The sequence below is a fragment of the Chiloscyllium punctatum genome, chromosome 15 (assembly GCF_047496795.1).
Source record: "Chiloscyllium punctatum isolate Juve2018m chromosome 15, sChiPun1.3, whole genome shotgun sequence".
Taxonomy (NCBI): domain Eukaryota; kingdom Metazoa; phylum Chordata; class Chondrichthyes; order Orectolobiformes; family Hemiscylliidae; genus Chiloscyllium; species Chiloscyllium punctatum.
Window position 1 is genome coordinate 55,966,390 of NC_092753.1, and position 121,896 is coordinate 56,088,285.

Below are 121,896 nucleotides of genomic sequence, written 5' to 3' on the forward strand. Positions count from 1 at the left end.
ACTGAGTGCTGTTTTCACTATCCCACTCAGTGCTGTATTCACTGTCTCATTCAGTGCTGTATTCACCGTCCCACTCAGTGCTGTATTCACTGTCCCAATCTGTGCTGTACTCACAGACCAACTCAGTGTTTTATTCATTATCGGACTCAGTGCTGTATTTATTGTCCCACTCAGTGCTGTGTTCACTGTCCCGCTCAGTGCTGTATTCACCATTGCACTCAGTGCAGTATTCACTATCTCCCTCAGTGCTGTATTCACTATCCCCCTCAGTGCAGTTTTCACCATCCCACTCAGTGCTGTATTCACTCTCCCACTCAGTGCTGTATTCACAATCCCTCTCAGTGCTGCATTCAGTGGCCAATCCAAAACTGTATTCATCATCCCACACAATGTTGTATTCACCGTCCCACTCAGTGCTGTATTTATAGTCCCACTCAGGTCTGTATTCACTGTCCTGCTTCGTGCTGTATTCACTGTCCCACTCAGTGATGCATTCATCGTCCCATTCTGTGCTGTATTCACTCTCCTGCTCAGTGCTGTATTGACTATACCCCTCAGTGCGGTGTTCATTGTCCTTCTCAGTGCTGCATTGATTGACCCACTCAGTGCTGTTTTCACTCTCCCACTCAGGGCTGTAGTCACTATTCCCCTCAGTGCAGTTTTCCCCATCCTCCACAGTGCTGTATTCACTGTCCCACTCAGTGCTGTATTCACTATCCCCCTCAGTGCAGTTTTCACCATCCCCCACAGTGCTGTATTCACTGTCCCACTCAGTGCTGTATTCACCGTCCCCCTCAGTGCTGTATTCAGTGTCCCACTCAGTGCTGTATTCACTTTCCCACTCAGTGCTGTATTCAGTGTCCCACTCAGTGCTGTATTCACTCTCTCACTCAGTGCTGTATTCACTGTCCCACTCAGTGCTGTATTCACTTTCCCACTCAGTGCTGTATTCACTGTTCCACTCCGTGCTGTATTCACTCTCTCACTCAGTGCTGTATTCACTGTCCCACTCAGTGCTGTATTCACTGTTCCACTCCGTGCTGTATTCACTCTCTCACTCAGTGCTGTATTCACTCTCCCACTCAGTGCTGTATTCACAATCCCTCTCAGTGCTGCATTCTGTGGCCAATCCAAAACTGTATTCATCATCCCACTCAGTGCTGTATTCACAATCCCACTCAGTGCTGTATTCACAATCCCTCTCAGTGCTGTATTCACTCTCCCACTCAGTGCTGTATTCACAATCCCTCTCAGTGCTGCATTCTGTGGCCAATCCAAAACTGTATTCATCATCCCACTCAGTGCTGTATTCACAATCCCACTCAGTGCTGTATTCACAATCCCTCTCAGTGCTGCATTCTGTGGCCAATCCAAAACTGTATTCATCATCCCACACAATGCTGTATTCACCGTCCCACTCAGTGCTGTATTTACAAACCACTCAGGGCTCTATTCACTGTCCCACTCAGTGCTGTATTCACAATCCCACTCTGTGTTGTATTCACAATCCCACTCAGTGCTGTATTCACCGTCCCACTCAGTGCTGTATTCACCGTCCCACACAGTGCTGTATTCACTATCTACCTCAGTGCTGGATTCACTGTCCCACTCAGTGCTGTATTCACCGTCCCACTCAGTGCTGTATTCACCGTCCCACACAGTGCTGTCTTCACTATCTCCCTCAGTGCTGGATTCACTGTCCCACACAGTGCTGTATTCACCGTCCCACTCAGTGCTGTATTCACTGTCCCACTCAGTGCTGTATTCCCTATCCCACTCAGTGCTGTATTCACTGTCCCATTCAGTGCTGTATTCACCGTCCCACTCAGTGCTGTATTCCCTGTCCCAATCTGTGCTGTACTCACAGACCAACTCAGTGTTTTATTCATTATCTGACTCAGTGCTGTATTTATTGTCCCACTCAGTGCTGTGTTCACTGTCCCGCTCAGTGCTGTATTCACTATCCCACTCAGTGATGCATTCATCGTCCCACTCAGTGCTGTATTCACTCTCCTGCTCAGTGATATATTGACTATACCCCTCAGTGCGGTGTTCATTGTCCTTCTCAGTGCTGCATTGATTGACCCACTCAGGGCTGTATTCACAATCCCATTCTGTGCTGTATTCACTGTCCAGCATAGTGCTGTATTCAACATCCTACTCGGTGCTATATTCACCGTCCCACTCAGTGCTATATTCGCTGTCCTACTCAGTGCTGTATTCACCATCCCCCACAGTGCTGTATTCACCGTCCCCCACAGTGCTGTATTCACTATCCCCCTCAGTGTAGTTTTCACCATCCCCCACAGTGCTGTATTCACCGTCCCCCACAGTGCTGTATTCACTATCCCCCTCAGTGTAGTTTTCACCATCCCCCACAGTGCTGTATTCACTGTCCCACTCAGTGCTGTATTCACCATTCCACTCAGTGCAGTATTCACTATCCCCCTCAGTGCAGTTTTCACCATCCCCCACAGTGCTGTATTCACTGTCCCACTCAGTGCTGTATTCACTATCCCCCTCAGTACAGTTTTCACCATCCCCCAGAGTGCTGTATTCACTGTCCCACTCAATGCTGTATTCACCGTTCCACTCAGTGCTGTATTCACTCTCCCACTCAGTGCTATATTCCCTCTCCCTCTCAGTGCTGTATTCACAATCCCACTCAGTGCTGTATTCACCATCCCACTCAGTGCTGTATTCACTCTCCCACTCAGTGCTGTATTCAGTGTCCCACTCAGTGCTGTATTCACTTTCCCACTCAGTGCTGTACTCACAATCCCACTCAGTGCTGCATTCACCGACCGACTCAGTGCTGTATTCACTGTCCCACTCAGTGCTGTATTCACAATCCCACTCAGTGCTGTATTCACTCTCTCACTCAGTGCTGTATTCTTTCTCCCACCCAGTGCTGTATTCACAATCCCTCTCAGTGCTGCATTCAGTGGCCAATCCAAAACTGTATTCATCATCCCACACAATGCTGTATTCACCGTCCCACTCAGTGCTGTATTTACAGTTCCGCTCAGTGCTGTATTCACTCTCCCACTCAGTGTTGTGTTCACTGTCCCACTCAGTGCTGTATTCAGTGGCCAATTAAAAATGGATTCATCATCCCACACAATGCAGTATTGACCGTCCCACTCAGTGCTGTATTTACCATCCCACACAGTGCTGTATTCACTGTCCTGTTCAGTGCTGTATTCACTGTCCCACTCAGTGCTGTATTCACTATCTCCCTCAGTGCAGGATTCACTCTCCCTCTCAGTGCTGTATTCTCATTCTCACTAAGTGCTGTATTCACTGTCCTGCTCAGTGCTGTATTCACAGTCCCACTCAGTGCTGTATTCAGTGGCCAATCCAAAACTGTGTTCATCGTGCCACTCAGTGCTGTATTCAGTGTCCCACTCAGTGCTGTATTCAATGTCGCACTCAGTGCTGTATTCACTCTCTCACTCAGTGCTGTATTCACTCTCCCACTCAGTGCTGTATTCACTCTCCCTCTCAGTGCTGTATTCACTTTCCCACTCAGTGCTGTATTCACAATCCCACTCAGTGCTGCATTCACTGACCGACTCAGTGCTGTATTCACTGTCCCACTCAGTGCTGTCTTTACTGTCCCGTTCAGTGCTGTATTCACTGTTCCACTCAGTGCTGTATTCACAATCCCTCTCAGTGCTGCATTCACTGTTCCACTCAGTGCTGTCTTTACTGTCCCGTTCAGTGCTGTATTCACTGTTCCACTCAGTGCTGTATTCACAATCCCTCTCAGTGCTGCATTCAGTGCCCAATCCAAAACTGTATTCATCATCCCACACAATGCTGTATTCACCGTCCCACTCAGTGCTGTATTTACAGTCCCACTCAGTGCTCTATTCGCTATGCCTGTCAGGGCTGTATTCACTGTCCCATTCAGAGCTGTGTTCACTGTCCCACTCAGTGTTGTATTCATTTTCCTGCTCAGTGCTGTATTCACTGTCCCGTTCAGTGCTGTATTCACTGTCCCACTCAGTGATGCATTCATCGTTCCACTCAATGCTGTATTCACTCTCCTGCTCAGTGTTGTATTGACTATACCCCTCAGTGCGGTGTTCATTGTCCTTCTCAGTGCTGCATTGATTGACCCACTCAGTGCTGTATTCACAATCCCACTCAGTGCTGTATTCATCATCCCATTCTGTGCTGTATTCACTGTCCAGCATAGTGCTGTGTTCAATATCCTACTCGGTGCTATATTCACCGTCCCACTCAGTGCTATATTCGCTGTCCAACTCAGTGCTGTATTCACTTTTCTCCTCAGTGCTGTATTCACTGTCCCACTCAGTGCTGTATTCACATTCCCACTCAATGCTATATTTAACATCCCACTCAGTGCCGTATTCACCATCCTGCTGAATGCTGTAATTACCAACCCGCTCTGTTTTGTATTCACTGTCCCACACACTGCTGTATTCGCTGACTGAATTAGTGCTGTATTCACTCTCCCACTCAGTGCTCTATTCACAATCCCATTCAGTGCTGTATTCACATTCCCGCTCAGTACTGCATTTACCATCCCACTCAGTGCTATATTCACTGTCCCACTCAGTGCTCTATTCACAATCCCATTCAGTGCTGTATTCACTTTCCCACTCAGTGCTGTATTCACAATGCCATTCAGTGCTGCATTCACCGACCAACTCAGTGCTGTATTCACTGTCCCACTCAGTGCTGTATTCACTGTCCCGTTCAGTGCTGTATTCACTGTTCCACTCAGTGCTGTATTCACAATCCCACTCAGTGCTGTATTCACTCTCCTACTCAGTGCTGTATTCACAATCCCACTCAGTGCTGTATTCACTGTTCCACTCAGTGCTGTATTCACAATCCCACTCAGTGCTGTATTCACTGTTCCACTCAGTGCTGTATTCACAATCCCACTCAGTGCTGTATTCACTCTCCCACTCAGTGCTGTATTCAGTGTCCCACTCAGTGCTCTATTCACAATCCCACTCAGTGCTGTATTCACTGTTCCACTCAGTGCTGTATTCACAATCCCACTCAGTGCTGTATTCACTCTCCCACTCAGTGCTGTATTCACTCTCCCACTCAGTGCTGTATTCACTGTCCCACTCAGTGCTGTATTCACTCTCTCACTCAGTGCTGTATTCACCATCCCACTCAGTGCTGTATTCACTCTCCCACTCAGTGCTGTATTCACAATCCCTCTCAGTGCTGTATTCAGTGGCCAATCCAAAACTGTATTCATCATCCCACACAATGCTGTATTCACCGTCCCACTCAGTGCTGTATTTACTGTCCCACTCAGTGCTGTATTCACAATCCCTCTCAGTGCTGTATTCAGTGGCCAATCCAAAACTGTATTCATCATCCCACACAATGCTGTATTCACCGTCCCACTCAGTGCTGTATTTACTGTCCCACTCAGGTCTGTATTCACTGTCCCGCTCCGTGCTGTATTCACTGTCCCACTCAGGGCTGTATTCACTGTCCCACTCAGTGCTGTATTCACAATCCCACTCAGGTCTGTATTCACTGTCCCGCTCAGTGCTGTATTCACTGTCCCACTCAGTGATGCATTCATCGTCCCACTCAATGCTGTATTCACTCTCCTGCTCATTGCTGTATTGACTATACCCCTCAGTGCGGTGTTCATTGTCCTTCTCAGTGCTGCATTGATTGACCCACTCAGGGCTGTATTCACAATCCCACTCAGTGCTGTATTCACAATCCCACTCAGGGCTGTATTTACTGTCCCACTCAGTGCTGTATTCACAATCCCACTCAGGGCTGTATTTACTGTCCCACTCAGTGCTGTATTCACAATCCCACTCAGGGCTGTATTCACAATCCCACTCAGTGCTGTATTTACTGTCCCAATCAGTGCTGTATTCACAATCCCACTCAGGGCTGTATTCACAATCCCACTCAGTGCTGTGTTCATCATCCCATTCTGTGCTGTATTCACTGTCCAGCATAGTGCTGTATTCAATATCCTACTCGGTGCTATATTCACCGTCCCACTCAGTGCTATATTCGCTGTCCTACTCAGTGCTGTATTCACCATCCTCCACAGTGCTGTATTCACTGTCCCACTCAGTGCTGTATTCACTATCCCCCTCAGTACAGTTTTCACCATCCCCCACAGTGCTGTATTCACTGTCCCACTCAGTGCTGTATTCACCGTTCCACTCAGTGCAGTATTCACTATCTCCCTCGGTGCTGGATTCCCTCTCCCTCTCAGTGCTGTATTCACTGTCCCACTCAGTGCTGTATTCACTGTCCCACTCAGTGCTGTATTCACTGTCCCACTCAGTGCTGTATTCACTCTCCCACTCAGTGCTGTATTCACAATCCCACTCAGTGCTGTATTCACTCTCCCACTCAGTGCTGTATTCATTGTCCCACTCAGTGCTGTATTCACTTTCCCACTCAGTGCTGTATTCACTGTCCCACTCAGTGCTGTATTCACTGTCCCACTCAGTGCTGTATTCACTCTCCCACTCAGTGCTGTATTCACAATCCCACTCAGTGCTGTATTCACTCTCCCACTCAGTGCTGTATTCATTGTCCCACTCAGTGCTGTATTCACTTTCCCACTCAGTGCTGTATTCACAATCCCACTCAGTGCTGCATTCACCGACCGACTCAGTGCTGTATTCACTGTACCGCTCAGTGCTGTATTCACTGTCCCACTCAGTGCTGTATTCACAATCCCACTCAGTGCTGTATTCACTCTCTCACTCAGTGCTGTATTCACTCTCCCACTCAGAGCTGTATTCACAATCCCTCTCAGTGCTGCATTCAGTGGCCAATCCAAAACTGTATTCATCATCCCACACAATGTTGTATTCACCGTCCCACTCAGTGCTGTATTTACAGTCCCACTCAGGTCTGTATTCACTGTCCCGCTTCGTGCTGTATTCACTGTCCCACTCAGTGCTGTATTCACCGTTCCACTCAGTGCTGTATTCACAATCCCACTCAGTGCTGTATTCACAATCCCACTCAGTGCTGTATTCACTCTCTCACTCAGTGCTGTATTCACTCTCCCACTCAGTGCTGTATTCAGTGTCCCACTCAGTGCTGTATTCACTTTCCCACTCAGTGCTGTATTCACTATTCCACTCAGTGCTGTATTCACTGTCCCACTCAGTGCTGTATTCACTATCCCCCTCAGTGCAGTTTTCACCATCCCCCACAGTGCTGTATTCACTGTCCCACTCAGTGCTGTATTCACCATTCCACTCAGTGCAGTATTCACTATCCCCCTCAGTGCAGTTTTCACCATCCCCCACAGTGCTGTATTCACTGTCCCACTCAGTGCTGTATTCACTGTCCCGTTCAGCGCTGTATTCACAATCCCACTCAGTGCTGATATTTACTGTCCCACTCAGTGCTGTATTCAAAGTCCCACTGAGTGCTGTATTCACTGTCCCACTCAGTGCTCTATTCGATGTCCCTGTCAGGTCTGTATTCACCTTTTCACTCAGTGCTGTATTCACCGACCCACACAGAGCTGTATTCACCGTCCCACACAGTGCTGTATTCACTGTCCCACACAGTGCTGTATTCACTGTCCCACACAGTGCTGTATTCACCATCCCCCTCAGTGCTGTATTCACCATCCCAATCAGTGCTGTATTCACCGTCCCACTCAGTGCTGTATTCACTGTCCCACTCAGTGCTGTAATCACGTCCCACACAGTGCTGTATTCACTATCTCCCTCAGTGCTGTATTCACTGTCCCACTCAGTGCTGTATTTACTGTCCCACTCAGTGCTGTATTTACTGTCCCAATCAGTGCTATATTCACTGTCCCACTCAGTGCTGTATTCACCATCCCCCTCAGTGCTGTTTTCACCGTCCAATCAGTGCTGTATTCACCGTCCCACACAGTGCTGTATTCACTGTCCCACACAGTGCTGTATTCACTGTCCCACACAGTGCTGTATTCACCATCCCCCTCAGTGCTGTATTCACCATCCCAATCAGTGCTGTATTCACCGTCCCACTCAGTGCTGTATTCACTGTCCCACTCAGTGCTGTAATCACGTCCCACACAGTGCTGTATTCACTATCTCCCTCAGTGCTGTATTCACTGTCCCACTCAGTGCTGTATTTACTGTCCCACTCAGTGCTGTATTTACTGTCCCAATCAGTGCTATATTCACTGTCCCACTCAGTGCTGTATTTACTGACCCACACAGTGCTTATTTGCTCTCCCGCTCAGTGCTGTATTCACTGTCTCACTCACTGCTGTAATCACTGTCCCACTCAGTGCTGTACTTACTGTTCCAATCAGGGCTGTATTCAATGTCCCGCTCAGTGCTGTATTCACTGTCCCACTCAGTGCGGTATTTACTGTCCCACTCAATGCTGTATTCACTATCCCCCTCAGTGCAGTATTCACAATCCAAGTCAGTGCTGTATTCGCTGTCCCACTCAGTGCTGTATTCACTGTCCCAGTCTGGGCTGTATTCGCTGTCCCAGTCAGGGCTGTATTCACCGTCCCACTCAATGCTGTATTTCCTGTTCCAAACAGGGCTGTATTCAATGTTCCGCTCAGTGTTATATTCGCTGTCCCACTCAGTGCGCTATTTCCTGATGAAATGCTTTTGCCCGAAACGTCGATTTTGCTGCTCGTTGGATGCTGCCTGAACTGCTGTGCTCTTCCAGCACCACTAATCCAGTATTTGCTTTCCAGCATCTGCAGTCATTGTTTTTACCTCTGTGGTATTTACTGTCCCACTCAGTGCTGTATTCACTATCCCCCTCAGTGCTGTATTCACTATCCCCCTCAGTGCTATATTCACTATCCCCCTCAGTGCTGTATTCACTATCCCCCTCAGTGCTGTATTCACTGTCCCACTAAGTGCTGTATTCACTGTTCCAGTCAGGGCTGTACTTACTGTCGCATTCAGTGCTGTATTCACAGTCCCTCTCAGTGCTGTTTTCACAATCCCACTCAGTGCTGTATTCACTGTCTCACTCAGTGCTGTATTCACAATCCCACACAGTGCTGTATTCACAATCCCACTCAATGTTGTATTCACAATCCCACTCAGTGCTGCATTCACTGTCCCACTCAGTGCAGTATTCACTGTCCCACTCAGTGCTGCATTCACTGTCCCACTCAGGGCAGCATTCACTGTCCCACTCAGTGCTGAATTCACATTCCCCCTCAGTGCTCTATTCAGTGGTCAGTCCAAAACTGTATTCATCATCCCACTCAGTGCTGTATTCACTGTCCCGTTCAGTGCTGTATTCACCATCCCACTCAGTGCTGATATTTACTGTCCCACTCAGTGCTGTATTCAAAGTCCCACTGAGTGCTGTATTCACTGTCCCACTCTGTGCTCTATTCGATGTCCCTGTCCGGTCTGTATTCACTGTCCCACTCAGTGCTGTATTTACTGTCCCTCTCAGTGCTGTATTCACCTTTTCACTCAGTGCTGTATTCACCGTCCCACTCAGTGCTGTATTCACCGTCCCACACAATGCTGTATTCACTGTCCCCCTCAGTGCTGTATTCACCATCCCCCTCAGTGCAGTATTCACTGTCGCACTCAGTGCTGCATTCACTGTCCCACTCAGGGCAGCATTCACTGTCCCACTCAGTGCTCTATTCACTGTCCCACTCAGTGCTGTTTTCACTCTCCCGCACATAGCTGTATTCAGTGTCCCACACAGTGCTGTATTCACTTTCCCACTCAATGCTGTATTCACTCACCTGCTCAGTGCTGTATTCACTCTCCTGCTCAATGCTGTATTCAAAATCGCACTCAGTGTTGTGTTCACAATTCCACTCAGTGCTGTATTCACTGTCCCACTCAGTGCTGTATTCACCGTCACAATCAGTGCTGTATTCACCGTCCCACTCAGTGCTGTATTTACAATCCCACTCAATGTTGTATTCACAATCCCACTCAGTGCTGCATTCACTGTCCCACTCAGGGCAGCATTCACTGTCCCACTCAGTGCTGAATTCACATTCCCCCTCATTGCTCTATTCAGTGGCCAGTCCAAAACTGTATTCATCATCCCACTCAGTGCTGTATTCACTGTCCCGTTCCGTGCTGTATTCACCATCCCACTCAGTGCTGATATTTACTGTCCCACTCAGTGCTGTATTCAAAGTCCCACTGAGTGCTGTATTCACTGTCCTACTCAGTGCTCTATTCGATGTCCCTGTCAGGTCTGTATTCACTGTCCCACTCAGTGCTGTATTTACTGTCCCACTCAGTGCTGTATTCACTCTCCTGCTCAGTGTTGTATTCACTTTCCCGCTTAGTGCTGTATTTACTGTCCCTCTCAGTGCTGTATTCACCTTTTCGCTCAGTGCTGTATTCACCGTCCTAATCAGTGCTGTATTCACCGTCTCACTCAGTGCTGTATTCACCGTCCCACACAGTGCTGTATTCACCATCCCCCTCAGTGCTGTATTCATCATCCCCTTCAGTGCTGTATTCACTGTCCCACTCAGTGCTGTAATCACGTTCTACTCAGCGCTGTATTAACTGTCCGACTCTGTGCTGTATTTACTGTCCCACTCAGTGCTGTATTTACTGTCCCAATCAGTGCTGTATTTACTCTCCTGCTCAGTGCTGTACTCACTTTCCCGCTTAGTGCTGTATTTACTGTCCCTCTCAGTGCTGTATTCACCTTTTCACTCAGTGCTGTATTCACCGACCCACACAGAGCTGTATTCATCATCCCCTTCAGTGCTGTATTTACTGTCCCACTCAGTGCTGTATTTACTGTCCCAATCAGTGCTGTATTCACAATCCCACTCAGTGCTGTATTTACTGTCCCATTCAGTGCTGTATTTACTGTCCCAATCAGTGCTGTATTCACAATCCCACTCAGTGCTGTATTTACTGTCCCACTCAGTGCTGTATTTACTGTCCCATTCAGTGCTGTATTTACTGTCCCAATCAGTGCTGTATTCACTGTCTCACTCAGTGCTGTATTCACTGTCCCACTCAGTGCTGTATTTACTGTCCCACTCAGTGCTGTACTTACTGTTCCAATCAGGGCTGTATTCAATGTCCCGCTCAGTGCTGTATTCACTGTCCCACTCAGTGAGGTATTTACTGTCCCACTCAATGCTGTATTCACTATCCCCCTCAGTGCAGTATTCACAATCCAAGTCAGTGCTGTATTCACTGTCCCACACAGTGCTGTATTCTCTGTCCCAGTCTGGGCTGTATTTACCGTCCCACTCAATGCTGTATTTCCTGTTCCAAACAGGGCTGTATTCAATGTTCCGCTCAGTGCTGTATTCGCTGTCCCACTCAGTGCGCTATTTCCTGATGAAATGCTTTTGCCTGAAACGTCGATTTTGCTGCTCGTTGGATGCTGCCTGAACTGCTGTGCTCTTCCAGCACCACTAATCCAGTATTTGCTTTCCAGCATCTGCAGTCATTGTTTTTACCTCTGTGGTATTTACTGTCCCACTCAGTGCTGTATTCACTATCCCCCCTCAGTGCTGTATTCACCGTCCCACACAGTGCTGTATTCACCATCCCCCTCAGTGCTGTATTCATCATCCCCTTCAGTGCTGTATTCACTGTCCCACTCAGTGCTGTAATCACGTTCTACTCAGCGCTGTATTAACTGTCCGACTCTGTGCTGTATTTACTGTCCCACTTAGTGCTGTATTTACTGTCCCAATCAGTGCTGTATTTACTGTCCCATTCAGTGCTGTATTTACTCTCCTGCTCAGTGCTGTACTCACTTTCCCGCTTAGTGCTGTATTTACTGTCCCTCTCAGTGCTGTATTCACCTTTTCACTCAGTGCTGTATTCACCGACCCACACAGAGCTGTATTCATCATCCCCTTCAGTGCTGTATTTACTGTCCCACTCAGTGCTGTATTTACTGTCCCAATCAGTGCTGTATTCACAATCCCACTCAGTGAGGTATTTACTGTCCCACTCAATGCTGTATTCACTATCCCCCTCAGTGCAGTATTCACAATCCAAGTCAGTGCTGTATTCACTGTCCCACACAGTGCTGTATTCGCTGTCCCAGTCTGGGCTGTATTTACCGTCCCACTCAATGCTGTATTTCCTGTTCCAAACAGGGCTGTATTCAATGTTCCGCTCAGTGCTGTATTCGCTGTCCCACTCAGTGCGCTATTTCCTGATGAAATGCTTTTGCCCGAAACGTCGATTTTGCTGCTCGTTGGATGCTGCCTGAACTGCTGTGCTCTTCCAGCACCACTAATCCAGTATTTGCTTTCCAGCATCTGCAGTCATTGTTTTTACCTCTGTGGTATTTACTGTCTCACTCAGTGCTGTATTCACTATCTCCCCTCAGTGCTGTATTCACTGTCCCACTCAGTGCTGTATTCACTGTCCCACTCAGTGCGCTTTTCCTGATGAAGGGCTTTTGCCCGAAACATCGATTTTGCTGCTCGATGGATGCTTCCTGAACTACTGTGCTCTTCCAGCACCACTAATCCAGTGTTTGCTTTCCAGCATCTGCACAGTCATTGTTTTTACCTCTGTGGTATTTACTGTCTCACTCAGTGCTGTATTCACTATCCCACTCAGTGCTCTATTCGCTGTCCCAGTCAGGGCTGTACTTACTGTCCCACTCAGTGCTGTATTCACCGTGCCAATCATTGCTGTATTCACTGTCCCACTCATGTGTTGTATTCACTGTCCCACTCAGTGCTGCATTCACAGTTCCTCTCAGTGCTGTATTCACTGTCCCTCTCAGTGTTGTTTTCACTCTCCCACTCAGTGCTGTATTCACTGTTCCTCTCAGTGCTTTATTCACAGTCCCACTCAGTTGTTGTATTCACGGTCCCTCTCAGTGCTGTATTCACTCTCTCACTCAGTGCTGTATTCAGTGTCCCACTCAGTGCTGTATTCACTGTTCCACTCAGTGCTGTATTCACAATCCCACTCAGTGCTGTATTCACTCTCCCACTCAGTGCTGTATTCACAATCCCACTCAGTGCTGTATTCACTCTCCCACTCAGTGCTGTATTCACTCTCTCAGTGCTGTATTCACTGTCCCACTCAGTGCTGTATTCAGTGAGGTAAAAACAATGACTGCAGATGCTGAAAACCAAATACTGGATTAGTGGTGCTGGAAGAGCACAGCAGTTCAGGCAGCATCCAACGAGCAGCGAAATCGACGTTTCAGGCAAAAGCCCTTGATCAGGAATAAAGGCAGTGGGCCTGAAGCATGGAGAGATAAGCTAGAGGAGGGTGGGGGTGGGGAGAGAGTAGCATAGAGTACAATGGGTGAGTGGGGGAGGAGATGAAGGTGATAGGTCAAGGAGGAGAGGGTGGAGTGGATAGGTGGAAAAGAAGATAGGCAGGTCGGACAAGTCAAGGAGACAGTAACTGAGCTGGCAGTTTGAAACTAGGATGAGGTGGGGGAAGGGGAAATGAGGAAGCTGTTGAAGTCCACATTGATGCCCTGGGGTTGAAGTGTTCCGAGGTGGAAGATGAGGCGTTCTTCCTCCAGGCGTCTGGTGGTGAGGGAGCGGCGGTGAAGGAGGCCCAGGACCTCCATGTCCTCGGCAGAGTGGGAGGGGGAGTTGAAATGTTGGGCCACTGGGCGATTTGGTTGATTGGTGCGGGTGTCTCGGAGATGTTCCCTAAAGCGCTCTGCTAGGAGGCGCCCAGTCTCCCCTCAGTGCGGTATTTACTGTCCCACTCAGTGCTGTATTCACTATCTCCCTCAGTGCTGTTTTCACTGTCCCACTTAGGGCTCTATTCGCTGTCCCAGTCAGGGCTGTATTCATTGTCCCATTCAGTGCTGTATTCACCGTCCCACTCAATGCTGTATTCACTGTCCCACTCAATGCTGTATTCGCTGTCCCAGTCAGTGCTGTATTTACTGTCCCTCTCAGTGCTGTATTCACCGCCCCACACTGTGCTGTATTCACCGACCCACTCAGTGCTGTATTCACCGTCCCGCTCAGTGCTGTATTCACTGTCTCACTCACTGCTGTATTCACTGTCCCACTCAGTGCTGTACTTACTGTTCCAATCAGGGCTGTATTCAATGTCCCGCTCAGTGCTGTATTCACTGTCCCACTCAGTGCGGTATTTACTGTCCCACTCAATGCTGTATTCACTATCCCCCTCAGTGCAGTATTCACAATCCAAGTCAGTGCTGTATTCACTGTCCCACTCAGTGCCATATTCACTGTCCCACACAGTGCTGTATTCGCTGTCCCAGTCAGGGCTGTATGCACCGTCCCACTCAGTGCTGTATTTCCTGTTCCAAACAGGGCTGTATTCAATGTTCCGCTCAGTGCTGTATTCGCTGTCCCACTCAGTGCGCTATTTCCTGATGAAATGCTTTTGCCCGAAACGTCGATTTTGCTGCTCGTTGGATGCTGCCTGAACTGCTGTGCTCTTCCAGCACCACTAATCCAGTATTTGCTTTCCAGCATCTGCAGTCATTGTTTTTACCTCTGTGGTATTTACTGTCCCACTCAGTGCTGTATTCACTATCCCCCTCAGTGCTGTATTCACTGTCCCAGTCAGGGCTGTATTCACTATCCCCCTCAGTACTGTATTCACAATCCCAGTCAGTGCTGTATTCACCGTCCCACACAGTGCTGTATTCACCGTCCCACACAGTGCTGTATTCACCGTCCCACACAGTGCTGTATTCACCGTCCCACACAGTGCTGTATTCACCGTCCCACACAGTGCTGTATTCACCGTCCCACACAGTGCTGTATTCACCATCCCCCCCAGTGCTGTATTCACTGTCCCACTCAGTGCTGTATTCACTCTCCCACTCAGTGCTGTATTCAATGTCCCACTCAGTGCGGTATTTACTGTCCCACTCAGTGCTGTATTCACTGTCCCACTCAGTGCTGTATTCACTGTCCCACTCAGTGCTGTATTCAATGTCCCGCTCAGTGCTGTATTCACTGTCCCACTCAGTGCGGTATTTACTGTCCCACTCAGTGCTGTATTCACTGTCCCACTCAGTGCTGTATTCACTGTTCCACTCAGTGCTGTATTCACTGTCCCACTCAGTGCTGTATTCACTGTCGCACTCAGTGCTGTATTCAATGTCCCACTCAGTGCTGTATTCACTGTCCCACTCAGTGCGGTATTTACTGTCCCACTCAGTGCTGTATTCACTGTCCCACTCAGTGCTGTATTCACTGTTCCACTCAGTGCTGTATTCACTGTCCCACTCAGTGCTGTATTCACTGTCCCACTCAGTGCGGTATTTACTGTCCCACTCAGTGCTGTATTCACTGTCCCACTCAGTGCTGTATTCACTGTCCCGCTCAGTGCTGTATTCAGTGTCCCACTCAGTGCTGCATTCACTGTCCCACTCAGTGCTGTATTCACTGTCCCGCTCAGTGCTGTATTCACTGTCCCACTCAGTGCTGCATTCACTGTCCCACTCAGTGCTGTATTCACTGTCCCACTCAGTGCTGTATTCACTGTCCCACTCAGTGCTGTATTCAGTGTCCCACTCAGTGCTACACTCACTGTCCCACTCAGTGCTGTATTCACTGTCCCACTCAGTGCTGTATTCACTGTCCCACTCAGTGCTGTATTCACTGTCCCACTCAGTGCTGTATTCAGTGTCCCACTCAGTGCTGTATTCACTGTCCCACTCAGTGCTGTATTCACTGTCCCACTCAGTGCTGTATTCACTGTCCCACTCAGTGCTGTATTCAGTGTCCCGCTCAGTGCTACACTCACTGTCCCACTCAGTGCTGTATTCACTGTCCCACTCAGTGCTGTATTCACTGTCCCACTCAGTGCTGTATTCAGTGTCCCGCTCAGTGCTACACTCACTGTCCCACTCAGTGCTGTATTCACTGTCCCACTCAGTGCTGTATTCACTGTCCCACTCAGTGCTGTATTCACTGTCCCACTCAGTGCTGTATTCACTGTCCCACTCAGTGCTGTATTCAGTGTCCCGCTCAGTGCTACACTCACTGTCCCACTCAGTGCTGTATTCACTGTCCCACTCAGTGCTGTATTCACTGTCCCACTCAGTGCTGTATTCACTGTCCCACTCAGTGCTGTATTCAGTGTCCCGCTCAGTGCTACACTCACTGTCCCACTCAGTGCTGTATTCACTGTCCCACTCAGTGCTGTATTCACTGTCCCACTCAGTGCTGTATTCACTGTCCCACTCAGTGCTGTATTCAGTGTCCCGCTCAGAGCTGTATTCACTGTCCCACTCAGTGCTGTATTCAGTGTCCCACTCAGTGCTGTATTCACTGTCCCACTCAGTGCTGCATTCACTGTCCCACTCAGTGCTGTATTCACTGTCCCACTCAGTGCTGTATTCACTGTCCCACTCAGTGCTGTATTCAGTGTCCCACTCAGTGCTACACTCACTGTCCCACTCAGTGCTGTATTCACTGTCCCACTCAGTGCTGTATTCACTGTCCCACTCAGTGCTGTATTCACTGTCCCACTCAGTGCTGTATTCAGTGTCCCACTCAGTGCTGTATTCACTGTCCCACTCAGTGCTGTATTCACTGTCCCACTCAGTGCTGTATTCACTGTCCCACTCAGTGCTGTATTCAGTGTCCCGCTCAGTGCTACACTCACTGTCCCACTCAGTGCTGTATTCACTGTCCCACTCAGTGCTGTATTCACTGTCCCACTCAGTGCTGTATTCAGTGTCCCGCTCAGTGCTACACTCACTGTCCCACTCAGTGCTGTATTCACTGTCCCACTCAGTGCTGTATTCACTGTCCCACTCAGTGCTGTATTCACTGTCCCACTCAGTGCTGTATTCACTGTCCCACTCAGTGCTGTATTCACTGTCCCACTCAGTGCTGTATTCAGTGTCCCGCTCAGTGCTACACTCACTGTCCCACACAGTGCTGTATTCACTGTCCCACTCAGTGCTGTATTCACTGTCCCACTCAGTGCTGTATTCAGTGTCCCGCTCAGTGCTACACTCACTGTCCCACTCAGTGCTGTATTCACTGTCCCACTCAGTGCTGTATTCACTGTCCCACTCAGTGCTGTATTCACTGTCCCACTCAGTGCTGTATTCACTGTCCCACTCAGTGCTGTATTCACTGTCCCACTCAGTGCTGTATTCAGTGTCCCGCTCAGTGCTACACTCACTGTCCCACTCAGTGCTGTATTCACTGTCCCACTCAGTGCTGTATTCACTGTCCCACTCAGTGCTGTATTCAGTGTCCCGCTCAGTGCTACACTCACTGTCCCACTCAGTGCTGTATTCACTGTCCCACTCAGTGCTGTATTCACTGTCCCACTCAGTGCTGTATTCACTCTCTCACTCAGTGCTGTATTCACTCTCTCACTCAGTGCTGTATTCACTCTCCCGCTCAGAGCTGTATTCACCATCCCACTCAGAGCTGTATTCACCATCCCACGCAGTGCTGTATTTACTGTCATGCTCAGTGCTGTATTCACTATGCCCCTCAGTGCTGTTTTCACTGTCCCTCTCAGTGCTGTTTCACTGTCCTGCTCAGTGCATTACCTCCTGTCCTCTTCAGTGCTTTATCTCCTGTCCCACTCAGTGCTTAATCTCCTGTCCTCTTCAGTGCTTTATCTCCTATCCCACTCAGTGCTGTATTCACTGTCCCCCTCAGTGCTGTATTCAGCGTTCCACTCAGTGCTCTATTCAATGTCCTACTCAGTGTGGTACTTACTGTCCCATTCAGTGCTCTTTTCACTGTCCCGCTTAGTGCTTTTTTCACCGTCCCACTCAGTGCTGTATTTGCTTTCCCACTCGGTGCTGTATTCACTCTCCTGCTCAATGCTGTGTTCATTGTGAATCCAGCACTGAGCGGGAGAGTGAATACAGCACTGAGTAGGATTGTGAATACAGCAGTGAGTTGGATGGTGAATGCAGCACTGCGCTGGACGGTGAATGCGGAACTGAGCGGGACACTGAATACAGCACAGAATGAGACGATGAAAACAGCACTGATTGGGATGCTGAATACAGTTTTGGATTGGACACTGAATACAGCACTGAGTGGGACAGTGAATACAGCACTGAGTGGGATTGTGAATACAGCACTGAGTGGGATTGTGAATACAGCACTGAGTGGGATTGTGAATACAGCGCTGAGCTGCATTGATTGACCCACTCAATGCTGTATTCACTGTCCCACTCAGTGCTGTATTCACCATCCCACTCAATGCTATATTCACAGTCACAGTAAGTGCTGTATTCACTGTCCCGCTCAGTGCTGCATTTACTGTCCCACTCAATGCTGTATTCGCTGTTCCATTCAGTCTTGTATTCACCATCCCACTCAGTGCTGCATTTACTGTCCCACTCAGTGCCCTATTCAGTGTCCCACTCAGTGGTGTATTCTCCATCCCACTCAGTGCTATGTTGATTGTCCTTTCTCAGTGCTGCATTGATTGACCCATTCCGTGCTGTATTCACTGTCTCTCTCTGTAATGTATTCACCATCGCACTCAATGATGTATTCATTATCACCATGATGGCCTCTACATTCAGTGCTCTGCTCTCTTTCCTCCTGCTGTTACCTGTTTGCTCCATTTTGCAACAGCTAACACTAGTTAGCTATGTTTGGTTAAATGCATTTAAATTCTTCACATGCAATCATTTGAAGCTGAATAGTCCATGAGAACTTTTCCCCTTTTTTTAGAAGAATGATTTCTGAGTTGTTCCTGTGAGAAGTTTATGATTTAAGTTTTTGCCCACAGTAATTCAAGTTTGTGTGATGCACACTGACTTATTTTCCTGATGCAGTTTTGCATTCAACTGCAACAGGTACTGTGGTCTCAGCACCTACTGAGGTACTTCAAGATTCCCCTCATGTATAAGGCAGACTGAAAATAAAAAATCTTGGTCTTTTCCATTGTAACCAGTGAAGGGTATGACTGCATTGACTCGCTGCTTTAATCTGAGCTCTCTTTGTTCACAGTGTAGCTGCTGATCATTGCAGTGTGATATCTGGTAGACTGGAATGTTGGACGACGAATCTATTGGTTTCTGAGTAGGAATACACTGGTGATCGGAATTCACTTGGACATGGCCATTTGTGAGATTCACCTCCTGGTATTTGAAAGTGCACACCCCAACAGCAGGGGTCTGTGAGCAACCTCACACCGGTGTGTTTTTGTTGGTCCGTGTGTGATGAGTCCCTCTCCCACCATCCACACGCCCCTTTGCCAGGCTGAGTCCCTCTTCATTGCTGTACACCATTCTGGCCCTGCATGAGACTTCCTACTGCAGACTGTCAGGCTGGATACAGCAGAGTCCCCACTTCCCAATCTCCCAGCTCGTTAAATACCCCACTGAGTCACCAAACCCACTGTGTGGGAGTGGGCGAATGGGGAGGACATGCCATTTCTCACTCCCATGGGTTCCTGGCACCCTCTGATTCTGAATGTGATGTGCACCAACTAGCTAATAGGTTCCAGCCTCACCCAAGGACAACAGGAAAGGATGCATGGGTTCTGATACATGGCACTGGAGCTTCCTGTTGGTGGAAATGTGGCTGGAGCCTGTGTTGTGATCTGTGGTGGAATGGGAAGGTCTGAGAGCACCACCCCAGTTTCCTGCATCTTTCTGCTCCAGCAGCTGGGCTGCTGTGCCTGGCCTCACATCCTCCCTCTCTGCACCTCAACACCAAAGGCAATATCCAACAAGCTATTTGGGACTAAGTAATCCTCTTCCCCTGATGATTGTTATAAGTGAATGTACAAGCAACCAGATTAGAAGCAGGAGTAGAGCATTGGGCCTCTCAAACATTCTCCATTACTCAATAAGGTCTTGGCTGATCTGATTACTCCATAATCCTGCTGCCCCCAATAACTTTTGACACAGATACTTTCAAGAATCTATTCATCTCTACCTTAACAATAGTCAAAAAATGCTTCTTCCAACATCTCACTTTTTTTTTCATTCAGGGGATGATGGCATCATTGGCTAAGCCAACATTCATTGCCCAGAGATCAGTTAAGAGTCAGCCACATTACTGGGGTCTGGATTCACATGTAGGTTAGACCAACAGTTTCCTTCCCTACAGGACATTAGTGAAGCAAATGGGTTTTTCCAGACAATTAACAACAGAATCATGGTCATCATAAGACTCGATTCCAGATGCTTATTGAATTCAAAGTCCACCATCGCTTGTGGCAAGGTTCGAACCCAGGATCCCGGGACCTTACCTGGGTCTCTGGATTAACAGACCAGCAATAATACCATTGGGCCATCATCTCCTTCATGAGGAAGGAAGTTTCAAAGACTCATGACCCAACAGTTTCTTTTTGCCAATTTCCCATTTTTCCATATTATATTCCATTTCCCCTTTTTCTAACTTAACTTATCTTTCCCTTTGTCACCTCCCGATGACCTTTTCACAATTTCCTTTTCTGCTTGTCTTTGTGTCATCAGCAAGTTTAGCGACCATGCCTTCCATCCCTTCTCATTGTTTTGAGCAGACTTTGGGTGAAGTTCCTCAAATTCTAACAGTTCCAGCTTATCATGACACTCCCAGGTGAGGGGGATGAACTAGCTTCCCTTCCCTATTCATCCACACCCTTAGTCAGTTGCAAGAAGACTAATTTTTAAACATCCTTCCCTTGTGGATTGCTTTCTCCCAGGCCAAATTTAAAAGGAGTTAATTTAACCAGGGTCTTTTGAGTTAACAAAATAATTAGTTTATTCATTATAATATGGAAGATGAATCAATCACTCAGATTCATAGAATCCCTACAGTGTGGAAACAGGCCCTTCAACCCAACAAGTGCACACTGATCCTCTGATGAGTAACCCATTCAGACTCAATCCCCTATATTTACCCCTGACTAATGCACCTAACCTACACATCCCTGAAAACTTTGGGCAATTTAGCTGGCCAATTCACCTAACCGGCACATCTCTGGATTATGGAAGGAAACCCACAGACAATGTACAAATTCCACACAGACAGTCACCTGAGGCTGGAATCATACCCAGACCCCTGGCACTGTGAGGCAGCAGTGCTAACCACTGAGGCAAAATGCTGCCCTGCGAAGGTTTCTGTGAAGACCTATAGCTCGGTTATGTTTGAAGTTGTCGGTCAGTTCACCAAACCAGTCACCATGACAGACAGAACTATATAAGTCCTGGGCAAGTCACAACAACAACACTTCATCCAAAGGGGCTACACAGCACTGAGGATGTCACCCATTCGGGAGACAAAACATTTGCAGAAAAATCAACCGACTCAGCGAACTGACCAACATCTTCACTCAGGTTAGAAATGAGAAAGGAGAAGTATGTTCCCCAAAACAAAATAAAAACTAAAAGATATATGAACCAATCTCTTCAGGTAATCATGAGGAGTTGTTAGTTAATTTCAGGATTCTTGGTCTTGCCTTTTGTCCTTGTTTTTAACTGAGTTTCTGGCTGGCTGGCTCCTAGCACTCAGAATGAGAAAGAGAGTCATTTACCTGTAATGCACAGGTGACCAATGAATGATTCTTCGATTGTGACCTGCACAGCACTTGAATGCTTGAACACACCAACTCTGGAGGACGTCAGCTCGCTACCTCACTTTCTTCCACTGGCATACACAGATGACTTCTTGTGTTGTTGTGTATACTTGAAAAGGTAAGAGTCAAGATGTTTCTATCATCATGCACTTATATCTTGTCTAATCATGGTTCACAGTCTGAGATAATTATCAGAAGATTACATGTGTATCTTTTCCTTTAAGGTTCATCCATTTGAAGCCTCCTTTACACATCATCAGGTCTGACATTCCAAAGGCTCTCAGACAGCCTCTGGTCCAAGATCATGACAATAACAATTTATATACACTGTAAAAATTGAAGCCCCTGCACGGATTCCTGGGCACTACCCCTTATCTCTTGCCCACCTTAAAAAGACCCACATTTGTCTACTCTCTTTCCTGTAAGCCGGTCAATCTCCTATTCATGTTAGTATGCCAAAAGTATGCTATGCCAATACACCATGAGCTTTTATTTTCCAAAATAATCCTTTGTGCACTGTACCAATTGTCTTCTGGAAGTTTAAGTATATAGTAAATCTACTGGTTCCCTTTTATGCATAGTAGATATTACTTAGAGCAGGGGTGGGGAACCTGTGTCCTGAAGGCCATTGTGTGTTGCCTTTTGAATGAATCCAAATTTTGCAGAACAAATCTTTTATTTTTCGGATGAACATTTTCCCCAGTTAGCAAAGGTCATTGATGAATAGGAGGATGCTTACAAATCATTTGAAGAATACACAGCTGTTATAGACTTATTAATTGGAGAATACAATGAAAGCTTCTCTGACTTTGAGAATCATGACATCACACTCAAATTAGCATTTCAGCCTCACCTAGTTGATGTCTCCAAGGCCCCTAAAAAACTACAGATGGAATTGATTGAGCTCTCAGAAGATGACGTTTTAAAGTCCTTACTTGACGCTAAGAAAGATCCGATTGAAATATGGAAAAATGCAATAGAATACCCATGCCTTCGGCAACATGCACAAGAAATGCTTTCTTGCTTTTCAACCACTTATTGCTGCGAATCCACATTCTCCTACTTAACCAAAATCACGATGTCCTTAAGTCACAAATGACGGATACCTATCTAGAGGATCAGCTAAAATTGCAGACCTCCATGCTGCAACCAAATATTCAAATGCTTTCCTACAAAAAGCAGTCACAACAAAGTCATTAAAAGGTTAGTTAACTTTAGAATTAACTTTTTTTTAGTTAGTACATAATAGCTAGATTTTAACAAAATAATGTGAACTTTGAAGAATATATAAGGTTCTTGGATGCGGCCTTATTAGATTATAACTAACATAATGAGGCCTTCCACATTAAAATAACAATGCAAAGTACTCATTAAGGACCTCAGCTATTTCCTCTGGCTCTATGCATAAATTCTGTCCTTTGTCCTCTTTGCCTTGCTACTCTCTTGCTATTAATATAGGTATAAAATGCTTTGGGGTTCTCTTTAATCCCACTTGTCAAGGACATTTCATGGTGTCTTTGAGAGCTCCTAGTTCTTGAAGTTCTTTCCTGCTTCCTTTATAATATTCAAAGGCCAGATTTCAGTTTCCTCAACTTTGCAAATGTTTCCTTTGTGTTTTCGACTAATCTTTCAAAATCTCTTATTATTCTGGGTTCCCAAACCTTGCCATTTATATCTTTCATCTTCACAGGAACGTGCTCGGTCTGAACTTTCATCAATTGGCCTTTAAAAGATTTCCATGTCTTTTACCTCCAAGCAGCTGACCTCAATCAAATTTTCCCAGTTCTTGCCGAATACAGTTGTAATTAGCCTTTCATCCGAGGACCAGTCCTATCCTTATCCAGATCTAAATTATGAGCAGTTTTCAAAATGTTCACCCACTGAAAGTTTGATCACCTGGCCCAACTCATTCCCAACACAAAGTTTAATACAGCCCTTCCCTTTTATATGTTTCTGGTAGGAAGGAAAAGTTCCTTAGAGTCATCGAGTTATACAGCATGGAAACAAACCCTTTGGTCCAACCAATCCATGCCGAACATAACCCCAAACTAAACTAGTCCCTCCTGCCTGTTCCTGTGCAATATTCATCCAAACCTTTCCCATTCATGTACTTATCCAAATGTCTTTTAAGTGATATAATTATTAAACTTTGTGTTGGGAATGAGTTGGGCCAGGTGATCAAACTTTCAGTGGGTGAACATTTTGAAAACTGCTCATAATTTAGATCTGGATAAGGATAGGACTGGTCCTCGGATGAAAGGCTAATTACAACTGTATTCGGCAAGAACTGGGAAAATTTGATTGAGGTCAGCTGCTCGGAGGTAAAAGACGTGGAAATCTTTTAAAGGCCAATTGATGAAAGTTCAGACCGAGCACGTTCCTGTGAAGATGAAAGATATAAATGGCAAGGTTTGGGAACCCAGAATAATAAGAGATTTTGAAAGATTAGTCGAAAACACAAAGGAAACATTTGCAAAGTTGAGGAAACTGAAATCCGGCCTTTGAGTATTATAAAGGAAGCAGGAAAGAACTTCAAGAACTAGGAGGTCTCAAAGACACCATGAAACATCCTTGGCAAGTGGGATTAAAGAGAACCCCAAAGCATTTTATACCTATATTAATAGCAAGAGAGTAGCAAGGCAAAGAGGACAAAGGACAGAATTTATGCATAGAGCCAGAGGAAATAGCTGAGGTCCTTAATGAGTACTTTGCATTTGTATTCACCAGGAAGGACATGGAAGATGGTAAGATTAAGGAGGAATATGTTGATATTAGGAAAGAGGTGTTGGGTGCTGGTAGATAACATCCCAGAGCCTGATGGGATCTATCCCAGGATACTGAGGGAGGCAAGGGAGGAGATTGCTAAGGCCTTTGACAGAGATCTCTGTATCCTCTTTTGCCATAGGCAAGGTTCTAGAAAGCTAGCAAATAGGCAATGTTCTTGCTTTGTTTCAGAAGACCAACAGGGATAATCCAGAAAATTATGGGCTGGTGAGTCTTATATCAGTGGTAGGGTTATTATTGAAGAAGATTCTGAGGGACAGAATTGACTCATTTTTGGAAATGGATGGAATTATTAGAGATAGGATGGTTTTGTGCAGGAAATGTCTTGGCTCACAAAATTGATTGACTTTTTGAGGAAGTGACAAAGCTGATTGATGAAGTTAGGGCAGTGGATGCTGTCCACATGGACTTTACGAAAGCATTTGACAAGGTCCCTTATGATAGGCTAGCCCAGAAAATTAAGTCACATGGAATCCATAGTGAGGTGGCAAATCAGATACAAAATTGGACTGGCCATAGAAGACAGAGGATCATTGAGGAGGGATGTTTCTCTGACTGGAGGTCTGTGACCATTTGTATTCTACAAGAATCACTGTTGGGACCTCTGCTGTTCATAATATATATAAATAAATTGGATGAGAATGTAGGATGCCTGATTAGTAAATTTGCAGACAACAGGAAAACTGGTGGAGTTATGGATAATAAGGACAATTGTCAAAGCATATAGCCCAAGATATAGATCAGTTGGAAAGTTTGTCAGAGAAATTGCAGATGGGGTTTAATCCAGACAAGTATGAGGTAATGTGCTTTGGGAAGTTAAATGCAAGAGGGAGATATACAGCAAATGCAGAACCCTTGGGAGGATTGAGACAGAGGAATCTTAGGGTGCAAGTCTATAGCTCCTTGAAAGTGAAAACGTAAGTAGATCAGGTGGTGAAGAAGGCATACAGCATGCTTGCTTTCATCGTTCAGGGCATAGAGTATAACAGCTAGCAGGTCATGTTGCACCTGTATAAAACTTTAGTATTGTGTGCAGTTCTGGTCACCACATTATAAGAAGAATGTGGAGGCATTGAAGAGGGTGCAAAAGAGATTTGCCAGGATGTTGTCTGCAATGCAGTGTATAAACTGTACGGAGAGGTTGGAGAAACTTGGATTGTCTTTGCAAGGATATTAGAGGCTGATGGTTGAACTGCAGAAGAATATAAAATTATGAGAGACATTGATAAGGTGGATAGCCATAAGCTTTTTCCCAGAGTGGAAATGTCCAATACTAGGGGACATTGATTTAAAGTGAGAGGGGGAAAGTTTAAAGGAGATGTGGGAGTCAAGTTCTGTACACACTGGTTACTAGGTGCCTGGACTGCACTGCTGAGAAAGGTGGTCGAAATGGATATGATGGCAACATTTAAGAGGCATTTAGATAGACATATGAACAGAGAGAGAATAGGAGAATACAGACTTTGTGCAGCCAGGTGGCACCATAGTTGGCACAGACATGGTGGGCTGAAGGGTCTGTTCCTGGGCTGTACTGTTCTGTGTTCTACAACATGGAGGCTGAGGGGTGACCTTATAGAGGTTTACAAAATGATGAGGGACATGGATAGGGTAAATAGGCAAAGTCTTTTCCCTGGGGTCGGGGAGTCCAGAACTAGAGGGCATAGGTTTAGGGTGAGAGGGGAGAGATATAAAAGAGACCTAAGGGGCAACTTTATCACGCAGAGAGTTGTACGTGTATGGAATGAGCTGCCAGAGGAAGTGGTGGATGCTGGTACAATTGCAATATTTAAGAGGCATTTGGATGGGTATATGAATAGGAAGGGTTTGGAGGGATATGGCCGGGTGCTGGCAGGTGAGACTAGATTGGGTTGGGATATCTGGTCGGCATGGACGGGTTGGACTGAAGGGCTTGTTTCCATGCTATACATCTCTATGAGTCTATGTTATAACCAGTGCCGTTTGACATTCAGTGGTGTTACTATCATTGAATTACCCACTATCAACATCATGAGGATCACCATTGACTAGAAACAGTACTGGACATGCAATGTAAATACTATGGCCACAAGAGTAGGGCAGAGGCCAGGAAACATGCAACAAGTAACTCAGCTCCCAACTCCTCAAAGCTTATTCATCACTTACAAGGCACAGTCAGGAGTGTGATGGAATACTCCCCATTTGCCTGGATAAGTGTATCTGCAAAGCACTCAAGAATCATTATGCCATCTGGGGCAAAGCCACTTACTTGATTGGCACCACATCCACAAACATTCACTTCCTCCACTACTGACACCAAGGAGCAGAATTGTATACCATCCACAAGATGCACTGCAGAAATCCACCAAGGCTGCTTAGGCAGCACCTCCTAATCACATGGCAAGGACAAGAGTAACAGAAAAATGGGAACACAGCCACCTGCAGCTTTTCATTCAGGCCAATCATCATTCAATTTGGAAATATATCACCTGTCCTTCAATTCACTGGGTCCAAATTCAAAATCCTGGAAGTTCATTCCTGATATTATTGTGGATATACATGCACCAGTCAGACTACAATGTTTTAAGAAGACAGCTCACAACCACCTTCTAAAAGGACTTCTCTTTTGCAAACTCGCTTAAAATATCTATACCCCTGTGCAGACTTTGTGTATTCTTCAGCACTTGATTGCCCACTATATATGTATCATCCACAAACTTTCTGATAGTACATTCATTTACCTCATCCAAGTTATTAATATGTATTGTAAATAATGTGGCTCCAGCACTGATCTTTTGACACTCCAATCCAGGTTGCATGCTGAAAACGTCTCCCTTATCCAACTGTGTTTCTTTTATCTATTATCCAATCCTCTACTTATGATAATAGGCTACCTCCAATACCATGGGCTATCATTTTAATCAGTAGGCTAGCATGTAATACCTTCTTAAATGCTTTTTGGAAATCCAAGTCTATTACATTGACTGCTTCTCCATCATCTATCCTGCTTGTTATCTCCTCTATAAATTTGTCAGGCACGATGTCCCATTCCTGAATCCATGTTGATTCTGCGTGATTGTATTATGTATTTTCAAATGCTCTGTCAATACGTCCTTTATAATAGACCAACATGTTCCCAATGACAGATGTTAAGCTAACAGGCGTACAGTTAGCTGTTTTATGTATCCCTCTCTTTGAATAAGATTGTTAAATTGGCTGTTTTTCAATTTTCTGGGACTGTCTCAGAATCTAAGGATTCTTGGATGATTACTAGCCATCATCTCTGGAGCTACATTTTTTTTAATATCCTATGATAGAATCCATCACGTCCAGGAGAGCTATCAATCCTTATCACCATTAGTTTCCCTAGTATCTTTTCTCTCGTGATAGTCATTATATTTATTTCCTCTCTCTCCCTTTTGCCCTTTGATTATTCACTATGTTTGGAATGTGATTTCCTCTACTGTGGGCAAAATTCCTATTCAACTTCTCTGCCACTTTCTGGCACCCCATTAGCATTTTACCAAATTTGTTCTGTAAGGGCTGAATGGTTACTTTAGCCTCTTTCTTCCTTTATATATATTTGAAGTAACTCTCGTTGCTCATTTTGATATTACTTGCTAGCTTACCCAAAAAGTTTATCTTCTCCTTCTGTTACTTTTTATCATCATTTGTTTGTTTATAAAACATTCCCAATTCTCTGGTTTACAATTAATCTATGCCATACTATTTTTTTCAACCAGATGTCTTTCTTAATTTCCTTGGTTAACCATGGTTGGTTTATCCTCTTCCTGGAATCCATCTTGCTCACTAGAATTTGCCTTTGTCATAAGTCATGACCTATTTTCTTAAACATCTGCCATTTTTACTCAACTGTTTAACCATTTCTGTTAAATTCCTTTCCCAATCCACTCCAGTTAGGCCTGCTGTCATTCCTGTGTAATTAGTATTATTTAAATTTTGCACAATTGTGTCTGACTTGAATTTGTCATAAATTGAATGCGAAATTTTTATGGTCACTTTTTCCTAAAGGATCGTTTACTTTGAGATCATTTATTAAATTTGCCTCATTAAACACTGCCAGATCCAAAATAAGCTGATTCTTAGTTCTCAGAATATGTTGTTCTGAGAAACTATCCTGAATATTTGTTGAGCTTGATCACCAGGCAAGGTTAAGTAGCAAAGAGGGCAATAATCATTGGTAATTCCTACGCATAGGAGTCCTATTGCTCACTAACTAGCATCTGATCACAGTATCCCGAAATTAGTTGGAAAGTGCAACTTATAGCTCTCAACATCAAGAAAGATCTCATTCAACTTCTCACATAATCGCCACGTTTATTATCCATGCAATTCTCTGATGTATCCCACATGGTTCAGGCCCGGGGAAGATCAGTCCCTGGTTATCGTTATGGGGCATGAACATCACAAGTGACTTCTTACCTTTAACATTTTCTATCTCTACCCAAATCACCTCTTCATCCTGGTTTTCTGAACTTATGTCATCTCTCTCTATTCTTATAAGACCATTGTTAATTAACAGAGCCCTCACTCTTACTTTTCCAAGTCTCCTGTCCTTTTGAAGTGCATGTGTCTTTTACAATCTAGGTCTTAATCCATGAAATTTGGCAGCTATGTCTCGGTAATAATGAACAGATTGCACTTCTTGTCATAATGACAGATCAGAACCCCAAAATGTATGGACATATTTAATTTTTAACTCAAAAACATATTTTTTGCAAGAGCTCTGCTTCAGACAAAAATGATTGCAGATGTAAATTCAGTTGCTGCTTGGCAACTGTGAGGGACCCAAGGAACATCACATCTGTAGAGTCATTCCTTGCCCCCACTATATAATTTAAAACACCTTCTACTCCACCAGTTTCAGCATAGTTTAAATGTAGACAGGTCATTCTTTATTCAATGCTAGTGGCCCACAAACCAGAGTCACTTCCACTGCAAAGCATTCATTTCTCTAACCTTATTTGATTATGCCAGTTTGCATGTGGCTCAATAATTGTTTGATGGTACAGAAACTTTTAAAATTCATTTGTGGGATGTAGGTGTTGCTGGCCGAGCTAGCGTTTATTGCCCATCCCCAGTTGCCCTTGAGAAGGTGGTGATGAGCTGCCTTCTTGAACTGCTGCAGTGCACCTGCTGTAGGTTGATCCACAACACCATTGGGAAGGCAATGCCAGAATTTTGGCCAGGGATAGTGAAGGAACAGTGCTATATTTCCAAGTCAGGATGGTGAGTGGCTTGGAGGGAAACTTGAAGGTCTGCTGCCTTTGTCCTTCAAGATAGAAGTAGTGGTGTATATCTAATGATCTTTAGTGAATTTCTGCAGTGCATCCTGTAGATTGTAGACACGGCTGCTACTGAGCGTCGGTGGTAAAGGGAGTGGATGCTTGCAGATGTAATACCAATCAAATGGGCTGCTTTGTCCTGGATGGTGTCAGGCTTGTGTATTGTTGGAGCTGCGCTCATCCAGGTAGGTTGGCAGTATTCTATCACACTCCTGACGTATGCCTTGTAGATAATAGCCAGACTTTGGGAAGTCAGGAGGTGAGTTACTCACTACAGTATACCTAGCCTCCGACCTGCTGTCGTAATCAATGTCAAGCAAAGCCAGTTGGGATCTGGTCAATGATAACCCTCCAGGATGTTAACAATGGGGAATTCAGTGATGGCAATACCATTGAATATCAAGGGGTGGTGGTCAGATTGTCTCTCACTTGTATTTAATTTAAATTTTTCTAAAAGGATACAAAAGTCAAAGCTTTTTGTCTTGCACTCATTGAGACAATAGGACAAAAAAACTTGAAAACGAATGCCAAGGCAGGAGAAGAGGGTGTTGATTAGTTAGATATTTAACATGGAATTGCATCAGGAACAGTGAACTGTTTTAGTTCCTAGACTAACCAAGGAGTTCCTGATTGGTCAGGTTGTTGCCATGCAAATGCAGCAGAGGTTGGCACTCTCTATGACCCTTGCCCAATGAAATAGATTAATGCATGTCTGAATTCCATTTGTCTTCATATAATAGGGTCCTGTGCATTAATATATCTAGCTTTCAGCACCCATGAAAGCACCACAGTGTGAGCCCAACTGATAATCCAAAGTTGTTCTTTGTATAATTCTTGGTGACATGATGGCTCAGTGGTTAGCACTGCTGCCTCACAGCACCAGTGTCCCAGGTTTGATTCCAGCCTCGGGCGACTGTCTGTGTGGAGTTTGCACATTGTCCCAGTGTCTGTTGGGGTTTCCTCCCACAATCCAAAGATGTGCAGGTCAGGTGAATTGGCCATGTTAAATTGCCCGTAGTGTTAGGTGCATTAGTCAGAGGGAAATGGGTCTGGGTGGGTTACTCTTCGGAGGGTTGGTGTGGACTTGGGCCGAAGGCCCTGTTTCCGCACTGTAGGGAATCTCATCTAATCTTCCTGCAATCTAGATTATTTAGTAAATGTTGTCCAATAGCAGAATCATATCTGTGGACATGGTGTTCAGAGGCTTACAACTGCAGCCTGGGTGCACATGGCCAGCCCTTTAATAATCAAGGGTTATTACATTTGAGGTTCTGCTTCATAGTTTGGTGCCTAGCTCCTCATAGTAGCTACAAGTTTCCTTTTTCTGCTTCTGATATTGGTATCCACATGGACCACAATGAATGGACCTTCCCCATTGCACTGGAAGCTCCACTCCACCTCTGAAAAGATAGTCAAACCCATGGCCCAGGCTAGCAAGCCAGCCTTCTGGATTCTCGCTGTTTGCATCACAGAATAATGTCAATCCCCCTCACTCTACTACAATGCTTCTTTTTGCTCTCCTCACTTGAATGTGCTCTCACACCACTTATTGTATTGACAAACATTATAATCCTATAAGCTTCACCACTTATGAAGCAGATAAATAAGTAAAGCACTGGTTTCGTATTCCTCTCCTGCTGGAGTCTTTTAAATCATCATACACTAGGGAATGACAGCTTGTTTCATTTTTGTTTACATTTTTGTTTACAATTTCAATGCTTTATACACAGACAGTAACAGCAGCTACTTACCAACCAATCATCTTGTGACTTTGTAAATAATGGAAGGATGACAGTGAAAGAAGATTCCATAGAGGATTAGACAAATGCTCCTGCAGCATTAAATGTGACTCCAGGATGGAGAGTTGCCTCCCTAGGTCAAGGATATCGCAGAGTGGATGTCGGACATTATTCTGTGGGAGAAGTATAAACAGAAGTTGAAATCCACCAATAGGAGAGGTCAAAAGAGGAATGAGGATTCAAAATCAGATTTCAGGGAATTAGGACAAAATTTCAAAAGAACAAGAATCTCAGGATTGCTCGCAGTGTCTCCTGCCAGTGAGCAAAGAACAGCAGGACTGAATGTTTGAACACAAGCTTGGAGAACTGATGTATGAGGAGGGCTTATAACAGTGTCAGAATGGTAGCAAATCTGGGGATTGTGAGGACTTTAGAATACAGCCAAAGGCAGACCAAGAAACTGAGAAAGAAAGCTGGAATAGAATGTGGATGCACTCCAGCAACTAACATGTAAAAAGGGAATGTTTGGCTAAGATAAATTTAAACTCATTACATGCAGAGTCAGGAGAATGTATGATGGAAGATAAAGAAATGGCAGAGGAGCTGAGCGATTGCATTGTGTCCGTTTTCATTGGTACAAGAAATCTCCAATAATTAGATCAGATTCCCTACAGTGCGGAAACAAGCCCTTCAGCCCAACCAGTCCACACCAACCCTCTGAAGAGTAACCCACCCAAACCCACTTCCCTCTGACTATTGCACCTAACACTATAGGCAATTTAGCATGGCCATTTCACCTGACCTGCACATCTTTGGATTGTGGGAGGAAACCCACACAGACACTGGGAGAATCTGAAAATGCTACAGAGACAGTCACCCAAGGCTGGAATCAAACCTTGAACCCTTGTGCTATCAGGCAGCAGTGCTAACCACTGAGCCACTGTACCACCCTGATAGGTAGCCAAGTAACTAGGGATATTGGGAAATAGAAGGAAATTGACACTGGTCATCAGGTCACACTGGAGAAACTAAAGGGGCTGAAGGTTAATTAGTCCCAGGCACCTGATAATCTTCATCTCAGAATGTTAATAGAATTGATATGGTGATAGTCGATGCATTGGGGATCAAATTCCAAAATTCTATGAATGCTGGAATGAGCTCTGCAGATTAGAAGCTAGTAAATGTCAACTTTTTATTAATGAAGGAGAATGAGAGAAATGAAGAACATCAGATCTGTTAGCTTTGCTTTAATAGTGAAGAAACAGTTTAGAATCTATTATAAGGAATGTGATAAATAGACCAATAAATCCAATAAATTGAATAATAATGATCTGATTGGGCATAGTCATCACAGATTTGCAAATGGGAAATCATGATTGATGAACTTTCTGGAATTTATTTATGATGTTACTGACTGAATTGATAAGGAAAGCTGATGAAAATACTATACTTGGATTTTCAGAAGGCTTTTGATAAAGTCTCCAACAGGAAGCTAGTTCAAAAAATTAAAGCATACAGAATAGGAGGTAATGTATCATCATGGATCAAGGATTGACTAACAGACAGAAAGCAGACTGGAGGAGTAAATGGTTCATTCTTGTGTTGGCAGGCAGAGACTAGTGGGATCAATACTTGGGCCTCAGTTGTTCACAATACTGATCAATGATTTGGAAGTGGCAACCAAATATGCAGATCATGCAAAGTCAAGAGGGAATATGAATATACTCAATGAGTATTCAATATTTAATGCTAATTCAAGAAAATGCATATCAGCTTCAGGAAGATTTAACAGGCATAGTGACCAGGCAAGAACATGCCAAATGGAATGGAATGTGGAAAACTGTGAGATTATTCACTTTGCTAGGAGGAATAGATGTGCAGAGTATTCCTTAAATGGTAAGAAGTTGAAAAGTGCAAATGCACAAAGGGTCTAGATGTCCTTAGGAATAAGTCACTGAAAGCTAACATGCAGGTGCAGAACGTTATAGGAAGGCTACTAAAATGGTAGCATTTATTGTAAGAAGATTTGAGTTCAGGAATGGTGAAATATTGTTTCAATTTCTCCATGCATGGTGACACAGTGGTTCAATTCCAGCCTCAGGTGAGTGTCTGTGTGGAGTTTGCACATTTCCTCCAGGTGCTCTGGTTTCCTCCCACAATCACAAAGATGTTCAGGATAGGTGAATTGGCCATGCTAAATTGCCCATAGTTGTCAGGGATGTGTAGGCTCGGTGCATTAGTCAGGGGTAAATATAGAGAATGGGTCTATGTGAGTTACTCTTCAGTGGGTTGGTGTGGGCTTGTTGGGCTGAAGGGCCTGTTTCCACACTGTAGGGATTCTAATTCTAATTCTAATTTTACAGAAGCTTGGCGAGACCACACCTAGCGTACTGTGTATAGCTTCGATTTTGTTACCTCAGGACAGATAATATTGCCATGGATAGAATATAGCGAAGGTTCACCAGCCCTGTTCCCAGGATGATGAGACTGTCCTATGCAGACCGATTGGGAAAAGTTGGCCTGTATTCTCCAGCACTTCAAAGAATAAGAGGTAATTTCATCTTATTGAAACCTTCAAAATACATTTAAAGGGATACAAGTGGTAGATGAGCGTAAGGTGTTTCCCTTCATTAAAGTCCTGAACAGAGTTTAATTTAAAAATAAGAGGATATTGTTTGGGACTGAGATGAGGAGAAACCTTTTTTTAACTCAAAGTGCTGTGAATCGTTGGTATTCTCTATGCCAGGGAACTGTGGAGAGTCAGTCTTTGATTACATTTAAAGGAGAGCTTGACAATGTTTGATGACAAGTTGCATAATGGGTATAAGGATAGCTTGCGGAGAAGACAATGAAGTGCTGAAGCAATCATGATGGCATTAAAGAGGAAGGATTCTGGGTAATCCAAGATGGAGGACGGGAAAAATTTCTGGCTGTAACAGCTGCTCCTTTTTTGAGGTATTTCAGGTGCTGAACGTGATTTCCTCAAATTCCAGGAGCAGCAATTGCTGTTTCATACGCTGTTGCATTGATTTGGAACTTTGGAAAAAAAAAGTCAAAACAACAGCAGTTTTAAAAGGGAGAAGAACAGACAAAGGAAGCCCATGGTGAAGTCATTGCAGGAGAGAGAGAGAGAGAGAGAGAGAGAGAGAGAGAGAACCTGCACAGTTACTGCCTTTGCTGTTTGAATTCATGTATCACTGGACATCGGAGTGCATCTGGGAAAATCAACAAACAGTGAAATTCACAACTGATCTTGGAGGAACTGTTTGGGCAAAGTTCACAGCACAGAATCAGATAAGTAAGTTGTTGTTTTAAGTGTGGCCTACAGAGAATCTGCAGTAGTAAGTAGAGTGGGTTCTTTCTTGATTATATGTTTTTGGAGATATGTCTCTTGATTAAACTTAAAATATTTGCCATAACTATTAATTTAACCAGGGGCAGTGTTTGTAGAGGAATAAGACGGTGTTATTTTCTGGGTCTGTAGATTGTAAAGGAGCATAAATGGCAGTGATATGTACTTCTTGTCAGATGTGGGAGTTTAAAGGGAGTTTAAGGGTTACTGCAGATTATATCTGCCATAAATGCTGTTGGATGCGAATCTTATCAGATCAAATGTATCGTTTGGAGAGACAGTTAGAAGCAACGAGGAATTTGCAACAGCAACAGTGTGTGATGGATGGTAGTTATAGGAAGGGGGGAAAGTCTCAGATACAGTGACATAGATGGGTTAACTCCAGGAAAGGTAAGAGAGGTAGGCAGCTAGTGCAGGAATCTTTTGTGGATATAGCCATTTCAAACAGGTATGCTGTTTTGGAAAATGTAGGGGGTGATGGATTCTCAGGGGAATGTAGCACGAACAGCCAAGTTTCTGGTATTGAGACTGGCTCTAATGCAATGAGGGGTACGTCGGCTTCCAAGAGATCAATTGTGTTAGGGGAATCTGTAGACAGAGGTACAGACAGACGTTTCTGTGGCCAGCAGCAAAAAAGCAGAATGGTGTGTTGTTTTCCTGGTGCCAGGATCAAGGATGTCTCAGAGAGGTTGCAGAATGTTCTCACGGGGGAGAGGGGCCAGCAGGAGGTCATTATCCACATTGGAACAACAACATTGGAAGGGAAAAGGATGAGATTCTGAAGGGAGATTACAGAGAGTTAGGCAGAAATTTAAATAGGATGTCCTCAAGAGTAATAATACCTGGATTACTTCCGGTGCTACGAGTTAGTGAGGGCAGGAACAGGAGGACAGAGCAGATGAATGCATGGCTGAGGAGGTGGTGTATGGGAGAAGGATTCGCATCTTTGGATCATTGGAATCTCTTTTGGGGGAGAAGTGACCTGTACAAGAAGGACGGATTGCACCTAAATTGGAAGGGGACTAATATATTGGCAGGGAAATTTGCTAGAACTGTTTGGGAGGATTTAAACTAGTAAGGAGGGACCCAGGGAGATAGTGAAGAAAGAGATCAATCTGAGACTAGTACAGTTGAGAACAGAAGTGAGTCAAACAGTCAGGGCAGGAAGGGACAAGGTAGGACTAATAAATTAAACTGCATTTATTTCAATGCCAGGGGCCTAACAGGGCAGGCAGATGAACTCAGAGCATGGTTAGGAACATGGGACTGGGTTATCATAGCAATTACAGAAATGTGGCTCAGGGATGGGCAAGATTGGCAGCTTAATGTTCCAGGATACAAATGCTACAGGAAGGATAGAAAGGGAGGCAAGAGAGGAGGGAGAGTGGCATTTTTGATAAGGGATAGCATCACAGCTGTACTGAGGGAGGATATTCCCGGAAATACATCCAGGGAAGTTATTTGTGTGAAACTGAGAAATCAGAAAGGGATGGTAACCTTATTGGGATTGTATTACAGACCCCCTAATTGACAGCAGGAAATTGAGAAACAAACTTGTAAGGAGATCTCAGCTATCTGTAAGAATAATAGGGTGGTTATGGTAGGGGATTTTAACTTTCCAAACATAGACTGGGGCTGCCATAGTGTTAAGGGTTTAGATGGAGAGGAATTTGTTAAGTGTGTACAAGAAAATTTTCTAATTCAGTATGTGGATGTACCTACAAGAGAAGGTGCAAAACTTGGCCTACTCTTGGGAAATAAGGCAGGGCAGGTGGCTGAGGTGTCAGTGGGGTAGCACTTTGGGGCCAGCGAGCATAATTCTATTAGATTTAAAATAGTGATGGAAAAGGATAGACCCAATCTAAAGTTGAAGTTCTAAATTGGAGAAAGGTCAATTTTGACGGTATTAGGCAAGAACTTTCGAAAGCTGATTGGGGGCAGATGTTCGCAGACAAAGGGACGGCTGGAAAATGGGAAGCCTTCAGAAATTAGATAACAAGAATCCAGAGAAAGTATATTCCTGTCAGGGTGAAAGGGAAGGCTGGTAGGTATAGGGAATGCTGGATGATTAAAGAAATTGAGGGTTTGGTTAAGAAAAAGAAGGAAGCGTATATCAGGTATAGACAGGATTGATCGAATGAATCCTTAGAAGAGTATAAAGAAAGTAGGAGTATACTTAAGAGGGAAATCAGGAGGGCAAAACGGGGACATGAGATAGCTTTGGCAAATTGAATTAAGGAGAATCCAAAGGGGTTTTACAAATATATTAAGGACAAAAGGGTAACTAAGGAGAGAATAGGGCCCCTCAAAGATCAGCAAGGCAGCCTTTGTATGGAGCCGCAGAAAATGGGGGAGATGCTAAATGAATATTTTGCATCAGTATTTACTGTGGAAAAGGATATGGAAGATATAGACTGTTGGGAAATCGATGGTGACACCTTGCGAGATGTTCACATTACAGAAGAGGAAGTGCTGGATGTCTTGAAACAGGTAAAGGTGAATAAATCCCCAGGACCTGATCAGGTGCACCCTAGAACTCTATGAGAAGCTAGAGAGTTGATTGCTGGGGCTCTTACTGAGATATTTGTATCATCAATCGTCACAGGTGAGGTGCCGGAAGACTAGAGGTTGGCTAACGTGGTGCCACTGTTTAAGAAAGGTGGGAACTATAGACCAGTGAGTCTGACGTCAGTGGTGGACAAGTTGTTGGAGGGAATCCTGAGGGATAGATATATCTGCATTTCGAAAGGCAAGAACTGATTAGGGATAGTCAACATGGCTTTGTGCATGGGAAATCATGTCTCATCATCAATTGATGAGGGCAGAGCAGTAGATGTGATCTATATGATCTATACTTCAGTAAGGCATTCTGCAAGGTTCCCCATGGGAGACTGATTAGCAAGGTTAGATCTCACGAAATACAGGGAGAACTAGCCATTTGGATACAGAACTGGCTCAAAGGTAGAATACAGAGGGTAGTGGTGGAGGGTTGTTTTTCAGACTGGAGGCCTGTGACCAGCGAAGTGCCACAAGGATCAGTGCTGCGTCCTCTACTTTTTGTCATTTACATAAATGATTTGGATGCGAGCATAAGAGGTACAGTTAGTAAGTTTGCAGATGACACCAAAATTGGAGGTGTAGTGGACAGCGAAGAGGGGTACCTCAGATTACAACAGGATCTCGACCAGATGGGCCAATGGGCTGAGAAGAGGCAGATGAAGTTTATTTCAAATAAATGCGAGGTGCTGCATTTTGGGAAAGCAAATCTTAGTAGGACTTATACACTTAATGGTAAGGTCCAAGGGAGTTTTGCTGAACAAAGACACCTTGGAGTGCAGGTTCATAGCTCCTTGAAAGTGGAGTCACAGGTAGATAGGATAGTGAAGAAGGCATTTGATATGCTTTCCTTTATTGGTCAGAGTATTGAGTACAGGAGTTAGAGGTCATGTTGCAGCTGTACAGGACATTGGTTAGGCCACTGTTGGAATATTGCATGCAATTCTGGACTCCTTCCTATTGGAAAGATGTTGTGAAACTTGAAAGGGTTCACAAAAGATTTACATGGATGTTTCCAGGGTTGGAGGACTTGAGCTATAGGGAGAGGCTGAACAGGCTGGGGCTGTTTTCCCTGGAGAGCCGGAGACTGAGGAGTGACCTTATAGAGGTTTACAAAATTATGAGGGGCATGGATAGGGTAAATAGGCAAAGTCTTTTCCCTGGGGTTGTGGAGTCCAGGACTAGAGGGCATAGGTTTATGGTGAGAGGGGAAAGATATGAAAGGGACCTACGGGCAACTTTTTCACACAGAGGGTGGTACGTGTATGGAATGAACTGCCAGAGGAAGTGATGAGGCTAGTACAATTGCAACATTTAAGAGGCATTTGGATGGATATATGAATCGGAAGAGTTTGGAGGGATATGGGCCAGGTGCTGGCAGGTGGGACTAGATTAGGTTGGGATATTTGGTCAGCATAGACGGGTTCAACTGAAGGGATTCTGGATTAGTGGTGCTGGAAGAGCACAGCAGTTCAGGCAGCATCCAAGTAGCTTCGAAATCAACGTTTCGGGTAAAAGCTCTTCATCAGGAATAAAGGCAGTGAGCCTGAAGTGTGGAGAGATAAGCTAGAGGTAGGGTGGGAAGAGGTGTAATCCAGGTAGCTGTGGGAGTCGGTGGGTTTGTAAAAAATGTCAGTGTCAAGTTGGTCGTCATTAATGGAGATGGAGAGGTCCAGGAAGGGGAGGGAGGTGTCAGAGATGGTCCAGGTAAATTTAAGGTCAGGGTGGAATGTGTTGGTGAAGTTGATGAATTGCTCAACCTCCTCGCGGGAGCACGAAGTGGCGCCAATGCAGTCATCAATGTAGCGGAGGAAGAGGTGGGGAGTGGCAATGTAGCGGAGGAAGAGGTGCACCCTACCTCTTGCAAAAATGCCATCCCGTATTCCCAATTCCTCCGCCTCCGCCGGATCTGCTCCCAGGAGGACCAGTTCCACCACAGAACACACCAGATGGCTACATCCCGCACCTCCGCCCTCAGACCCCACCCCTCCAACTGTAACAAGGACAGAACGCCCCTGGTGCTCACCTTCCACCCTACCAACCTTCGCACAAGCCAAATCATCCACCGACATTTCCGCCACCTCCAAACAGACCCCACTACCAGGGATATATTTCCCTCCCCACCCCTTTCTGCCTTCCGCAAAGACCGTTCCCTCCGCGACTACCTGGTCAGGTCCACGCCCCCAAACAACCCACCCTACAATCCTGGCACTTTCCCCTGCCACCGCAGGAACTGTAAAACCTGCGCCCACACCTCCTTCTCACCTCTATCCAAGGCCTTAAAGGAGCCTTCCACATCCATCAAAGTTTTACTTGCACATCCACCAATATCATTTATTGTATCCGTTGCTCCCGATGCAGTCTCCTCTACATTGGGGAGACTGGGCGCCTCCTAGCAGAGCGCTTTAGGGAACATCTCTGGGACACCCACACCAATCAACCACACCGCCCCGTGGCCCAACATTTCTACTCCCCCTCCCACTCTGCCGAGGACATGGAGGTCCTGGGCCTCCTTCACTGCCGCTCCCTCACCACCAGACGCCTGGAGGAAGAACGCCTCATCTTCCGCCTCGGAACACTTCAACCCCAGGGCATCAATGTGGACTTCAACAGTTTCCTCAATTCCCCTTCCCCCACCTCACCCTAGTTCTAAACTTCCAGCTCAGTAACTGTCCCCTTGACTTGTCCGGACCTGTCCTACCTGCCTATCTTCTCTTCCACCTATCCAATCCACCCTCTCCTCCTTGACCTATCACCTTCATCCCCTCCCCCACTCACCCATTGTACTCTATGCTACTTTCTCCCCACCCCCACCCTCCTCTAGCTTATCTCTCCACGCTTCAGGCTCACTGCCTTTATTCCTGATGAAGGGCTTTTGCCCGAAACGTCGATTTCGAAGCTACTTGGATGCTGCCTGAACTGCTGTGCTCTTCCAGCACCACTAATCCAGAATCTGGTTTCCAGCATCTGCAGTCATTGTTTTCACCGGGTTCGACTGAAGGGTCTGTTTCCACGCTGTATATCTCTATGACCCTATGACTCTAATTGGTGGAATAGGCTGAATGCACTGAATGGTCTACTTCTATTGTACTACCCCTATAACGTGTGTGAGCTGGTATTTTCAGTGAGATTGAACAAGCCTCTGAGCTGTATGTGCAAGGGCTTAATGTTCTTATACCTTTGGCATCTTGCATTAAACATAACTAACCTGAATTTAAGAATTGATCTTAGGCATCTCTTTATAAGTTTACCACCTAAGTATTTGGTGAAAGTTGGACTCAAAGATTTTCTTATTAGATTAGATTACTTACAGTGTGGAAACAGGCTCTTGGGCCCAACAAGTCAACACCACCCCGCCGAAGCGCAACCCACCTATACCCCTACATCTACCCCTTACCTCACACTACGGGCAATTTTAGCATGGCCAATTCACCTGACCGGCACATCTTTGGACTGTGGGAGGAAACTGGAGCACCCGGAGGAAACCCACGCAGACACGGGGAGAATGTGCAAACTCCACACAGTCAGTCGCCTGAGGCAGGAATTGAACCCAGGTCTCTGGTGCTATGAGGCAGCAGTGCTAACCACTGTGCCACCGTGCCACACACAATTTTCACAATTTTTATCATTTGATGAGTAAGTATTTCAAAGGAAAAAAAACAACAAATTAAAATTCTTTGAAATTCAACCATAACAGTCTGAAGCATATTGCCTCTTCAGTTAGATCGAAGCACAAATGTGTGCAGGCAAAGAAAGAGGTATTCCCTCATGTCTCTTTAATTAGCAGATTGTAACTGTATCTCCTGTCTCTGTAACATAACAACTGTATTTCTGACTACATCCGATGCATCCATGAAAACACCAGAGTTAAATGAGGTGACTGAATGAAATGGGCACTTGCTATTCCATTCTTAGGTAAAAGTTTGGTTCCTGTTTAAGAGCCAGTCTTTCAGTTGATTTATGCCATGCCTTGTTTGGATATCACAAAATAAGTCATAGTCTTTACAAAGCAGTACCTGCTTTGAATGGTCCCACACAACTTTAAATGATTAAGTGATAAATAACCAGATTTATATATTCATAAAAATTGCAGTTCAGAAGTTGTTCATTGGGTCCACCTTTTCTCTGCCTTAAGACCATAAGACCATAAGACATAGGAGTGGAAGTAAGGCCATTCGGCCCATCGAGTCCACTCCTCCATTCAATCATGGTTGATGGGCATTTCAACTCCATTTACCCGCATTCTCCCCGTAGCCCTTAATTCCTTGTGACATCAAGAATTTATCAATCTCTGCCTTGAAGACATTTAGCGTCCCAGCCTCCACTGCACTCTGTGGCAATGAATTCCACAGGCCCACACTCTCTGGCTGAAGAAATGTCTCCGCATTTCTGTTCTGAATTGACCCCGTCTAATTCTAAGGCTGTGTCCACGAGTCCTAGTCTCCTCGCCTAACGGAAACAATTTCCTAGCGTCCACCCTTTCCAAGCCATGTATTATCTTGTAAGTTTCTATTAGGTCTCCCCTTAATCTTCTAAACTCAGCCGTTCCTCGTATGTCAGACCTACCATTCCAGGGATCATCCGTGTGAATCTCCGCTGGACATGCTCCAGTGCCAGTATGTCCTTCCTGAGGTATGGGGACCAAAACTGGACACAGTACTCCAAATGGGGCCTAACCAGAGCTTTATAAAGTCTCAGTAGCACAATAGTGCTTTTATATTCCAACCCTCTTGAGATAAATGATAACACTGCATTTGCTTTCTTAATCACGGACTCAACCTGCATGTTTACCTTTAGAGAATCTTCGACTAGCACTCCCAGATCCCTTTGTACTTTGGCTTTATGAATTTTCTCACCGTTTAGAAAGTAGTCCATGCTTGTATTCTTTTTTCCAAAGTGCAAGACCTTGTATTTGCTCACATTGAATTCCATCAGCCATTTTCTGGACCACTCTCCCAAACTGTCTAGATCCTTCTGCAGCCTCCCCACTTCCTCAGTACTACCTGCCTGACCACCTAACTTTGTATCATCGGCAAACATCGCTAGAATACCCCCAGTCCCTTCATCCAGATCATTAATATATAATATGAACAGCTGCAGCCCCAACACTGAACCCTGCGGGACACCGCTTGTCACCGGCTGCCATTTCGAAAAAGAACCTTTTATCCCAACTCTCTGCCTTCTGCCAGACAGCCAATCCTCAATCCATCCCAGTAGCTCACCTCAAACAGCCCTCAGCTTACTCAGCAGCCTCCCATGTGGCACCTTATCAAAGGCCTTTTGGAAGTCTAGATAGACCACATCCACTGGGTTTCCCTGGTCTAACCTACTTGTCACCTCTTCAAAGAATTCTATGCAGGACTTGTGCCTGGAGCAATTCATTCTAATTCCACTTTCCCATTCATTATCATATATTTTCTTATATTTGTTCTATTCAAATACTTAATTATATTTGAAATAATGTTCTAATTGTTGAATAAGTTGTTAGGCTCTGAAAGGATCAGTGATCAGGAGTACATAAAATACCAGCCAGTATTGTTTGAGTTCGGGTAGCAGAGCAGCTCTAGATCTCAAAGGATGCAAACCTACCATCTAGATCTCCATCATATCCCTTGTAACAATTGCTGACATACCGATGTATCTTGTGCCTGTTTGTTAACCACAATAAAACTACATCTTCTTGAAGAAAAACAGCTCTTCTTGTTTTCTCAAGTGGTTTTCCTTTACCAAACTAGACCAAGCGGGCGCTGTAGGCCTGCAGCACACTACCATTGGTGCCTAATAGTCCGGGTAGCTCATGGAGAGTTCATCATACAACAGTAATCTTCACCTCAGTGATGCCCATCAGGGAAATAAACCTGTGACTCATACTTAACCTGGTCTAACTGATTCCAGTCCTAAACAAACATGGCTGACTCATAAATGATTTGTGGAGTGACCTCACAATGAAGGATAGGCAATAAACACTTGCCTCAACCAGTTATGCTCATATCTGAGAATGAATTTAAAAATGTTACTTACTACAAAACATTCGGGGGGGGGGGGTTTCAGAAAAGATTGACCAGGATGTTGCCCAGAATGGAGAGTTTGAGTCATAAGGAGAAGCTGGATAGGCCGGGATGTTTTCATTTGAGGGTAACAGATGAGGTGGGGGGCGGAGTGGGAGGCTGCTCATAGAGGTTTATACAATCACGACACATATAAAATGGCCAACGTCTTTTCCCTAGGGTAGGGGATTTCAAGACTCGGGGCAAAATTTTAAGGCGAGTGGAGGAAGGCTTAGAAAGAGCATGGGGCAACTATTTTACACAGACAACGGTTCATATGTGGAATGAACTTTCATAGGAAGTAGTGGATGCGAGAACAGTTACAACATTTAAAAGACATTTGGATAAGTACATGAATAAGAAATGTTTGGAGGGATACAGGCCAAGCGCAGGCAGGTGGGACTAGTTTAGTTTGGGATTATTGTTGGCATGGACTGGTTGGACCGAAGGGTTTGTTTCCATGTTATATGACTATGATTCTATTTTCTAATAGTCATCTGTAGCTAAAAACTAATATTAATGTTTCTCTGGAAACCACTTTGGCTTCCTTGGCTGCAATTTGTGCTCATTTTTTTTCTTGGTAGACAAAGGTTTATAACTTTAACTAAACTGCCACGTGAAAATCAGCAGGAGGGCGTGAGACAAAAAGGTCCCTTTCTCCATTTCCCATTCTAGGCCACCTGAATTCAGAGGGAGACAGCTGTAGTAGAAAATGCGGGCAAATGTTACAAGCTGATGAGAACTGACATGAAAGCAGAAAATGATGGAAAGACCCTGTAGGAATATCTGTAGGAAAAGAGATCAGGTTTCAGGTCGATGATCTATTCATTTAAACATTTGTTATTGGCACCAAAACAGAAGGCCACAAATGAAACGTAAAGAGAAATGTAACAATTTAGTTTTTAAAATATTTTCCACTTCAACGTTTTTAATGCCTTGCTTTTAAGTTTTCTAGAATGTTTGAGAAGGCTTTATACAGTCCAGATGTACATACTGGCTGAAAGCATAAGAAACATAACAACATGAGAAGGTTATTCGGCAGTTTTAGCTTGGTCCATCAATCAGACCTCAGTTTGCGACTCAACTTTATTTATTTCATTGAATCATGGAACGATCCAGAAGAGAAGAGAAACCATTAAGTCCATCCCAACAGTGTTGGGAAAGCAATCAAATTACAGCCAATGATATACATGTTTTTACCCCTCAGCCAGCAAGTGTTCCTGCAATTCCAGTTTGAAAACTATAACTGAGTCTGCTTCCACTACTTTTTCAGGTGTCCTAGATCGTAGCAACATACTGAGTAACTTTCTTTCACCACGTCACTACTTTTTTTTAGGCATTTACTTCAAATCTGTGCCTCTTGTTCACCAATCTAACTACCATTGGAAATAATTTCTCCTTCATTACTGTATTAAAACTATTCCGATCCCATCTATCAAATCTTTCCACAATGGTCTCTGCTCAAAAGAGAATACTTCCACTTCTCTGCTTGATCCAGGACATTGAAATCTTTAGTCCCTGACACTTGTATTATATCACTTCTGAATTCTCATAAGACATTGGCTTCCTTCCAAAAGTATTGCAATTGAAATTGGATGCAATATTCTAACTGGAGTCTCGGCAGTTATTTTTTATATAATATTTTGCACAAAATTATAAAACGTAGAGCAAGAGGAGGCCCCTCAAGCCTGTTCCATATGCAGTAATTTTAGGGCTGTCAAAAGGCTAAAGGGTGTCTCCCTCAAAAGCCTCAAAAGGCCAATGTTCCAAGGGAAGATAATGAAAATGCTTTGAAGAAATTCTGAAGTTTTTCTTGAAGCATAGCATCATTGACACTAATGATTGAACCGCAATGTTTTAATGGGGTCTGTAGGCACAGCCTCAGAGTGAACAGATGACCCTTCAGAACTGCAAAGAGGAGGACTTTTGTTTAGCCAGAGAATAGTGTCCCTGTGGAACTCATCGCCGCTGGGAGCTGTGGAGGCCAAGTCTTTGAGTGTATTTAAGACAGAGATAGACAGATTCCTGACTGGTAAGGAGATCAAAGGGTTACAAGGAGAAGGCAGGACAATAGGATTAAGAAACATTTCAGCCATGATTGAAGGGAGGAGCAGACTTGATGAGCCAAATAGCCTACTTATGTTCTTATGATTAGGTACAGCAATGACAGGGAAAGTAAGAAAAAAAATCAAATCTTCCACTTTGGAATGCATGAACATATAGGATATCCTGCCCCAGGTACTCAAAGGTATGTGGCCTGAGAATCAGCCATACACTAACATAAAGACCTGTGGCAGAATCATGGGACTCTCAGTAACCATCAATCTTGAATCAAGGGACAACAGTTCACAATGTCACAAGTGGCAATGTGATTTCTAATTTTGTCACCAGTTATCTGAGAGATCCCCAGCTCTCCATTTTCAATAACCATGCACCCATGTTGTTGTTCTATAAAGCCTCCTTCACACCAGCTGGTCGGGTGACTATCAATTGAGGACCAGCCATGTCCATTTCTGGGTTCTATTCCTGCAGTTCTGCAGTCTCTTCTAAAGAGACAGAGAAATTAACAACATCGACTGATATAGTGGGAATAGGAATAATAAATAAACCAATGATGCAAAGAAGAGACTCCAAACCATTCCATTATCAGATAGAGAATGAAAAAGCAGTAACTATCTGCTAACTTTTCAATATCTTCTATGATTATATCAGTAGACAATGTTAATCATGCCTTTACAAGCCAGGACTGTGCCTCTGGAGCTTTCACCACTTGCATACATATTTTATCTCCTTTGTCTTATCACTGCCATTTCTCATACTCTTTTTTTTGTTTTATCATTAGTTTTGGATTTGATTATTATTATTATTACTACCAATCTGAGTAATGTCTAATGGAAGGGATGGGAATTAAATAGTTTCCACTTAAATACAGATTTCCAAAATAATAAACCTCTGCAACTATGTTTATGCTGGCAGCTCACAAAGAGAGCTGTGCTGTATTTCCCGATAGAGACTCTAATTTTCCCACATTTTCCTCTTTTTTTTGACGCTATCAGGAAATTGTATGACAGAAATGAGGTGGGTCAGAAGCATTACTAATAAATGAGGTTTGCACCATGTCTGGATGGCACAGGCTGGTAGATCTTATACCAGCCTTTTTGTCTGTTTGTCCATTAAATTCAAATACCTGGAATGTAGTACCACACTCAGCTGCAAGGCCAGAATTGGCAGGTAAAAGGTTAAATGAGTGGCCGAGCAAAACCTTTCATCAGTCTTTCCATCCCTGTCCTGTGCAGACTGGTCCCCCTTGATGTGAACCCATTTGATGAAAGACGTTTTGTTGACAAGTTTGTTTTTGACTAAAGCAAGTTACTGTGGCCAGGAGCAACAAACATCAAGGCTCAAGTACACACACAAACTACAGATATTCACCTGCAAGAAAAACAAACAACAAAAATATGCATATTTTAGTCAAGGGTCAATCCAAACAAGGAGGAAATTCATCCCCAGCCGTTAGGGTTCTTGCTCAAGATGTTTTTATTTCTGGTTCAAAATAGGCTCAGCTAGTCTAAATGTAAATATTGATGATATTGACTCCATGCTAATTTGGCACAGTGAAAAAGCAGCAGTCGAACAGTAGGTGAGGTACCATTGAGGTAGGGGAAGAAGGTCAGAAATTGTGTTGGGAAGGGAGAAGCTATGTTTAGCTGAGAGAGGCCAGTAGGGGTTGGAGGGGCCTGACTACCTCTGGGAGAAAGTGAGGACTGCAGATGCTGGAGATCAGAGCTGAAAATGTGTTGCTGGGAAAGCGCAGCAGGTCAGGCGGCATCCAAGGCTCCTTGGATGCTGCCTGACCTGCTGCGCTTTTCCAGCAACACATTTTCAGCTCTGACTACTGCTAGGCCAGGTTCTGGAACCTGTGGCTCTGAAACCACGTGTGACTTTATTGAAGATTGATGTGCAATTCTCGACCTTGATTGATCAAACTCAGTTTGATGGTAATAAATAGTTTATTTCATTTTTCAAAAAAACTTTTATTAAAATTGTACTTGTGGGAAATTTTCATTTAATTCACAAATTTAATGTTGTTAAAATGTCTCAATTATTATTGGGATTTGAGTAGCCACATTCAGGTTCTTAAAAGTTTTGACTGGATCTTAAAGGTAGCTCAGCTTGTTATTAAGATTATCAATCCCTGTCATAGCTCATCAAAACTGCTGAAAAGATACTTACATTGTGGAACTCCCATTTTCTATCCAATCCCTTGGAAATGCAAACAGCAGTGGTGATACTTAAGTCAGACTTCCAACTACACTATGCACACCCAATTTCAATATATTTGTGAGGTCACCCATCTTGCCACTGCAAGACACCAGAATGGCACAATACTCACCAGCTTGGAATGGCAACAGGCACAGTTTTTATTATTCATTCATAGAATGTGGGTACAGCTACATAGCTCCCTTTTATTGCCCATCCCCGATTGTCATGGAGAAGGTGGTGGTGAGCTGTCTTCTTATTCTATTGCGGTCCATGGGATGGGATGGGGTGCAGACACAATGCTGTTAACAAGTAAGTTTCAGGAGTTTGACCCAGTGACTATGAAGTTGGCAGATGGGGTGCCAATCAAGGAGACTCTGCCCAGCCTCTTGAGTATTGGTGAGGTGACACCTAGCCAGGAAAGTAGAAAGCGGTAAATCACACCTGTATCTTGTGGATGGTGCACAGGCTCTGGGGAGACAAGAGGTGAATTGTTCATGGCAAAATTCCTAGCCACTGACCAATTCTTGAAGAATTTATATCGCTGGTCCAGTTCAGCTTTTAGTGAATGGTAACCCCGTAGGATATCGATAGCGTTCTTAAAATTGTAAAGTATTTAAAGAGATAAACCCACTATCTTCTGAATATTTTTCCCAAGGTCCATTGCATTTTTTTCCACCAATCTAATTTGGTGGGGTTCAAGCAAAGATGCCCGCCACTGATCACCATATTGTGTGTGCTGTGGAATGGAGTGCTGCTCCCAATCTTTCTGTTTGCACTGCACTAAGAGCGTATTTGGTTAACAGCAGTAGAGGATGAGCACTATGATATTTATTTGGATGACCACTCCTGGTAACTTAATATATTGCTACCTTTACCAATTATGCCTGCCTCTTTATGGCATACATCAAACATTTCTTGTTCCAATCCTACTCCTGTCCCCGGTCCCTCAACACCAACTTAATAACCAAGAAAGCCCAGCAGCATCTCTACTTTCTGCATTGGTTGAGGAAAGCCCATCTCCCATCCCCCATCCTCACTATATAAAGTACCTTGTGCAGCTGTGTCACTGTCTGGATCGGGAATTGCACTGTCTTGGATCATAAGACCCTATAACGGATCGAGAGGACAGCTGAGAAGATCATCGAGGTCTCTCTTCCCTCCATTCAGACATTTACACCACAAGGCTAACAGCATTGTGGATGACCCCACATATCCTTCATTCCAATTTTTCTCCCTCCTGCCATTTGGCAGAAGATACCGAAGCATTCAGTCTCTCATGGCCAGAATGTGCAATAGTTTCTTCCCCCAAGCCATTAGGCTCCTTAACTTTGTATGATGTCACTCTATCCATTTGCATTTCTTGGACGACTTTTTGAATTGCTGCTAAGACAATGCTTTATTAATGATCATTCATTGTTGCATTGTAATTGGTTCACCACTGTGCTATTATCTTGTCTTGTCAGGAATTACTGTGCTGCCTTGCATGCTTTGCACTTTTTAATGCACTTTACGCTGCCATGTAGTCTGTGTGTTCATATAGCACCTTGGTCCTAGAGGAACACTGTCTCGTTTTTGTTATACTAGCTGTATTTGGTAGAAACAACAGATAAAGTTACTCTACTCTATCTATCCACTCACAACTCTTTCTCCAGTATATTGATGATGTCATCAATGTTGCTTCCCTCTCTCATTCAGAATTGGAAAAATTTATCAATTTGGCTTCAAGTATCCACCCTGCATTCACCTTCACCAGTCCACCTCTGACCATTCCCACCAGTTCCAGTGTGATGCCACCTCTAGTCAAAATTCAATTGAACATTCATGCCTTCCTAAATCATTGACTGATACAATGATGTCAATGGGCACTCCACAGAAAGGTTTGGAAACTTGAAGGTGGTGGTGTTCCTTTATATCTACTGTCCTTTTCCTTCTAGATGGAAGTGGTCGTGGGTTTGGAAGGTGCTGTGTGAGGATCATTAGTGAATTTCTGCAGTGCATCTTATATACAGTAAACATTGCTGCTACTGAGTGTTGGTGGTGGAGGAAGTGGATGCTTGTGGATGCAGTGCCAATCAAGCGGGCTGCTTTGTTCTGGATGGTGTCAAGTTTCTGGAGTGTTGTTGAAGCTGTACTCCTCCAGGCAAGTGGGGAGTATTCCATCACAATGCTGAGTTGTAGATGGTGGACAGGCTTTGCGGAGTCAGGAGGTGAGTAACTCACCACAGGATTTCTGGCCTCTGATCTGCTCTTGTAGCTGCTGCAATTTTGTGGAGTTCTATTGAGTTTATGATCAATGATAACTCCCAGGATATTGATAGTGGGTATTCAGTAATAGTAACCCCATTGAATGTCAAGGGGTAATAGTTAGATTATCTCTTGTTGGTGATGGTCATAGTCTATCAATTGTTGATCCTTTGCACAATGTTCTGTTGTATCAGCTGAGGACTTTATGAATTCCTATCTTCTTTCATTTTGTTTGTTTGTTTGGTGGAATGGATCCCATCCATGTGTTTAGTAGGGATTGTGTACCCATTGAAGCAAATGGACTTTGGTGGGTCAACACTCTGCTGTTTGGGGTCACTTCCTAGGGTAGTTTGTCACTTGTTATTCATGGGTTCAGGAATGTACTGCAATACTGAGCAGACATGGTTAATTCTCCCCCAGTGGCCAATACTTTCCTGTGAAACCAATAATGTCGATGTAGCTTTGAATGCTGCATGAAGAAGTAGGTATTCATTTTGTAAGAAGTTAGAGCTTTGACTTTTTTCTTGCTCAAATGGGCATTAAACCACTTGAATTAAAACTGGAATTAAGAAGCAAGCCACATCAAAGAGGAGATACTTTTCACCTCAAGCATGTTGACCAAATTTATTTGACCACCTGCGTTGTGAAAATTGACAAGGTAGACTATTTTGATGTTAAATTTAAAAGCACTGCATATTTACAGTTCCTAATAACATGAGTTGAAGAACTTGTGGAGTCATAAAAGAAACGGCAGGAACAGATCAAAGACTGGCTGGCTCTCAATAACTCTGAACAGATGTAAGTAACTCAGCAGCCAATGAAGGTTTTGCTCAAACACGTCATTTAAACCACAATTTACTGAAGCCACATCTTTACCAAGTACGCAGAGCAATTTTAAAGTAAAATGAGTTGAAGATCTGCTGTAGGTTGTCCTGATGTGAACTAGTCGGTACATGCTGTTAGATGGAGAAGGATGTATGCTTGTCAAAAATGTCACAAGCAAATTTTCTTGCTTGAGGCCAATGAATTGTAAATAATATCTGTTCAGACTATTTTGGGGATTTTGTTCCATCTTTTAGTAGAATTTATAGCAGGTTGATACGCAGCACCTCGAGTGTAGCTAAAGTGGAGTTAGCATGTTTTACACTTTTGTGTGCTAATTTGCTTCTCATTTTCAGCCCACGTTTCTGATTAAATCTCTTCCAAGTAGGACATAAATTCTCCATTAGCAAGTCCCCAGCTGTGCCTCCTTGTGGAGTCTCATGGAAAATATATCCCTCGCAACCGCAGCTAATGCTTCAGAGTAAGTCAAAAGCTTGCACAGCAGAAATGTAGTGGTCACATCCACTGCATATGGATATGCCCTGGCATTCATAAACTAAACTTCCAGCCCTGGGTGAATAGCTCCACTGTCTTCAGCAAGGTTGAAGAGAAAGGAGTAAACCCTGCAGTGGAATTCAAAGGCAAACCAATGTCTAAATAGGTCATCATTCCAGCAACTCCTACAACCAAACTCATGTCAACCAGAGTCTTTCGCATTCCTTTGAATTCAAGCAGAGACGTCAAGGGAGAGGTCGTGTCCTTTGAGCAGTCCAGGCTTGTGCCTTACAAGGACACTCCACTTTTGTTGAAAGTCATCAGCATAACATGGAACACAGCAGTTACATGTGCCCAACTTGACTGGCATAGATAATGGGACAACAGTGGTGGAAGGGAACAATCATTTCGGATAATACCCACCTCAAACTATGCTGACCCCAAACAGCAGAGTGTTGACCCACCAAAGTCCATTTGCTTCAATGGGTACACAATCCCTACTAAACACATGGATGGGATCCATTCCACCAAACAAACAAACAAAATGAAAGAAGATAGGAATTCATAAAGTCCTCAGCTGATACAACAGAACATTGTACAAAGGATCAACAATTGATAGACTATGACCATCACCAACAAGAGATAATCTAACTATTACCCCTTGACATTCAATGGGGTTACTATTACTGAATACCCACTATCAATATCCTGGGAGTTATCATTGATCATAAACTCAATAGAACCCCACAAAATTGCAGCAGCTACAAGAGCAGATCAGAGGCCAGAAATCCTGTGGTGAGTTACTCACCTCCTGACTCCGCAAAGCCTGTCCACCATCTACAACTCAGCATTGTGATGGAATACTCCCCACTTGCCTGGAGGAGTGCAGCTCCAGATGACACCATCCAGAACAAAGCAGCCCACTTGATTGGCACTGCATCTACAAGCATCCACTTCCTCCACCACCAACACTCAGTAGCAGCAATGTTTACTGTGTATAAGATGCCCTGCAAAATCCTCACACAGCACCTTCCAAAACCATGACCACTTCCATCTAGAAGGAAAAGGACAGTAGATATAAAGGAACACCACCACCTTCAAGTTCTCCTCCAAGCTATTCGCCATAATGACTTGGAAATATATTGCCATTCCTTCACTGTCGCTGGGTCAAAATCCTGGAATTCCCTCCTTAATGGCAAAGTGGGTCAACCCACAGCAGGTGGACTGCAGTGGTTCAAGAAGTTAAAAATCACACAACAGCAAGTTATAATCCAAAAGGTTTATTTGGAAGCACTAGCTTTTGGAGCACTGCTCTTTCATCAGGTAGCTGTGGAGTAGGATCATAAGACACAGAATTTATAGAAAAAGATCTCAGTGTCATGCAACTGAAATGATATACTGAACAAACCTAGATTGCTGTTAAGTCTTCCATCTTTTAGAATGGGGTTGCAGGTTTCAGTTCATTAATATGTAAATCCCAGAACTTTTTTCAGTCACATTCTAGAGATAACTTAAGGTTTTATTAAAAAAAGGTGACATCTCAGCTCAGAAAATGCATTAAAGGTGTGAGGTTAGAGTCTGTCTGTGTCCCAATATAAAATATTACATGGATTGAGCACATGCATTGACTGCCTGCAGATTGTGCTTTTAGAAAAAAATAGAATGCATCTACAATTACAATTCTGCAAATGCAAATTCATTCTAAAGTTTTATCTGTGTGTGTGCATGTGAGGGGGAGAGAGAGAGAGAAAGAATCAGAGTGTGTGTGTGGGAGAGAGTGTGCATGCACCTAAGTGAGAGTGTGTGTGAGAGTGTGTGTTTGCATGGTGTGTGCTTGGTACAGTGTGTACATGAGTGTGACAGAGTACAAGCTTGTGAGAGGGTGTGTGCTTGGGTGTGAATGTGGAGGGTGTATGTGCGTGTGTGTGTCTGAGAGAGCATGTGTATGAGAAAGGGTCTGCATGAGTGTGAGTATGCAAGTGTGTGTGTGTGTGTGTGTGTGTGTGTGTGTGTGTGTGTGTGTAGTGTAGTAGGGTCACCTGTAGTGTGACATGAACCTAAGGTCCCAGTTGGGGCCATCCTCATGGTTACTGATCTTGGCCATCAGCCTCTGCTTGGCTGCTCTGCATTGTTGAGTATCCTGAAGTCCGTCTTGGAGGATAGTCATGCAAAGATTCGAGACTGAGTGTCCCTGACCGCTGAAGTGTTCCCCAACTGGAAGTTCAAGAAGACAGTTTGCCACCACCTTCTCAAAGGCAACTAGGGACAGGCAATAAATGATGGCCAGTCAGTGATACCCATATCCCACAAAATGAATAAATGAAAAAAATTGTTATGTAGCTGGTTATAATGAGTGCGAGACTGCTGTGATCAACATGGAAACTGATGGGTTTGCTGACTAAAGACTAGACTCACCAGGAATGGATCACTGAAGAATTAAATGTACCTGTCTGCCAGGGAAGAGCTTAGGGGGAATGTGAGAGTTTAGTGTTGATTTCACTGTAAAGCACTCAACATCCTCTACAATAGAACTATCCACAAATATTTCAGAATGTGTTCTCTGCATCTACTCTCCACTCAAACAAGATCAGTTAATTTCATGAGTATCTATTTTCCAATATTATGCCCATTATAAGGGTGAAAGACAAGATCTAGAAGGAGCTTGACGCCACTATCAGCAGAATCCCCAAATCAGAATATCTTTTTCTACTGACAGATTTCAACAAAGCATGGACCATGAGACATAGCCCTCCTGCTTCAGATACCATGACCTGAAAAGAATAAATAATCGACAAGGACTACTTAAACTTAGCTACTATTATGAGCTTTATGGAACTAACACCTTCTTTGAGAAGAAAGGATCCTGGCGAATTTCAAGTTTAGGGTAATGACACCAGTTGGATCTGATCATTATTAAATATGACTCTGTATTCAGAATCTGTACACAGTTAGCATTGCACAGAGTGTGATACAGATCACTTATTAATGTGCACTGGGCTAAGAATGTAACATGTCCATCAACAAATACAGCTTCATTAAAACCAAAAGTAGGCAAAACGATCACTGACTCCAGTAAACATCTGGAGAGATAGGTGAAACATTACTATACCTTGAGTCACACTCAAGGGACAACACTACCACTAAGAAAGTTCTAGATACAGCCTTTCTATTGTGGCAGAGTTGGTTATACTAATAAAACTATTGACTCTTTGCCACGGGCAAATTTCCAGGTTCAATGCCTGATCGTATCAATCACAAGAAACCAGCACTCCTTTGTTGTTGTCACATACCATCAGATCACCTACAGAGGGTATTTATTTCCAGACAAGACTGTTCAGCCTGAAATCCAAGACAAAGGTGTGCCAAGTCATCATCATTGAGCTGCTGTGTATGGATGATGATGCATTACCATTCCAGACTGAGGAAACCATGCAGTGATGTATGCACACACTCTGTCAGGCCCGTCAAGAGTTTGGTTTGACTATTAGCATCAGGAAGACAAATGAGCCAAGATGTAGCCACACTACCATGTTTCAGCATTGACAATATGACACAGGAAATTGTTGATAACTTCGTGTATGTATGTGTGTGTGTGTTAGAGAGTTGCGTGTGTGTGTATCTGTGTGTGAGTGTGAATGTGCGTGTGAGTGTGTATGTGAGTTTGTGTGTGTATCTGTGTGCGTGAGTGTAAACGTGTGTGTGTGAGTGTCTGTGTCTATGTGTGTGTGAGTGTCTGTGTCTGTGTGTATGTTTGTGTATCTGTGTGTGTGAATGTGTGTGTCTGTTCGTATGTGAGTGCGTGTCTGCGTGTATGTTAGTGTGTGTGTGTGTCTGTGCGTATATTAGTGTGTGTGTGTCTGTGCGTATGTTAGTGTGTGTCTGTCTGTGCGTATATTAGTGTGTGTGTCTGTGCGTATATTAGTGTGTGTGTGTCTGTGTGTATGTTAGTGTGTGTGTGTGTGTGTGCGTATATTAGTGTGTGTGTGTCTGTGTGTATGTTACTGTGTGTGTGTGTCTGTGTGTATATTAGTGTGTGTGTGTCTGTTTGTATATTAGTGTGTGTGTGTGTGTGTCTGTGTGTCAATCAGTGTCAACACCAAACTGGGAGTGCATCAAGTCTTTGTCCTCAGCACAGTTTTGCACAATAATGAGACCTGGACAACGTATATAAAACAGGAGAAAAGGTTGAATAGTATCCATAAAAATAAATAAAGAACTTTAGATGCTGAAGATCTGAAACAAACACAGTAAGTGCTGAAGAAAATCAGCAGGACTGGCAGCACCTATGGAGTGTAAAACAAGGTTAACATTTTGAGTCCAGTGACTGACAAAGGGCCACTGGACCCAAACATTAATGTTGTGGTCTCTCCACGGCATTTCTGTTTTTGAATAGTTTCCACTTTTCTTGGTTCAGACATGTCCTCTGCATGTCTTGACAGGATAGGTCACCAGTGCAGAGGCCTAGAGCATGTTAATACCATTAGAATTCACTTATTGTTAGTATGTTATTGCTAGGCACTTGTCCAGCCACATGTGTTGGATTGATCATGGTCATACACCCAGAGACCTTCCATACTTTGAACTAGCCACTGGATCACAGCTTCCTGATTGTCTAGTTCTCCACTATAAGTTCACATGTAAGTAAGACATGAAGATGGCAGACAATGACACTAACAGTTAGAGGCATTTGCTGATTGCTGTCACTGCTGGAAGGCAATTAGAACAAGAGAGCAGAAAGACAAAGCTTAATTGGCCATGACAGGGCCCAAAAGAAATAGAGGCCAATGAATCTTGCCCCTTCTCAGCCCACTGTGCAACTGTGTCAGAGACTTTCATGGCAGAGTGAGCCACACCAGGCACTGTTAATGCTGAGCTCATCACCACAGGGCAAGCCAACGTTTCACAAGGTGGAAGGTTGCCCCATCAACAGGTCATTCAATCCAGTATATCCATGCTGGTGGTTATGCTGCACAGGAACATACTTGTAAGTTTAATTCAATCAACCTTTATGAGATACAACGAGGAAGAAGGGTCACAGCAGAACAAAAATATCAGGGAGAGAGAAAAAAATGGGTACTACTAGCCAGTTAGCCTGACATTGGTCAGCAGAGGAATGATGGAATTTGGGCAAGCATTAAGGATTATATGTTATGTGTTCCATTGTACACTACTGCTATAAAGCTGTGTACCTTCAGCCTTAATAGCACTGAAATTAGAGCTATTAGTATTTTGTCTTATTATCTTGAGCTGATACATTCTCCATATGGAATATCTTGATCTCTGCCATAGTTTGAGCAGACAGCAAACCACAGTGCCAGCTGGTAGCATATTTAGGGAGGAACACAGTGATAGCAGTACTTTCAATAAGGAATTTTGGCTAAAGTAGGAATTAGGAACAGAAGGGACAGGGTGGAGTAAAACATTTTAATTTAAATTTAAGTAGATAAAGAAGACAAATTTGAAACTTAATTATAAGTTTACTATTTATGACCAGAATATAGTTGGTTAGATCACAGTTGAAGAGGGGTGGGTAAGCCACCAGTCCACTTGCACATGGTTTCCACAGAGAGGGAAAATTGGAATCAAGACTTCCGTTTGAAAACCTAATCTTTTTATATGTATGGACAAATAAACATATATTTTTCACAAGGAACAAAAATCTTGATTTGGTAGTATTTTCTTCATTCATTTAGATTTATTTACGAAAGAATATTTCATTTAGGAGGTAGGAAATCAAACAATTAAGGCCCTCTTCTTGAACTATTTAAATATGCAATTAACAATTTTCAAAATTAGTCCCTTAAAATTGACTAACATTCTAATCAGTGGTCAACCAGTCAAAGAATGTGCATTTTGGAAATGAAATGAGAAATAACTGTATTTTCATCATATTTTCAGCATCAAGAATTAGCACAATCAAACCAGGAACTGAAAAGGTCCCTGTCAGAGTGATTTACCGTCGGGTCTGTAACTGTATCAGTTGGAAATTTGGTGGATGATCATGGATGAGAGCTAATCATATTATGTGTCTGGCCTCAGATTACTTAAACCTCCATGAAGAAAATTATGGTCTATTTTCATACACCTACAGTTCAGTTCTGAATATTCCAGAAATAAATTACATTTATCATCCTTTACTTCAAACACAATATAACAACCGCTCTAAATTAGTGCACTCCGTGATATAATTAGTATTTTTTTTAAATAGTGCAACAAACGTAGGAGGTATATAGGGCCACGCAATGTAATCTTGGAATTTAGGACTGCGATGAGAAGGAATTTCTTCATTCAGAGGATCGTAAATCTTTAGACTTCTGTACCTTGAGAGCTGTGGATGGTCAGTCATTTAACATTTTCAAAGCTGAGCCTGAGAGATTTTTGGACTTTTAAGGGAATTAGGAGATATGGGGGTTTGGCAAGAAGTGGAATTGATATCAAAGAGCAAATATAATTTTACCGAATGGTAGAGCAGGCTGGAGGAGATGTTGGGGTCATTCTTAGTCCTATTTCTTGTATTATATTCTTAAAAATGTTAGTTATATGGTGCATAACTAGTGATTTAGCACTAACAATGGACATTAGTTCATTTGAAAATTTTTGGTCCACTTGTTTCTCCATGCCTGTTATTGTTTGTGTGGATTATGTGGGGCCCTTTTTAAATATGCAGATCCATCTGCGGATGTAATCAGGGCCAAATCTAATAAAACATTGAGATTGGGGAGCAGTGAGGAGCCTGTCAGGACATTCCAATTGAGAATAACACCAATAGCCAGAAGAAGGAGATCGACTGTGTTCGGATGGTGATTTGAGGAAAGTTCCAGACCAGGGGTCACTATCTACGTATACAGTGTAGGCCATTTCGGAATGAAATGAGGAAAATTTCTTCACCCATAGCATGGTGAGCATGTGAAATTCTTTGCCACAGAACGTGGTTAAGGCCAAAACATTGAAGGCTTCCTAGATGGAGTTAGTTGTACTTCTTAGGGACAAAGAGATCAGGAATATGGGAGAAAGCAGGAACAAGATACTAACTTAAATGATCAGTCATGATCATATTGAATGGTCTACTCCTCTTATTTTCTGTGCTTTTATAGTTCCATGTTGGATGAGAGGGTGACACAGGCAAGTACCAGTGGTAATGGTGTATAAAAAAAAGGGATGATTAATAACTTAAATCTAAGAGAATAAGGATAGAAAGCAGAAATGAGGCTATGCAAGTAAACTATTGAATTGTGGTAGAAGGCTTCAACAGTAAAGAACAACTTGGAAAGGATAAAGCAGACATGAAAGGAGGAATAAGAAAGTGGTAGTAAATGAGTATGACTCCTGTTTGTGTACACATTAACATAAATTGGCCAATGACCACATTGTAATTCCTTTCTATATGCTGAATTTTAATCCTTGTCCTGTTGCCTTGATCAATGGTGTGGCAGACACCCTCGGTTTGCACTTTTTAGAAAGCCTCAAACCAAATCAATTCATAATTTTCTGTGGTCATTTGAAAGGCAGTCACTGCAAGTAATCGACATTGATTAAGCATGTCTTATACATGATGGATTTGAATTGACAGGTACAGAATGTAGGATTAAATGAGATGGAAACATGCCATCAGTGCAAGAATGAAGGAATGCAGAGACGATATTGCAATATGATTGAATTAGAATTATGAATTCCCTTCTGGTTTAAATGAATCCAAAAAGAACAAAAGCTCATACACATATGGTCCATTCAATGTAACATCACGTGCTAAAGTGCTTCACAGAGACTACAGGCTTAATGTGAGATGGAAATGAACATGAGGAGGAGAAGAAGAAAGTATTGTGTTGTTGGCTATTTGTAAATGTAGAAAGTGGGTGACATTCAGACTTTTGGTGAAGAAACAAATTTAAGTGTGCTTTTTCAGGGCAGAGGTTTAGGGAGAGCATTTCAGAGTAAAGATTTGTGATGTCTCAAGGCTCTGCTACCAGTGGGAGGATGGCAGTAGGGGCTGGCAAACAGTAAACTAACATGAGATTTGATTAGACTAAAACCTGTCACAATTTCAGAGGATTTTTCATCTATTACAGTTTGTCCTCCTATAACGCCTGTGGGAAAACAGGGTTAGGGTGAACCACCAAAACATATCAGTAAAAATTTAAGCAAAAATAGTAGTTAAACTAACACAAATGATAGCACAGTCTAAGTAAATAGCAAAATCATATATTTTAATGAAATCTTACAATGAACCTAACACATTAGGCAGTTTTGATTTTGCTGAGTTAGAATACTGCATTACAACAGGGACTAAGGCTCATCATCAGCCTCATCATTACTTTCAGGTGCAGTTCTGGGTGCAAGGTTATGATGGAAGAAAAGATTTAGTCCGGAAGTGACTGTTTCTTGAGGGTTGGCTTAAAAATAGCATCTAGTTTTTGCTGCATTACCATCTTTCTTCTTTTGTGAAGAAGCTGTTGATAAGATGCCAGATAAGACTTTATGCCATGAACTGTATTCCCGCTGTATTCTGCGTTGTAGTTATTGTCTTCTAAGAGCTGTAGTTGCTTCTCAACTTCCCTCAGGATAGAGACAAAAGACACGTGGGCCATTCTCATGGTGCTGCATCCTGAACTGCATTATCTTCATCTCGAGCATTAATTCCCCTTGCAGCAGTCTCCATTTCCTCAAATCCAACTCGATTTGTAAAAGCGACACAATGTTCTTTGATTGGTGGAAGCTCCTTTGACGATTCGACAACTTTAAAATTATGAAGAAAATCTGGGAGAAGCTTCTGCCAAACTGGATGCGAGCAGTCCTTACTGATATCACTCCAGGTCTCCACAATGTCAATAGCATTCTTAATGTTAAAACTCTTCTGAAATTTAAGAGCAGTGTCTTCATTATCTCTGTCAGTAGCTGCAATCAGCTTGGTGAATGTGCACCTTAAATAATAAGCTTTAAAAGCTGCTAATGCACCCTGGTCCATGTGTTTGGAGATAGAAATAGCACTTTGCTGTTTTCTGAAAGCTCACCAATGGTGGGAGGATGGCTTGGTGCATTGTCCTGAATGAGGGGAATCTTGAAATCCAAGTCTTTTCTCCTCCAACAATTTTGAAAAACGTTCTCAAAAACATCAACAATAAGGTCTGAAAAAATTAGCCTCGTTATCCAACTTCTTTTGGTTGACCAGAAGTAAACACCTAGAGTGGACTTAAGGTAACTGGGGGTGGAATTGTATAATAGCCAACGGGAGTTCGCGATTTTTAAAAATCATTCCCCAATTCTCCAAATGCATTACAGCCAAATCGCGTTGATGAAACACGCATTATAAGAGAACAATCTGTACTAACTGACTGTTTAGGGACGTTTTCATTTTAATACAAAACACTACAAACCATCATTTATGTGTAAAGTCCATGAATGTGTAGGGAGTAATCAATATCCGTAAATTGTAAATTACCCCAAGTGACTGGGCTAATTGAACTGCTCTGGCATTAGCTTGGTAGAGGTTAATCTCACACTTAAACTCTTCACAATTTTAAGCAATTGCTGCAATTGCACATTACCAGACTGTCAAAGGTCTCACAGGAAGTTAGGTCTAGTAGTGAATTAGTCATACAGGTTGAGAGCTGTTCAGCATAGAAACAGACCCTTCGGAACAACCCATCCATACTGATCAAATATCCGAAATTAATCTAGTTCCATTTGCCAGCATTTGGCCCTCTAAATACTGTCTACTCATACACCCATCCAGATGCCTTTTAAATGTTGCAATTGTACTAGTCTCCGCCACTTCCTCTAACAGTTCATTCCATACATGCATCACCGTCTGCATGAAAAGTTGCCCCTTAAGTCCCTTCTAAACCTTTCCCCTCTCACCTTAAACCTATGCCCTCTAGTTTTGGAATCCCCCACCCCAGGGAAATGACCTTGGCTATTCACCCTATCCACATCCCTCACAGAGTCATAGTCATAGAGATGTACAGCACAGAAACAGACTTTTGGTCCAACCCGTCCATGCTGACCAGATATCCAAACCCAATCTAGTCCCACCTGCCAGCATCTGGCCCATATCCCTCCAAACCTTCCAAATATCCAAAATTAATCTAGTTCCATTTTCCAGCACTTGGCCCTCTCAACACTTTCTATTCACATACCCAATGTTGCAATTGTACCAGCCTCCACCACTTCCTCTGGCAGCTCAATCCATACAAGCACCACCCTCTGCATGAAAACATTGCCCCTTGGGTCTCTTTTATATCTTTCACCTCTCACCCTAAACATATACCCTCTAGTTCTGGACTCCCCCACCCCAGAGAAAAGACTTTCTCTATTTACCCTATCCATTTGACCAGGGTCCTTTTGCACTCTAAGATAACCTTAATTCCGTGAGCAACTTCATCAACAACATGATAAATCATGCCCCTCATATAAATCTCGATAAGGTCATCCCTCAGCCTCTGACTCTCCAGGGAAAACAGCCCCAACCTGTTCAACCTCTCCCTACAGCTCAAATCCTCCAACCCTATCAACATCCTTGTTAATCTTTTCTGAACTCTTTCAAATTTCACAACATCCTTCCAATAGGAAGACCAGAATTGCATGCAATATTCCAAATGTGGCCTAACCAATGTCCTGTACAGTTGCAACAATTCCTGTACTCAATACTCTCACCAGTAAAGGAAAGCATACCAAACACCTTCTTCACTATCCTATCTACCTGCAACTCTACTTTCAAGGAGCTATGACCCTGCACTCCAAGGTCTCTTTGTTCAGCAAGACTCCCTAGGACCTTACCATTAAGTGTATAAGTCCTGCTAGGATTTGCTTTCCCAAAGTGCAGCACCTCGCATTTATCTAAATTACACTCCATCTGCCACTCCTCAGCCCATTGGCGCATCTGGTCCAGATCCTGTTGTAATCTGAGGTAACCTTCTTTGCTGTCTGCAACACCGCTAATTTTGGTGTCATCTGCAAACTTACTAACTCACATCCAAATCATTTATATAAATGATGAAAAATAGTGGACCCAGCACCGATCCTTGTAGCACTCCACTGGTCACTGGCCTCCAGTCTGCAAAGCAATCCTCCATTACCACCCTCTGTCTTCTACCTTTCAGCCAGCCCTGTATCCAAATGACTCATTCTGCCTGTATTCCATGAGATCTAATGGAACCTTGTCGAATGCCTTACTGAAGTCCATATAGATCACATCTACTGCTCTTGATATAAGATCACACCCTCAGCCTCTGGTGCTCCAGGGAAAATAACCCCAGCCTGTTCAGTCTCCTCCTATAGCTTAAACCCTCCAACCCTGGCAACATCCTTGTAAATCTTCTCAAATTTCCCAACACACTTTCTATAGCACGGAGACCAGAACTGTAAGCAGTATTCCAAAAGTGGCCTAACCAATGTCCTGTACAGCCACAACATGACTTCCCAACTCCTATACTCAATGCACTGACTAATAAGGACTAGCAGAGCAAACACCTTCTTTACTATCCTGTCTAACCAAGGCTCTACTTTCAAGAAACCATGAACCTGCACTACAAGGTCTCTTATTTCAGCAACACTCCCCAGGACCTTACTATTAATTGTATAAGTCCTGCCCTGATTTGCCTTTCCAAAACGCAGCACCTCACAGTTATCTAAATTAAACTCCACCTACCACTCCTCAGCCCATTGATCCATTTGACCAGGGTCCATTTGTACTTTAAGATAACCTTAATTGCGTAAGCAACCTCATCAACAACATGATAATTAGAGTCATAGAGATGAACAGCACGGAAACAGACCCTTTGGGCCAAATTGTCCATGCTGACCAGATATCCTAAACTAATCTAGTCCCATTTGCCAGCACTTGCCCCATATCCCTCTAAACCCTTCCCATTTATATACCCTCCAAATGCCTTTTAAATGCTGTAATTGTACCAATCTCCACCTCTTCCCCTGGCAGCTCATTCCATACTCGCACCATCCTCTGCCTGAAAATTGTTGCCTCTTAGGTTCCTATTAAATTTTTCCCCTCTCACCCTAAACTTATGCCCTCTAGTTCTGGATGCCCCACCCAATCAGAGTTGATAAAGTGTGATGCTGGAAAAGACACCGAGGAGCAAGACGATCAACAGTTCGGCAGGACCTATCTTCATGTTCTTAAGAAGGGTCCTGCCTGAAACGTGGACTCCCTTGTTCCTCAGATGTTGCCTGACCTGCTGTGCATCTCACTTTATCAACTCTGATTTCTCCAGCATCTGCAGTCCCCCACCCAAACAACTAATCATACGAAAAATTAAACTATTACATTGTGTTTCCTTTCTTAAAGTCATAGATTTCATTAGGAGATTTTAAGAATATCAGATTTTACATTTATTCTTATTTTTCCTTTCTGAATCTTTTGTCTTTCTAATCTCTTGCTTAATCCAATCCTTTTGGCCCTCTTTTTATTTCCGTTTCTATACCTAATTTAGCATTGAATTCATCCTCTTTCTCTGTCCTTCCTCTGATTATTTCTCAAGCCATGATTCAGAAAATATACCATTTGTCCCTTTGCTTGACAATGTTCTCAATGCCTTGTTGGTCTTGATGTTCTATTATCAAACAGCACTTCCAGCAACTTTGTGGGAGAAATGTTTTATTGAAACGTGAGAATAGGCATTCAGCACTTCAAGCCTTTCAACCTTCCAATTAAAGAATGACTGATGGCCCTCACGCTTTCCATCAACTTCAGTTCCTTGGCCTTTAATGCAAGCCATCATTCTTTTTGTATAAAAAGGGTGAACTCTTCTGCCATTTTTTTGCATAATGAGTGCTTCCTAACTTTTCTCCAGAAAACTTGGCTCTTTTTTTTGCCCCCTTGTCCTCGGCTTCTCCATGAGCAAAGCATGTTTGTTTGTATCTACTCTATCAATTTCCTTCAAAATCCTAAAACATGTTAATCAAATCATCCTTAACCTTCCCTATTCCACAGAATACTAGTCCAGTTATCAAAAACCTCCTTCTAATCTAAACCATGAGGATCTGGCAATGTTATGATAAAGTACTCCCAAAACCACTACAGAACAACCTCAATTATTCGAACGAGACAGGCGGGGAATATTTTGTTCGGATAACTGATCTGATCATAAATAAAGGAAGCCATACTTAACATAATTATGAAAAATGCATGTTTACAGAGTTTTTATTTCATTCAGTCATAAAATGTGTACACACACTGGATATTGCTTAAAAATTCACGATATTTTACAAATGGAATCACTTTTTGGCTAGAGTTTGCCTGAAGTCTATGAAATTTTTCACAGACAATTTTCCTTAGCTTTATCCCAGTCATCAATAACAACTGGTATCTTTCTGTTCAGTGTCGTCCCGCCGTCCAGACTAACCTAGTGTTGTCTCTCCCTCCTCAGTGACTGTCAAATCCTTAGATAGAGAGAGAGGAGCAAAATACAGGGGGAACACAAGAGGGTGGGAAGAGTTTATCGCTGACTTCATCTTCCCTCCTCTCATCAGTTTTTTTTTAGGTCTGTAATGCTTTCCTTGTGGTTCCATCCATCAACTTTTCCTCCTGTTTACTTTCACGTGTGCTAACTCACTACAATTTGCTTTGTAAATGCATAGGCTCACTTTGTAGTGATTACAACATCCCTGGCCAACCCATTGTCTTAACTTGCTCCTGTCCCACCGGACTCATCTCCTACCTCGATACTGTCTTTTACCCCCAAGTCCAGGAACTCCCCACATACGTTCGGGCCACCACCCACGCCCTCCACCTCCTCCAAGACTTCCATTTCCCTGCCCCCAACACTTCACCTTCACCATGGACATCCAATTGCTCTACACCTCCATCCATGATCAGGGCCTCCAAGCCTTCCGTTTCTTCCTCTCCCAACGTCCCCACCAGTACCCTTCCACTGACACTCTCAGTTGTTTGGCTGAACTGGTCCACAACCTCAACAATTTCTCTTTCAAATCCTCCCATGTCCTCCAGATGAAAGGGATAGCCATGGGCACCTGCATGGGCCCCAGCTATGCCTTTCTCTTTGTTGGCTACATAGAACAGTCCATCTTCCATAGTTACACTGGCACCACACCCACCTCTTCCTCCACTACATTGATGACTGCATCAGTGCCACCTCGTGCTCCCACGAGGAGGTTGAGCAGTTCATCAATTTCACCAACACATTCCACCCCAAACTTAAATTCACATGGACCATCTCTGATACCTCCCTCCCCTTCCTAGACCTCTCCATCTCCATTTACGATGACCAACTCAACACCCACATTCTTTACAAACCCACTGACTCCCACAGCTACCTGGATTACACCTCCTCCCATCCTACCTCCTGCAAAAGTGCGATCCTGTGTTCCCAATTCCTCCGCCTCCACCGTATCTGCTTCCAGGAGGACCAGTTCCACCAGAGAACACACCAGATGGCCTCCTTCTTTAAAAACCATAATTTCCCCTCCCACATGGTTGGAGATTCCCTCCAAAGCATCTCATCCATGTCTGCACCTCCGTCCACAAACCCCACCCCTCCAACCGTAATAAGGACAGAACACCCCTGATCCTCACCAACCTCAACTGAGGTAGGGCCTCAGTTGTTCATTATAGACCCTCTTTTTCAGTCTACTCAGATATGTTGTGGCACATGTTTAGAGAAGGTGGTACCTAAACCCAAATTTCTGGTCTAGAGGTAGGGACAGTACCACCATGCCACAGAGATTGTTGCATTTGGAATTCCCAGGTGATCTCCTACCCAAGGAAAATCGACATTTCGGGCAGGAGCCCTTCATCAGGAATGAGACTTGAAGCCTCGGTGGTGGAGAGATAATGGGAGGGGGAGAAGTTAGCTGGGAGCGCAAAAGGTGGATGGAGGAAGGGGTAAAGGTGATAGGTCGGAGAGGAAGGTTGAGCGGATAGATGGGAAGGAAGATTGACAGGTGGGACAGGTCATAAGGATGATGCTGAGCTGGAAGTTTGGAACTGGGGGGAGGGAAAATGAGGAAACTGGTGAAGTCTACATTGATGCCCTGGGGTTGAATTGTTCCAAAGTGCAAGATGAGACTTCTTCCTCCAGGTGTCAGGTGGTGAGGGAGCAGCGGTGGAGGAGGCCCAGGACCTGCATGTCCTCAGCAGAGTGGGAGGGGAGTTAAAATGTTCGGACACGGGGTGATGGGGTTGATTGGTGCTGGTGTCCCAGAGATGTTCCCTGTAGCGCTCTCCGAGGAGACGTCCAGTCTCCCCAGTGTAAAGGAGACAGCATCAAGAGCAATGGATGACATTTGTGACAGTGCAGGTGAAACTTTGATGGATGTGGAAGGCTCCTTTGGGGCCTTGGATGTAGGTGAGGGGGGAGGTGTGGGTGCAGGTTTTGCAATTTTTGCGGTGGCAGGGGAAGGTGCCAGGATGGGAGGGTGTGTTGTTGGGAGGCGTAGACCTGACCAGGTAGTCACAGAGGGAATGGTCTTTGCAGAAAGTGGATAGGGATGGGGAGGGAAATATATCCCTGGTAGTGGGGTCCGTTTGTAGGTAGCAGAAATGTTGGCAGATGATGTGGTTTATGTGGACATAGATGGGATCACCATTACCTACTATATTATTCTTACCTGTTGCTGTCTAATACCAGTCACTAACCAGACCAATCAGGAACTTTAATTTTAATTAGCAGCATCTCATGTGGAACCTTACCAAATGCATTCTGAAAGTCAATATAAGCTACATTCATAGATATTTCCTTGAATATTACTTTACTTTCTTCATCAAGCTCAATAAAAGAACTTAGCTTCAATCTTTTGCTCGGTGGTAATTCTACTGCCCACAAAATTTCCAATCAAAATGCTACTGCCTATTTCTTTTTCTGGGATCTGGCCGCTGGAGAAATAAGCAATGCACTGTCTCCTTAGTGAGTCTGCAAGATCACTGTAGGGTTGGAAAAGGAGAAGACACACTTCCTTTTTAAGGTACCAGCTGCTGTATTCAAACAATTTTAGTAGGTTCACTCCTTTAGCAATTTTATACACCACCATTTTCATTCTGACCATATTCAAATAGTCTGCCTCAGGCTAATTTGAGTGTGCTTTAGTGAACATATTAGTGGGTGAGGGGGTAGTTGAGTGAGTAAATGGTTGAGTTAGAGGGAGTTGGGTAGTTTGGGTGGTCAATCTCTGAGAGATAGAGACATGACAAAAGCATTTCCAATTTCATCATCTACATTAATAGCTTAGAATGGAATATCAGGATCTGGAGTCAGTCTTTCTTTTCTTATTTTTCTAATATTGTTTGCTTGCTTATGTTAAGTTTGTGGAGCTCCTTCATTATTAAGGAAATACAAACTATGTTGGGATGATTTTTTCTCAATTCGTTTCAAATAAAACCTGAATGTGCATGAATGAATCTAATAAGATACACGAAGAATCTCCTCTCCAGCAAAAGTATTTCATTTTTGAAAGTACTTCGATGTCTTTACTGAAACAAGGCTGTTGGTGACTTTGCAAGTAACTGATACAGTTAGCCTGGATCATCTGTGGTCAGTAGACAAGAGATGAATGCTGTGAAAATTTGCATTTTACAGTAGGAGAGGGAACATGAATCTTAATTGGTAATGCAAAATAAGATTAGCTGGAAAATATCAGCAGCTAGGTTAATATAAGTTAATGGGAGCCCTTAGCATTAAGACTGACTGTGCATTGTAGCCACTCACACTGACTGAATCGGGATTCCTTTGGGATTGAATTTTGTGTTCAGTGACTTCACATTTGAAGAACGGTTACTGGCCTTGAAAGGTTTATTGTGTTTTTCTCCACAGCTCCAGGAAAGTATGCAGAACCTGCTCCTGCTGCAGACGATGGGGGTCGATGTCACGGAGGACCTCAAGGAGGTGAAGGTCCAGCAAGTCTCACTCTTTGCCTGGGAGGCCTCCAAGATAATCTTCCGGTCCAGGGTCCACTCGGTGGAGCAGGACGAGATGTGCTCACATTTCTTCTTCCAGAGGTGCATAAAGAGAGCTCCATGCTCAGCAGCCTGAAGGAAGAAGATGGCTCGATAACGTCATCTTAGGCTGACGTCATGAGGATCAGCAAATCCTTTTATGTCAGTCTGTATGACGCAAAGCTGACCGACAGCGCGGCCTCCCAGTCATTCCTGTCCTCTATCACGGAGGTCTTAGACGACAGAACACAGGAGAGGCTGAACCAGCCGCTATCGCTGGACGAGCTGACCAAGGCCCTCGAGTCCTTCGAAAAGAATAAAACTCCCAGAAGCGACGGCTTACCGATCGAGCTCTATTCCGCTCTTTGGGACTTGATCGGCCAGGACCTGCTGGAGGTGTATGTCAGTATGCTTCGGGCAGGTACCATGAGTGAATCTATGAGGAAAGACATCATCACCCTCATCTTCAAGCGGAAGGGGGAGAGGGAGGAACTCAAAAATTGGAGACCAATCTCACTGTTCAATGCGGATTACAAAATTCTGTCAAAAGTAATTGCCAACCGGGTCAGGTCTGCTCTGGGGTCGGTGGTTCACCCTGACCAAACCTGTGCTGTACCGGGCAGGAAGATCGCTGAGAGTCTCGCACCCCTCAGGGATACGATCGCTTACGTGCAGGACAGAGGGTTGGACACCTGCCTGATCAGCCTGGACCAGGAGAAAGCCTTTGACAGGATATCACACAGGTATATGAGAGATGTTCTCTACAAAATGGGCTTTGGGGAGGGAATCTGCAATTGGATCAGACTGCTCTACACCAACATTGTCAGTGCAGTCTCAATCAATGGGTGGGAATCAGATAGCTTCCCAGTCAGATCTGGAGTCAGGCAGGGCTGCCCTCTCTCTCCTGCCTTGTTTGTGTGTTGCATAGAGCCATTTGCTGAGTCCATCAGGAAGGATGCGAGCCTGAGAGGGGTGACTATTCCTGGCAGCGGGGGCCTGCAGATTAAGGCCTCCCTGTACATGGATGACGTCGCTGTTTTCTGCTCGGATCCACTGTCCGTGCGAAGAACATGGCCTCGCTCTTGCCTTGGTTTATCTTGGCCCTCGAGGCCCGTTCAAACTGGTCACATATGCACATGAGTCTGTGCATATGTGACCAGTTTGAACGGGCCTCGAGGGCCAAGATAAACCAAGGCAAGAGCGAGGCCATGTTCTTCGGGAACTGGGCCGACCAATCCTCGATCCCCTTCACCATCAGAACCGACCACCTGAAGGTGCTGGGTATTTGGTTCGGGGGGGCTGGGGTGTGCGCCAAATCTTGGGAGGAGCGTATCAGCAAAGTGAGGCAGAAACTGGGCAGATGGAAGCTACGGTCGCTCTCCATCGCGGGAAAAACCTGGTCATCAGGTGTGAGGCACTGTCATTGCTGTTATACGTGGCACAGGTCTGGCCTATTCCCAGAACCTGTGCCATTGCAGTCACCCGGGCCATCTTCCATTTTATATGGAGATCAAAGATGGACCGGGTCCGAAGGGACTCGCTGTACAAAGATCTGGGAAACGGGGGAAAAAATACACCCAGTGCCACCCTCACCCTGATGGCCACCTTTGTGTGTGGCTGCATCAAGCTGTGCGTGGATCCCCAGTACGCAAACACCAAGTGTCACTATGTACTGAGGTTCTACCTGTCCCCGGTGTTGCGAAGGATGGGCCTGGCCTCGCTGCCGCAGAACACTCCAAGTAGTTGGACCGTTCCGTATCACCTGTCCTTCGTGGAGAAGTTTGTGAAGAAAAACACCTTTGACCACAAGTCCATCAGGAAGTGGTCAGCACGTAGTGTCCTTGAGACCCTTCGGGAAAAGGAGAGGGCGGATCCTATCGAGTGATTCCCTGAGCAGACTGTCAAAGCCATTTGGCAGAATGCCTCATCGCCAGAACTTTCCGACAAGCACCAAGACATGGCTTGGCTGGTGGTGAGAAGGGCTCTGCCTGTGAGATCCTTCATGCACGCCCGGACTCTCTGCCGCACCACACGCTGCCCTCAAAGCGGCTGTGGGGGGGGACAAGACTGTCACACACCTCCTTCTGGAATGTGCCTATGCAGAAGAAGTCTGGAGAGGAATGCAATGGTGTTTGTCGAGGTTCGTCCCGAGCTGCGCCGTGACGCGGGACTCCGTGCTCTACAGTCTGTCCCCCGGGACGCACACCGAGACGAACATCAACTGTGCCTGGAGGATCATCAACTTGGTGAAGGACACTCTCTGGGCGGTCCAAAACCTGTTGATCTTCCAGCTGAAGGAGTTGACCCCGTCTGAGTGTTGCAGACTGGCACATTCCAAAGTCCAGGTATACGTGTTGAGGGACGCGCTGAAGCTTGGGGCAGCTGCTGCCAAGGCGCGGTGGGGAAAGACCACCGTGTAACATCTCCCTGCCTAAAGAAGAACAGGGGGCCCACGCAGTCATTTGGTCTCTGCTGACGTCTCAGCTAAAAATGTAATCGTACAGACCTGTAAATAGGAATGATTACTCTGTCTCTGTATACCAAGAAATGGAATATTTACGGATGTATGGCATGACCAATTGTACAAATCATCAAAATATTTTATGAATAAAGTATATTTTTGAAATAAAAAAAGTTTCTCTCCACAGATGAGTTTCTCCAGCAGTTTTTGTTTCTGATAGATACTGTACAGTAAGGGTAGAAGGTTAATTCTCGCAGTAGTTCCCTTGGTGCGGTCGGTGCTTGCAGGCTGGAAGCTGCTGCCTGTGGGAAAGGGGAGGGCGGCGGTGTTGAGCAGATACTGCTCATTGACTGAAGCCTGTACTTCGAGTGGGTGATCGTGTTCATTGTGAGTGGCGGTTGTCCTCAGTTCGATCCCCCCCCCCCCCCACACACACAGAGCAGGCTCAGAAAGGGAGGAATTCCACTCTGCTTCCCCTCCCTATGATCATCCCGTCTCTCCCCATTCCATTGATTCAACCTCTCCTGAGAATCGCTGAACAAAACGAGTTGTATTTTTGTTTCCTCTTTCCGCGTGTGTGTGTGAGAGAAAAATTGGCTTTCTTTGAAACCCTCGCCCTCCGGAAACGCCCGGAGCACTCACTGATCATGGCGATGTGAGAGTGAACAGGACGGGAGGAGAGAAATGAAAGGGACCAGTCGGGAATCTGATCGCTGCTGGACCCCAGCAGAGCACAGGGATTGTTACATGGAACCCAACTGCACCCAGATAGTCAGCAGAACCGCGGCAGCTGTTTTCTGCTGAGCTCTAGTGAAATGCTTCACCTCCCACGTTTCTTGAAGTTACATTTTGTTTGGAGTGAGGGAAAAAAATAAATAGCCGGAGCAATCCTTTGGAAGAATATGTGTAGCCCTGTGCTGGAGTAGCAGCTTAGAGGAGCGGCGTTGGGAGAAGGATTTGGTGTAGAGCGATCACACAGGACGATAACATTGTCCTGCCTTTATCTGTGCTACTGGCAATAAAAGTTGCTCGGATTCAGTTCCTTCAGAACCTGGGACACCGCGCAGCAAAGTTTGGATAAGACTCAGTCCCCACTCTTGGTTTGTGTTCGTTTATGGATTTTTAAAGGCGAAACAAAGTGGGTTTTTGTTTTCTGTTGTTGTTAAGACAAACGGAAGTGTTTGAACATGAAGGGGCCCGGGTTTTTATCTCTGCTCTTGCTGGCTTTGCTGTGCCTGCTGTGTGAGTGCAGGGCGCCGTCGGCGATGCAAAGGCTTGGGGCCAGAAGACGCCTGAGGTTGCTGAGGCTGGCGAACGGCACACTGAGCAGAGCCTCCCGCCCAGTGGCCGCAGCGCAGCGGGACGACAGCAGCAGCAGCTCCCCCCGGGGCCGGTACCGGAGCCGCTCCCTCAGCCGAGGCTCGCGCTCCGGGGAGCCCGCCCCAGCCGCGCGCAGCCGCCAGGCGCGCGTGCCCGCCGCCGGCACCCCCAGCCTGATGGCCGGAATGGCCGGCAAGCAGCGCCTCTGGGTCATCTCCGCGCCCCACCCCGCCGACGGCTACTACCGCCTGATGCTGAGCCTCCTGAAGGACGATGTGTACTGCGAGCTGGCCGAGAGGCACATCTACCAACTGGTGCTGTTCCACCAGGACGGGGAGGTGGGCGGCAAACTCAGGAAGATCACCAACCAGGGCACCATCCTCGAGGAAGCCCTGGACGCCAGCACCGTCCTCAAGTTGCTAGACTTCCTGAAACTGGAGAGAGGCAAATTCAGCATGGTCCTGCTGAGGAAGAACCTCCAGCTGGAGGAGACCTACCCTTACCCGGTGAGACTGGAGGCCATGTACGAGATGATCGACCAAGGCCCAATTCGGAAAATAGAGAAGTTGAGGCAGAAAGGGTTTGTACAGAAATGTAAACAGGCTGGTTTGGAAGGGAAGGTAATTGGACCCAGTCAGGGCGAGAAGAAGAATGAAGAGAAGCTCAGGCCCACACCAACGAATGAGAATGTTGAGGTACCCACTCCAAAGGAGACTAGAGAAGAAAAGGTATTGGACAAAAAGAAGAAGGTAGTCATAAGGAAACCTATTAGGATATCACTGAACACACATGGAGGGTCTAAATTAGTTAGGGCAACTGTGGCACCAATCACATCAACTACTCGCACCATAAAACCAACTAACATACCCCCCACCACAACCACTGTCACCGATTTCAGCACAACAGTGCCATCTACCACTGCTTTTGAGAGACAAGGTGGCGTCTCACACTTTACAAGATCTCATGTAATATTATTACCATCTTCACCAAAATTCCACAAACCAGCAGGCAATGTTGAAACATCATCAAGATCAATGACTGACACTAACTCCCCAGCAGCCCGAGGTGGCACACATCGAGATAGACATCAGACAGTTAGCAGAATTGATGGCAAGAAATCCTCAAAAACTCTCCCATTCTATCCTCCAGTGCCAACTTCTCAGACCACAACAGTCAGTCCAGGTTATACAAAAGAACAGACAACTCGGCACAAATACAACCGTGCAGACAAAAAAGTGGGGAATTATCACAAGAAGGGACCAAGGGTGACACCAGTCCTTCGCAAGCCTACCAAAGTTAAAACATCAAAGTCCAAAAGTACAAATAATAAAATCCTGATCAACGAGTATGAGGATAAATATGATCCTGAGAAAACTTCATCTACAGGCACAGGGCAGGAGGTTGAAGTGTCACGTGTGCCTCTGAAAAAAGGGAAGGAACAGAAGAAGCATGGCAAGCCAGTCAAGAGTGAAAAAAAGAAGCCTGTGAAGAAAGCAGGGAAAAAGATAAAACCTATGCTGAAAACTAAACCTCTAAAGGAAACTAAACATAAAAATCCCAAGAAGACTACCAAGAAAGGGATCTTCAAACAACCTAAGAAGATTCCAGGAATGCCAAAGACATTGGCATCTATTCTCAGCCACTTTGAAAATAGACGACGTCTAATAGTAAGTGCTGCAAACTATTTAGAGGCACTAGCCTTGTTATGAGCAATGGAAAGTGCCTTCACCTTTTATCATGATGCAACTGACACAACGGTATTTGTTCAAAGTAGCGACACTTTGCAGCACTCACACTCAGTGTTTGGCAGGCTTAGAAGCTAAGCTGGTCCTTGTAATATGATATTTATTGAAAGGCTACACTTATAGAATGCTCATGTGCATAGAATATTTAGGTAATAAACACCTGTAGATATTTAATTGAAAGAAAACCCATTAGTTACCCTTTTGATATCATACTCATTAGTTTCTGATGTTCAACATGGCAATAATTCAATTAAACAGAGAAAGCTGGTTAATAGAATATTTTTTAATTCAAATATTTTGCTATATTTTACTGATAATGACTCATCAAAATTTTGTCTGACTTTTTTTTCCTAATTATTGTGTGCCATATGAAATTCATCCTTGCCTCTGCTAGACCATTCCAAGGGTCAGTTCTCATCCATTTCAACATAACAACAATTCCTGATGAAGGGCTTTTGCCCGAAACGTCGATTTCGAAGCTCCTTGGATGCTGCCTGGGCTGCTGTGCTCTTCCAGCACCACTAATCCAGAATCTGGTTTCCAGCATCTGCAGTCATTGTTTTTACCTCATATGCTTCCTTAGGTTGATTAGTGTTTGATAATTTAATAAATAGTAAAATGTAGGGTTAGAAAATTAGTTGACATAGCCACAGGTCATTACTACTTGACAATAGTTGGTTGATATTCTATATTGCAGATGCAAATTAATTTTACCAATTGATGATAATAGGATAAAAAGAGAAGACATGTTACAATTGTTCTTCACAATCTTTCTTATCAATCTGTATTCACAAAGTAATTGAAAGTCAAAAAGATCAATGCAGACGCACCAGCACACTCCTATTTGAAAGGTTACATTTCAGAACACATTCCTTGCATTGTTTGTTTGCATTACATCGCGTGCAGCACAGCTGCTAATAGTTACAGGACTGAATCAGATGTTGTTTCAACTGGTTAACCTATGAACTGCTAATGGTAGACAGATACTTTTTATAATACTTCACAAGTAGTGCTTTCTAACTTTATAATTCTCAGGACAATACCTGAGAAATGCTCAAACAAAGCATATGGTTTTGGTGAAAGATGATATTTTTTCCATCAAATGAGCTCATTTTTATGTAATAATTTCAGAAGCTCAGCCCAGTAAGATTTAAAGCTGCAGTGTCCACAAAGTGATTGATTTTAAGTTTTATACTGTAGGTATAACTAAAAAGCTTACTTAGCATTACACTTGTTACAGTGTCTATTGCTGATGCATTGTATTCTTCCCTCTACAAGTTTGGGTATAGATTGGCTTATTGACAGAACCTAAGGGAGGAATGACAAAGGTCAGTGGAATATGTCTTTTTAAAAAACTCATTCAGGGAATGTGAACCTTCTTGAACTGCTGCACTTCATCTGATCTAGGTCCATCTGCAGTGCTGTTAGAAAAAGATTGCTCCATGTTGTGACTTGGGGACAGTGAAGGAACAGCAAACTAGCTCATGTTAGAACTTCATTGTGTCTGCTGCCCTGGTCCTTTTGTAGTAAATGTCGTGAATTTGGAAGGTGCTGTCTGCAGTGTGTCATGTAGATGGTATATATGGTTGTCACTATGTTTTGGTGATGGAAGAAGTGAGTGTTTAAGATGTTGGGTAAAAATACTAATAAAACAGGCTGATATGCCCCTGATTGTTTAAAACGTTCTTGATGTTCACACTGCAGCATCCCAGGCAAGTGAGAAGCATTCAATCACACTCCTGATCTGGGTTTTCAAAGATAGTGGACAGGCTCTGGGGAGTCAGGAAGTGTGTTACTTGCAGCTTTATAGCCACTATGCGTGCATATAAAAGAGTGGCAATGGTGTTGATAACTTGCACAGAAAATGGAATATCTCTAAATGGGCACAGCTATAATTATAGTAGTGAGTCCACTGATTATTTAATATGCAAAAGTAAGGTATAGTCCAGAGACTCGGATAGTGTTCTGAGGACCCACTGCAGATGGTGGAATTTGAATTCAATAAAAATCTGGAATTAAGAGTCTAATGACCATGAAACCATTGTTGGAAAAGTACAACTGGTTCAGTACTGTCCTTTAGCAAGGCATACTGCCATCCTCCGGATCTTGACTACCCGTGACTCCAGGCACAGCAATATAGTTTGCTTTTAACTGACATCTGGGATGGGCAATAAATGTTGGCCCAGTCAGTGATTCTTCATCCCATGAATGAATAAAAGACACGACATTGGTACCAGCTCCTAAGACCAACATGTTGCAGATGTACTTTCAGATTTTCATTTGTTAACCTTGGATAGGATAATCTAGATCCAACCGACTTTGGCACACTTTTATTGATTTCCAAACGAAGCCTCATCTGAAATTTACAAATCAAAATGAGAGTAGTGATGGAAAAGCACAATAGGTCAGGCAGCATCCAAGGAGCAGAAAAATTGACATTTCGGGCAAAAGCATTCCTGATGAAGGGCTTTTGTCTGAAACATCAATTTTTCTACTCCTCGGATGCTGCCTGACCTGCTGTGCTTTTCCAGCACCACTCTAATCTTGACCCTAGCAGTTGCAGTACCCACTTCTGCCTGAAATTTACCAATGTTTGGATATCAGAAAACACAAGATTTTAGTTCAACCATGAGGCTCCCTTTGGTTCTGCAAAGACTCACTGTCCGGTTTTATAAAGAATGGGCAGCTAGGAGAGGTACTTGAGATGCTTGTGGACTGTTGCCATATATCTACATCTTCCAGAGTGGAGAGAAGAAAAGAAAGATAAAACAATTTCTCTGTGAATCATTTGATCTTCTTCCTAACTTGACAGCAACAGTAAAGGAAGGGCATCTTTTTCCAGGCCTTGGCTGTGAAGTGGCTCTGTTAGATGTAAGCTGGAGTATTGTGTACAGTCTGGGCGCCACGTTATATAAATATGCAAACATAATGGAGACAGTACAGAAGCAATTTACAGGAATGGTTCCAGGAATGAGAACTTCAATTATGAAGATAGATTGAAGATGTTAGGATTGTTCTTCTTGGAGAGAAGAAGACTGAGAAGAGATTTGATAGAGGTTTTCAAAATTATGAGCTGGATGCAGTAGATAGAGAGAATCTGTTTCTGCTTGTAAAAGGAACAAGAATGAGAGGGCATAGATTTAAAACAACGGTAATGTGAGAAAAACATGTATTCACACAGTGAGCAGTTAAGGTATGGAATGCATTGCCTGAAAATGTGGCGAGGCCTATTCAAGTGAGATATTGAAGGTGGTATTGCATGAGTATTTGGATGGAAATAGTGTAGAAGGGTATGGAAAAGTAGAAGGAGATTGGCACGGGGTAACTGAAAGATTAGTGCAGGCACAGTGGGCCAAATGGCCTCTGTGCCTTAACAATTCTGTGATTCTGTGAAATCAACATCTGTGAAATACTTGAGTGACAAGGTTAGACATAGATCTTTTGGGATTAGTGTGATGATTGTTTATTCTCCTTTGCTTGTAAATTTTTTTTAGTGAAATCAGTGTAGACTGTCTCAGTATAGTTCCTAGTAGTTATTAACCATTAACTGATGATAAACTTGCAATCTTATGGAAAGTCCACCTAACGGATATTGTGTAAAGTGGGAGACTCTCATATTGGTTTAGTATGGAAGGTAGGTATGAGGCATAATATGTTGGAGTAGAGGAAGCTGTCCTCTACATTTAACTCTCCTATAGCTGACTAAGAGATACTTTTTGTGATACATTTCCATCTTGTAAGGCAACGACTGGTTACCATGGTAGTCAGCCCTGCATTATGTGTTCCCAGGTGTGGTGCAAGTTCCCCACTCTGGATGGCAGTCCCTGCTATATTTGCTGCACAGCAAGGCAGTGGATTAAGAAGGTATACCTGGTGCAATAGATTCCATCCACACTGATCAGGGGCTGTCTGAATTACAGTTGGCAGTGGCTGATAAGGTTGTGATGGTACCTCCTGTCATCAAAGACAGTTTGCAGAACCTGTTCTCAGCATCAATTGATTTGGGATTATAACCTGTAACTGACATCTTCCATGTTGTATGCATTCCCTGTAGTGCATTTGGAGTGTCCCATAAGGGCAAATCTTATGGAGTCCCTGGACTGTCCTTAGAACAAGGACCCACCTCCCAACTTCAGTTGAGTACAAAAATAATGCAATCTCACATTACATTTGTCACTGGTTTAATTACAGGACTGAGGTACTGGGTATCAAAAGCTGTTCATTTGCAGAAATAGTATCTTATTCTGATGAATTGAAAACTTGGCAAAATAGAAAACAAAACTAAATGAATTAATGGTATGGCGCTTTTTTACATCTTTCAATTAGGCCTATACTCTGGGCCATCCCATATTTTTCTCAAATGTTCTTTGCAAAGAACTACATATATTTCTGAGAAAAAAAAGTTGTGGTGTAGGGTTTCACAATGAGCCACTATTGCATTGTAAAACCTCTACAGGTCAGTTTCAGGATATTGAGTCTTTAAGAAATGGAAGCTGAGGACTGTTTGCCACATTGTCAAGAGCTGAGCTGGTCATTAAAGATATTGGAAACTTTCACAATTATTACTATAATATTAATCTAGGATAAAGAAATGGTTGAGGAACTGAATAAGTACTTCACATCAGTCTTCACGGTGGAAGACACAAGTAATATCCCAAATATTCAAGAGAGTCGGGGGTACAGAGATGAGTATGGTGGCCATCATCAAGGAGAAGGTGCTAGAAAAACTGAAAGGTCTGAAAGTGGATAAATAACCTGGACCAGGTGGGCTACACCTCAGAGTTCTGAAGGATGTAACTGAAGAGATAGTGCAGGCATTAGTGGTGATCTTTCAGGAATCACAAATCAGGGAGAGTCCCAGAAGACTAGAAAATCGCTAATGTAACCCCCCAGTTTAAGGAGAGAGTAATGCAAAAGATAGGAAGTTATAGGCCGATTAGGCTGACTTCGGTCGTTAGTAAAATTTTGGAGTCCATTGTGGGGATGAGATTTCTGAATAATGGGAAGCGTATGGTAAAATAGGACAAAGTCAGCAGGGTTTCATCAAGCGGAGGTCATGCCTGTCAAATCTGTTTCTTTGAGGAGGTAACGAGCAGGTTAGACCAAGGAAAACCAATGGATGTTATCTATCTGGACTTCCAGAAGGCCTTCGATAAGGTGCTGCACAGGAGTCTGCTGAGTAAGATAAGGGCGCATGGTGTTAGAGACAAGGTGCTAGCATGGTTAGAAGCTTGGCTGTCTGGCAGAAGGCAGAGAGTGGGGCTAAAAGGGTCCTTTTTGGGATGGCAGCCTGTGACCAGTGGTGTTCTGCACAATTTTTCATTTTATACATTAATGATCTGGATGCAAGAACTGAGGATATTTGCCTAAGTTTGCAGATATTTCAAAGATAGGTAGAGGGGCAGGTAATATTGAGGAGGCAGGGATCTTGCAGCAAGATTTTGACAGGTTACGAGAGTGAGAAAATAAGTCCTCAAAAATTGCTGAGAAAAGAAGTGGTAGATGGATTACAGCGTGAGAAACTGTAAGGCCATGCACTTCGATAGGAAGAATAGAGGCATGGACTATTTTGTAAATGGGGAGAAAATTCAGAAATCTGAAATGCCAAGGGACTTGTGAGCCCTAGCCCAGGCTTCTCTTAAGGTAAACTTGCAGATTGAGTCAGTAGTTAGGAAGGCAAATACAGTGTTGCCATTTATCACAAGAGGACTAGAATATTAAAGCAGGGGGATACATCTGAGCATTTATAAAGCTCTGGTAAGACTACTTATGGAGTATAGTGAGCAATTTTGGGGCCCATATCTCAGGAAGAATGTACTGGCCCTGGAGTGGGTCCACAGGAAGTTCACGAGTATAATCCCAGGAATGAAATGTTTAACATATGAGGTTCTTTTGGCCTATACTTGGAGTTCAGAAGTATCAGTGGGGATCTAATTGAAGCTTTCAGAATACTGAACTGCCTGGACAGAATGGTTCCATTGGCAGGAGAGACCAGGACCAAAGTGAAGCATTAGAGTAAAGGGAAGACCTTTTAGAACAGAGATACAGAGAAACCTCTTCACCCAGAGAGTGGTGAATCTGTGCAATTCATTGCCACAGAGGGCTTTGGAGCTCAGGTCATTGAGAATATTTAAAACAAAGATTGATGGGTTCTTGATTGTCAAAGGGATTGAAGGTTACAGGGAGAATACGGGAAGATGGGGTTGAAAAAATTTATTAACCATGATTGAATCGTGGAGCAGACTCAATAAACTGAATGGCCTAATTTCTGCTCCTATGTCTTATGGTCTCTAGTTCTCATGACTTGAAAGTTAATAGAAAAAATACATTTGGTATTTTGAAAGTGTTCAAATAAAGAAAGTAGACTTTGTCTGTTCAACATTGGATTGTATTGTTAGTTTTAGTTTGTAAATAATGTAAATATGAGTTATACAGTGTAAATATCTTCTTGAATTAAGCCAAACCAAAGTTTAGAAAATGCAAAACTACAATTTTTGTGTGGAAATAATTACTTTACTGATAGACATTATGCACACTGTGTATTTATGCATATAACAGTTCTTTAGCTCCAGAATATCAGTTAGAAACACAGAAGATAGAAGCAAGAGTAGCCCATTTGACCCCTCAAGCCTGCCCTGCAATTCAATATGATCATGGCTGATCATTGAACTCGGTACCTTAATCCCACACTCCCCTATAAAAAATGTCTCAGACAATTAAAATCCAAACAAGTAACGTGAAAACAAGGACAAGTCATTGGTTTAGATTTTAATTGAGTTGAAACTGGTTTATCAATTGTATCACTTAACAGAAATGTCTCCAACATTTTGCATCCATACAGACATCTATTGATAACTGCATTTGATCAATGAACTGGCAGGACCTGACTCAACTTACTAAATATTGTATTCTGGATTAGTGGTGCTGGAAGAGCGCAGCAGTTCAGGCAGCATCCGAGGAGCAGTAAAATCGACCTTTCGGGCAAAAGCCCTTCATCAGGAATAAAGGCAGTGAGCCTGAAGGGTGGAGAGATAAGCTAGAGGAGGGTGGGGGTGGGGAGAAAGTAGCATTGAGTACAATAGGTGAGTGGGGGAGGAGATGAAGGTGATAGGTCAGGGAAGAGGGTGGAGTGGTTAGGTGGAAAAGAAGATAGGCAGGTAGGACAAGTCATGGGGACAGTGCTGAGCTGAAAGTTTGGAACTAGGGTGAGGTGGGGAAGGGGAAATGAGGAAACTGTTGAAGTCCACATTGATGCCCTGGGGTTGAAATGTTCCGAGGCGGAAGATGAGGCATTCTTCCTCCAGGCGTCTGGTGGTGAGGGAGCGGTGGTGAAGGAGGCCCAGGACCTCCATGTCCTTGGCAGAGTGGGAGGGGGAGTTGAAATGTTGGGCCACGGGGCGGTTTGGTTGATTGGTGCGGGTGTCTTGGAGATGTTCCCTAAAGCGCTCTGGTAGGAGGCGTTCAGTCTCCCCAATGTAGAGGAGACCACATCGGGAGCAACGGATACAATAAATGATATTGGTGGATGTGCAGGTAAAACTTTGATGGATGTGGAAGGCTCCCTTAGGGCCTTGGATGGAGGTGAGGGAGGAGGTGTGGGCGCAGGTTTTGCAATTCCTGCGGTGGCAGGGGAAGGTGCCAGGATGGGAGGGTGGGTTGTAGGGCGGTGTGGACCTGACCAGGTAGTCACGGAGGGAACAGTTTTACCTTTACTAAATATTGTATACAGCGCCATTGCTTTTGTATTGTTCAGTGAGGGTGTTTTGCCTCTGCCGTACTCAAGATTTTACATTGTCCTTTGGTCTATCTCCTCACATGGTTGTAATCACTGAAAACAATATCTGACTGTTTTCTTGTATCCTTTATGATTCACTTCCACACGATCTTCCAGCCTCACTTCCTTCTGTTCTTGTCTATTTTCTCAGTTGTTCACCACTGCATATTCAAACTTCCAATTTCCTAAATTCTTGCTTTCAGTTTGCCACATTTCTATCTTTAACGCCTTTAGCCCTGACAAAACATTTAATTGTTGCCAATTCTGCTTCTTTCCCTGATATGACCCTGTGACATTCCTAGCTGAAATTAAAGGATGCAACTTCTTCAGCGTACAAAAGCAAATTATTGTAAATGCTGTAATCTTGAAATAAAAACTGAAAATGCTGGAAAAACTCAGCAGGCCTGGCAGCATCTGTGGAGAGAGAAACATAGTTAGTGTTTCAGATTGCTGACCTTTCAGGTGAACCGCCTTAAACAGTGTTAACTGTACAACCAGTTTAGCCACTGATCCTCAGATCTTGCTGAGTCATAGCAAATGCTTGAAAGTTCCCCAAACTCCACCTGTAGCTGCCTTCTTTATCCTATATGCATGCTGTCATTTAATAACAGCATTTGTAGCCATAGGGTCAACATTCACATTAGTGTCAGTGACATCCAACTTCACTTCTCCACCACTTGGCTCAACCCCTTCCACTGTCTGTAAGTTGTTAGACTGTTTATAAAACCATAACACATAGGAGCAGGAGTAGGCCATTCAGCTCCTTCGATCTGCTCTGTCATTCAATGAGATAATGGCTGATCTGATAATCCTCAACTCCATTTCCTGCCTTAATCCCGTAGACCTTGATTACCTTACTGATTAAAAATCAATCTCAGCCTTGAAAATACTGAATGGTGAACCCTCAATGGCCCTCTGTGACAAAGAACTCCACAGATTCACAACCCATTGAGAGGAGAAATTTATAAATATGCGACCCCTTATTCTGAGGTTATGCCCTCTGGTCCTAGACTCCCACAAGAGGCAACAACCTTTCTGTATCTACCCTGTCTTGTCCTCTAGGAATCTTGTGTATTTTAATAAAGTCATTTTTCTATATTCCCATCGAGTACAGACCCAATCTACTCAATCTCTATTCAACAACCAGTCTTGGATGAAACACAAGTTCTTTAATTAGACATGTGGAAGACTGAAGTTATCACCTTCTGAGCCACCCAAAACTCCATATTCACCATCGTAACCCCCCTCTCTGGCCACTGGCTCAGGTAACAGTGAATTATTACAATCTCAGCATTCTATGTGAAGCAAGCTATGCTATTAGTATCATATCAATTTGCTGCTGAAATACTCATTTAAGCTGTTTTTACTTCCAAATACAACAATCCTAATACTTTTCTCGATAACAATCCATGCACTGTAAGTTTCATAGTCTTTGTTCCATATCTAGCAATATGTTTTTCACAACAATATTTTTCAAATTGCCTTGTGGTTCTGGCTTATTCTATTGTAAGTCCTTCCCTACTATATGCAACAACGTTTTGGTATTAAAATTCACGATTATACTTTGCTGTTTCCTTCACTGACATTCTGGCACCAACATATCACAAATTAAACTGTGATTATAATTTTGTCTGGGTTCAGCAAGACTGTTGATTTACACTTCAAAACATAAACATGCAATTGTTTTAAATGCTATTTACTTAATTATAATGTGAAGTTTTCTTTAAATTGACAGATTTCAAAGAGCCTCGCATAAATATTGGATACAGGTTATGTTTTATTTCTAAACTTCAACAATATTTAGTCATTTCAGACAATGATCATATTTAAATCATTCACATGTTGGCTTCAGTGATATATGACACTAATTTTGCAAATGTTTGTCTTTATCCTTCTTCAAAGCACCTGTTCTTTAGAGTTTTAGATCGCAATTGTAATACACTCATTATGGAATAAAAGTGGCATGTTCACAAGTGCTGCAGGATGTTAATGTGCTTGGTGGTCTGCTGAATGATGGTAACATATTCACTGCTAAGCATCAAAAAACACTTCGCAGAAGTTGCAGAATGCAGACTTTGAACTACATTCTGTGCTGCAGATTGTTTGCCATCCTGGAAGGAACTGCTACCAGTCATAACATGCTGGCTAGGCTAGGCTAGGCTAGATGAGCGTTGGACATTTTGCCCTTTGGAGCACACTAGTGTGTATCACTGGAATATTAGGAGGAGGACAAAGAAGCTGAATGGTTGTCAGAATCTAATAAGTGTTGGGCTTTGGGGAGGGGAGGGTCTGAGATCTCAAGGAGAGGGTTGTGCGGAATGGATATTGGATGACAGGCAATGAAGATGCTGACCCCAATGCGCTAGTATAACTTAATGCCCAAGATAACCGGTGGCACAGTGGTTAGCACTGTTGCCTCACAGCGCCAGAGACCTGGGTTCAATTCCCGCCTCAAGCGACTGACTGTGGAGTTTGCACATTCTCCTAAATTGCCCATAGTGTTAGGTGAAGGGGTAAAATGTTGGGGTGTGGGTCTGGGTGGGTTGCACTTCGGCAGGTCGGTGTGGACTTGTTGGGCCGAAGGGCCTGTTTCCACACAGTAAATAATATAATCTAATAACCCTCAAATGACATGTCACCTCACTGCCTTTATTCAACATGGCTGCAAAAATAATACTGCCCACTGGCCACGTCAACAGTATTATGGCCTTTACAGTCTAATATTCCGATCAGTTGGTTTTATAAAACGTTCAGTTGACCTTTAATTATTTAAAGGGGTGCTTATTTTGCCATCAGCCCATCTTTGTTGTTGAAGGGACAAGTCAGGGCTTAGGAAAAATGGTGCGCTGGGCACCTGTCATATTTTACATCTCTTCTCTCCCCTTGCTGACAGTCTGGCAGGGGGAGGATTTCAAATCCAACCTTTGGAAATTCACAGTGACTGTTGTCACTGAGGTTAGTAAAAGTTCAATACTTGAATATATTATTGTGATGCAGAACACAAGTTAGTCTGGAAATTATTGCTGTACATGTGATGTGAGACTTTTTACACCTGCAAAGCAATGTTGCATGACATTTTCAGGGGTGTAACATACACAAGAACATTATTTGTGTTTAAAATATTAGTGTTCCTTTACATTGAAACTTCAGACTATTTTACTTCTCCAATTTGAACTTTTCCTTCTTACTTATAGCTTATTACCTCTCCAAATGACAGAAACAACATGTATGAACAGCAGCGAGATGAGTATTTAGAGCACGTCTGCGAAATGGCACTAAGAAAAATCTCAATTATCACCATTTTTGGACCTTTGAATAACAGCACGATTAAAATTGATCATTACCAGCTGGGTCAGTATTTTAGCCTTTTTCCTCTTGGTGTAAAAGCATGTCTGTTATTTTCTTCCATAACTGTTTCATGGCTGTGATTTTTAGCATATTCATTATTTTACCAGTGGTACTTGTGTTGTTTTTGTGAGTGATGTCCAGTGCTTGTCTGTATAATAGTTGCTGCAGGTTTCTCCAAACATTAGAGCAGCAGTTTATATTTGGGGCCACGTAGATTATTGTTATGTGAGTCTGTGAGGTAGAATAAAGTTCCACATTCTAGCAAACACAAGAGAGCCAATGATATGAACCTTTTTTTCACATAGCTGCATATATTTAGACAAATTGTCTTTCCTGAGGAAATGAATTCGGGTTATTCCTTAGCCTGGCGAAAGTTTGCAGTGTGTGTCAGGATATTGGTTGCTGGAGTGCAGTGATGAGTCCAGTTATCATGCTACATCTTATAGTTTCTGCACCTATTTGAGTGGGCATCTGAGAAGGCAGAGCAACTTAATTACAAGTAGAAGGGTAACTGGAATTTTCTGGGGGGGATGAAGAAACACTGGGCTCACTTTGGACAAGCTATGTTATTATCAGAACTGTGAATGAAAGGCAAGACAGTAGATCACAACAGTGGGCAAACAAGAGCTGGGAGAAAAATAACCTGTGGAACATTCCAGCCACTGCTCCAAAATCAACAATAAGCCCATTAATCATTCTTCAAGTTTGTTGGCAAGTTTGACTTGTTTTTGGGTGTAAATTAGACTTACAATTCTGTTAAGTATAGGTATAAAGATGTAGGCATCTGCCTGGTGGGTGTTTCATCCTGCTTAATTCCACAATACAAAAATATTTTTAAATGTTTTTTTAAACTCTTGACGAGTGAACAGCCTTTTCTCATACAATACAAACTATCTTCCTTTTGAAATGTAGTTTTCTTGCATCTGTGTTCTGGGTGGAAGATGAAAGACTTCAACAGTGTGTCTCTTTTTTTCAGTGATACTTAAGCTCTGTAGTAATGCACAATTTTTAAACTTTGGCCAACCTCATCTCATGCTACTAATTTTCTAAACCCATTAAAAAAAACTGCCTCATCAATTATTCTTGGTGGTAGAAGCAGAAAGTAATAAGGTCTATGATTTTTGAGTTTGCACTAAAAGGAGTAAAGTAATGCAAGAATGCAGTGTAACTGCTGCTCATTAAACTTCACAAGTGCTGTTGGTACTGCATTCAGAGGTACTGTGCAACATCAGAATTACGCATTTGTGTTGTGTGAAAACCCATGGGGAACCTGGTTCTGCAGTGAACAACTGCTCTGGAAGCTGGTCTCAGGTTAGTCCAAATTGATGGGGTCAAAACTATCCACAGAAAGCAAAAGTGTTATGGCACAGAAGAAGGCCATTCTGCCTATCATGCCTACACCAGCTCCTCAAACGAAGGTCATTACCGAGTGCCAACCTACTGCTATTTCTTCATACCTTTGCATGTTACTTTTAGTCAAATCATCATCTAATGCCATCTTGAATGACTCAGTTGAACTTGCCTCTACCACACCCTCAGGCAGTGCATTCCATACCCTAACTATTCACTGAGTGAACAGGTTTTTTACGCACATCAGCCTTGCCTCTTTCCAGACTATTTTATATCTGTATTCGCTTGTTTTTATTCCTTTATAAATAGGAACAGTTTGAATCTATTCTGTCCAGCTGATGATTTTGAAAACCTCTATTAGATTTCCTCTTAGTCTTCTTATGTTCAAGGAGAACAGTCCCAACTTCTTCAGTTTATCCTCAGAATCAAAGTTCCTCAACCCTGGAAGCATTCTTTTAAACCACTTCTGCACTCTCTCCAGTGCAGTCTAAAATGTGGCAGCCAGTTCTATGCACAGTACTCCATTTAAGATTTAACTATGCCTGTACAAGTTCAACATCACCGCCTTGCTGTTGAATTCTATGTCCCTTTAATAAAGCAGAGAATACTGTATGCTTTACTTAACTGCCCTCTCTACCTGTCCTGTCACTTACAGTGATCTGTGTGATTTAAATCTGGATGCTTTTAGCTCGTCTAAATAGGCTTAAATGCACAACACAACCTGAAATAAGTTTTGAGATGATAAGTGTAGAATTCTACTGGACACAATTATTGTTAAAATGATGTCTAGCTACATTTTACTATTCCATTTAGTGCAACAGAAAGAAAAGGGCCTGGATTGTCAGTATTCCTGATACGATTGACACAATTTAATGTGTTTTATTTAATCTGGCTTTCAAAGTGTGTAAATGGTGTCCTTCCAATTTATGTGAAATATTGTGATAGGGGTGTAAATGGGAAGATTTCAGCATTCCTTTGAACCATGCTTACCCATGCTTGTTTGTTCATATCAAGTATCTTGATTTATAAAAAAGTATAAATGATGTCATTTAGTAAGGAATATAAGTTTAACAGTTTTCTTATTTAGAAATATATTAACTAGTTTTTTGTTTCATTATCTTAAGACAATGAGAAGCCAGTGAAAGATATAAGACACGGTGATTTGGATCAAGGCCTCATCACTGAACTTCGCAAAGAATATGGGATAACAGAAAATGAGTTCTTCATGGTGCTAACTGATGTGGATATGAGAGTCAAGGTATGAGAACATTATATTTTATGTTGAACATATGTCAATATGGGGCATCAGTTTAGTTATGATGATCTTTGTACAGTCTGTCATTTGTCAGTTTGATTACATTGACCACCTAAGTAATTTGACAACTCGATCAAGCTGTCTAATTTTATTGTTTCCAGGACTCTCCCCTTTCTCTGAGGTGTTGACTCATTGTGCATTTTGTATTGATCACATGTGACTCTGAACGATGAGGTGCAGTGGCCATCAATATATTGCATCCTGCTGTCATACAATAAATACACACTTAACAGTATGGCATAATCTAATAACACTTGTGAGAATACCTGTCTCTTCCCTTAATTGGCAATACTTTAATAGCATTACATTTCAATTCTGTCAGTGACTTGTTAATTGTGGAGAAAAATTAACTTCCCTAAATTTTTCTTTGCAAGAGGAAAGCAATTTCACTCCCAAGACAAGCTTTTTCATTCATAGATTCAGTGACATGGAGGCCACTCTTGCTGCTGTCCTAATTGAGATCTATACTTTAGGCACAGATGAGGAATCATGGCCATGACTTTCCTTAGGTACAAAGATGATCATTAGCTGCCAGGTTCACATAAAGCACACATTGAAATCTGGATGAAGTGCTTCAGATATCTTGGCAGATTGAGGGACATCTTGGGAACAGCCCTTCCAGAGACTTCCAGATCATTACCATCTGCTATATGCTCCACAACTCTATAAAAAAGATAACCGTGGAAATGATGAGCTCACAGTAAAGGCCAGCAGGCTGTCAATGCTAACCAAACAGAAAATGCTGTAGAAATACCACTGCAGCCAGAAAGATTACTTCACCAGACCCATTGTCCAACAGACAGTAGCCAAGTTTTTGGAAACCATAGCAAAGAAGCAAGCCTTACTGAGAAAAGTCATTCTAAACATTATTATATATATTTTAGGATGTCTTCCAGCTGCGTCTCCTGTAGTTAGTGATGAAGGCTGCTGTAAAGTCTCTAGAAACTAAAATGTGATCTTTAATGTACAATGCATTGCATCATTGCCACAGCTAGAGCAGAGAACTTGCTTACTGTAGGTTTCTCACTGGAAATGATATGAACATTCTTTTCTGGAGAACTGGAGAATGATCACTATAATCTGTAAGGTAAGAAACTAAAGAAAGGAGCAGTCACTTTATTAGGACCTTTTGACTGACCACCTCCCAACCCCCACCATTAGTAACAGAGACACGGAGGAGCAGATTGGGAGACAGATTTTGGAAAGATGCAAAACTAACAGGGTTGTTGTCATGGGTGACTTCAACTTCCCTAATATTGATTGGAACCTCCTTAGTGCAAATAGTTTGGACGTAGTAGATTTTGTCAGGTGTGTCCAGGAAGGATTCCTGACTAACTATGCAGATAAGCCGACCAGAGGGGAGGCCATATTGGATTTGGTGCTCGGCAACAAACCAGGTCATGTGTCAGATCTCTAGGTGGGAGAGTGTTTCAGTGATAGTGATCACAACTCTATGACCTTTACTATAGTCATGCAGAAGGATAGGAGCAGACGATATGGGAAAGTGTGTAATTGGGGGAGGGGGTATTGCAATGCTATTAGGCAGAAGCTACGGAGCATAAATTGGGATCAGATATTCTCAGGGAAATGCATAACAGAAATGTAGAGGTTGTTTCGGGAGCACTTGGAATGACAAAAGGTATGGAACGTGTAGTGAAGAGGAAGAAGGAAACTTACATAAGGTTGAGGAAGCAAGGATCAGACAGGCTGTAGAGGTCTGTAGGGTAGTCAGGAAGGAAATGAAGAATGGACTTTGGAGAGCTAGAAGGTGGCATGAAAAAGTCTTGGCAGTAGGATTAAGGAAAACCATAAGGTGTTCTACACTTATATGAAGAGCAAGTGGATGGCCAGAGTGAGGGTAAGAATGATCAAGGATAGTAGAGGAAACTTGTGCCTGGAGTTAGAGGAAGTAGGAAAGGTCATTAATGAATATTTTGCATCAGTATTCAGTACTGAGAGGGACCTTGTTGTTTGTGAGGACAATGTTAAACAAGATGATTTGCTCAAATACATTGATGTTAAGAAGGAGGATGAGCTACAAATTTTGATAAGTTCCCTGGGCCAGACGGGATATACCCGAGGTTACTATGGGAAGCAAGGGAAGAGATAGCTGCACCTTTACCAATTATCTTTGCATTCTCACTGTCCACTGGAGCAGTACCAGATGATTGGAGGGTGGCAAATGTTGTTCCCTTGTTCAAGAAAGGGAACAGTGATAACCTGGGAATTACAGACCAGTCAGGCTTATGTTGGTGATGGGCAAATTATTGGAGAGAATTCTGAAAGACAGGATTTATGATTATTTGGAAAAGCATAACGTGATTAGAGATAGTCTTTATGAAGTCATGCCTCACAAATCTTTGAGGATATGACAAAACACATTGATGAAGGTAGAACAGGGATGTGGTGTTCTTTGAATTTTAGCGAGGCATTTGATAAGATTCTCCACGGTAGGTCATTCAGAAAGAAAGGAGGCATGGAATACAAAGAAATTTGGCTGTCTGGATACAGAATTGGGTGGCCCACAGAAGACAGAGGGTGGTAGTCATAGAGATGCACAGCACGGAAACAGACCCTTCAGTCCAACCTGTCCATGCCGACCAGATATCCCAACCCAATCTAGTCCCACCTGCCAGTACCCAGTCTATATCCCTCCAAACCCTTCCTGTTCATATACCCATCCAGATGCCTTTTAAATGTTGCAACTGTACTAGCTCCACCACTTCCTCTGGCAGCTCATTCCATACACGTACCACCCTCTGCGTGAAAAGGTTGCCCTTTAGGTCTCTTTTATATCGTTCCCCTCACCCTAAACCTATGCCCTCTAGTTCTGGACTGCCCCACCCCAGGGAAAAGACTTTGTCTATTTATCCTATCCATGCCCCTCATGATTTTGTAAATCTATATAAGGTCACCCCTCATCCTCGACGCTCCAGGGAAAACAGCCTCAGACTATTCAGCCTCTCCTTATAGCTCAAATCTTCCAATCCTAGCAACATCCTTGTAAATCTTTTCTGAACCCTTGTTCCACAGATCAGTTCTGGGACCTCTGCTCTTTGTGATTTTTATAAATGACTTGGATGAGGAAGTGGAAGAGTGGGTTAGTAAGTTTGCCAATGACACGAATGTTGGTGGAGTTGTGGATAGTTTGGAGGGCTGTTGAAGGTTGCAATGGGACATTGACAGGATGCAGAGATGGGCTGAGAAGTGGCAGTTTGATTCATTTTGGAAAGTTGAATTTGAATACAGATTACAGGGTTAAAGGCAGGATTCTTGGCAGTGTAGAGGAACAGAGGGATCTTGGGGTCCACGTTCATAGATCCCTCAAAGTGGCCACCCAAGTTAGAGTTGTTAAGAAGATGTATGGCGAATTGGCTTTCATGAGCAAGGGATTGAGTTTAAGAGCTGCGAGGTTATGCTGCAGCTCTACAAAGCCCTGGTTAGACTACACTTGGAATATTGTGTTCAGTTCTTGTCATCTCACTGTAGGAAAGATGCGAAGCTGTAGAGAGAGAGCAGAGGAGATGTACCAGGATGCTGCCTGAACTGGAGAGCATGTCTTATGAAGAAATGTTGAAGGAGCTAAGGCTTTTCACATTGGAATGAAGAAGGATGAGAGATGACTTGATAGAGGTGTACAAGATGATGAGAGACATAGATAGAGTGGATAGCCAGAGACTTTCTCCCAGGGTGGAAATCGCTATCACGAGGGGGCATAATTTTAAGGTGATTGGAGGAAGGTTTAGGGGAGATGAGAGAGGTAGGTTCTTTACACAGAGAGTGGTGGGTGCATGGAATGCTCTGCCAGCAGTGGTAGTGGATTCAGATACATTAGGGAGATTTAAGCGACTCTTGGAGAGGCACATGGATGATAGTAAAGTGAAGGGTATGTAGATTAGTTTGATCTGAGAGTAGGATAAAAGGTTGGCAAAACATTGAGGGCTGAAGGGCGTGTACTGTGCTGTACTGATCTATGTTCTACGTTCTCAACACAATTAAAAATAACAAACTATATTCCACTTGATTCAAGGATGTTTACCTAGGACAGAAAAATAACAAAAGGATCAACATTCCCACACCATCCAAGTACTATTACTTTTGGAACAGCATCTTGTTTCGTGAAACATACAATTGAGATATAATCTGCTCCCTAGAGCCTTCATATCTTTCATTTATGACTATGACGCAGTCAATAGGAAAAAGTGAGAAAAAGCTACAGGCTGGAGTGAAAGTTCTTCAATTTCTATTGAAGTTCAAACTGGGACAAAGGAAATCAAGAAGATTTTAAATTAAAAACAGAAAGCACTGGTGAAACTCAGCAAGTCTGGCAGCATCTGTGAAGAGATTAACAGAGATAACAATATGTCACTTTAGGAAGATTTCCTTGTAATTAAATGATAGTGTTAACCAGCTAGATTTTAAGCACAGATATTTGCCACTACCATCAATTTGTCAGTATCTGTCAATAGGCGTTAGTGATTCAGTGGGTCACCTTTCCATGATCAGAAGTTATACCCAGTGAGAAACTAAATTATGTTATTACTTAATCCCATCACAAACAGATGTTGAGGTTTAGAGCGTATGATTCTTGGGTGAGACAAGACAGGTTTGGGTTCAAGCAGGGATTTAATTCCAAAAATTGAATACAACATGGATCTCAATGTCATCCCACCTCCTTCTGGGTTCCACCTAGATTGTCTTGAAGGCAAGTAATGAGCCCTGTGAAGTTGTCAGACAAGGCATTTAAGTTTGATATTAGATAATTAAATACTGTTTTAAGCCTCAATATTGGTTTTAAGAACAGGCTGCCTGTTTCCTAACCTATTACCAATATGAATGTGTAACAGGAAGAGCTTCCTTCGTGCAGGTGACAAGCAAGAAGGCTTGTCAGGTCATTCCCAATTTTTTGAACATGACTTCACACATGTCCAGCACCTCACTCACTTGCAGCTGCACTTCCCTGCTGCAAACCTTCACCGCAGCACGGCCACAAGCCAAAGGGCTCAACCTTGCACCAATGATGAGGAACAAGAGAAGGAGCAACAACTCCAGGAGCAGTGCCCATTCTCCTCATCCAAATACCATTCCACATGGCAGAGAGGGTGGAAGGAGGCTAGGCCCCCCAATACAGGGTCTACAGGCAGAGAATCAACTTTCTGAACATGTGCACGCACTACTGTCTACATCTTTACCGTGGGTTGTTCTTGACATCTACAGTTTCCGAGACAAAGTCCACCTTCCAGTGCTCTAGGCTGACAGATATTGCTGATTGCCCTGAAAATGTCTATTACTAGGACAATGGAGAAAAACATCTGGGTCTCTGCTGCACCTGAGGCTTGTGTAGTTGTCTTTTGCAAAGAAAGACAATTGGAGTTCTGAGTGCTTGGAATGGGTCATGTGGGAAGCAGAGAAGGGTAAGGTCTGTAGGGATGACTGTGCAGCATGGGTGTGAGAAGGCTGATGGTGAGGGTGGGTGTTGGCTGTACAGATGAGGATCTGGTGCTGGGGAGAGAGGAATGAGTGCAGATACAAGGTATATCAGTCTGAGGTTTTCTGTGTAGGCGAAGGCTGGGAAAGTCAGTGTTGCATGTCATGTCTCATGCCCTCCTCAGGTTTTGGGTCCTTGTAATTGTATTTTCTCCAAGTTGAGGAAGTTGTTGACTTCTTTCTCCCATCTTCGAAGGAGCTTATCATACCACAACCATTCAGATTCCATAGCAAAGCCTCTTGGTAAGAGGGATGATCAGAGAAAAAGCTTTTCCAGACCTCCTTTTTCCATGTGTCAGTAGAAAATTTTAATTTCCAGTTTTTAAAAAAAGTCATTAGTTGTAATGTCACTGGTTAGGCCATAATTTATTGTCCATCTTTTCTTACCCAGAGGGCAATGAAGAATAATGTTCATTGCTGTGGATTCAGGTGTAGGCCGGACCAGGTGAGGACATCAGGTTTTCTTCCTGAAAGGAAATGAGCGAATCAAAGGGATTTTTGACAGAAATGGTTACATGGTTGGCTTTTTATTCCCAAACTTTAATTAATTCAAGTTTCACCATCTGCTGTGGTGGGATTTGAACCTGTTCCCAGGATATCAGCCTGAGTTTCTGAAGTACATCCAGTGATACCACTACACCACCACTTCCACTTGCTCCTCGTCAGGCGTTTATTACAACTTATTTGATGCAACCTCCTTAAACATATTATCTACATCGTTTGGTATATGTGTAACTGTCCTGGAAGATGAAGTATTGTGGGGAGCTGACTTACTCAGGCTTGTAAAACCAATAAACATATGTACATTAATGTGGCATCTTCAAAAGAAGTTAGTTAAGTTATATTCTAGATAAATGAATCCCTTCAAGTAAGTTGGGAAGATGAAAATGTAACAAGAATCGGATAGGACTAGCCCTGTACTTCAGGTTGCACCTGCCCACTTCCCCAACTTTCTCAATACTTTAATATTCAATCAAGTCCACTGTGGTGTCTTAAAAAGTTGTCATGGATTGATCTGTCCTCCAGTTTGAGTTCATTCCCTCCTTATAGCAACACCAGTTTTTCCAAAAATGTAGCCTCAAGATGTCAGGAAATTTAAGGAGCATTTACAGCAATACACAAATGCTCATCAAGTTGCACAGTGATTGAATGGCCATCGTGCAACTTAGTTGAGAAGAAAGATTTCCAGTATTAAATGTGGATGAATAGGATTATTCAAAACTGTCAGATAGAAACCAGCACAGGCCCATAATGTTTAGAATCATAGAGTCATAGAGATGGAAACAGACCCTTCGGTCCAACCCCTCCATGCCGACCAAATATCCCAACCCAATCTAGTCCCACCTGCCAGCACCCGGCCCATATCCCTCCAAACCCTTTCTATTCATATACCCATCCAAGTGTCTCTTAAATGTTGCAATTGTACCAGCCGCCACCATTTCCTTTGGCAGCTCATTCCATACACATACCACCCTCTGCGTGAAAAAGTTGCCCTTAGGTCTCTTTTATATCTTTCCCCTCTCACCCTAAACCTATGCCCTCTAGTTCTGGACTCCCCAACCCCAGGGAAAAGACTTTGATGGACATTTTGGATCTATGTAATTCTGTGGAAATGAAAAGATGAGCGAGGAAGTGATGTGGATTATTTGAAGTATTTCTGATGATGTTTCATGGGTAGTTATGGTCTCACAGTCTTTATTGGTGTGTAGTTTTTTCCTGCAATTAGCTATTTTTATTTTCGCCTCTCCCAAGAATTGCTGCTATTAACTGGTGAGGAGAGTAATGCACACAATTACGTTATGAAATGGGCACGGTGGACATTTAAGGGCCGAATGTGTTTTCCCAACATTTTCCTCTGATATGTTGTACAATCTGAGATGTAAGTTCTAGCTAGTATTTAACCTGCAGAATAGCAACTCTTGGAAGGATTCAGTGGGCTTTAAGACTGTACACCAATATTACTGCCTTGAAAAGACAGCAAAAAAATGTTGAACAGTTTATGAAGAAAAGCTTGCAGCACACTTGAAACAGTTGATTTTTATAGGATATTTTTGAATAGCCTTGCTATGGAATCTTTTCAGATGCATTTGCCACCAGTACTTTAGATGTTGCTCATATTATTCCGCAATAGCTATATAGAAACATGGGAAACAGCATCTGGAGTGGAGCATTGGGCCCTTTAAGACTGCTCTGCAATTCAGTATAATCATGGTTTACCATTGTTCCTGTATTTGTTGGAGCATTTTTTTTGCCTTTCTTGGATCCATAATGAGTTCAAGCCCAGGTCCTCTGAATCGGATTATACGTGAGCAAGAATTTTCCATTTCCCAAGTATTTGGCAGCTGTGATTTCCATTGTCTTGTGCTTCAGAATACAATGCCTTTAAAGAACACCAGAAGCCTTTAGTTCTGTCATTATGTTCATGTGCAAGTGATCTCCAGGCAGCCTGCTGTGCAGGTGGGAGCTGCCTTAGGTTACATAACTGATGTAAATGCCAAATGTTGCAGGAATTACACCATGTAACTTCACTCAGTGATAGCAAACACATTCTACTGTTCCTGTCTGTTTTGCACACCATCAGTAATTTCTACTCTGTAGTCACTAACTGGGTTCTTCACCTGCAGAGTATAGTCGTTCTCATGGAGTTGAGCCTGTGATCCTTGGAGCTTCATGATGTCAGTCATAATTGTTGACACAAACTTTCCTGAAAGAATATGTCATAAAATGAAAAAAAAACAAGTATTAATACTTTGCAACTTTGTCCTCACCCATCATCCCACCAGCCTCCACATCGAGAGGATTGTAAGTTGCCGTTTCCACCATCTCCAACAGGATGCTACCACCAGATACACATTCCCTTCCCCTCCCTTGTCAGCCTTCTGCAGGGACTGTTCCCTCTGGGACACCTTAATTCACTTCTTCTTCACTCCCAATACTCCACAATGTCCATGGCACCTTCCCCAGCAATTGCAGAAGCCGTAACTCCTGCTCATCTACTTCCTCTCTCCTCACTATCCAAAACCCCAAACACATCTTACAGATGAAGCAGCACTTTACCTGCACTTCACTCAGTCTAGTCTATTGTATTTTCTGTTGACAATGAGGTCTCCTCTACGTTGTGGAAACGAAGCGCAGACTGAGTGACCGCTGGACCATTCTGTCCACAAAAAAGACTCTGAGCTTCCACTTGCCTGTCACTTCAACACACTGCTGTGTTTCCTGGCCAACATCTCTGTCTCGGGCTTGCTGTAGTGCTCCAGCGAAGCTCAGCACAAGCTGAAAGAACACCTCTTTTTCCACTTGGAAACTTGCCAGCCATCTGAACCTAATATCAAGTTCCAACAATTTCATGGCTTGAGGCCATGTCTTTGCCTCAACCCCCAACATACCAGACCTCGTCACCAGATTGGCTGCAACCACACACAACCATAGTCCCCATTAGCAGGCATTCATTCGCCCAGGTTGACTTTTAACCACTCCTTTGTCTGTCCAACTGTTTTTCTCTCTCTTTGGGCTCTATCTCCACTTATTATTTATTCTCCCCCCTCCCTCCACCCCATCTTCTGCATAAACACCAATCTTCTCCTAGTCTCCATCAGTTCTGAAGAAAGGTCACTGGACCTGAAGCGTTAACTCTGATTTCTCTCCATAGAAGCTGCCGGATCTGCTGAGATTTTCCAGTAATTTCTGTTCTTGTTTTTGATTTCCAGAATTCGCAGTTCTTCTGGCTTTTTGTTTTATACTTGCAACTGTTTGATTTTTGAAAAGAGTGTCTTTTGAAAACCTATTATCTACAATTCTATACTGCAGATCACCTTCCAGTTTAGATATCCAAACATTGTTTTCTTAATACAACTGGCCCAACAGTAAGCTAGGCATCAAGTTTTTCCATAGCCTTCTCCCTCCCCATCAGTGCAGCTTCTTTAAGGCTACATCCTTCCAAAAACTTTGCTTTCTTTAATCTGTGATCTCTACGTGTTGCCACATCATGAGTGATCACGCCTTTAGTCATATAGGCTTTAGCTTCTGTAATTCCCTCCTAAACATCCTTTCCACAATAACCCTGTCTTCTCAGGTGCTCCTTTTTTCACAAATGCATGCTCACATTTTCTAATAACTTTCTAAGTTGACCAGCATCAATTCTCATCCAACTGTGTTCTTGAGCTATTTTATTTGGGGACATGCTAGAAAAACTGTTTATTGTAGTAGACCAGGTGGAATGAGGCTTCAGTGTATATTATTGGAAATTTACTTTTTAAAACTTTTTAAAATATGTCCACTCAAATGTTATTAAACACAACTAAGTCGCTTGTTCCCACCACCAAGTGACCCATTGTACTTTTCCTTTCTTATCCACCACCAGCTAATTACCCGTTTTTCCAAATACTCAATTTGCATACAAAGACCATCAAGCACAATGCAGTACCACCAATGGTGAGGAGAAAGGTAGGAAGAGAGGAAGGGGATTAGATTAAAATGGAGTTGGGGGGAACACCCACTGGATGTCAATATAGCAAACAGTTAAGCAAATGATTAAGGTTAAGTAATTGACTCGGTGGATATGTAGGGGGGACAGGTGGTATTGGTATCTGGACGAGCTGTAAGACTGAGTAAGAGGGAGCTTACAGTGCAGTGATAGTATCTCTACCTCTGATCCAGGAGGTAGAGCACAGGTTCAAGTCTCACCTGTTCCAGAGGTGTGTAATAACATTTCTGAACAGGAAAATCTAAACTAAGTGGAATGAAAGTAGGGACAGCTCTTGCAGTTATACCAGATAACAGGAATCAGGGAACTATAACAGAAGAATGAACTCCAGGAATGCGCAGAATGTTGTCAACAGGTGCTTTAGATGTGACTCAGAAGATCGTTAACGCAATGTGCAATGAAATATTCTAAATGGAATAACGAGGTTTGTAAAATTATGCATAACACAAAACGTTTGGAATAAGAACATGGTGATACTGATCAGGCAGAAATTGTACTATTTACAAGAAGCATTTGTTCAGTAATGAAATTATCAACTTATTCAGTTGCGCTGAGTTAGACATTAAGTGCATGAACACAGTATAATAAGCGGATTGGTTCAAATGTTACCCAGATTCTTTAAATAGCATAAAAAGAAGTAAATTTAAGAACTTTAAGAGTTCTACCTGCTTCAGGTTTGGTGATGTGAGCCTTAACTCAAAAATAGATGGGGACCAGACTGGGGACACTGGCTAAATTCTGAACTGACAGTGGTAGGGAATTTGCCAAATTACATAATTAAAAGAGTTATGTTTAAAAATCTAAACACTGTGGTAATGAACATAGCAATGGAAAGTCACATCATTAACGAAATGTGTGAAAGAAATCCTATGGAAATAGATGAGATCCTTCATAAAATCTTTGCAGACCAATTGAATTATAATTAATATCTACCATGGCATGGGCACAAGAGCATGGTTAAGAGCTACAGTCCATATCAGTTGGCTTTTGGGAGAAATCTAAAAGTTCTTTCAGTAACGAGCAATGATCCCAGACTTGAGAAGGAATCATAATTAGCTTTCACTTTTTCTAAGCACTTGAGTGGCCTGTGTGCAAGGAGAAATGGGCTCATTGAGTTTGACATTTAAGAGAAAATTTAGGGAACCTTGCAATACCATACAAAATAAGCAGAAATACATTCTAATCCAGGGGACATGGTATATTATGAAGGAGTATTCTAAGTTGGGTAATATTGTTGGTAATGTTAGAGAAACAGTGATTTTGCATTATGGTGACTAAACTGTTAGAGTATGTTCCTCGAGGTTAATTGCCACTGATTACACACTTACAAAATCTTATGATTCCTGTTCCCATTACTAGGTAAGTAGGCCCTAAACATAATAGATTATATTTTGTTTTATTTTTAGTGTGGACAACGAGGTCTCCCACTGAAACACATGCACACAATGCTGCAGATTTGGTTTTAACAATAAAATGGCAGCTTATTATACACAAATTTAAAAAAAAATTGAATAAAGCAGACTGTTTACTTATAACACAAATTTAAAGATTTCATAATAGACAGTAAGATACAAGCCTTTTCATCCCAACAGCACTCATGTAAAGTACTTATACCAGAGGGAATTTACATATCTTTCACCATAGCTTAATTAACTGTGAGGGTTCAGTTTGTAATCTGGAGAATCTGATAGCTGCTTCCTTGATTCTTCTTCTGGTTGAGCTTAGATTTTCTCAGCTTCACAGTTCAGAGTAACGCCTTCAGGGATTTAACCGAATACATCTGGTCCATGAGTTTCAAATTAAGCTCCTAACAGTGAGGTAACCTATTTCTTAACTGTTCTAAATGATCTCCCTTCTTCAGGGGCAATTATCTTATCCAACCAGCTTCAACCAAGACTTCTGCAAAAGTAAAATAAAAGGATTTTCTTTGGCTATAGATTTTTCTATTAAACCAAAAAAAATCTGAATCCCTATCTAATTGTTTACCCTCGTCACTTATAAAGCTCACTCAATAACAACAAAACCCCATTATTCTCCAGGAGATATCTCTCTTTCTCTCTTTTTGTATTTTAAAAGAAATCACCATGGCTACAGAAATACTTAAAAGTTAATTATTAAATCCTTTCATAGACACAGACTAAACCTATGTGACAATAGTTAAAAATCTAAACAGTAAAATAAATGGCATTATAACTCACATAAATAGCACATCATATATCACAATCCGAACATGTCAGAAAGTGATGCAGCATCATATGCTTATATTCATGTACGTTGGACAATTGAGAAACAGATTGAATATGGACAAAGTGATACAAAGACAACAGGCAAGGCTATTTGTCCAGACAACAATGACCATTAGTTAGCACTGAAGTAACATGTACACCAGAAAGGACCAGCGAATGGTGAAATGCCACCATTACAAGGAAAGCAAGAAAAGCCATTTGAAAATGCAAACATTGGCTAAATATGCAAGATAAGGGATAGGAATTCAGATCTATTGATTGCATAAATAATATAAAGTTGTAGGGGCCAGAAAACATAGTTTGAGTTCTGAAAGTGGATCTTGAAGTGAACGTGGCTTTAGGGAAAAAAAAAATCTGTGAACTTGCAAAAATAATTTTGATCACAGGAGGGTGAGATTTTATACTCTGGAACAAAATACAATGACATGAGCAAGAATGATGGAACAAGCTGGAAATACTATGACAAATAGAAGCATTTCTGATTGAGTGGCTATAAATAGTTTAGGAGATAAGTTGGTTAAGAATGCCAAACAAAAAGAATAGGAGAAACAGAAAGAATTTTGTCTTGTACACTGAGGTACTGGAGAGCAGACAGCCAGCCTTATCATTGAGATGGAAATGCACAGAAAAATGTTTCTAAGATGAGACAGTTAAGGGCAACGCCAGACAAGTGGCTCATAATTTCAAGCAAAGCTTGGTAATCAGGATGTTAGAGTGGATCTTTCAGTTGCAAAAAAATGTGATCTTGAAGGTCTGCCTAGCTCTTTTAGCAACATACTGTTCAGAATGGATGTCAATCAGTTTTAGCATGGAGAAAAATTTCAAAGAGAAATATTTCAAAACCACCTAAAGAGGCAGATGATATTGAGGAGAAGCTATGGAAATTAAACAGATGTGCTTGTATGTGGAATGACGCAGTAAGGATCTGGTATTTCTCAGTTTACGTTTGTCTTGCTGAAAGTAGATTGCATTCAGCTTAAAGCTGTACAGCAATGTTCTGAAGAAGTATCATTCTGGACTGAAGACATTAACTTGATTTCTCTCTCTACAGTTGCTGCAAAACCTGCTCAGTTTCTAAGGCACTTTCTGTTATTATTCCAGCAATGTTCTATTGGTATCATAAAGAGCAATTTCCAGGCATTTTGTGATAACGTTGATGATTTCCTGTGATATGGTTCTGCAGAATTTGAACGATGTGTGATAGATAACAATGAAAAGTGAATTTTCAGATTAGAAGTCGAGCTTTAGCAGCCTTTAAACAAGTAAGGTTAGACATGAAGCAGAATAATTTTAGAATGAATTTTGACCAACTGACTTACATGGAAAATGTTAATCACATTCTGATGGATCAAGCCAGGTTCTCACAAAAGGATGATTTTACATCTAGAGAAGAAACAGTCCAGTTAAGAAGTTAATTGGAGTTAAACTAGTTGTACAGTCTGCCTAGACCCAATCCAGTTGTAATATATTGGAATTTAATACTATGCTGAAACAAGCCACTGTAGAGGAAATCTTGAAAGCAAATCAAATTTTAAAGAAATTACATTTGGGAAAATGTTTAATTGAGTTTGCAGTTCTGCATGATCCAGAGGATAGGAAGTTTATCCTTATTGACAAGGCTTCACTTGCTAGTCTTCCAGATAGCTATTCAAGTATGGCAGAGTGTTACATGTTCTTCGTTTCTTACAGAAATCCTATACAAGGGACAGTATGAGAAAAGTTTGCCCATAGAATGTTGTGTGGATATGTTTTCTTTATGGGACAATGAACATTCAACAAAGGGGCGTTGCTTAAAATGGTTAAGAATTGACCTTGCTAGCATGAAGGAAATGTTAGAAAGATAGATGTCTAATAAAATAGGTAGGTGCAAGTCAGCAATTGTCAGATATTGTCACAAAAAAGGTGTTTCTTTTCCGAGAAATCATTGATATCCTCGAAGAGAGGCACTTGGTAGTATAGGAAGTTATAAGAACATTTCAAAAAATCAAATTTTGCTCGGTTAACTTTGTGATCAAGTTTTTAAAATTTAAGTAAAGAAGTGGGAGAGTGAAAGTTTGATTATACTGTATGGAACATGAAAATATGTTGCTGTTCAGTTGTATTATTAAGATTTATACAATATGAAAAAGGTATCTTGTTGAATTTTCCATAGTGTTGTTCACGGATTGTTTGTTTGCATTAAATTTTATTTAAAAATGAGGGGAACCAGTTGTGTGTAATAACATCTCTGATTAGGTTCATTGGGAAATATTTAAGACCAAGTAGTTAGAACTCTTGTGCCCCTACCTCTTGACTATGAGACCCAGTTTCAAGTCCCACCTGCTATGTGTCAATGTCAATGCATATCTGAATAGGTTGGATTTTTTCAAACAATTAAAGCAGTGAGGATCATTCCCACAGGGCTTACATTGTGAATCAGATGTGTTATGTTAAAATTATACAGAATGAAGGTCAGACCACACTTGAAATACGGTGTGCAGTTCTCATCTTCATATTACAAAAAGGATACAGGGGTATTAGGGAAAGTGGATAAAACATTTACAAGGTTGTGACAAGAACTGAGTAGTTAAAATTCCATCTGCAGTGAAAGATGTCTTCTTTCTGTCTCACTAACTGCTGCGGATCCAGATTGACATTGGATGGGTGCTATTGCGGTATTTTGTTTTCATGTCTAACTGAATCCTACAAACAGAAAGAATTGAAGTGATAACGAAGGATGTTTGTTTCCATAGCAACACTATGAAGTACCAATTGCTATGCAAGCTGTGTTCAATTTGATTGACACCTTCACAACAAGAATCAAGGAGATGGAAAAACAGAAGAGAGATGGCACGTCATGCAAGAAAGAAAATAAACCTAGATCATTGGAAAATTTCCTATCCAGGTATGTGTGGTTTTAAAACTAAAGAGTAGTACAATTGAAACACATTTAAAGTGCTTTTTTTATATTGCTGAATTATTTGACTCCTGCTGTCTGAACATTAACTTGTACTTTTATATTGGGAACCAGTCACATTTGACCCAGTGTAAAAATAATCTTGTATTTTTGTGCAGTCACTATGAAATTATATTATGGAGACTGGATATGCAACACACAACTTGAACACTGATTTCATTTGGCTGAATCTTAAATTTTTTGGCAAAGTATGAGTTGAATCATGTTTTTTGGAAAGTCCTCTAGCCATGAGACCAAGTGAGGTCTTTTGCCATACCTTACCAAACTCACCTCATTAACTATCTACACTGCCTCTACAGTGATCACCACATCCAATTCGAGCCTCCTGTTATCACGTCATTTTAAGAATAACTCACCACTCAGCAGTTGTCCACTGGAAAATCAGCATCTCTTAAATCTGTCCCATCTTTGAAAGCCGCTGTATACCTGGATGAGCATTGGCATTCCGAAGCTGCCCTGCTTAGTCAAGAATATTTCCAGAAGATGTCAGAGAGGGGAAGCGGCACCACAATTTTCCATTGGGGACCTGGAGGTCCTGGTCGAAGGGGTGGTACAAAGGAGAGGAGTCCTCTTCCTGGAAGATCAGCAGAGGAGGCCACACCAACTGACCCTGGCAGCCTGATCTGGGTCAGTGTCATATCCATGGTGTGGAGGAACCAGCAGCAGTAGCATAAGAAGGTTACTGATCTCCTCTATTCTGCCACAGCAAATGCTACACACTTCTCTCTGCACCCTCACACTCACTCTATATCTGCTGCTACACTTACCTCCCTCCAGGACTCATGCTATGTTACTCTTAATGAAACATGCATCACCTTCCCTCAATCACCGTTTTCTCTCACCCATTGTCATTCCCCATCCAACCTCCATGCATCATGCTGGGAATCAAAAATGAGCAATGGCAAAGCAAATGGCTCACAAGGTAAGTGGCTTGACCTGAGGGATTGAGGTAGCACATTGCCTTGTTTGAGGACTGCTGATCAGAATTGGTACTGCATGGCAAGGCATGGGTTATGTGAGCATGCAGGTGGGTATGAAGTGAGTGAGCTCTAAGAGAGCAAGTGAAGCAGCCCTGAGTTATAGCCTGGTCCAGCCTGTGAGCTGGATCCCAGCCAATGCACACAAAGTGTCTCTTGTCCAGTCTTTCAATACTAGATGCTGCAGGGTTCTGCAAGGCAATGTCTATGCTTTCTGACTGGCCTGTAAGTGGATTGGAGAGATGCAGTGATTTGAAAATGCCACGCATCAGTGGCTCACGATGAAGGATACAAATGGCTGGTGCCTGTGGATAATACCTTGAGCCCCTGTTTGTTCATACACAGCATAGAAATCATTTGAGCAAGTGGAGAGCTGAATCCACCAAGTACCCACTCTGATATCCTTATTGTGTTTAATCAATGTGTAGCTAGTTTTGCTCGATATTAAGAGTCAGTGTCAGTGTTGTGGAACAAGGAAGTTGCACAGGCAAATTCATTTTTCAAATTCTAGAAAAGAATGCTGTATCTGTAAAACTTTAGGTGCCTACTTAACAATGCACAATAGTAGGATTCATTTACAGAACAGCAAAGAGTAAAATAACCGCTCAGACAAGGTATTAATGCAGTAAAGCCAACAGTATTAGGAAAAATACCCAAGTTGTTTGAGTTGATCCAAACAATTCAATCTGTATGAAGCCTGTTAAGGTCTTTAATTTTAAGCTTGATACAGGGACGATTGTGATTGTGTTATCAGGTCATTTATCATTGGTGAAGAAACAGAAGTTACAAAGATAACACTAAATCATCCAAGTGGAACAGCGCTCAAGATTAAAGGTACATTTTCAGCTGCTGGGCAACACTGAGAGTATAATATAGTACAGAATGTATACGCAATGCATAATCAAGAAACCTCACTGTTGCATGTCTTAGTCTCAACCTCCTGAAGTCATAGGAGATGTTTAATTAGTTACAATGGACAGCAAGCTGTTCAAGAGGGATCAAATTTGATTAGTCTGTCCCAAGACAAGGCAGTCAGAGAAAACATGGTCCAGGAATGCACAATTATTAAAGAACCAGCAAAGGAGTGATTAATAGAACATTCATTCAACATCAAGAAGAAACCCAAAGCTAAGAAAGAATCTATTGAAATTAACTACAATGGCATAAAAATGTGTTTCATATGCTCAAAGAGAATCAATGCCTGGCAAGCCAAAATAGACAATTCAACAAGACCAAAAGTCTGATCTAGAATGTGCTACCATTTGCCAGTATTGTTTTGAAGGATGGTAAAACCAAAAGTCCCATTAGTTGACCGAGAACACATACCTTAAGCACTAGCAAAATTTCACATCATTGATGACCTGCTAGTAGTTGACAGAAGACTCATTATTCTAGCTTCTTATCATGAAGATGTCCAGGAAAGAGTACATTGTGGATAGTTAGGGATGGCCAGTGTACAGCCTAGGCTCAAACGACAAAGTGGTAGCATGGGATTGCATGACAGATTGAAGATTTCAGATCTCATTGGGAAATCTGTGATTCCATAGAATTGAAACATTTGAAAAACACTCCTGCCATCATTGAAGAAAATGTCAGATGACAGAAGTCGGTAGCGTTTGTTTGCAGGCAAAGAGAAGAGGAATAAGCACGACAACAACCCACTTGAGCTCACTGATCCATCTTTGACTGAAATTGGTCAGGAATTTTCTGATCCTGGCCAATAAATTAATAGCAATTTTGAATATGATCTCAGATGATGAAGTAACAGAGGAATATTTCAATTAATCATCTTTGCACAGATTAAAGATGGGGTTGCATAAAATTCTGTAGGAGCCAAAACTCAGGTGAGACAACCAATATCCACAAATTCAGGACACGCTCAGGAAGAAATTGTTTGGTTCAGAAACACAGGATGCTTGAAAACAGAAACTAACTGTTTCAACAGAGCAGCAATCTTCAATCAAGAAAAGTCATGAGATTATAAGTCCCCATAATGGAGTCATGTAGCAAACTTGATTCAGCAGGCAAGAGTAAATAAATCCTCAGAAATAAATTCAGGAGTAAAGAGTGCTCTCAAGAAGATAATTGACTAATGACTTGGTTTAGCATTTCTGCTATACTAAGTATCGTAAGTACTGCAATTGCTGGAGATCTGAAATAAGGACAAGAAATCCTGGAGATACTCAGTGGGTCTGGGAAACTGAGTTTACATTTGATTCCAATGTATCTATTTTTCAGCCACTCACTGTTGATGACAGGAGCTACTGAGCAAACCCAGGGCCGACTCCGTAATGGTTTTCACTTGCTTTGTTTCTTTTCCTCAGATTCCGTTGGAGGAGACGTTTATTTATTATTTCTACCCCCACTGATGAAGAATGGGCCTATCAACATCAGCTTTATGCCTTAAATTCACAAGCTTGCAATCTGGGTATGATTCAGCATCTTTACAATGTATATAACCTTCTATTTCTTAGAAGAGAGCCATTAGGGATGCATAACTGTTAATTTGCTAAGAATTTTGTTGCCTAATCACAATTTGTTTAATTCAGAATGGAAGAAAGCATATAGTTAATTATTTTGCAACTTACAGGAATCAGCCTAAAATGGTTATAGAAGAATAATTTAAGTAAATGCTTAATCCCTGTTCTGGTTCCCAGTTGGAGATAATTTGTAAGGTACAATGCAGTTCACCCAACAGAAGTTTAATTCATGAAGAGTAAACTGGCTTCATTAATAGGGCCTATCTTAAGGGGATATCTTTCAGTTTTGTGTATCTCCAAATGAGAATGACAATTAGAGGCCCCTTTGGACTGTTTACATGTTTGCAAAATGTTGTAAAATAAATACAGGAAACCAGGAGTTTGATTCAATGTGTCACAGAAATAAACAGCACGTACAGTGCCGAAACAGGCTATTTATGCTCCACTTAAGTCCATTTCCTCTGTTTATCATCTAACTTTATCAGCAAAATCTTTTTTTTCTATCTCCTTCATATGTTTATCTGTGGATAAACATATGAATTTTTCATAAGTGCATTGATGCTAGTCGCCTCAAGCCCTCTGTCTGGTAATGAGTTCCACTTTTTAAATATTCTTGGGAAAAGCCTCCTGAACTCCTTATTAGATATATTAGTAGCGGTCTTTTGCTTATGCCTTCTAACCTGCTCTTCCCTCAAGTGGATACAGCTTCTCCTCATTGACATCAGTTAATTCCTGTCATACCTTAAGAACCTTCATAAGCTCTATTGCAAAAGCATCCGGTTTGTTCAATACTTCCTGATAGTTATAAGCTCTCATGTTATGTTATCATGTACAAAATCACTGTTTTAAAAAGACTAAACATTCTCCTTTAAGTATGTCTCCTAGTAAATCTTCCTGTGCTTGTGCAAGGGCTTACTGAAACAAAATGTAGAGTGAAACTCTTCATTTTTCAGTGTGAGTAATGCAAATCAGAACATTGAGACTTTGAACTTTGTTTAGATTATCATTAACAATAACTGAACATGTTGATATAAAAACAAAAACACTAGAATTCCACAATAGGTCAGGCAGGCAGCACTAATGGAGGAAAGGAACAGTTCATATTTCAGATATAACATTATATTAGAGCTTCAAGTGTAGCTTTTATGAAGGAACAGAGTAGTGGGAAGGACAATCCGGGTGTTCACCTATACAAGAGAAACTAAGATGGCCAGACCTTCACTGCTGAGTTGGTAATTCGATTCATGGAGGTAAGGTGAGCAGAGTAGATGCAGAAAACAGGTGGGCCTGCCAACCTCTGAAGCATTGTTACTTTTGTTGCATTGCTACAGGCAGCCACTGGGATGGTGGGTAATCAAACAGGCTGGTTAGAAGGCCCACCTCAGGTCTCTGGGACTTCACTCCTCTTGCAGTCGACACTGCTAGGCTGTGAATCCTCTACCATCCACTTCCCATGCCACCTTCTTGAAACATCCATACAATCCCATTACCCCATAGACCAATGCCAACCTATACAGTCCAACTGCCCTGTATGACTCCCACATTCTCTATGCCAACTCATGGATCTTCCATGGCCATTCACTAAGTATACACTACATTCCTCACCAGTGGACCTTATAGTAACAATGAGCCATTCACAAATCTTCTTTTGAAAGAAATTACACTGTTATTCCTACCTGCTTGTAAAAGTGTGAATCAGACAGACTATTAAATTCCACATAACAGAGGCTCATTTTAAGCCTCCTGATCTTGTCCAAATAAAGTTTGAAACATCAACAAAAGTAATCAAAGAACAATTTGTTAGAATTAAAAGTGGTAATCAAACAAAATCAGAAGGTCCCTCCAGCTGTCAAAACAGTTCACTGCTGAGAAAATCATCTTATGAATCTGGTCTGTCAACCGCACATACGTAACAGAGAAAAGTGTAAGAACTCTTTCAGTAGAATGGATGGTCTCATGACTCATGTTTGACTGAGAGCCCACTTTCATTGAATTAATTGGAACAATGTAGAAGATCAAAAACCAGGGTTCTTATAGCACAATGATAGTGTCCTGGGCCTGGGCTCAACTCCAACCTCCTCCAGGGGTTCGTCATAACACGTCTGAATAGGCTGATTAAAAATGTCAAGATGGCATGGGACAGAGGTTAGAGTGGAATGGAGAATTTAAGTGATTGGGAGATTAGGGTCAGACTTAGAGTCAGTAATTCATTTGTGTTGCGGTTACAGATTGATCTCAGGTCTGATTAACAGTGGTGAATTATTCCTAAACCAGACACTTGCAAAAACATCATCACAAGCTGTAAATCTGATCAAAGTGACTTCTGAAAACTGTCCTATGCTAGAAACTTCTGGTCAAGGAATTCAATGCGCTGTGGTCATACAGTGGGCACTAACAAGTCTAACATTGTGAATGGCATGTATACGTTCCAAGCTGGAAAGGTGTCATCCATCATTTTGATTTTGGCATCAAATGTGGAGCCAGCATGCAACTCTAAAACCAGCATTAAGCTTTTTGCATATGTAAATAAGCAGCTTTGCACCCATTTAATGGGCTCATTGATACAGTGATGTGTAAAAAGCAGACCTGCAGACAGCCTAGTCAAGGAGATCACTTAAAACATCTTCTGAAGGGTAAGTTCTTCAATAATTATATACTGTACTGTGGAATTGTGAGGTGAGGGGATGCTCACCTCAGCTCCATTTGAAAAACACTGGATGCTGACAGTTATCAATTGCCACGTTTTCTTCAGCAGCATCCCATTACCTCATTCCATCATTCCCATTTGTCTTCATCTTGTGAAGACATATTTCAACAACCAGAAATTAATTTGTTCTTCATTGGCAAGATAGCTAGAGAACCTTCAATCATCTGCAGCTCACTGTCATCTTGTAACGAAGGCCTGGGAGCCAACATCAGATCATTCCAGTGCTCAGTTTACATGGGAAGGTTGCCCAAACCAATGCCTAAATTACCATATCTAGTTGAGAAGTGAATACGCAATTCATGTCCAGTTGGGAAATTGTAATATTGACCTCATGGTTTTATTCCTGTAACTCATTGGGAACTATATAATGTAACATACCTTTTCCTCGCTTTTTACAGGCTTATATTTCCAAATTTTTGCTTCTGTATCTATTTCATTTATTTTTCTTACTCTGTTAATGATTTTTATTTAGCACTTACACTTCCAAATTAAGTTGAGTGTACTGAGCTAATTAGTTATCAGTAATTTGTGAATCTTAAATGGAAAGAAGAACATTGCAGAAACATAATAACAGAGCTTTAAGTTTTCCTTTGTAGCATTTACTTAACTAGTTGTGGTCAACATATTATTTCATAATATTAACATAAGGATAAATCTCTCTTTTAAGGTTTACGTCATTTGGCTGTTCTGAAGTTGATGGGTGTGGGTATTGATGTTGGAGGTGTTTTGGAACTCTATCCAATAAATGGTAAGAGTACTTTCATTATGATCAGATATATTTAAAAATACTTATGCTGCTATGAGAGCTGAAATTGTATCTGGTGATGACAGCCAACATGTTCCAGTGCAGACATGGCACTATTTAATAAGTAAATAATGATTGTGCCAGAGGAACAGCTTAAGAAGCAAGAGGCTTTGCAAGATTGCCTGATTCTTTTATTCTCTTTGCTAGTTTTTAAATAAAGGTTATAGCAGTAACTGTTAATCTTCCTTTAGCAGGAAGATGATTCTGTAAGTTTTAATTTTTAAAAATCCTTTAAATCCAATTAAATTACAACTGATTTTGAAGAGGTGATCAAATGCAATGTAACAGTATGCATTCTGTGTTCCATGTCATAAGTTAATTTACTAATGAGTGTTTTCTGAGACTGAGCTTTGTCCCTGCGTGTGGTATTGAGAGTGTGAAATGGATGGGGCCTGAGATGGTAGTGAATAGGGTTTGTGTCCTGATGATGACCATAAGACACAGGGTCTTGAAAATTACAGAGTGAAAGGAGGTGGATTGTTTGCCACTCTTGACTAACAGATTGGTCAAAGAGCAACCAGTACAGAAAAAGTCTGCCCTAGAGTCGTGACATGCAATGAGCAACATTAACAGGTTGAAAGTGGGCCTTGTGTATCTCACTGGGCAAGAAGTCTCGCTGTCTCAAGCTGCCATCTAATTATACTGGCTGCACTTCCAATAGTCTTGGCAGTTCCAGAGCTCAGTAGAGGGAGGGCAGGCAGGTCCATGAAACCGTGGGTCCAGTACTTAGGTCAATGGTGGGATATTGGTCACAAGTTTGGCAATATCACGGAAGTGGGTGGTAGAGTGGGTTTTTAAATATAGATGGGTAAGAAGAAAGTTAGGATACTATTTTATCAATGCCACTTCCTTCCTACCATTTAAAAAAATGTTTTTCCAAAAGACCTGCCCTCACCAAGCATTTAATGACATGAGTAGGAAAGTTTGGAATAAGTTGGGCTTTTAACAAACTAAATTAACCCTTAGTTATTTATTCATTTATAGTAGATGTTCTGTTGATTTCAGCACCCATGATCATCCCCGATCCCCTCATTATGGGGGTGTGTTCAGCAGTAGGTAGCAGGATGGGGAATGGGCATCCAATCTATTTTAAATGCCTGTCCACCCTCCAGCCAGAATCTCACCCTGTGGAAGCACATAGTATCCACCCCAAGACTTTGTTTGATGGTGGAGACATTAGTCTCAGTCATCAGGATTTCTTCATAATTCTGTTTTTTACATATATAATGAGCAATTCTTTCTTGTTTCCATAGATTTGCTATAGAAAACATGTCAGAAACAATCCTTTCTTCAGACATTTTTCTTAAATATTGTCACCTGAATGAGTTACAGACCTTTTTATAAAGGTCTTTTTTTTACTTTTCAGCCTCTTGCTACCTTTCAGTGCTCTCAGTAAAATAGTTGCTTTAATATATTCTGAAAAAGTAAGTGCAGTCAAAACCTTAGTGAATTCATTGCATCCTAACTCAGTTTGTATCTCATTTATTTCCTGTCAAATATTGGATTATCAGAATTGGTATGGGAATTCATTTTTGCATTGGGGTTACCAAAAGAATTAGAATCACGCTAAACATCTCCTGCCAAAAATTGTATTACAATGCATGTACAAACCAAAAGCAGCGTAAAAATGTTTACAAGGCCAAGACTTGCGTAATTACTATTTTATCATTACAATATTTGGCTTTTTATGAGTAAAATTGTTATGGCCCAGACCAGACTCCCTCAGAATATTTTAAGAAGGTAGCCTCGACCCTAACGTTTTCTTATTTCAAAGATAGACGGGAAGTGCATGTTCCAGATGTGATGCAATTGATCAAACTACTCGATATTAAGCAAAACAGATCTATTTAAACACTATAGTTACAATGCATACAAAAGAAAAAGGAATTTAGAATAACTTAACTATTGGAAAACTTAATCAAATAATAGATACAGTACCTATTGACTGTTCCAATACAGTAACATTGCATTAGCACCTCCCTTGACAAAAAGGTAAATTCAGACATAGATTTTTACATGTCATTCAACATCAAGAGAGATTTCAGGGAAAGTTTGGAATCATTTACTGAAGCTCCAAACCTTCGGAAACTCAAAGCTTCTAACTGCTACAGCTTGAAAACTAAACAAAAAGCCTGAACTGGGAGAACTGGACACTGCCCTTCTATTGTTACATCTGTTTTAAAGAAAACCTAAAGGTTTCCTAACTTATTGACTTAGGCCAGCTCCGGTAGTTAGTTTGGTGCCTCTGCCTTTATACCTCTCTGCAAAAACAAACCCAGGACAAAATAACCTTTTTAAAGTGATAGCATCATCACAAATATATAACAGGATATTGTCTACATTTGTATAACTGCCACTGTGATTCTTGCAAGAGAGTAAATTGGTGGAAGAGAGGTGGGCTGGGCTGGTATAGGAACTGTTGGCATGCTTTGAGCTCCAAAACTGGGATATAGACCAATCAGAATCAGAAAGCTGACCAAACAAAGTCTGCTCATATTGTCCTTGAAGAGTGCTTGGCTAAATCAAGGTAAGAATTCAGAGAGTTCACTGCTTTTGTTCAGCATCTTCACTTTCTATGTGAAAAAATATTTGATGATTTGTATCAGAACTGCTGTCCGAAAGTGTTTCAGTTCATCTTCAACAGGTTTGGCACTTTATGCCACTATAAAAAGACAATACCCAGTTTAAATCACAGGGTCTTCCTGGAGTTAACTCTTTCATGTTTGCATTGCTCAGGAAAATAAGTAAAATAGACGCTACCTGTATTTTAACTGGCCAGCATCAGTGTATGTAAAAGAACATTTGGTGAAGACTGAAACTTGGAACAATTGTGGACATTAACAACACAGTGAGGTTGTTATCCTGGTACAGGCAGTATCAGTAGAATGGTAGGACATGGAACATAATAAAAACATTAAGTGCTGGGGAAACTTAGCAGGTCTAGCAGCATAGAGTCATAGAGCATGGAAACAGGCCCTTGGGCCCTACTCATGTAGGCTGGCCAGGTTTCCTGAACTGAACTAGCCACATTCGCCTGCGTTTTTGCCCATATCCCTCTAAACCTTTCATATCTGTGTACCTGTCCAAATGTCTTTTCAATGATGTAATTGTACCTGCCTTTACTACTTCCTCTGGCACCACACTCTGTGTGAAAAAGTTGTCCTTCTGATCCTTTTAAAATCTTTTCCCTCTCACCTTAAAGCTATGCCATCTAGTTTTGGTCTCCCCTACCCTGGGGAGAAACCTTGACGATTCATCTTATCTATGCCCCTCATTATTTAATAAACCTCTAAAAGGTCACCCTTCAGCCTCCTATACTCCAGGGAAAAAAATCCCAGCCTGTCCAGCCTCTCCTTATAATTCAAACTTTCCAGCCTTGGCAACATCCTTGGAAATCTTTTTTGCGCCCTTCCCAGTTGCATAACATCCTTCAACTAGTAGGGTGACCAGAATTTTATGCAATACTCCAATTGTTTGGAGTATATTTGGAGAGAGAAACAAAGTTAATGTTTTGAGCCCAATATTGAGTTTTTATTGAAACTGAACTTGAGGTGTGTGACGTAGAGATATTAACTATGTTGCACAGGTAAGCTGTTTAAATATAAAATTCTATCACCAAAGTTCTCATCCCTCTCCTTGCAATTGGCCAGTGTGTAATATTGGCTAGGGATGTGTCTTCCTTTCTGTCCAAGAAATGGTGGGCAATGAGAAAAGTTGCCCATTGTGTGAGAATGTATAATTATCTTAGAGTCATAGAGTCCTATAGCACAGAGAAAGGCCCTTTATTCCAAACTGAACAATGCTGCCCATGTTTCAGGATCAAAATCAAAATCAATTTGTGTGAAAAAAAACTTACATATAAAGAAATTAAGTCAACAGTGCTAATTTGAAAATGTAATCCCACTACATTGAAAAAACATTGGTTTCTCTTCACAAATGTTATTGCTTAATTTAGTTGTGCAACCCCAATAATAGTTTATGTGTTTTGCAGGAGGCTTAACGTTTCTCAAAGTTTGGGAGAAGATTTGTAGCTCGGGTGCTCGTTGTTGTGGTTCTGTTCGCCGAGCTGGGAATTTGTCTTGCAAACGTTTCGTCCCCTGTCTAGGTGACATCCTCAGTGCTTGGGAGCCTCCTGTGATGCGCTTCTGTGCTGTTTCCTCCGGCATTTATAGTGGTTTGTCTCTGCCGCTTCCGGTTGTCAGTTTGAGCTGTCCACTGTAGTGGCCGGTATATTGGGTCCAGGTCGATGTGTTTGTTGATAGAGTCTCATCCACAGACTCTATCAACAAACACATCGACCTGGACCCAATATACCGGCCACTACAGTGGACAGCTCGAACTGACAACCGGAAGCAGCTGAGACAGGCCATTATAAATGCCGGAAGAAACAGCACAGAAGCACTTCACAGGAGGATCCCAAGCACTGAGGATGTCACTTAGATAGGGGACGAAACGTTTGCAAGACAAATTCCCAGCTCGGCGAACAGAACCACAACAGATTAATGTTTCTTTTGAATTAAAAATATTTAATGGATTGTAGCAAGAGTTTGCAAAATTTATTTAATACTGTTGTCAAGACACTATTCTATTGGACCATGTTTTGTCAATTAAAATGTATCCAGTCCCTGTGTGGACATACATTTTAAATCAATGCATCTCTCAACCCAACAATATGATGTGACTCAGTTCTATTTTGATTAAGTAACTTTACTGAAACTCCATGAGGATTTTGTTTTTTCAGATGTGGCAACTTTCAGAGTTTCAGCTTCTGCTTAGATACTTCTTGTGCTGTCAAGCTCTCTGTGCATAAGACAAAATTCAAGAATGCAGCAAAACTTAACTTGAAACTCCTGCGAGGGATGTGGTTACTCTGCTTCCCAAGTAATTAGATACTGGGAGGAAAAAATACTTCTAATCCTGTGCTGCACAGTATTTCACAGCTCAACCAGTCAGTTCTGACTTTGGGGAGTATGCGTAACAAGATAAGAGGATTTATAAACAGGATTTTTTTTAAGGAAAGATAAAAGGCTTCATATTCCCAGTAATATCATATAGAATGCAATATGAGTATGACAAAATAGCAGAGATGTCACAACAGTATTGCAATAAAATGTTAAATATTGCAAAGCCCAGGGCTTGGCAGGCTTCTCGGTTGTCATCTCAATCTTAGTGAAACTGGCAGAACAATTTTGGACATCTGTATGTAATTTAGTTTATAACACATCAGATCAACAGAATAAAAAAGTAAATATTTTTGCATTTTGACTATATTAAGATATTTTAGCCTCAAAGAATAAATGATTGTACTTATGAATGTTTTCATAAATATTATTGTTGCTTTGCAAAATAAGCTGTATTTGAATATAATTTATAGGCTGAAGGAGTCTATTCCTCAATGGAATCTATTCCTTGTGAGGCTTAAATAATCCTTTTTAGTAGTATTTTGCCTCGTAGTCAAATAACATTTGGATTTCCCAGTGTAAACTTAATCTTCAGTAAAATATGACTGATTTAGTATTTTTAGGAAGGACATGTTTGGAAATAGCAGTTTCTCAGAAATTGTGTTGAAAGTTAAGAAAATTTTTAAAACAGCTTGATAGCTTTGCTTGCTACATTTACAGGAAGTGCAACTGTTGACCGTGAAGATCTCTCTCCATCATTGGTGCAAGACATCCGGAATTATTTCCAAGTGAGCCCGGAGTATTTCTCAATGTTACTAGTCGGGAAAGATGGAAATGTCAAGTCATGGTATCCAACTCCGATGTGGAATATGGCTATAGTTTATGACCTTGTTGACTCCATGCAGCTTCGACGACAGGAAATGGCCATTCAGCAATCCTTGGGTATGCGTTGCCCAGAGGATGAGTATGGATATGGTTACCATGGTTACCAAGATGGATATCATCAACAGGGTCACTACGGTGGATATCATTACTAAAAGTAATAAATTATATAATATTGGTTTAAGCCACAAGGATTAAATTTCAAAAGCAATCTTAAAACCACAATGGATACCACATTGAGCTACAGCAATTGAGAAAAATGTTCATTTTTGGTTATATTTGGAAATGCTTAAAGACTAATCACCGAAAGCTCTACTGACTTAGAGAACAACCTGTAGTTTTGGAATCCATATTATAGCCAAGGTTTTTGTAAGAAAGTTTGTGCAGCTGAAGCTTATGAAAGTTGAGCATATTCATAATTTAGAGGTGCTTGTTTGATCTAATATATTTATTGTGTATCAAAGTGAGAAAGATTTGTACCAACCATAAGGAACCAAATAGAAATAACCCCTTGTACACATCAGATTCCAAGATAAATATTAAGGAAAGATGTCCTTCCTAACCTACAGTATGTAAAGATATATCTACACTGAATCTAAAAAGCCAAAGGAGTTTAACAAAAATGAGTCTAGTTTTATTACCATCTACTCTGATGTTGTGAAATGTTGCAACAGAACAAAAATGTTTCCAAGGCAGAAGATGCAAGTCATTTCAAAAACATGTTTAAAATTACCTTTACACTAGTTACAGAGAACACTTTTGAATAAATGCAGTAACCTACAACTCGTTTCAGTCTCACCAAGGAGGACCTGAACATAAACTATGTACTGTGCTATCAGTTTGTATACTTATGGTGAGTAAAGTTTGAAGGGCTGTAGTCATGTTGTACTCTAACAAATAAATAAATTCCTTTTTAAAGAAATGCCTGAACAAAGCATGGGTAGATCAGTATTTTGGGTACAGCCTCTTGTGTGGACTAAAACTGCTCTTGGATTGGCATAGATTCAGCACAGAAGGAGGCCATGTGTATGGAGGGAGGGTTCCTACTTTTTTCAATTTATTGGGGTGGACTGGGAACAAATGGTCTCTTTTATTTTAAAAAGTACACATTGCTACAATTAGAAGTTCAGTCCTAGCCAATTTTGATTCCTCAACCAACATCATTAAATGACATTATTTGGTCAGTATCACGTTAAAGTAGTGTTTGTGAGACCCTGCTATGCACTTATTGTTTGAAATGTTTCTACAGTTACTGGAGTGACTGGCTTTATAAAGTACGTCATTGGCTGCAAAATGCTTGCAAAGTTCTGAAGTTATATTAGTGCAAGTCTTTATTTATGTGCATTGCTGCCAACTTGTGGAGATGAGTTGAACTAATATTTTTCACTAATAGTCAGAAAGCTATGGCACACGTGTGTAGGGAAGATGTGTTTGTAAAACTCAGTGGCATTGTTGCACAGTATATTACGGTACATAACTGTTTCTAGTCACAGAAGGTTAGTTTATAAAACAGATACAATTCAAAACTTTATCTGGTAATGAACAAGTGTGTCAGAGAAATTCTCGAGAATATTTAGTAGGCAAGGGTGTGTACTGTATAACAATCAATGACCTTAGCATTAGGTAGATTTTAAATGTGTATGAGTTGTGGAAAACAAGCACTGCTTTCAGTTTAATAGTTACAGTGTCCCACTAATTGAACTCCTGGTCAACTTGGATATTAGTTTTAGACACAATATATGTTTTCCTTTCACTTTATATCTATGTGTTATTCGGAAATGTAGAAAAGGACTGGGTTTTTTTATTTAGGAAAACAATAATAACACCAGCAATTGTTTGACTAAATGGTGCAATTATTTCATTGGAGTGGTACATTAATACTGGGTGTAAAGAAAATTCCTGATATTTAAATATGTATTTTTCTTCACAGTAAAATAGAAAATGCTAGAATTATGTAGTAGTTCCATTCAGTACCTGAGCAAGGAAGTGAAATGTTTGTGTTTTAAGTAGACACGATTTATAGTCATACAGCAAAGAAACAGACTTCGGTCCAAGTAGTCCATGCTGGTCATATTCCCAAACTAAACTGTCCCACCTGCCTGCATTTGGCTAATATCTGAACAAACCTTTCCTATTCATGTACTGATCCAAATGTCTTTTAAATGTTGTAACTTTACTAGAATCCACCACTTCTGGTAGTTCAGTCCACACACAAACCACACTGTGTCTAAAAAAAAGTTGCCCCTGATGTTCTTTTTAAAACTTTCTCCTCTCACTTTCAGAATATGCCTCCTAGTTTTGAACTCCCTCATCCTAGGAAAAAGACCATTGCTAGTCACCCTATCTGTGTCCTTTTTGATTTTGTAAACCTTAGTAAGGTTCACCCCTCAACCTTCTACATTCCAGTGAAAAATGTCTCAGCCCATCCAGCCTATCTTTATGACCGAAACCTTCCATTCCCAGCAACATCCTGGTAGACCTTTCTGAACACTCTCCAATTTAATAAAGTCCTTTCTGTAGCAGGACAACCAGAACTGTACACAGTACTCCACAAGAGGCCGCACCAAAGTCCTGTACAACCTCAACATGACATCCCAACCCCTATTCAAAGGTCTAAGCAATGAAGGCAAACATGCTAAATGCCTTCTTAACCAACCTGTCTACATGTGACACAAATTTCAAGAACTATGTACCTAAATCCCTAGGTGTCGCTGTTATACAACATTCCCAAGGGCCCTACTATTAATTGTACACATCCTGGCTTTGTTTCTTTTACCAAAATCCAAATTAAACTCCATTTGCCTCTCCTCAGCCCATTGACCCAATTGATCAAGATCTCTTTGTAATCTTAGATAACCTTCTTCACTGTCCACTATACCACCAATCCACAAATTTATTAAACACGCCTATTAAAATCCATGTAAACAACGTCTACTGCTCTGCCCGCATCAGTCTTTTTGGTTACCGCCTCAGAAGGTTCAATCAAGTTTGTAAGAATTTCTCTTGCCCAAAGCCGTGCTGACTATCCATAATCAGTCCTTGCCTCTCCAAGTGCATGTAAATTGTACCTTTCAGAATCACCTCTAATAACTTACCCACCACCAGTGTCAGACTCACAGGTCTATATTTCCCAGGCTTCTCCTTACAGTCTTTCTTAAATAAAGGCACAACATTAGCTATGCTCCAGTACGCCAGCACCTCACCTGTGTTTAGAGATGATACAAAATCTCTGCTAGGGGTGCTGCAATTGCTTCTCTAATTTCACACAATGTCCTGGGAGATACTTGATCGGGTTCCGGAGGTTTATCCACCTTTGTTTTCCAGGACCTCCAGCATTTCTTCTTCTTTAATGTGAACTGTTTTCAAAACATCAGTATTTTATTTTTTCCCAAATTCTCTTGCCTGCATTTCTTTCTCCACAGTGAAGAATGATGCAAAATATTCATTTATTATCTCTCTCATCTCCTGAGGTTCAATAGATAGACAACTGCATTGATCTTTAAGGGGCCCTATTGTCTGCCTAGTTCCTCTTTTGCACTTAATTTACTTGTCGAATATCTTTGGTTTATACTTAACCTTATCTGCCAAGACTACCTCATATACCTTTTTTGCTATCCTGATTTCACTGTTAAGAAAGCCCCTGCATATTTTATACTCTTCAAGAGATTAATTTGATTCCAGTTGTCTATGTCTGAAATAGGACTCTCTTATTTTTGACCAGGACCTCAATATCTTTATTCATCCATTTTGCCCCAATCTTACCAGCCTTGCCCTTCACTCTTACACAAATACTCTTACCTCTGAATTCTGGTTATCACAATTTTGAAAGCCTCACACTTGTCAGACATCCCTTTACCCCTGAACAGTTTACTTTTGAATGTTCCTGTCTCATACAATTACATTTGAATAACTCCAAATAAGAATTTTAGGTTTATCCTTTTCTATAACTATTTTAAAACGAATAGAATTACGATCACTCATCACAAAGTTCCCCATTAACATTTCAGTCACTTGCCCTGCCTTATTTCCCAAGAGAAGGTCAGATTTAGCTCCTCTAGTAAATGTATTTACATAATTGATAAAGAATATTATCTTGAACACATTTAACAAATTCCTCACCACCCAATTCCTTAACACTATGGCAATTGCAGTCAACATTTGGAAAATTAAAATCCCCTTATTATAACCTTATTATTCTTACATATCTCTCATATCTTTCTCTGCATAATTGCACCTCAATTTCCCTCTGGCTATTGGGGATCCATAGTACAATCCCACCAAGGTAATTATCTCTTTCTTATTTGAAATTTCTACCTAAATAGTTTCACTGAACAATCCATTAGAAATATCCTCTTTAATTACAGTAGTAATGTTTTCCTTAATCAATAATGTCATGCCATATCCTTCCTTGTCCCTTTCTATTCCTTCTATAGCATCTAAAACCCAGAACATTGAGCTGCCAGTCCTGTCCTTCCCTCAGCCAAGTTTCTGTAACAGCTATGAAATCCCAGTCCCATGTTCCCATGCATGTCCTGAGTTCATCAGCTTTATCTGTCAGAGCCTTTGCATTGAAATAAATGCAGCTTAATTCTTCAGAGTTACTTCATTCTCTGAGTTGTTCTTGTCTGTCTTTCCTGATAAACTTGCTCTTTTTTGATTCAGAACCATGGGTGGCACAGTGGTGCCAGGCACCTGGGTTTGATTCCTGCCTCTGGTGCCTGTCAGTGTGGAGTTTGCACATTTTCCCTCCGTCTGTGTGGGTTTCCTACAGGTGGTTCGATTTCCTCCCACATTCCAAAGATGTGCAGGTTAGGTGGATTGGCCATGCCAAATTGCCCATAGTGTTCAGGGATGTATAGGTTAGGTGCATTAGTCAGGGGTAAATGTAGAGTAACAGGGTAGGGGAATGGGTCTGGTTGAGTTACTCTTCAGAGGGTCAGTGTGGACTTGTTGGGCCAAATGGCCTGTTTACACACTATAGGGATGCTGTGTAACTGCACTCATCTGCCTTTCGATTTTTACTGCTAATTAGGAAGTTCCACCCCCTACACTAGTTGAAAGGTTCCCAAAATAGAACTAGCGAATCACCCTGCCAGGTTATTGGTCCCTTTCCAGTTCAGGTGAAACCCATACCTTTTGAACAAGCCTTTTCTGCCCAAAGGAAAAATTTCAATGATCCAAAAATCTGAATCCTTGTACATTACACCACTTCTTCAGTCATTGATTATCTGCCATATATTTTTATTCTTATTTTCACTGGAGTGTAGAACCAGGAGTAAACTAGAGATTATGCTATCGTTAAGATTCAGCTTTTTAAATTTCTACATAACTTCCTATATTCACTCTGCAAAGCCTTAGCCCTTTCCCTAACTATGTTGTTCTTCCTAATGTGTACTATACCTTCTGGCTTCTCACTCTCCCCTTTGACAATAAACTTCAACTATTTTGAGATAATCGTAACTAGGCATTAGGAAGACGACGTACAGGTATTTCTTCTGTAATGCAATGGTTGTGTTCTTGCACAATCCCCATTATAGAAAAATTGCACATTAAAAACAGGATTAAAATGTTGGCCGTGTAATCATATTACAGCCAACACACATTTTAAAAGTTCACGCATTAGAAACAGTGTTTCAGATTCATTAATCGCATTACAGCAAGTTTGTGTTAATGAAATGCACATTAGAGCAGAATGGCCTGTACTATCCTAAATTCATACTCACTGCCGCAGAATTTTTCCTCTGTGCTCCTGTCAGGAGAGTCACCGATAATAATTATTCTTTTAAATCTTGACAAACCCCGCTTACTACATAAGATGCATTCTTAGTGCCCAGGATCTGACTGCCACTTCCATTTTCCTCTGAGAGACTATTCCCTTCAACAGTACCCAAAATGAAATCTGTCTGAGAGAGGAATTGCCTTGGGAGACTTCTGAACAACCTTCTTGCCATTCCTGACAGTGACCCACCTACCTGACTCATCCTGCTATGTAACCATCTCTCTAAATCTACTAACCATCACCCTGTGACTCCTATCTGTCCTCAGTGACATTAAACCTAAAAAGAAGCTCTTAAAGAATCTTCGGTATTAAATAAACTACTCATCCTTATCCACAGATTTTTAATCTTAAACATGCAAAAGAGAAAAAAATTAAACTTTTAAAATCTTTTTTTAAAAAATCAAGCTGAAGCTTTCATCAATTGAAAAAATCATCCTCTTCAAATCCTCTGTCAGTCAGCTTTCAAATCTTTGGGTCAGAGAAAAGAGATGCTGATCCCTGATCCCTGTCGTTATTTAAACAGCTGCGATAAACAAGTTGAAAATGAAAATCTTCAGAGTTCTGTCTGTGCAAACAGGAATAAAAATAATCTGTTAACATTTGACAAACACATGGACTGGCCTCTCCCACAAACTCCTTGTGAGAAACAATCTCCTTTCTTCATTTTCTTTCCTTGGTGAATCGTTCTTGTTTTGGATAAAAGAAGTTCCAAATATACTTTTAAATTCAAAAAATATATTTGGAATTTCTATGGAACTTTATGGTAACATAGAGTCATAGAGATGTACAGCATAGAAACACACCCTTCAGTCCAACCCATCCACGCCAACCAGATATCCCAAGCCAATCTAGTCCCACCTGCCAGCACCTGGCCATATCCCTCCAAACCCTTCCTATTCATATATCCATCCAAATGCCTCTTTAAATGTTGC

General features: G+C 42.3%; 1 protein-coding gene across 1 annotated transcript; it reads left to right on the plus strand.

Moving 5' to 3' along the window:
- The first annotated feature begins 70,753 nt into the window (after positions 1-70,753).
- On the plus strand, positions 70,754-116,107 carry ccdc80 (coiled-coil domain containing 80). Its single transcript, XM_072585174.1, has 7 exons — positions 70,754-73,393; positions 84,440-84,596; positions 87,068-87,201; positions 102,210-102,361; positions 105,735-105,838; positions 109,265-109,345; positions 115,024-116,107. Exons 1-7 carry the CDS (start codon positions 71,594-71,596, stop codon positions 115,338-115,340), a joined length of 2,745 nt encoding a protein of 914 aa, XP_072441275.1. The 5' UTR covers positions 70,754-71,593; the 3' UTR covers positions 115,341-116,107.
- Positions 116,108-121,896: the final 5,789 nt, after the last annotated feature.

What these genes read in the sequence shown, in the direction of transcription:
- ccdc80 (XM_072585174.1), top strand. Translation starts at nt 71,594, where the DNA reads ATGAAGGGGCCCGGGTTTTTATCTCTGCTCTTGCTGGCTTTGCTGTGC. An exon ending in ATGTGGATATGAGAGTCAAG is followed by an intron (nt 87,202 to 102,209) that starts GTATGAGAACAT and finishes TTGTTTCCATAG; the next exon opens with CAACACTATGAAGTACCAAT. An exon ending in TTGGAAAATTTCCTATCCAG is followed by an intron (nt 102,362 to 105,734) that starts GTATGTGTGGTT and finishes TCTTTTCCTCAG; the next exon opens with ATTCCGTTGGAGGAGACGTT.